Here is a 144,179-nt window from a genome sequence, read left to right as displayed (position 1 = left end):
TAAATGCCTCACATAATAAAGACTACAATACACTTTTATTATAGGGACGATTACAGACTCTTTGTCATAAAGGTAACGGCATTTTTTAAAAAAAAAATCTGATTGGTGATTCATGTCCAAAACCTACCTAACGCTGAATTAACGTTTCAATCGGAAATCACACAGATCAATAACGTTTTAAGTTATTTCCAGTAGCGCGTGCGTATGTTAGTGTGTGCGTGGTGGATTGTGTGTGTGTGTGTGTGTGTGTGCATGTGTGTGGGTGGCTGCCGGGGGTGGGTGAATGGTGAATGTGTGACATAATCTCCTTAACTCGTCCTAATCCTCGTCATTCACTGATAGCCTTTACACAAATATAACCAACATCATGGTTGCCGGGGTTGCCTTCTTTCACTTTTTTGTATTAGTGACTCCCTTCTCCTCCAACAGTCAATGAAATGATGCTAACAAAGGGGCCAGTGGATTGTGTATCTGTTTTTTTTATGGGTGAGCTCAGCATCAGTATGCGGATACTTGACATACTATGGGACAGACTTTAACAACGCGGGACGAGTGAGAGTCCAATTGGAGTCACTACAGGACAATGCAGAGTGAGCATACACGTCCTCTGAATGGCTTTGGGGGTGTTTGGGTTGTTAGATTATGCTCCTTTTTACACACCTGTTGATTTTAATTTTATTTTTTCCAGCTCAGACTGACACTTTGATGATTCAAAATGCAGCATTTCTAGATTTTTATATTTCTGACTGAAGGCCTCAGTTAAGCCATCTTTTTACGCACTGCTATCACTGTGCAGGCCCCTAACCGACCAGGCGTAAACCAATTGGCTTTAGGGAGAAGTCACAAAGCTCCAGAGAGCAAATAATGAGAAGACTTGAAGCCGACCAGAGACCCACGCAGCCGTGCATCCTTTAATAAAAGTGACCGGGGGAGGGAGGGCAGAATCATCTTCAGCTCGCCGGTGATTCCCTCAGCTGTTCCGCTGGCATGTGCGGATCTTCCGGGTTGCAGAAACCTCTCCTAGATCATATTAATACTCGAAAGTCTGACATATGATTAAACGTCCCAAATAAGTGAGAAATATGCAGCTGGATTTCAGCACCACGGACAGTTCCGCACCAGGTTACCTGTCCGCGAGTCCACTCACAATTTTAAGGTGCCTGATTTCATGGTTTGTAGTAATCAATAAAGACACCGTTTAGTTTTTGTGAGTGAAAATGTCGTTAAAATGTCGAGTAATTCTGTCTGGATGTTTTCACTGTAAGGGTCAGCAGTCAGCATTAACTGGGTGTAATCTTGACTGAGACCACCTAATCCCGTAATTGCATCTGATCCTGACGATAGGACACTCCTGTGAATCCAGCCAATCAGAATCCAGTAATGTGACAGTTTGTCCCATGAGGCCTACTGAGCATTTAACTTTACAGAGACTCATCACACACATTACACACATTTTAGGCCCAGTCTTATGTGAATAAATTCGCTCTTTACTTCACCCAACAAACCCTTTTGAAGAAACTGCAGCAGGTCAACTCATAAAAGATCCTCAAGTGTAAACATAAACTTCTACTTTACTACTTTTTCGCAAAAGTCCAAACATTTTATGTTTAATAACTTAATTTATTTTTGATAATTTAGAAGTTTATAATATTAGATTCATCCATGATGATCACTGGGTGGAGTATTTTTTTACAGTGTGGTATCAGTACTGGATCTTCCACTGCAGCTGGCATCCCGAGTAGCCGTAAAATGTTTCAGGAGATTATTTCAGGTTAGGGTACATATTAACCATGAAGCAGCTGCAGACGCATTAGTAGCACATTGGCTCTTTGTTAGTCATTATGAAGCACTTATTAACGCCTTATTCTGCATGAACATATCCTGCAGGAAACTAGGCCATCAACTGAGAGCTTCCCCTCAGCAACTTCCTAATGACAGCTTATTGATAGTAAGAAAGGAAGTTGTTGTCTACGAATTATATACTTAATATGCTTTGCTCAGTATACGAATTCTCCCTTAACTAATTCACTAGTAGTCTCACACCCAACTCAAACTACTAGTGTATTACTGAGGAGCAATACATCACTTTAGAATGGGGAATATATGCTGAGTCACAAACAGTTAATTTTGAGTTATTTGGACACGATTAACTTGTAGTTTTATGTTTTATTACATAAGAGTAAGGGAGTCTCGTTATGGGAGACTTACTATTCTAGTGATACAACCACTGCACACGGCCCATGCTGAGCAAAGCATATCAAGATCAAGAGTCTTTATTGTCATTATGCAAGCATAACGAAATTTTGTAAAGATTCTTGGCTAAATAGCAGCAAAATATAAAACTGAGCACTTAAGGAAAATATCAAAAATATAAACACAAAGTAAAGTGAACAGAATGAAGTGCACTTAGTGCCAGTCTGTGGTGTTCTGTGAGTGTTTGATTGTGTGTGTGTGTGTGGCTGGGGTGGGGCATGTGTGAAGTCCTGTAGGGGGGGTGGGATGTGAGTGTTATTAATATTAAGATTATAATTCATATCCAACAGCCTCATTGCTTACTATCAAAAAGCTGTCATTAGGAAGTTAGTGCGGGAAAGCTCTTAGTTACGGGTCTAGCAGTCATAGAATATGGTCAAGCAGAACAAGGCTTAATAAGAGTTTTTTAATGACTAATAAAGAGCCAATACTCTACTAATGTGCCTGCTATGAAGAAAATATTTCATGATTGAAACATTCACTCTAACCCTAAAGTTAATTAATCAAGGGGCATAAGTGTCAGGTTTTTCTATCATCAGAAACGCAACATTCGACTCCACACCAGGCCAGTAAGAGTCCCACCATCTCCTCCATGTCTGCATGTACGCATGCAAACTCGTGCACATTTACACATTTACACACACAACAAGGCCTCGCCATTGAAGAGTCCCCTGAAAAACCCAGACTCAGAACCCAAACCCAGAAACCCACAAGTCGGTGCGGTGCAGTTGGACGCTCTGACAAATCTATTTGGGGCAAATTGTCAGTGAGAAACTTCCGCTCGAACTGCCGTGGACAAAACTGGCTGTTGGGGAGAGCAAATCCCGCTGCATGAGGGTGGGGGACAATGGGGGGCGAATGTGTTGATGTGCGGCCGGTGGCTGGGGAGGGACAATGGACGGATTAGTCAGTCCTCTGGCTGACTGATTTGAGATGGCTCCTCTCAGCCTCTCACCGTGGGGAGTCCCATTGTCCCGCTTCTGATTCCCACTTCTCACAAACTCCAAACAAAAGTCAATCTCTTTCTCAAGGGAAGGGGGGGAATATCGACCCGTGTTTCAGCTGGGGAAAGTGACTCAAAAACTTATTTGCAGGAGATGACTGACTCTCTAACTCCCCTTCCACTCTTTATGTCTTTTTTTCTTTCCTCCTCTTTGCCTTCATCCTCATCATTTGCAGTCTTTATTGCCCGGTGGTGGTGGAGGATAGTGGGATGTTGAATGATCCCTGTTTTTCAGACTCGAGTGGGGCTGGGGCACCTGTTGGAGGCTTAGAGGCGGCTTTGCGGCCGGGGTCATTAATATTAAAATATACAGAGATGCCATCACGGGCTGGTCTGAAATCGGTCTGATGTCGCCCCTGGGTTCCCTCTCTGGATGGACCTCTGCTTTCAGTCACTCATGAAGACCCTTCTTTTCTTTTTTTCTGTCTTCTCTTTTTCTTTTTTGCCTCCCTGAAAAGACTCGTTAACAAATTATGACAGCTGAGTAGAGGGGCTTAGTCTGTTCACACTGCAAAGACAAACATGTGAGAGCCAAGGAGCCAGCGATGTGATCAATGTATCTACAGAAATTCAGTCTGCATGTGGTGTGTGTGTGTGTGTGTGTGAAAGTGCCAGTATGTGTGTATGTTAACTCGATCATGTGGGCATAATGTATTCAAGGCAGCCAAAGGCTTTCATTTTATACAGATGCCTGCATGTAAAATCACTAAAGTTGACAAAAACACGACCTTATATATGGAGTAAGTTGGCAGGTTTTTAATGTTGATCCTGAACTGTCTTTCTGTGTTTTACTTAGCTGTTTGCCTTTGACTCGGTTTGCACAAATGTAGTTTTGTTTTCAAGACTGTTGTTTAATTTCATGTTATATTTTATGTCTTTCCACGTCTTGAGAACACGGATTGGGAAAACATGCAAATAACATTTTCCATCACATCCTCTCATTCAGTCACTCACTGATAATGAAAACAATATTTACCCAACAACATTCATCAATGCAACCGAAATAACAAGAGGTTAATCAACATACATTCTGTGTTGTGAATCCATGTTTGCGTCATACAGGTAAAGACGATTAAACTTTGTAGAAATGGTTTACGACAAAAAAACATCTGTAGATACACTTTAAAGTACTTTATTTAAACATTTCAATGCTTTTCGATGGCTGCTCCTGTATGGCTTGTTGGAATATCTGCAAAACTATAATCTGATATTAAAACTTTGGCACAGAAGCATTACGTCATAAAGAAACTTATAATTTACTGATGATTGTCTTTTGACAAAATTACACTAATGTGTTCTTGGACAATTTAAGAACTTAAATAGATTACATTAATTTGACTTATTTTAGTGTTAAAAGGGCTGCAAGCAGTTTTTAATTAACTTCTTCAGATTGATGATGAATTGGTTTGCTTAATTTATTTCATTATTATCGTTAAATATAAAATTTTGATTTGTTGTTGATCAATATGTCTGATTAATCCCACCAGGTTGTCTAAATTAGATACATATATTCAGGTGACAATAAGATGACTGATTTCAAATCAAAATGACATAATCTGGAATAATATTTTGTGTTTGATAATGAAAAAAAATCACACCCACTCCTCCCTCACTGAAAATGAAAATCCAGAATGTATCAGTATACAAATATTGTTAATCCCAGAAGTTTTCATTTGAAAAGCCTGATCTCATTGTATGTCCAGTGCATCACACCTGTGGAGGTTGAGCTTTGGACCATAACTGGCTCCAGTTCTAGTTGTGATGCCATAAAAACCTTCTCTATGTACTTGTCTCAAACTCAGATTTAAGGCCTAACAGAAACATTCCTCCCTGAGTGAATCAAGGTGTCAGACCCTGCATCATTTATCACTCTGAACGCTGAAGCTCAAACCAAGTGGAGAAACAAGTGGTTTGCGGCATCAGTGGCCTATCATAGAGAGAAATTCAAGAGAGTTTCATGCACACACACACACACACAGCTTCCAAAGGAGTGTCTTTAAAAAGCAGCAGTGGGGTTAACAGTGGTTGCGGCCGTCAGACAGATTAAGCACAGAATGGCTGTCATCAGCAGCGGCTCACCTGGAGTCACTCTGACAGTAATTCCGCTGTTGATCCTGCTCTGTTCAGCAGTCAGTCCTGCTTCTCCTGATGTTATCCTGCTGTCTCTCACGGGTCAGGTTCAACGGTCACGGTCCGGGGTCACAGTTTCCACTCGTCATTAACCCTCAGGGACCCTGCTGCACAGGAGCTGTCTACAGGAACCTCACACTCACCTCACGGGTCTCAATACACACCCAGACGCACGGGGCTCCGGTGATTCATTGATAGAATCAGGCCATGTGACCTCCTCTGTTTTCAGACTGAGACATAATGTGTGTGATGAGCAGATCTGGGTCAGTGTATGAGTGTGTGTCAGGTGACATGATGAGAATATTGATGAACATGTGGCATTTGTGGACGAGTGGTCGATACACTTTTGGTATGTAATACTTTTATACAGCACAGCCTGTTTATTTTGACTTGACATAAATTGATGATGAATGACTGAATTCCTGCATGCTGTCTGAGTTTAGTGGAGAGGCCACATTTTGGTGTGTCTAAGCAGTTCATATAAACAAGACCAGCGTCTCACGGACAAGTGAAAAAATATACGCTTCAATCACAAATGTCCCACATTTGGCTCCGTCGTTACACCTGTAACCACTAAATGAATGAACACCGTCTCTGAGGTAATGATGGTGTAAACAGCTACTGTGTAATTCCCATCCCAAGATGGGCCTTAACACAAATACACAACCACATATCATGAACGTGTTTATGGTGATTCACTGAATGGCTACAGGTTTAATCAGAGAGCCAGATGTTGCTGCAAAAAGCTTCCTAAATTTGTGAATTAAGGTTGTGTTCACACTGTAGTGTTCATTCATCTGTCTGCTTCTGATGTGGATTTATAATTACTGATTATTTTTTTTGAGACACTGTCGCAAACTTTTATTGAATATTTTTATTGAATATATGGAATATTTCTTTGACCACTTAAGAAATATCTGCCAGGACATTTTAAATATGCTCCCTTATTATGAACTATGTGATGATGTATGTGTTCATTGCTCCTAGGATAAATCTCTTTACTTGTTTTAATTTTCCTTAATTGCACAAGTGGAAAGATTAGGTCTGTGCTTAAAACTCCACTGGTACGCAACAAATGCAGCACTTAATTTGTAATAAAACCAATCTGTAATGAAATATGACAGTAGAAGGCACGCTGTCTCTCTTTGTGTCCAGTTTAAAGTCTCATGGCCGCAACAGACTGTGTTTGGTGAAGGTCTTTCATATGAAGTTGTGTTTCTGTAGGACTGTCTTTTTAAACTATGAAAGATGAACATGAGAAGTGACGAAAGCAGCTGGGAGACATGGGGTCCTTTAGAAAAACCCAAACAATGACGAGGGCAAAGAGGCACTTGTTTTTTTTTTTTTCCCTCATATTCACCACATTTTCTCAATCATGCACCCCACCACCCAGCAGCTCAGTGCTTTCCCATCCTCAAATTCCCTCAAAGTTTCAGATGCTCACAATTCCACAATGCCCAGATGCTGTCCTTTGGCCCTTTACACCCCCCTCAACCCAGAGCTATCATTCATAACCTTTCTGTGGAGCTGGGAGTGAAAGAGGTGGGATAAGGGAGAAAGAGGGGGAGCGGAGAGCAACATGGCAGCTTATTTAGAAGACTTCTTTTATTGGAACATGTGCAAGCAGTTCACTCACAAAGGACTTAAATAGGATATTTTCTGTTCCCTATAGTTGCTTTCCCCTTTTAAGTGCCGAGGCAAAAAAAGTAAGTTTACAACTCCCTCCTCAATGGGGGCTCTTCACTCTCAGGTTGCGGGGACCTGAGTGACCTAGGAAAGTTAATTAGGAGGCGAACAAAGAGCGAGCTGGAGCAGAATGCCTAGCCTCTCCTCCAGCCAAAGATGTCATCCATTAATTAGGAAAATCTTTAAGGTGGCCTTATTGAATTTACAGAAAGCCCTGTGGTTGGCGGGCAACAGTTTTTTGATCAGGCCCTGACTCAAACAATGCCTTTCTGGGGGTTAAAAAAGAAGAAGAAGGGAGGAGATTGGTGGTAGTAGAAGAGTGGGAAAAGGGGTGGTGGTGGTGGTGGGGGACTTATGGGTTTGCGGCACAGTACAGTTTAATGGTGGGGTGGGGGGTAGGGTGGGTGGCTGCCGATTGTGACAGCTCAGATTCACATGGGTATGGGGGGCATAGTTTGGGGATGATGTCATGCAAAGGCAACCTGGGGGCTTGGGAAGTAAGAAGGAGGGGGTACTGAGCTTGAGCCACAGGGGCCACTCAAAGTTAACATCGCTGCCTGCATCTGGGCCAAATCCTTTTCTTCTGGCCCAGGAGAGGCTTTCCTGAACGCCAAGCCCTCCACCACTCCTCCCACTCCCTCGTTCACAAATCAGGGCTTGCTTTAAAGCTAACCCCTTGCTAACTGACTAGCTAACTGCCTTTTCTTCCCAGTCTAACTGCCTATTCATCCCAGGCCCACTATGAATAACATAGATGGATAACAGAGAGCTGCAGTTCAGCTCCTCTGCTGTTACAAACTTTGTCTGTATAATCAGCTTTTACTTTGTGTCACTGATTTTCTTTGTTTTAACATTGATTGCTTCAGTTTTAAAGAAAAAAAATGATTTCCACACCACCCATTCAATTTGAAATCACCTGATCGGAACTACTTCAAGGTTTTGTTGGGGTCTTTCTAATTTCATTTTAAACTTAATTATTTTCATAGGAGCAAAAGGCTTATGTATATTACTGTCCTGCAACTTTATACCTAGAGGTGCTTCATTTTGGCAGAACACTTTCACTTTCTGGCATGCACGACCACAACAATTAATTTATTTATGCTACACAGATAAATAAGGTTTTTCTTATATTTTTCATGCCCAGAGCACAGAGGTGACATGATTCACACAGAAACTACAGAAGTCAGTAATGCATTTCAACAGGTTGTAGAAGTAATTAGCAATTAAAGGCAGCCAATACACCGATGAAAGATGAGCAGTAGAAAAACACCATGAGCTGATATGGTTTCAAACCATGGAAACAGTTTTGTTTATTAAATGTTTCTGGGTTTTAAAAAAAGGCATGAAATGTGTCTGCTAAGCCTTTAGCATGCAGTACACTCAAGTTTGTTGAGGAACATCAAAATGCAAATCAAGGGTACCTTTAAATTTATTTTCAAAATAATTCATCAAAATAGAACATTAAATATTATAGCTAATATTAAACCAAATTCTACTCCGATAGTCTCAAAAATGGAATAGTGATGTTCAGTTAGTTGCAAACTTCCACCACACTGTTAGACGCTACTAAATCCAACACACTGGACCTTTAAGATTAAACAACTTTTTAAGCAGGTAAAATAAATAAATGAATAATAATAATATTCTTACCACATATATCTAACATCTCAAAGGAGGCTATTTAAAATCGAAAACATAAAAAACTTTGCTTTGTTTGCAGCGGTTGTGGATTCTTCATCGTAATCACCACTTAGAGGTTCTAGACTACTAAGTCAATAAACTAAATCACTGGAATCACTAAGGGCAAGCACACGCATGTCCATGCTGTATGCTAGCATGCCGTCCTGTCCATGCGTCTCCAGGGACGTGAACCCCTCACCTCACCCCCTCCTGGGGGACTAATTTGAGGGGAGGGACGATGTGTTTTGTTGCTTGTCAGAAACAATCACTCCCGGCCCATTACATTTACAGCACGTCGTGCTCTCATTGCTGTCATGTGCTGAACTCTGAGAGGGGGAAGGTGGCTCCAAGAGAAATTAGAAATTTACTCATCGGAGACTGTTAAAACTTGACAAACATTTGTGAAAGATTTCCAGAAATGCAAATGTTGCACAGTTGTTCCTTTGAAAGTGTACAAATCAGTTTTCACTGAAAGTTGCTTTGGTGAGCCCCCCCCCCCCCACCCCAAGATGCAAGATTAAAGTGAATAACAACTTTATTTAGAGTGCCCTGTGCCGCCCCCCACCCCTCCCATGTCCCCTGTCCCGGCCCACCCGTCCTCTCCCTGTTCTGTTTGAGCACTGGAGGTTGTCAGTCGGGGTTTATGTCCAGTTCACTGGAGCTGAAAGAAGTCAGTTTCATGTCTTGTTATGGAACAAGACGTCTCTGCCTCTCAGGAGTGATGAGAAGTGGTCTGGGTGAGCAGGGTGAGCAGGGAGAGGGACAGTCTCTCTGAGGCAACCAGCAGTGAGGAAGTCAAAGCGGCTTTTGTGTCGTTGCTGTCGGCTGCATGTTTGGTAATTATCCCCCCTCAATATGAGCACAGACCAGGCTTTCCAGGAGAGATCCCAACCCAACCGGCCCACGGAAGAGTGCACAACACACCATCAACAAAGATTAACTTCTCACAGTGCAGCAGAGATGCCTGATTGGGGGAGACACAGCAAATACATGAAACCCTCTCTTGTGCGACGTGCTTGTGATGAGCAGAACTGCAGTCAGTCTGCTTCAAACTGTTGCAGTGCTTAGATGGTGATGCCTGTAGAGCTGATAGAACAGTCAGAGTCCTTCTTCTCCTCCTCTTCCTCCTCCTCCTCCTTATTTTTCTTCTTATCCATTCAGGCCCTTGTGTTAGCACACAAAAGTGCCAATACCACAATGCAAAATTATTCCTAGTATTATAAGCTATATGCAATTTAGTAAAAGTTCTATTCATTCTGTGCAAAATGCAGAAAACTTTTGTGTGACATATTGTTATATAGCCCATTACTGAACAGTTAATACTGATGTATCAGTGTGTGAGCAGCCTTTTACTGTTGTAACTGTTATAGAGCTATATATATATACTATATATACTATATATAGATATATACTATAGAGCTGATTTTTCTGACTTTATACACTTGATACTTTAGCAGTTTAATTAGTCCAAATCTGAGAGATTGTGAAATGAATTATGAATTACGTAAAAGGAAGAAGACAAAGAAAGAAAACAAAGTCCTATGATGCGCAATTGTGCACAATTTTCAAACTGCCAAAAAAAAAAAAAAAAAAAGTTGGAATACCACCATTTTTATCTTATGAGGCTAAGTGAAACAAATACTACTGAAAACAAGTACTACTAACTACCACTAACAAGTAACCTCTGAAATATAGTAGATTAGATGCATAAGGCTACATAAAATGGAAACATTCATGTGAAGTAAAAGTACTTCAAAATTTAAATGTACTTTGTTACCTTCCACTGCTTTTATCTTCATCTAATTTTTGTAAATATTTCAAATATACTGCATCTAGTATGTCGTCTTCATCTGAAGTCCAACTGTCAGATCTAATCAGGCTGAATATACGGTATATATGTGTATATGTACATTTACAGTACATAAAGCACATAATGAATGTCTATCCAGTAATCTAACTTCAATATTTCTGTTTGCACATGTGTGTCCATGGAAGTACAAACTCTGAAACTGGATTAGAAATCTGTGCATGTGTAGACAGACTAAATCTGATTCTGATTCGGATCTTACCTACAGCATCATCCTCATTATTGATGGTCATCATCATTATCATTATCAGCATTTTTTTGCCTTGTCATTCATAATTTTTTAGCACCTCACTCATCCATCATTGTCATCATCACATCACTGTCATCATCATCTTCATCAGCATCTCTATACTTACTCTGGTCCTTGTCATCATCACCTTCACTGTCATTCTAATCATAAAATCCATTGATCATAGTCATCAGCTCCTTCATCATCACCACCAGCGACACCATCCTACATATCAAACTACTTATCACCCTTAACATCAACATCACTGGCAAGTTCATCAGTCTCTTACCTCACTCCATGCACCACCACCACCACCACCATCATCATCATCACCATCGTCATTGTCCAGTTTGAAGGTTTGTGTTGCCATCAGTGGCCTGTATTAGATGGAAAAGACTGCACAGCCTTAATTTTATTTATTTTTTCTCAACAATATCATTCGACCCCCCTCCCCCCCAAAAAATCTAGCAATTAATTTATGAGAAACAAATTGAGGAGCATCCGTTTCTTCCATTAAACTTCCCTCATTTTAACTCGACTCGGCTCGCTCCTTTTCAAAGGCGCAGAATAGGCCTGCCTTGATCTGCCTCAATTGTCATCCCGGGGTTCAGGGGCACTTCGGCGGCCAGTATGGCGGGCGAAGTCAGGGCTAATCCCTGGAAAAGAGGAAAATCACGGGAGAGGAGAAAAGCAACAATAACCAAGTCAAGCGTATAAAATGAAAGCGAAATCTCTATTATCACTCCCCGCAATTCCCAGCAAAGTGGTGAAAATCAGGGTTAGTTTGTGATTCGAGTCAGACGCAGAGGGAAGAATATGGGGGTCCCTGCGGGTTGGGAGACTCACACGACGAAAAGGGCAATATTCTGGAGAAAAGGGGAAGAAGAAAGCCCCTCTCCCATCCCGACATAACCATTAAATGCAGTCTGACTTTATGTTGTATAGAGAGGGGTGAACAAGAAAGGAGGCACAGTTCTCGGATGAAAGAATGAGGTTTTTGGTGGATTAGGGACGGCCCAAAGGATGAAGAATAACTTCTGCATAACTTTACAGCTATTTTCTATCCCCACGCCAAGGGCCAAGTTTGAGTTTGAGTTAACCCCTTTTGTGATTGTCCGGTAAGAGACTTTCTCAAGGAGGGAAAGGGCTTATATCACAAGCTCAGATACCCCAAACCGTCAAATGAATTTATGGGTACAGACCTAATAAAATCATCATTCATTGGCTTGAAAATGCTCACGTAAATACTTCACATGATAGGAAAGATAGTACATTTACTTGAGTGGTGTCCTTTGAGGTAAGCTTCCTTGAAATTCCCATATTAGGCTATACAACTTCATACTTCATATCTCACTACATTTAACAATTATAACCGGTAGCAGACTACTTAAAATATTGAATAATAATAATGATAACAGGACAAACTTATAAATTACACTGGGGAGCCTTCATGTTCATGTCAGATGAGTTGTTAGCAGTTTCACCAAAGAATTCTCTCCCCTCTCAACTTCTCAAATGGTTTCTTTTAAAATTATGTTTGGAAACCAAAAGAGACTCATTAACCATCTCGGGTTCCTGCATATTTATCTTGCGTCCCTTTGGAGGGGGTTCGACCCCTATGTTGGGAACCAGTGGACCAAACATTATGAAAAGCTTCACCTCCAATAGCTGCAACAGTCAAATGAGGCAATTATAATGTTATTTATAATAGCCTTTATCATGCACAGGAAACATTTTATGCCGAATGAGTACTTTTTGAACTAAGTTTTTTTTTAATCAACGTATTTTTACATTGTTTTATTTGTAGTACAAACGATCAGAGAGTCGCTTCGTTAAATCCCTTAAAAGGGTGGTTAGGTTTTAGGCTTATATGGACCCTGAAGCTTTGGTGTCTCGTCTGTCCCCCAGAAATTTCCAGTTTATTAGTAGGTGAAGCCCTACCTTCCACTGACCAGTTTTTCTGCGTGCGTCAAACCACGAGGAGCTTCTTGGACTGAAGTCTTTTGCCATCGGCTCTTGAAGGGCTCTCATCATCACCATCATCTAATTTATGGGCCTAATTAGTGATTTTTGTCCTCTTGGTTTCTCTAACCATCACATGCTAATGAAGGCATTTTCTGCCATCTGACAGTAACGGTCATAGGCCTAATGATATGCCGATTTTACTTGATTAGCGGATTATAGGAAAGGCATCAAAAACTTTGTGAATAATGCGATCAGGCCGGGCAGAATCTAACTACTGCATGCATTAGTGCGTTTGGGTAAATAAAAGAAACCTATAGATCTATGTGCTCCCTACCCCGTATAAATTTTAATGTGCAACCAAGTGGACAGTCCATAAAAAAAAATAGGATCATAAAGGATTTAGGTTGTAATCATGTCCTCTTTCTAAGAGCCGCACTTAGATAATAATAAAGGAATGGGGAACATCTGAACAATTACGTGAACTCTGGTCAGGAGAAGAAGAGTTAACGAGCAGCCGGTGCCATGTGCAGTGAGAAGAGCATTAGAGGCCAGAATCCATATTTACCGGCGGAGTTGTGCGCAGCCATCAGAATAGGCCGCTAATGCCGCGCGCGTCCTCTCCCCCCTATTTTCATTAGGCTCTGATGACTGCGGAATTGATGCGGCCTGCAAGTTATCAAGAGCCACTAATTTCACATTAACGACCATTGACTGCGGTTGCTTGATTCGAGGGGGTTTTTGACAATTATCACAATCAGGATTGGAGCCCAAATCGTTTACCTTGACTCCATAATTATTTGCACCGAGCAGAGCGCACATTGCAAAATTGTATGGTGTCAAATAACGAGAGCAGGAGGAACGGCTATCTCTCTCCAACACGCACGCACACGCACACGCACACCTCGGTCCTTACACAAACTGTAGGCAGTGAGTGATCTACACCAGAGTGTGAATATAGCATAAAGTACTCCTTGTTTTATACCTGATAGATTCTTCTTCTTCTTATTATTATTATTACATATTGTTAAAATATTTTTTGCATTCAAGGTGCATTTTTACCAGGAAGTATGTATTATCAGTATTAATATTTTTGAGAAAAAAAAAAGCCACATACACACATAGACGTAGGCTTACATTAAAAACACAAACTGAAACGACTTAAATCAATAAATCGTAGGTTTAAGAGTAGGCCAACTATCTTTGCTATAATACAATAAACAATAAGAATAAACCTGAACCGTTACAGTCTAGTGTACTACTAAAGCAGAAAATAGTACAACATTCGAAATTTATATTGTATACTTCAAATATCCCTCTAATATCACATTGGTGTTTAATAGGAAGCATAATTAACTCACACATGGGATCTAGCCTACCGGTATGAGAAGTTGCAGTAGTTGTAGTGATGTGATATCGGAGTGACCGGTGTTCTCGCGAGATTACAGACTGTCACATGATCACATTCGGAGAGAACCAGGAAATCATGGTTTGTTTAGAGTGAAGGAGGAGGAGTAGATGTATTAATTTCGGTTTTCGACCATGTCTGCGCCCAGAAACAGTTTGTTTTGGGTTTTATTAGTACTTAATATTTACGCTGTTGTGCCGAGCGACGGAGTAAACCTCACCGTTTCAGATTCAGCGGATAAACTAAAACAAATCCCGTCTTTGAGTCTTGCTCCTTCTCTTGTGGTTAACTCGCCTCTATTTAAACCTGTGGTGGATTCTGACTTCTCGATAAATCTGTTGTTTTTCCTCCCTGAAGACCTGGAGATCAATGCCTACTGCAGCGAGCTGCTTCGCATATTTGGACGGCGGTACGTCGACTCTGTGAACTGCTTGATTCCTGCTGCTCGACCTGTTACAGTTTGCCAGAACTGTTTTTCCAGTTATGGCAGTCTTAAGGACATATATATGAACATCTCATCCGACCAGGTACGTGCCAAATACAAAGACAATTTCTTTTATTTAGTTTGCAGTTAGCGGCCTCCAGCCTGCTTGGATGATGGGACAGGCCTTGTTAATGCGCAGTTGTCTCATGACCACAAGTCTCGTGATGTGACTGACTAATGGTGACTAATTTGAGGAAACAAAGCTTCTTGACCTATCAAGTCAAGGAGTCGGGAGTAGCAGGATCACGTTTTTATCTGACCTGTTCGAGCAAATGTTTGACAGACATCTGTAACGTGTGTATAGATGGAAGGTAAGTGAGTGTATGATGCAGAGTGCCTGTGTGTCCTCAGGTGGGTCCTGGCAGTGTGAACTGCAGCGAAAGTCTTCTGCACAGTGATCGGCTCATGCTGGTTTATCTGCTCTACAGCAACCTGGAGGACGTTTGGAGCAAATCTAACTGTAACAGTAAGTTCCCTGAAGGAATTTTAAGCTCACAGTGCTTTCTGAACTAGAACTACAACTAACCATTATTTTCATTATTGATTAATCTGCCTGCTAATTTCATTATTACGGTAATCGATTAATAATTTTGTCTGTCAAAGGTTAAAAAACTGAAATGTAAAGTGAGATCTTCAGATTGCTTTGTTTGTCCAACCAGCAGGCCCAAGCCCAAATGTGCTTCATTTACTATCATAAATGACAAAACAAAAGCAGCAAATCCTTCCATTTAAAAAGCTGAACCAGCAAATGTTTGCATTTTATTCATTTTGCTTGAAAAACGATTAATCGATTGTTAAAGTGGTTGACTACTAATTTTCTTTCGACTGACTAATTGATTAATCTAAGAGCTAATTGTTGCAGCAGGAGAAGGCGTATTTGGTTTGTGTTTATCTGTTTATGAATTATTCATTTAGTCTATAAGTGTAACAGGTGTTTTCTGTCACATAAGACAAAGAAATGCAACCATTACTCACAATTGAGAAGGTGGATATGTGGAATCTTTGGCATTTCAGCTGGAAAAAATGCCTTAAACCCTTAAATGTTGCTGGCGTTGAACAGCAAGCAGGAGCCCCTCGTTAACCCTACAACACTAAATCATGGTTCATATCTTGGAGAAGTGATTGACATTAGAATGGTGACACTCTTTCAAAATGTTTTTCATTTGCATTTGAATTCATTTCATCCACTTTCATTGAATAAACAGACCTCAGTGATGATTGTTTTTATTTCCTGTGTGCAGACTGTATCACCAAAGGATTCCAGAGCCTGACAAATGACACGCTGTACTTCATGGCCACCCTCAACTTAACTCTCACCTGCTTTGATAAGTATAAACAGGTACACCATAAATCTGGGGACGACGTCTATCTGTTGCGAGTTTATGTTGAAAAGTTAACTAAGATGTCTTCATTTGTCTTAACAGGGAAACCACACAGAGCTGTGCAAAAACTGTAAGAGCACATACAGACGCCTGAGCGAGCTGTATGGCAGAATGGAGACGAATCAGACTATGTGTATCGATATAGAGGATTCGGTACGTATGTCAGGATTCGTGCAACTCCTCTTGTAAGATGAGAAGAGAGAAAGCTGCACCCCCTAGAGGAATATGTAGTCAGTGAGGGACAGTTAGAAGGGTCTTCACCAACTTATAGCTGGTGACAAGATAATGTTTTCAGGAAATGTTTGTGTTATACCTAAAAGTTGTGTGTTAATCCTTCAGCGTCACGGTTCCCTCTTGACCTTGAAATTTTGATATATGTAGATACAGAAAATGTGTTTGTTTTTTTTTTTTGTCATGGCAATAGATGTTCTTTTCCATGATTTAAAAACTTGAAAAACAAGCTGAATTACGTGTTAAAAATTAATGAGACCTGTTCATTGTGGCTGCAGGATCATGCTCGTGAATCCTCTTCTAGCCTTGTCAATGAAAAAAAAAAACAACAACAAGATGTAGAATCCCTGCTGCAAAACATGACCCTGAATACAGTGATGTGAGAGCAGAAACCTTAGAGGGTCGGTTTAACAACAACACTGTCCTAAAATTGTGGTGAGCTGAAGTTTATGTTGCGTTTGGCATGTTGGTTTCAGATGAATGCGACCCGCAGACTGTGGAGCAACACTTTCAATTGTTCCGTCCCCCGTGAGGAGACGGTGCCTGTCATCGCTGTGTCCAGTTTCATGCTCTTTCTGCCCATCATCTTCTACTTGAGCAGCTTCCTTCACTCTGAACAAAAGAAACGCAAGCTCATACACCGTGAGTAACCAGCTTAATTCGCCCATTGTCACACAGAGAGATTTTTTGACGGGGTTTTGAGGGGTTTGGGGTCTTTGTGCACTGGAGGTTTGAGGGGGCCTTGACTGACTGTGATATTGGGTTGTGTTGGGATGGAGGAAGGGGGGCAGGGGTGTATGGGTGTTCTAGGTTGTTCTAAAGCATAGCTGGGTTGCCTCCTGCAGACCTTTGGATCATGGCTGAAGGTTTGATTTCTGGGTGTATGATGGTTGCGAGAGGGATCAGAAGGCGTTTTAGGTAACAGGACCCAGTATCTCCATTAACTCATCAGTGAGGCTCAGGATAGTTTTTCTGCAAATCAAAAAATGACTTGTGATCTCGCTGCTGTGTATTTTCAACAGGTTACTGGAGTTGTTTCCTCTCTTATTTCTTGCTCAACAACTTTGTTTGCAAACCACAATTTATGAGCCACATTTTCCTTGAGATGAGGGTCTTAGTTTAGAGTTAGCCTACAAGTCAGTCTTTTTTATGAAACTGTCGTACTTGCATTAGACAAAAATAAGACTGGCCTGTGCTGTTAATTATTATTCATGTGCTTTTTAAGACTGTTTAAACACTTGTAGTTTAATTAGTCGAATAATGCAAAATAAGACTGCAAAAGTCATTTTATCCCCTCAAATCGTAATGTGAATTCTGTGTCTTTACAGCCAAGCGGGCAAAGTCATACAGCAGCCCGATGAACATCCAGGACAAACAGAGCTGAAGAGGCGACAGGTGATAACGTGGACGACACTGCTCGTTTATTTAAAGTTACACCCTGGGAGAAGACTTGATTCGTCGCTGTTTTGTGCCTGAGGTTTGACTCAGCTTTGTCTGCTCTTTTTCAAGATGCTGTGACACCAATCAGCATTCAGAGGACTTCAAGAAACGTGATGGAAGTGAAAGTGAAATGCTTTTTTAATACATTTTAAATATTTACATTCATATCCTTAAATCCTCAAAATGGAGTAAAGGGGGGGGGGGTGGAATGAATAAAACAGGAAAACCTGCAGATTTTTAGCAAGACAAACATTACAAAAAATATAGAAACACACAGATTGCATTTGAATCAACTGCCATAGTGTAAGACCAGCTTTGTTTGGTGACACCTGTTAAACAGGACTTGTGTTGGGGTCAAACTATATCTAACTTCCTAAACTACTAATCTGATGCTTTTTCATGTTGCTGCACATGTTGCTGTTCGTAATCCTGAGGCAGATCCTGGCCGCTCCTTCCTTTCAACTCGTTAACGATCTTCACGTTGTTCGCTGTCACTAGAAAGAGTGAGTGCCTTGAATGTAGTCTGCGTGCGTGTGTGTGTGTGTGTGTTCTATTTATGGCTTGAGAAATGGGTTTTCTGTCTCTAATGTATGTCCCGAAAAGAGGTGCAAAAAGGAAGCACTTGATGTCCATTAGTGGTGACATGTATCTGCTGTAAGAAGAGGGGGTGCACATCAGTTGGTTGGGTAGAGAGTAAATAAAGACATAACACACATAATGTAAAAGCACTCCAAAAGTACCACACTGTGATGTTACCTGTTTACCAGTCAGTGTTTTTTTTTTTTTTTGTGGTTTCATAAAGCTTTTAATGCGCTTCCACGTCATTTTCCACTGATGTTTAACTTAATTTGTTAAGGATTTCTGACCGCTCATGACGCCGAACTCTCCTGTACGAGTGTCGAGTTGATTAATTTGCCCATTAGGATTGCATTTGCTGTGAACTTCTGTAAACCTTAATTATGAAAGCGTACGCACAAATAAATATTTGCACATTAGAAACAACCTGCAGATTCACGCGTGGTGATTTAACCACAACCAGTTTGACACTGATAATTAAATCTGGAGGACAAACAGTTAACTATGAGCTTGAGTACTTCCATCTTATATCTCTTTCTACTATACGGTCACATGTTGCATAATAATACCAGTATCAGTCTGCCAAATGAATACTTTTGATACTTTAAGTACATTTAATTAATGATAATCCTACTTTTAAACTTGTAGTATTTTATATAGTTGTGTTGTTACTTCGGTGTGGTGGAATGCAGCCTTTAATCAAGTACGAGTATGAGGCACTTAGACTAGTATTTTCATTTTATTCAAATTTATAGGCCACCTCTTCTGCACTGCATGTCAAGCGGAAGATATTTTACTTTCTACTCCGCCACACCTGTCTGACAGCTTTAGTTAATTTACAGGTTACAGTTTTTCATACTCTTCCTGTCCAACGAATACCGTGCATCTTTAAATTTGGTGATTTCGAATTAGATTTCTTTATTCTGATAAACTGGAGGATGAGCAGTCCGGCTTACTTGATCTCATGCATCCACAGCAGTAAAGAGCAACTTATACATGCACCAGAAATATTAATCCCAAAACAGTAAAACACCATCCAGGACCATTTCTTTCTGCAGAATCAGTGGGCCTACTTTTGATAAATTTGTAGATAAAGCTTTTACTTGTAAAGTTGTGTGATATCAGCGCTACTTTTACAGCAGCAACACTGTGACTTATGTTAAATTGTGTCTAATGAGTCCATGCTGTGTGCGTTTTAAATCTGTTTCTCCACACAGGAATGGCCCCTTGTTCTGAGGTTACGTGGCCTTGTGTTTCTCGCAACGAAGCTTTTCCCTCCGTCATTAGCAGCTAATCTAAATGTGGGATAAAGATACTTGGCCGAATAATCGCAGCAACACATCCGTTAAACTCCTTTGGCTTTTTGGTCTTGTGGAGCGCGGCCACCGCTGGCCATGAGCAGGTCTAAGAGCATTACGGATATGCCGAGTCATATGATCCGGTTGCGGCCAGCAGAGCCACGAAAAACACGGGCTTTTTGTCATCTGCGCTCCCGCACGGTGAAGTGCGCTGAGCGGGGCTCGGAGCTCAAGAATGACAGCTTTGATTCCCGTTAAGCCTCCGCTGGTTTTCTGAGGCACACCGCGTCCGTAAGCGGGGCTGAAAAGTCATGAAAAACCGCCGGTAAATTAATGGACCCGAAGGCCGCCACGTGAAGGAGCGAACCGGTGGAGCCGTGAACACCCCCCCCCCCGGTGATTCAGTGCTGGTGGAAGAAATATTCAGACATTTTTATTTGAATAAAAGTAGAAATGGCAAATGCAAACGAAGCTCTGCAGTCTGAACTGAAAGGAACGGCAGCAAAATGTAATTTAAAGCATCCAGCGTGGAAGGATGTTCGTTATAGAGAATGTCTCCAGTCCAGTATGCATCATTATTATTACTATGAGATTATTATTGTTGTTGTAGCTAAATGTAGCCTGGATGCAGCTCATTTCCCATGCTTAACTGCATATACTCCGGTGTGTGTGTGTGTGTGGGTTATGCTGTGACACTAAAAGTGTGTCAAAAACAGACAGCTTTACAAAGTCCACAAATAAAATGTGGAAACTTGAAATGGGACATAAGAGACATCTTTTGTCTTATTTGCACATTCGTGAAGTAGGTTTTGAATTTGTCAATGAAAGCAGTAGATTTAATTTTAAGGTTTTCTTTTTCCTTTTTTTTTGCTTGACAATTGGATGTTGTATTGAACAGAAATTACTTTTGTGAACAATATCTTTATTTTACATTTTTGTCTTGAGGGGAAGTTTAAAGTGTCATAAAGAGTTCAGCTACCTGTAAACAGGTGCAGTAATGGACTAAATGTACTTTGTTACTTCCCATCATCATTTGCAGTCAGACTCATATCTAAACCTTCCATCACATTTTGACACTCGATGAAATGACTTTGGATCATTGCATCATTCCAATATGAGCTAATAAATGCGTTTTATAAGACCTGGGTACAAAACAAATGTTCCACTTGAAAATTCGGGGCTGTAAAGTGTCTTGTCCAAGTCATTCTTGCAATTTTGACACATGATATTCAGTCGTTGGCCCCACATCTGGCAGGAAGGCAGCATCTTTGTGGTGTTTCGCCTCCTGGATGCCTCTCAGACTTCACCTTCAGAGGCAGAAGCGGCTTTGTCAGACTTCTGCTTTGGAATCTTTGGTGTTACTGTGTGAAAGAGAGACGCCTCAAAATTTCTGATACAATGAAGTGAATTCAGTTCAGACTTTATTTTAGACACCTAGTGAGTCTAAAATAAAGAGTCCGCAGCAGTAAAACACAGGATTAAACCAGGACTATTCGATTTAAAAAACACTTAGCATATCTTGACAGGTTTTTTTTTTTGCAGGTTAAGGCTTCTGTGATGCTGTTCTAGTTCTCATTGAGGAACACATAAAATCGTGCATCATACATCAGAGAAGCCCCTCACGTTGACTGGCATCTGGGACCCTGGAGCAGCAACGTCACTGCGTCGTTGTCAACAACACTGGGTCTGTTCATGCTACTTTTCCTGTGGGCACAACAAAGCTCCAAACGAAGAGAATTTTACACTGATCTCTATCTGGCCTGAGCACATGGTTTACAACACGGTCGATAATTATCATGATTCAAATTACCAATGAGAAAATGTCATGCAGGTGAAACACTGTATGACTATCATGAAACCTTCAGCCCAGTTCTGTATGGACTAAAAATTACTGGTCATCAGCATACAGAACATAACTGATCTTGTATAACTGAGCTTGTATTACATCTGTTCAGTAAGGTCATCCACATGCACAGAGAACAAAGCCATTTTTTACATGAAACAGGCAAATGGTTCTGCTTCTCTGCTTGAACTTACTGCAGTACAGAAAAAAAAACCAAACAATCCACCAGTAATCATGGCTTAATGCCATGCATAATTATTGTACACCTAATCCACTCACAAAGAGCTTTGATAAGAAAAAAAATGACTTTCAGAATAATTCTTCTGTAAGTGTGACGGTTTATGTAGAAGAAATTAATATTTTGTAAGTTGACTCATACTCTGATTTCCACCGCTTGCTCCGGTTCTCTGCTGGATTAACAAGGGAAAAATGTGCTGAGGACTGAATTAAATGTTGTAGCAAACACAGAAAAAAAGACTAGATCAAAGACAGAAATGACCAGAATGGTCAGTTATTACAAAATAAATGACTATAGGGACTTAATAAACAAACCTGTGATATCTGAAAGTCTTTTAGATGTTTTTTAAAGGTATTATACATACAAAGGTATTATACTTTTTGTATATGTGCTATACAAAAAGTCTTATGGCAAAACTGGATTCCAAGATTTAAATGTGGCTTTTTCTTGATTCGTTGCTGGAAAGGGAGTAACACTAATAAGTTAGTCGTCCTCTAAAAACCTCTTTACAGAGCCGTTATTTATGCTGTGTGTGTTACCAAATATTCAGTTATGTGTACCGCTTTTTGTCAAAATGAAGAAGTATCACTGCATTCTTGTTGACTGTAAAAACACACATTTGGACAAATCTAGACTTTAATATTGTACAGTCAGTTGTTTCTTTCATTTGAGAGCCCAGGTTTTGTGATGTGCGAAACTGGTCGGTTGACTTCTTTAAAGCGGAGGAGGGAGTGAAGCAGGAATGCTGGAACCCGACGGATGAAGCTGAAATGGGGATTGCTGATGTTTGAGCTGCTAAATAACGCCAGAAACCTCTCCTCAGAGCTCAGTGCAGACCTTGAGATCATTTTAGTTTTTCAAAAACAATTAACCAGAAAGCATATGAATAGATTTTTTTTTCCTTGTAATAGCCTATTTGTCTGTCTGTCTATCTGCATCTGTGTTTGTCAGTGCCCCTCACTCTCTCTTAATATTTAAAGGTTTAGAGGCAACATGTTGGGGTGGAAACACTGTGTGCTTGTTGGCAATAAATGATCCAGCAGATGGCAAAAACACACTTCTCTTTGCACAAGTTACCTTGACACAAGGCCAGCGCATTTCATATTTCATAGAAGAGTAGGGGGATGCTCTTCATGTTGTTTCTGAATCTGGCCTTCGGTTTTCGTTTATCAAAGCTAATTCTTATTAAATGACTGTTTTTGTTTTTGACAAGGTCACAGCCTCCTCTAGATTAAATGCCTTTGAATTTCCTGCTGTCCTCTACAACCGTCCTCCGCTCTTCTGTCGTCTGCACAGTGCATCCCAGATTACGGAGCAGCAAATGTCTCCTTCGTTATGGCAATATTAAGAAACTGTTAGTCAACTTAAGTTGTTATGCAACCCCTCCCACCACCACCACCACCACCACTAACACTCTAAGCTGTCAGTTAGTTAACTGGCTGAAGGTCAGGCTTAGATTATGCACCTCTCAACCCCTGAGCAATGAATATGATGCTTTGTTGAACAAGGAGTAAACATATGCCCCTGGAAGCAGGAATTAGCAGACACACACACATGCACCCTCTCTCACAGCACATATGCAGAGTGAATGGGGCTTATTATACACCTGCAAGTGGGGTCAAAGTCTGTCAATCCCTAGCTTATGGTATTATGATAGATTATAGAATCACTCTAATGGCAGTCATTCAGTTTGTAATCTCAGCAGCTTGATGCAAAAGCACTCAGCGTTCCAGCTAAGGGTCTGTTGAAAATAAGACCTTCTCCCCATTCATCGCTCACTTCCCCCCTTTCACAAAGATCTTATGACAAGTCAGCTGTTGGTGACATCACAGATGCCGGATCATATGTCAGAAACCTTTGCTGGCTGACTTACGTCCATTGTGCCTCAGCTGAAACTGAGGCCACTTGAGGCCAAAAGAGCGGCGAGGTGCCCCCGGGGGGCAAGCTGGCGAGCATGAAGGCTGCCAACAAGTGTGGGTGGCACTCCTGAGGGCAGGAACATCTGACCCATTTGTGGGTTTGTTTGTGTGGACAACCAGAGAGTGCCCATCTTGCCATCAGCTTGAGAAGACATGTATCATTTATGTGGAGTGTGTGTGCATGAATAGAAAGTCTAGATTTATGCATGTGAGCCACTGGATATATGTTTTTGAATGGCGAGCGCGAGAGAGAGAGAAATGTGGCTGCTACAACTGTGCATGTGTTTAAAACATGCAGTCAAAAATGAAGCGTTTTAAGGATTTTAGTCTGTGGAAGCTGAGTAGGATTTTGAGCACACGACAGTAGCGCCATCTAAAGCCAGCTTTTGAACACAACATTAATGGTACATAAACATGTTACTTTGTTTTGTTTGGAAAGTATCGAATATTTTATTGTGAACATTAAAGTGCTTTCAGGTAGTTTACAGTTGAATGATTTTCCCAGGGTAAATCATGCAATTAATGTTGGGTCATTTTTATTGCATGTAAATGTTGTTTATTATTTATTATTGCAATTCTGTTTATTAAACAATTATATACTGTGTCCATCATCTGTGTCCACCTCTTTGTTGGGACCTTTGATTCCTGCTTCTATTTGTCTGAGTTTGAGATAAGTTTGCATGAACTTTGCCTTTGAATTATTATTATAATTATTGTTCTTGTTGTTGTTATTTTGCATGGTAGATTTATTCCAGTTTGTTAACTACATTACATAACATTTTGACTAAAAAACAACAACAACATATATTCCTAAAAGTAGCCTGGCAGGCCTGTTTTTTATAGCTGCAAACTACCATTCAGCCTAATATGAAATATTTTAATGGTGTGGTTTCATAAATGTGATAAAGTCATTTTCCATTTCTATTTTTTCCGACCACCTGACCAATTGTGCACATGTGCAATTTTGCTTGAGAGTTGCCAATAACATAAGTGTTAAGAATTGAATTCCTCTCTAGAAAGTAGCATTTTTGTAGAGGGAACCCAATACAATACTAGTGCTGCACTGAGAAGTTTGGTTTGGAGACATGATACTACCACTAGATGGCAGCACGCAGCCACGTATGATACACTGTAGCACTGATTCCAGGTTATCACTGTTTTATTGTCTCTGCATTGTGTTTTAGTAGTGCGACATTTATATACTGAGGCATTCTCTGAGACATTTCTTGAAAACAGTTTTTGGCACAAGTCCTGTTTACTGTCATGTCCGTGAAGTTTCAAGCTACCGAGGGGCACATGAACGCAGCATTCCTCACTCTGGTGTCGCCGTAGCAACGCAACGTTGCAACGTTTACCAAACACAAACACAGCGCCGGGAAACAGATCTGCTACTTTTCCTAGATTCATCACTAATAGGATTTACCAATTTCTGTCAGTTACTTTTTCACAACATACTCTTGTTATGGAAGAAGCACGGGGCTCAAAACGGTAATTCTGCTGGCTAGTTTAACGTCACGTTACTGCCGCTAATATAAATATTTGGGAAATGCGTAACAATGAATAACGGCTAAAGTTAGCTAGTAACTAAAAGTATTTAATCAAATATATTGTTCACGCTGACTGACTGACGGACTACAAGAAATTTGTTTTTGTAATATTACGTCTTTAGGGTCTCCAAAGACGAGGTTGAGGAAGACCCCAGTGTGGAGGTCAAGACGAGCGAGAGCCGAGCTCAAGTGGAGGAGGTGGAGGATGGTGATGAGGTTTGTTTAGGTTCCAAACGCGCATGTGTCCACTTGCTACACACATTTCATTAATGAATATATTATTCAAAATACACAATTTCATCACAATGTTTTTCATCATTCATCTCAAGTATTCATTGTAGTTTAGCAACAATTACATGAAGAAGAATAATGGGCTTGCACTTCCCAGTTCCCCATTATGATTACTTGATGTGCAAAATACATTGGGCCTGACAACCCTAAGATTTCTATAGTTTGTCTTGGATATTTTTTACATTTCACATTTTAGATTTTTGCCTGGTAGTAGCACTGTTTGTGTGTTCTTTAACCCAAATAACGTTTTAAATGGCTTACTTTCTTGATCATAAACACATGACTGTTCATGACATATCACCATACTTTCTGTGACCATCAAAAATGGGCAACAGGCACAACATTGTCACGCCTGGTGTTTTTTGTTATGCTTTGTCTTTTGATTTCAGTCCATGTGCCATGTTTCATGTTTGTCTTGTCATGTGTTTCCATGTTTTATGTCATGTCCTGTTTTATTTTGAAAGCGTCTCTTCCCCTGTGTGCCCTGTTTTCATGTAGCTTTGCTTTTGGTTTTCTTGATTGCTTTCTCCCTCCTAATGTGTATCACCTGTGTCTCATTGTCTTGTCTGTTTAGTCCTGGTGTTCCCAGTCACCTGTGTCAGAGCATTTCTTTTGTGTGCCTGTGTGTTCATGCCAGAAAACCTTTTCTTTGCCTTGTCTTGCCATGCCAGGAGTTTTTTTGCCACAGTTTGCTTTTAGTTTTCAAGTCTCAGTAAGTGCGAGCCTGCTTTTGTTTAGTTTTTTGATTAGAAAAATAAAGACTTTTGCTCAGACCTGTGCCTCGCCTGCCTGCCTTTTGACTCTGCATCGGGGTTCAGCCCTTTTCTGCGTCAGCCAAGACGCCCATTCCTGACAAACATGAATAGAAACTTTCCTGTCTTATGTTAGCTGATCACTCCTCAGAGGATAATCAACCTACAGAGAGATATGTCGATGTTAGTGACCAACATCCAAACTTCAGCTGATGCCAAGGAGTCAATGCGAAGGAAAGAGCTGGAGGAGGCTCGCAGACTTCGGTAACTTCAAAATTATCTTTTGATACCTTACTTTTGCCACACATATTATACACTTTTACTTGCGTCTTACATCTTCCTTCTTGACCCAGATTGGAGCGGCTGGAGAATGAGGTCAAATCCAGCCAAGAGAAATTTGAGGAGATCACAAGGGGGTGGTCCATTGCTAAGCAGAAGGTGATTCCTCAAGAGCTGCAGGAGGCCCTAAACTACCAGCAGGAGTTATGTGCTGCTCTCATAGAAAACAAGAAAAAAGTCATAAATGAACTTCAACAGGTAAATCAATCAATCAATCATGTAGTTATCTTAAATATATGTTTAGTAGAGTAATCAACCAAAGCCAGACATATAGGAGGAGCCTTCCTGTAAAAATATGTATAAGAAAGTGATTAAAAAGTTATGTGTTGTTTGCCATGGTTGTCTGATAGCCTTTTCCATTAATTTGATCACTTTATGTGTGATGTCGGAACAGGAGCTGAAGGTTGCAGATGATTGCTATGTTAAGGACTTGAGGAAGCAAACAGAGGAGCTGGATCTGTTGATGGAAAGGATGGAGGACCAGATCAAAATCCTTACAAAAGCCTACAGAGAAGAGCTGGCCCAGATTCAGGTAGGTCAAGAAGCAGCTTTAAATAATTTGTATAAGGGGGTTTATCGCATCAATGAACAACAGAAGATGTATGAATTTTGTTGATGCTCAAAGAGCTGCCGTTCCTGAGCACAGCTTCACAGAATCACTGGTGTGGATGTGAACTCAAAGTCTTTATGTCATTGTTGTCATTCTCACTAATGGTGGTGTTTGTGGTGTTGGTAGAGAGTTTATCAGCAGGAATGTGAAGTCTTACTGACAAGGGACAAGACTGAATGGGAACAATACATGAAGGAGCTTTTGGACAAAGAGGTCAGAATAATTGAAATCAAAAATGATGAATACATGCACATCCAGACATGCAGACTCAACCTTCTGTCTTTCAACTCTGTAGCTAATGATCTTTTTTTGTAGTTGGAGAGACTGATGCAGAGGAAGAAAAAGGTGGAAGAGTACGAAGCTGTAATTCAGACACTCATGCTGGAGAATACCGACAAGTGCAGCCTCACCCAGGCAGAACAGAGTGCAAAGTTTCAGGTTTGTACAAATATTGAGATGCATCTCATAAGCTGTTGTGTTATGAACTGTGTCAGGTGTGGACTCTGAGCGGTCCCCTTATTACTGGATATCTCATGATGCACATTGATACTTGGTCTGAACAGCCTCTAAGCACCATTCTCACCTCTGCAGGTTATGGAGAGAGAACATCAACAGATGAAGGGCACCAGGATGATCATGAAGCTCAAACAAAAGAAGCAAGAGTATGAGGCAGTGTCATCCAACTTTAATCTGGCCCATATAAAGAGAAGGATCTTCAGGTACTACTTTTATTTCTCTCTCACACACATGCATGCACACACGTTGTCATAAATGATTCATTTGCTGTTCCTCTGGGTGCCTTTGTGTTTCAGTCTGCAGACGGAGTGGAAAAACCTTTCGCGTAAGTGCAACAGTCAGGAGAAACAGTTTACCAAGAGGAACCAGCTTTTGTGCGAGGACTACAAACGCAACATCCAGCAATATGAAGGCGTACAGAAGAAAATCAAGTGAGTCATAGTCATCTTATGGTTTAAATGAACACTGATATACTGTGTATCTTGTGTGTACATATACATATATCTATTCATGTGTACATTACGTATTGCAGTTATGTATGTTTGCGCAACTTGCACAGGAGATAGAAATTATATATATATATATATATAAATTATATATATATATATATATATATATATATATATATATAAATTATATATATATATATATATATATATATATATATATATATATATATATATATATATATATATATATATATAACATTTCTATGTGTACATATATTATTAGTATTACTATCATTATATACTGTTATTTTACTATTATTTTCACACGTGTCCTTTAAGTGTGTTTTATTCTATTTTTCTACTTCAGTATTTCATGTTATTGTGTTTTTTTTTTATTTTTTTTATTGTATTCAAATATACTAAATATACTGGACTGCTATGACAACCTAATTTCCCCTTGTGGATGAATAAAGTCATCTATCTATTTATCTGTCTATCTAATTCTTATACCTGAATCTCTTCTTCTGTTCTCGTCACTTCTCCACCCCTCCTTCACTTCATGCAGGCACTTTGCAGCCACTGATTCCAAAAGATTTGAGGAGATGTGGTTAATGATTGAAGGAGAGGTGAAGCAACTTGTAGAGAGGGCTTTGGTCATTGACTCGCAGATCTACACGGAACTTGGCTTGTCCTGGGAGCGACCACCTATGCCATTCATGGGGCACTCTGGTCCCATCCGACCAAAGAAACAAGCTTTACCAAATAACCAAAGAGTGATGGATGCCTCAGTTGGGCCCAAGCTGGAGAGTGCCATTGAGAGCAGGGATACGGAAATGCACAAGGAAAGGACAGCAGTGCAGAGTGAGAGCAGTGCAGAGGAGGGGAACTTGTTGATGGAGACGGTGAAGAAAGTGATGGAGATGCTGTGTGATGAGGCGGTGAGCAAAAAAGCCTAAGATTCATGTTTATTGCAGTAAGAGAACAAGATTTATTTATTTATTTATTTTTTTAACAGTTGCAATTATAATATATTAATTTTACTATATTCCTATACACACAATGTGTCTGTATGAATATATTATAAGAATTTTAAAAGAATTACACAATGAATTTTACTTTTATTCAGTTTATTTCTTAAGAGTTAGATGAAAAGATCAATACCACTCATGTCTTCCTCATTGCCTGACGGCAACACACCAGAGAGTCACAACATTCAACTGAAAGGCCCACATGCTGTTTGCGTGCTTTGTGAAAGTGTTACATACGGTATGTGTGTGAATTGTTGGTAAGGGCGAGTAAATGAGCTTAATCTGTCCAGTGAAGCTCTTGTCAGTCAAACTGCTAATGACATGGTGTAAAGTTACTGAGTATGAGTCACAGTGACACAAAAAATCAATACTTCGAAATTATGGGAAAAGCATCTTCAACCAAAAGTTTCCCTTCCTCCAATTTCAGGGTTTCCTGATGGACGACCAGCTGCTGAACCTGCTGGCTCCCCTGGGGAAGGAGGAACAGACTCTTGTGAAGCTGTGCTCTCTTCTTCATGTGAGTTAGTATACTGAAGTGCATCAGTGTATTGCTTGCCTGTCTGGGGCAAATTCTGAACAACCTCAACTGTTGTTTTCTCTTCCAGTCTTTGGGGATTGAAGAGGAGGATTTTCCCAAGTTGGTTCATTTCTTAATAAAGTACAAACATCAGCATCAGAGAGAGCAGACTGAGGTGAGGAGGGAAACGGATGCAGTGGATCAAAAATATTTCCATTTGGACATCAGCTTGTGCAAAATATGGCCAAGCAGGATTATTGTAATTAGACACATGCCATTTCTGCATCTTCCATCAGTTTTTTGTCTGCCTGCAGGATATTTGTGTCGAGTTCGGTGAATCCAGTGACAGCATAGAGGAAGTGGGGACCAACTCTATGACCTCTGAAGTCCTTGATCCTGATCATGTTATGCCCGCCCTAAAGAGTTTCCTCGAGCAGCTCAGAAGGTCCAGGTAGGCCCACATGTTTGAGTAATATGAACGTGAAATTATGCGATACAGTATTATTATATTTGAGGTAGTCTTTCTCAGTGATGATGTGACGCTAATGTATTCTGGTGCTTTCTAAGGCACACCTCAGCCCGCCAACTTTCCAGCTTGCAGCGCTTGGAAGCCCGGGATTCTTCAGAGGATAAAGCCTACTGGGAGAGTATGGGCAACATAATCTCCAAGGACAAATTGAAGCTCTGGGATGCAACAGAGGACAGACTAACGCAGTACCTGTGAGTTACAGCTACAGACAGACACGCATACAGAGCCAACACCCCTCTATACTCAATTGAATGTTTTCGTTTTTCTATTTTCCCAGTTCGGTCTTGACAGACATCTCTGAGCTCATCCCTGAGTGTCAGAGTCTGGAGCAGCAGAACAAAGATCTGCGGCGGCTGCTGCAACAGACTCTCAACTCAAGAGTAAGCATGCGTGCTTGTTTATGCTTGTTATAGATATTCAGTGACAACAGCTTAGAAAAATGTAATAATCAGTAATTTGTATAACATAATAGTGTAATAAAGGTTAAAATGTTTAAATCAAGTTAATTTGAAAACATCCGGTGGGAAAGGGGAAATTTGTGATGTACACTGTGATGTACTTTTTCACTAGTTTCTTTTCAGTTAATCAAGAAAATATGACAGAAACAAATGTGCTTTGTTTAATATCATGCATCTGTTATGCATCTATTCTCTAATAGGTCACCACAGAACTGGAGGTACCCTAATCCACACTGGAGTCATCAGAACTGGGACAACACGTGCATGCGGTTTCACCAGAATATTTGTAAAATGATTTATATTCACTGTAAAATAAATCCCCTATTAAATCGACACACTTTGCAGCTTATATTAAAGCCCCAGAAGAAAAAAATGGAGCACAACACCTACATTAGTGAAACATACAACAGTTCCTGTGGGATATAAAGTGTATAGAGCACAGAAACATACAGTGGTTTCATCCAGCAGCGTTCAAGAGCTTGTGGCTGAGCTCTGAGGGCAGAGAGAAGAAGAGCAGGGCCAGGAAGAGCAGAGCCAGCACAGCAGCCAACAGCAGCACACAGTGCAGCTTGCAGTGCCTCCAGGCCAGGATACACACCGTCCTCACCGGGCCCAGCAGCCACGACATGCTGACACTGGGACGACTGCACACAGAGATTCAGAGGCAAGTGAGATAAAGTTGTAATACTGAGAGAAAGAGTTGTAGTAACTTAAACCTCTGACCACACCTGTTTGGCCACTTGGGGTGAGGGGAAATAAGCTGTGAACGCAAAACTGACATATTGCTGTTGGAACAAACTGCCAAATTCAGCAGAAGGAGCAACATGAGCATTCATTTGGAGTAGAGTTGTCCTCCTGATGAATCTAATATATATTTTCAAAAATATTAAGTTGCGAGAAGAAAAACCCAAACGATTAGCTGAAAAATGTTTTAAAGCTGTACAACTGAGGGGAAACAGCAGGTTTGGGAACTTTTTCTCCCAGATGCAAGTTGTCATGTGATCTATTGTTAATGTGAAAATGTGAACTATAGCTGCTTCATCAGTCTCAAACATGTTAGCCATGGAATTCAGTTTATTTAAAATTTCAAAAACAGACAGAAAATAAATATTGCACACATTTCAACAGATATACAAACACAAATCCAATGTAAAAACAGGCAAGTCAAGTGCAAACAATAACACATAATCACAAAGACTGCAACACAAATGAGGTCAAGCACAGGCAACTTTGAAAACGTGTGAAAGGACACAGCAAACAACGCCATCTGACACGGAGCTGTATCCAGACTCCCTTTTACCGCCTCACTTAAGTGCACGTTAAAACATATTCCCCACATTATCTCTAATGTTAAAGATAACAGGCTTGGTGATTTGGTTTATGTTGAGCTGGAAAGACAGTCATGCCAACGCATATGACCTCTGGTCAGTTATCACAATGATGCATGCATATTGACACACAAGTCTACGTTTTGGTAGAAAACTGTAATACCCTTGAACCATTTGCTGCATCTGAGGACTTTTCAATCAGATTTAGTCAGGTGATATTTGCAAATAATTAGTTGTATTCTCCTAATTGATGTATTCTCGCGGTTTTATTAGTAGGTCATTGAGGTGAAGGGCAGTGACCACTTAAACAAAAATATGGAATATTAAAGCAAAGGGCATTCTGAAAGACTGGTCAACACATTGAATTGGACAAAACTATTTTTTAATTAATTATTTGCAAGTACTGTTTGGGCAGAGTGTGGCTTGTCTGGCTTGGTTGCTTTGATCCAAGAGATTAAACATTTAGCACTGCAGTTTATCTAAACCCTGTGAAACCTTATTAATTGTTTAAGTCATTGTGAAGTTATCTTGTTCTCTGTCTCATTGAACTGCATTAGGAAAATAGACATCTTTATTTTTGTTTCTTCATTATTATTCTTGAAGTGTGCAAAGACCGCAAGCTTTTATAATTTAAAAAAATGGCAACAATTTGCTTTAACTGCCCTAAACATAAATGTAATTATGAGCAGATGCAAGTGTTCATTAATGTATGTATCAACAACCACAACTTATAAGTGGAGGCTGGTTGATGTGTGCACAGATAATGAATGACAATATAGTAAAACACAGCGTATAAGTAAAGTACGTCTTCACAGGAAAAGTTGTAGTTGTTGAGAAATACTATAATGAATACTTATATCTGCTTACAGTTCCATTATTGTGTGTACAGTATACATTAAACAAATGTATTAAGGGGTTTAAGCAAAGTGTTGCCAAAAAACATTGTTCATTTATTTCCTATTTAAGTAAATAGCAGACACAATAGCAGTAATGGGAGATCTTACAGCATCACTTGAAATGAATGTCCATGCAATCGTCTGGCCACTAACACAACACTCTCATTTAGCTTAACAAGCCGTAAGAACAAATAAAGAAACATTCATTGTCAGTTAACATAACTCCAGTAAAAGAAAACAGGGTTACTTTGTGGCAAATGATTGCTTTTTTTAGTCAGTTCAAGGATGTAGTCAGGGTACTGAGCGTTAGATTTGTTAGGCTTGCTGCAGACTGAATCAAGGAGACAGTTAGCGCTTCTTGTGACTCAGTGGGGGAGAAAGTCATCGGAGGTGGTGTCTGCCTCTCTCTCCTTGGAGCTAAGGTGGAAGGTGGCGAGCTGTTTTATTATTTAAGATCGGATCCTCCCTCTGCCTCTCTTCCTGAGACTGAGGGAGACTCCTCTAACTCATCTCGCCCACTCACCCATCCATCCAGCTGGCCACCCCCCACCCCCCTACCCGGTCCTCCCAGCAGCCTCTCAGGCCCCCAGCAGCTTCTTGACAAGGTAACCCGGCATGCTGTAGAGGAAGAGACCCAGCATGATGAGCAGCAGCAGGGCCAGCACGATCTTGATGATCAGCCACTTGTAGCGGTTGCACACCAGGTAGCGGATGGCTTTCAGTGGGCTCAGGAACCACAGGAAGGTTGTGTCTGGGCGACTACAAGAAGGGGGTGGAGGTTTAACAGGAGGAGGGTGAAGAAGGTGTGCGGGTGGATAGAGGAGTGAGTGATGGTGGTTGGAGAAAAGGGGGGAGAGAAATGGGATGAATCATGGGAGGAGTAATGGAGGGAGAGAGAGAGAGAGAATGCTGGCATTAGTGGTTAGTATGTTGCATTAATGAATATTGTCACTCACTTTTCAGAGGAGTGATAGATCCCACCACAGAGTGAAAGCTGCACAATAACAAACATGTAGATTAACATGTAGATGACAATGGAAATGAATGGATGAATGATTGACCAGCAGCTCCAAACCCTGTTTTCTGGCCAGGGATGTTCATCTCTGATCATTTCCATGACTTTTACCAGACATCCACTGGCACCTCTGAATGAGCTGCCCTTCTTAATAGTCTTTAATTTGACTGTATTTTATAATTCAATTTCATCATCAACATGCAGTACACTATTGTACGCACACTAGCGTTCCTTACTTTTGCTTTAATCATATTCACAATATGTCTCAAGGAGATTGAATCGAAAATAACTGGACTTGATTATATGTCTTTGAAGACATTTCACCTGTCATCCAAGAGACTTCATCAGTTCATGCTCATCTAGACTAGACGAGGCTAGTCAGACTAGCCTTGAGATAGCTTTGACCAGGATAAATGAGAATATCCACAGACATTCAGGATGTGGTATAGTATCCTTTTTTTTCTCCTCTCCTTTTTTCATTTTCTCCTTCTCCTCTTTCTTTCTCCTTATAGTACTTGTAATGCACATTGAAAAAAGTAATTCAAATAGATCACTTAAAGTTGATTGGCTCTGCATTTAAAAAGTAAAACTTGCCTCACTTGTTGTGTTTTGTACAATATCTGAACGAGGATTTGTTGTCGTCTGAACAGGACAGATAAGCTTTATTCTTCAACCTCAGCATTAACAAAATGCCAATGTTTTGAAGCAACAGCAGCTCTGTTGTTACCACAAAGATGTTACCTGCAAAAAAATATTTTCTTAGGACTTGATCAGGCCATGTTTGTCTGTTTGTTGCGCTCTGAGACAATGCAGAATAATAGGGCAACAAAATGCCAATGAAAATATCAGCAATTCTGCTTGTGTCACTTACTGATGCTGCCACTACAGACTGTAGGAAATACCTCTCCAGATGGTGCCTTATGCAGCATTCGTGTCATATTAGAGTTACCGTAATTATCAGTTTACAGCTTGTAAATAGTATTTAAGTCAACCTTGAGGACGTAATTATGACTGTGAAAGTCAGACTTTTCAGGATGCTCTGATAAATCTGCCTTAACAGGTAAATAATACAAAAGATCCAAAACAAACATGAATGAGTCTTGTCAGCTTAAGTCTGTGGTTCGATGTAGTTAAAGTTGGTTGTTAGTCATCACAACCAACTTTGCAATCACACAACCTGGCTTAAGTTGCTCAGCGAGTCGTTAACGCAGGAAGTTTTCCAGTCTCAACCATTGATCACATATGACACGAAAGCAGCATTTGACGGCCCTGGTTTTTCTGCACCAAACAGTTGGTCCCTTATAAAATAAGCAATGGCAATTGGAGACAAATGACACTGACACTAATCTATAACTAACACAACAGAGGAGAGACAGAAGTGGAGGAAAACAAAGAAACAGAGTTTGCGGGACAAGACAGGAGAATCCAGGAAGCAAAGGGCTTAAAATAGAGAAGCAGAGACAGCGAGGAACGGGGGGGCGCGGTGGCTACCAGCACGTCAGGCACCCAGTATCTTCTTGACCAGGTAGCCAGGGATTGAGTAGAGGAAGAGGCCCAGCATGAGCAGCAGCAGCATCAGCCCCAGGACCTTGAGGATCAGCCAACGGTAGTTGTGCCAGATGAAGTAACGAATGGACTTCAGGGGGCTCAGAAACCACATAAGACTGGTGTCCGGACGACTTTGTGGGAAGAGGCAGAGAGAGGGAAGAAAGGAAGGAAATGCAGATGGTGGCAAAAACAGGGAAAAAGGGTAAGTAGGAAGGGGGAGTCACACACACATACAGAAAGAAAGGAAGGGACAAGGGGAGGGCAGAGACAGAGGGAGACAGTTGAAGAGATGGTAGGAGGGAAACGAGTGCAAAAGTGTAACAGTGGCCTTCAGACAGTGCAAAAAGCAGTGCCAGAGCCAAACAAGCCAAAACCACATCCTGATTGGTGGAGATTTGGATTTAATCCACTGCTTTTTGCACTGTTTTGCAATGAATTTCTTGAAGAAGAAACTTAAGGGACAGTCATGTGACAGGCATGTTTGCTGCTTCTTTTTTTTTTTTTTTGACACAACCATCCTTAAATTTTGTTTGTGAAGCAAGTGCATGCGTTTGTGAAAGTTCAATTCTACATATATTGTGAATAAAAAATTAATATCTTACTTTGGTTTCTCCAGTGGATCGGGCTCATTTCGTCCAAGCCCTACAGGACATTTCTCTGCCTCTTCTGCTGTCACCAGATGAAGCTCAGCTTCTACTTTACCCTGCAATGACAACCCACAACACGTCACAGTTAATATCAATCAAAGACACTTGACTCCAGGCATTTATATTCGAGTACTTGAGCTGTGCTCTTAACACGGGACATTAACATCATTCTGCCTGTACAGATGAATACAGCAGTTTCCCATCTTTTTGACGTTTGACTCCTCATCTCAAAACGCAGTGGTGACCTTGTTCAGGGTGTTAAAGCTCATTATTTCACAGCTGACTTACCGTGAGCTCCATCTCATCATTCTCATCCCGGGCTACAAAAGGCCACCAGCCCTTGACCCTCTTTTGTTTGAAGATGGAAATGGTGGGCAGCTCCTGCTCGTTCCTGATCATATCGAGGGAACACTGCTTGGCCGTCTTGGCACCACGAGGGAACCGGTTTAGGTCCAACTCAATCGCACCTGAAAGTGGTGACGGTAAGACCAGTCGGAATAAAAGGATGGCAATACTGAAAATGTGTAGAGACAGAAGGTCCAAAAAGCATATTCAAATCCAACCAGTAATTGTTTCCATCAGTCCTCACCCAGGAAGTCATCGGCAGAGAAGTGGTCGGCATCCCAGACCTGCATTGTGAGGCGAGGAGGGATCTTATATTCAGTCTCGTCCCAGGAGAACATGGACTCTTTCTTTGAGATGACAATCTTCTCCTCAGCCATGAGGTAATCGAAGGGGAAGACAAAGCGCCAGTTAAAGTTGCCCTCACCAGTTAGCGAGTGGTAGTGCACATCTGTGTCCTGCTTGTCCTCCTGCTGCCCCTTCAGCCATCTGTAGGGAGGGAGCCACAGAGAGCAGGGTCAAGTTGGTCTTCAGGGTCTCGGTTTGGTGAGATGAGTGGATAGATTTTCTTATTTGATTTTGTCAGTCATGCAGTTTGAAGGTCTAACATGTAGGCAATTTCAATTGTCTGCTAGTTGCTGGATATTAATTTGGTTGATTTAAATAAGAGCACAGGGCACGTTAAATGTACCAGGCTGTGAACAAGAGAGATGATGCTAATAGGTCCAAATCAAAACACATAATGTGACTCCCCAAAACCAGATCAGATGCACATACATGTGGGTAAGATGATGTTAGAAACATCATTGAATGGTGTGTAAAAATCTGATTTGATGTTGGAGCTTCACACTATTTTCAAAGCCATGCATACAAAGAGCTTGCAATAATGCCATTAGTGAAAAATATTTGAAATTCTCTTTGAAGACTTTTAATCTTCAGTGTCTGGATGCATATAAAATCAAAGCCTATCAGGTCAGGCTGTGCCGGCTGGAACTCTTTCTCTAACAGTCGAGTGAGTCTGGCTTCGTTAGAGAGGAGGAGAGTGGGGCAAGCTGCACTCTCAGTTCTCAAAACGCAACACTGAAAAAACAACAAAGTAAGCTGTCAGCCTTAAACACCTCAGTGAAAACTGTGAGGGAATATGCTGTGGTTTGGTAACTGAGATGCACTGGAATATTTTAGACTGGGATTAAGGTGATAAAGCATTTGGACAAAGTCACCAATGTCATGTGACCTCAACAAGTGGATCATAATCACTGTATCACAACACTGGATCCATCTGAAACAACCCCCTTCCTCCCAGCTTTACTGTCAATGCAGATGGTCAAACTGAACAATGGTCTTGGCTTCTATAAATACTTCACCATCCTCCAGGTATTGAGGGTTGTTTGAGAAATGGCACCCTGTTTGTTACAGTACAGTCCTGAGGTGACACATCTGCAGGTGATGCCAAGTCAGCTGAGGGAGAAGCGGGTTTGGTTAAGAGGTGCAGGAGTGAGGAGACTCCGCAAAACACCGACATTAAGAACTTTGGAGAAGAACAAAAGATCAGAAGCATTACAGACCTTTTTCACTGCAGACATTTCATATGTATTGGCAGAAAAAGCACAGGTACAATAGAAAGCATTAATACTGCTGTACTGCCAAGGCTGCCAATGCTTAATGGAATGAGACATAAATGTTATTGGTTACACCGGTGCTCTTTCTCCCATATGTATAGTCACATTACACCTCCATCCTATGAACATTTGCTTCATTTTCCTTTCACTTTAATTTAAATTCGTGTGACAAATCAATTAAGTGTGCCGTGCATTCCCTGCTTTGGTGCAGCCTCTTCGACAGTATCACATTGCCAGACTACAAGCTACTGTGTTGCTCTACGGTTTCATCATAACAGCACCATGTTTATTTATTATCCATTTGGGAACTACTATTGTTTCATTGGATGGAAGATAACTGTGCCTCTCAACAAGTCAAAAGGTCTGCCATGAAGAAGGTCATGTATTGGGACCGGGCTGCAACATGACATTGTTATTAAAAACACTGAAGCTCTGTTGTAGTGCCATGCATATTCGTTGCTTATATACATGCAAGATGCTCCATATATCTTACAGTTAAAATTACCATTATTCTTAAAGTCTTTAAAGTAATTTCCAGTAAAATCTGCAGGACCAAACCACAAACCTTAAAAGGCCTGCTATATCTGTGGTCTGTGTAAAAGTTCACTCTCGGGACTGGATGTAACGTTTAAGAGCAGAGAAAATGGCAGTTTGACAAAAAATAAAAAAGACAACTAGCCTTTTGACACAGAAGAAAAGAAAATTGTAATTTGACAAAATAAAAGACAATTGCTGTTTGACAGCAAGAGAAAAAAAATCTGCCAAGTGGATCTCTTTTGTCAAACACATCTGAAATCAATCATCATTCAAATTTTAAAATATCAAATCTTGAAGGACTTGTCATCTGTGTTAGTTAGTTAGTTTCCACTGTTTCCAAGGTTGTGAGCAAACCTTCAGTCTCCATTTTAGCTGTGTGAATGCCAGTGGACTGTTTATACTGGATATCATATATACAACAAGCATAAACATAATTGTATTGTGGTTTGATCCTCACTAAACCTTCATTTGGCAACAGTTTACAGCGTGCTTTTTGGAGAGTTTAGGACAAGCAAGGTTACGTGCTGGATGGAGAGTTGAGACAAGAAGAAGAGGGAAAAAGTAGAAAGAAATGACATCAGGGCTTGACAAGGAGGGAAGGAAGGTAGTTGTACGAGCCATGCGATGGAATCGTGTGTTTACCCCCTGACATAGATGTCAGACATCTTCTCTCCTGTCATGAAAGCATCGTCCTCTAGAATTACGTCATCAGTGTTCCAAATAATAACACGAAGCTCAAAGCTAGACACCAGCAGAGCATTGACCAGAGGAGAGAGAGAGGACGACAGACAGACAGACAGGAGACACACCACAAACACAAAGACAGACACGACACGAATACGCACACAGAAAAAAATGGAAACAAAACAAAAAAAATGGTTAACTGCAAAAAAAAAAAAAAAGTCCACACACGGCTCACACCCACGGGGACGAGGCTTGCTCACCGTGTCCCTCTGTACCTACCCCCTGACAAATATGTCACTGGACTTTTCCCCAGTGAAGTAATCATCGTCCTCCAGTATTACTTCGTCTGTATTCCAAATAATCACCCTGAGCTCATATCTGGTAAGGGGAGGAGGAAGGAACACATACACACACACACACAGTTGGACTTATATTTGCCAGCAAATGGAGAACTAACTAGTCAAACACTCACCATAAATTAACCTGGGGATAAAAGTACATATTCTGTTGGGGAAAAAAAACCTGAAGAAATTTAAACACTTTGACTGAAATTACCAAATATCTGTCCTGTTAAATTTTCACTGGATTTACATTTTTGCATGATCATAAAACATCATATCCGTAGTGTAGTGTTATTTGTCCTACCTCTTTGGTTTCCGTGGTGATATCTCAATCGCAGGTCCAGGAGCAGGCATGTCCATAGAAAACATGTCCACCCACATCTCTATACGACCCTTTGAACCCACAGAAAAAAATAAATAAAACTGAAATCTAACTGCAGTCTGTTTCATGACTCTAGCCAAAGCGCAGCTCTTCCCTACCTGTTCGATGCCTGGTTTGTCAGGGTTCAGCAGGGGTCTGGTCTCCACGTGTTCAGGGACGAGCTTGCAGCCCACCCTCGGGATCTCCTCCCAGTGGTTCAGCACTGTCAGAGCCAAATGCTCCTCAGTCTGTCTCTTCAGACCTGAGATATTGACACAAGCAAAGAAGACACTCAAAATACTTGAATTGGAACGATTCAGTTTTACCAGAATTCTGACATTTATAGCCCAATCTTAATGTAAACAGTCACCAGAAATATGTGACAACCTTCATATTGTTTATAGACCAAACATAAACAGCACCAGATGTCCTGGTATCCTTAATAGAAGGTGCAGCTATGCTGTTTTCAGTTATGCTGTTTTCACTATCAATTTTTTAAAACACAACCAAGTGATGTGATCGTCAAATATTGATGTTAAAATTCTAATACTATGCTGTATGATCTCACAAGAGACCAGTACACGCTCTTACCATTTTCATCCTCGATCTCTGTGGGACCCAGGAAGATTCGATTCGCAACCTTGACTTTGCCTCCAGGCCCATAATGAGGCCCATCAATCTTGCCGTCTTTACAGAGTTTAGCCAGGATCTGAGTGGGCTTCATTGGGTCCCGCCAAACGTTGTATCCATGACTGATATCAAGAGATAACAAATAGGTAATTGGATATGTGAGCCTTTCAGAAAATCAAAATTCATACAGTAGGTGCAGTCAAACTAAGGACAATCAAGTCAAATTTCAAATACTGTTTAAGACAGGTGTTGGGTTTCATATGATGACACGATAACTTGTAAATGATGAGAACGTGGACACTCACACAGAGTAGGTGGATGAAATGCCGCAGGTGGCTCTGTATTTACTGTAGAAACGATTCTCCAAGTCGATCTTTGTTTCTCCAATCAGGTCGTCAGTGCCGACCAGGTCCCAGTCGTACACAGACACCGTCAACATGGACTCCATGGGGAACGTGGCCTCGATGTCGAATGATCTGAGCACAGACAGAACAAGTCGAGAATGAGAATTATGAGTTAAAAGCCAATGTGAGAAGGGAAACACATCCAACATTTTTCATGACTGTTTGATGACTTTTATTATTGTGACATAAGCTCCTTTCTATCACTTGACAAATATGATAGCCAGACTTTTCTTCTGCGGTCCCAACACCTGTCACTGAGTTTGGGTGAAGTGAAGAGATGCTTCCTCTCAACATACTTGCCAAATACAGGATTGAGCTGCTTGGAGATGTAGTTCTCTTTGTCCTTGATCTCTGACTTGCCCAGCTTGATGACAATGTATGGATCAGCCTTTCCATTGATATCAGCAGGATGAAGATCAGTAGCCTGAGGCAGAGGAAAACAAAACAGACAAGAAAAATCAGAAAATAGTTCCCATTCTGTTTCTTAACTGCAGTTTAGAATCAAACGGTCGCTCACCCGAACCACGTAGACGCGAACAAGGACGTTTATTGGGTCGTTATGTGGAATACTCTGGAACATGCCCATGTTAGGATCAAATCCTGCCTCTCTTGTGATCTCCTCAGACAGAGGCAGCTTGTACATACATAAAGATCCCTGGGTCACAGAAAAAAAAAAAACAAAATAAGTATACCTTTGCTCTAGGAATATGAGTTTCAGGATGCACTTGTTGTTGTTCAGTGTTTTCCCACCTTGAATCTGCCAACAATCCTGTCATCATCCAGAGCATGTTCATCGTCATCCCCAGCCTTTCCTCTGTACAGGTTGAATGTGTGGAGCCAGTCTTCAAAGTTGCCATACTCACTCTCTAGCTCCTTGTTGTACACCTGCACATCAACAAATACTTCATACGTTTGTATCAGCGTGCAAGTTATTGTGTGCTGGTTCATTTTCGTCAGGCGTCGACTGATGTACTCACCAGCAGTTCATCCACTTTTGCTTTAAGTAGTCGTTTCTCAGAGCCGTCTGCAGCCTGACCCTTCTTCTTGTCTTTGGAGCTCTTCTTCTCTTTGCTCTTTTCCTTTGTCTTGGAGCCTTTCAGAAGAAGGTCATCGGGTTTGATATCTGATTGGAGGGGTGAGTGCAAGAGGATGTGGACAAAGTAGGGTTGGAGTCATGAGGATGGGTGGCAGGGTTGCACAAAGTGCTACACGTGTCATTCAACGTGAAAGCTGACAGGTCTGTGTGCGAAAAAAGTACACTTTTCACCACGCCCATGTACAGCCATCAGTAAGGCTGTTAGAGGTGCAGAAGACACTAAAACACTGAAAGCTAATTTGAAGAATCATTTAAAATGTAGCATGTTATCAATAAATGATTATGGCTTTCATTTTTATATTCTAAGCAGGGACCAATGGAGTTCATGGGAAATGCAGTTTAAATTTTACAACAAGTCACAAACACACATCCACCATCTTCTCAAACATTTTTTTTTTTTTAATCAAAGTTTAGGGCTGAATTTGATGTTTGTGAGCATGTTATTGCATATGTTGGTTAATCCAGTGAGTGCGTATCAGCCAACTTTCATGTGTGCAGCAGGGCTGGGAGGTCATAAGAAATGGTTATGAACGGGATCATATCTGACTCATGTTCAAAGCATGGATGAAGGATGAATATATGGGAGGAAGGAGATGAAGATGCTTTCCCGTACAACTAACACCCCAGGCAAAATCTCAGTCAGTTACAGTCCGGCATCACTCCCTCCGTTCACTCCTTTTTTAATACCAATAACAACCACTCAGTAGTGCATTATAAGGAGCAGTAAGTTGAGGTATTGGACATTTATTAAACATTTTAGTCATCACTCATAGCTTTACAAAATGTGATGTATGTCCATGTTACATACTGGATTTGGGAATAATTATAGTGCACTAGACAGTAAATGAGGAGTGATTTGGGATTCATACATGAAGACTCTAATTTCATTCATGCAGAGCGCATTCCTTTGACGGACTAGCTCATAACAAATTTCATCTCAGGCAGTGCAGATGAAGTAACAGAAATGTTGACACTTGCAGAATCACAGTTTAAAATCCAATACTAGTGGCATAACTCTTTAAAAGAAATCAAAACAGCAGACATTCAGGCAGGCAGTCTGGCTGACTGGGTGGAATTCAATACCTGCTGCCTCTGCAGCGATCTCCAGGTCCTCCCTATCCTCTGCCTCAGCCTGAGCTGCCTCCTGGGCTCTGAGAGTCTGGAAAACCAGGCAAGAAAGTGCAATGACTCTAGTAGGAATTAAAGTGTGAGGGCAATCTTCACAAAAGCATGAAAGGAACAGACAAACCTCCTTTAGTGTCTCTATTGAAGCAAAGTATTTGGACCACCAGTCCAGTACTCTCTCATCTGTCTCATCATCTTCCTCCACTCCTCCCTTCTTTTTCTTCTTCTTCTTCTTTTTCTCTTTGTCACTCTCCTCGTCAATCTGCTAAAAGACACTTCAGTGATTCTCTGTAGCTCAGTTTTTGTGTTTTGTTTTTGATTGAAAAGGAGGCACCAATTAACTTCAGCACTTTTTATTTTCATTGCCAAATTTCTGTGGGAACGATTACTTACCATGTCAACTTTTACAACAGCGTCAGACGTCTATGATTGGGGGCGTTACACAAAACAGCACAAGGATTAATACACACAGTGGACAATGCAGGCAGGAGCAGCACATGTACAGAGGCAGGTAAAAAAGGACTGGACACAAAGCAGTGATACTATTCAAACACACGTTATGTAAAACAGAAAATAGCTCTACAGCGCAGGAAGTCAAAGAAGAGCTTACAGCGTCTAACTTGACAACTGTTTCCATCTTTCGGACCGACGACTCGGTGTCCATGTTGACGATGATGTCACCTGCAGGGCGAGAGAGGGTGCGGGAGGAAAGGCTGGGTGAGGAGTGAGGCTGGGTGCCGCCATTGGTAAGGACCATGTAGCCATTCATAAGTTTAGCTGGAGTGAAGCCAACCGGGCAAAGACAGCAGGAGGCAGGAGAGGAGAGGACAGGACAGCCAAGGACATGCGAGAGAGGGAAAAAAGATAACAAATGGGCAAACAGATCAGGGCAGAAAGCAAGCAGAGAAACCAGCAACGTTAATAAAGAATGAATATTCATTCTTGAACGACCAGACAGCTGGACCAGAAGTATTTGAATGTGATTCAACAAGTTTGTTTTAACCTTCCGTGATGTATAGCCTGCTGTTATTATCTAAATCTTCAAGAAACCTGGAGAAGGTCAAAACAAAGTCTAAAAATTACACTATATAGACAAAAGTACTGGGACACTTGACCATTACATCAACAGGGACAGAGTTTTTTCCCATTCATGCAGCACAGCATCTGTGAGGTCAGACACTGAGGTTACACCAACCCCTGAAAAACAGCCCCATAAAGAGGTGTGTCTGGATACCTTTGTCTATATAGTGTATCTGTAACATTTCACCCATGTGTAAAGAAGACCTAATGGTCTTATTTTTCGAGAAATAAATCAAGAAGTTAACAAAAGATTGTTTCCAATGAATTTGCTATTCATTGCTGTTTATATTTCAAATACTTGAAGATTATAAAGTCTGTCAGAAAGTCTCTTAATCTTAATAGTGCTGCATTGTAACAACCTTACAAAACAGTTCATAGACTCCTCATAAACTACTGAACATGGGTTTGTTTCAAGAAAAAGGAAGCACTCCAGTGGTGAAAAAAGAAAAAGAATCTCGTCATGTCTTGATTGCTTTGCTGAATTTTATTTCCAGCTAATGGACTGTCAGAACTGCTGATGTGTTTCAGCTTGAAGCTTGGAGCGTACTGTATGTCACAGCGGTTACATTATGCAGTTCATCATTAAACTAATTTTTCATCTGGAAAAAAAGAAATAAGTGCTACTGCTCTAAACACACACAGTTAATGGGCCCCTTGCTTACAATAATATGCAATATATAATACAAAATATAAATGTAATCCTTCACCTGCAGTGGCCCAGTTGTTGGAGGTCTTGTCTGGGGTGGTGTAGATGAAACGTCTCAGGGTGGTGACTGCATGGGACCCCACCAGGATGTAACGGCCGAACGCCCGGCAGTCCACCACTCGGATGTTGAGAGGAGGGTGAAGAAGTTCGTTTTCTGGAAGGTCCTGAGGACAAAATAAGGGGTGGAGTTGGTGAAGTGATGGGAGGTAAAGTGGGTAAAGGGGACCATAAGTTAAAAAGAAAGACAAGTGTGCCATGTTCACTGCAAGGAATTGAATGTAACATCTAAGCTCCAACTACTAAAAGGTCGAAATATCAAATGGACATCTGAACTTACCACCTCAAACCATTTAACCAGGGTGCTGAAGTTGGGGTTTTTCTTGTAGTTCTGGATGAGGGCTGACTGCACACCTCTACCTGCACACTCAATGTCCACACGGGGCCGATCCACTTGAGCCAGATTAATCCTCTTCAGGTCCCTTAAGCCCCAGAACAAAACCTGAACCAGAGGGAAAAACCAGCAGTGGGAAAAGGGGATTTCTAGAGCTAAACACACACACACACACACAAAAACCAACAACAACTCAGAGCCATTGGTTAAAATCTCACCTCTATGCGGTAGCGACTCAGGACTGGTCGGATGCCCAAAGGCACAGGCAGAATGGGTCCATGCTCCGAGTCTGTTGGTCCTTCGAGGGGAGGAAGATCGGCCCTCCCTCCTTGACCAATCTAATTGAGGAAGAGAGGGGAAGTACATATGAGTAACATATTAGAAGGCTTCTGGTTTGCAGAACAGCATGAGCTCCATTCTTTCCTACAGTCTGAAAATTTCTATTAATTCTTTAGTGTGACAACTTTGAAGAAGTGCAGAACAGGCAGAGGTTAATGTCATGTTGGTAGAGACAGAACACAGTTCCTGCAGTACAAACACTGACCACAGAGTAACCAAAGGGTAAGACAAAGTGGGATGTAGAATGAAAGAAAACAGCACCTTTATTTGAGGGACAGCAAAGTTATTGACAGCGATCAGAGCTCGCCTAATCGCCTCCTCATCGAAAGGAATCTGTTGGCAGCAGGAGGAGGCACAGAAAGGAGAAAGAGAGGCAAAAGGAGAAAAGACGAAGATGTAAGTGGACAGAAGGAAAAGGTGGTGACACGTGGCAAAGGAAACACAAGAGAAAATGGTAAAAATATCTGAAAGAGGAAAGGGCCTGGTGAGATGCACAGTGAAGAAAGAGTAAAAGTTGTGATGATGCAGATGTGGTGATAAACGAGTAGTCGGCTGATTGTGCTAAGAGAAAGACATGAGTTTTGCGTGGAGAAACAAGTAATGAAAGCTTGGCAGAGAGAAAGAAAACCCTCTATTTTTAACTTTACAACAGCGACATGAAATCTTCCAACCTTGCAGAATTCTGTGTGTGTGTGTGTGTGTGTGCGTTTACATATGTGTGTTCTTGCATAAGTTACCTGCAGCAGCTCAAAGGCAGCCAGCAGTTCCCCAGCTGTGCAGTTCCCCCTGTAAACCTGGTAGTACTCCAGCTGTGGTGGGAACCGCGGGGGGCCGTAATGCTCGTCGCACATCTTGACAGTCGGCTTCGCAAACGTCCGACCTATGAACTCTGCCTTGCCCTGAACACCACATTGTGACAGCAAGTGGACAAGACAGTCAGGGGATAAGGGATGGGAGTTAGACATGGATGTGGAAGGTGCGGTTTCCATGGCAGCCACTTGGTGTCAGTATTGGCCAAATGTGGTCGAAGATCACAAAATGTGGAATTTGAAAAGAGAAGCTTACAGCAAAGACCCAGTCTTATGTAACTCAAACAAATAAATAAAGATCACATTGAGAGCAATATATCAAAAAGAGTTGTACTGTATTTAAAAGATATCTACAACAGCACTCAGTGTCATGCATGTTGGGGGACATATTTTCGATACTGCACCATTGCTGCTACTAAAACTATTGATGCTCCTTGCTACAAACTGGGGAGAGGAGAAATGGAGGAGGTACATGCAAGTGTTTCTTAAACTTTTCCAGAGCTCATTAGCAGCTATTCATGCCACTTCAGCCATCAGTAGCTATTAAAACTTTTAATTCAACGCAGTCTCTATAATTACTAAAGCTTTGACACTCTATTTAGCCAATGCAGCATGAGCAAATCCAGAGTTCATGTGAAAGACAGGGGGGCGAGTGAGACAAGGGTGGACAGACAGTCAGAACAGTAGGGAAGGAGAAGCAAAGCACACTTATTAGCGCAAACTGGATGCTGTTTAACAAGAAGAGATGAATCTATCAGTCAGACCCTTTATGATGCATTCATTCACTAAAGGTAAGATCCTACCACAGTGTCCTGGTCATAGATTTCGACTACGATGATTGGTGGATCGTCTCTCAGCTCACTGGCCTCCCCAAATAGTTCTACGTCATCAAACACCAGCAGCTGGTCCCATGTAGGGCAGAGTGTCTCACTCAGGACCTGCAACACACACACACACACACACACACACACACACACATACATATATATATATATATCACCTCAGTTTACACATAATCAATGCACATGCACACAAACACACACACATACACACACATAGTTTGCAGGTGTACCCATTCATGGCCCTACCTCAGTAACCTGACTGTGTGTGGAGAAGAAGACCCGAGCAAAGGGATCTGAAAGGCCACTGCTGTCAGCAGCAAACAGACTGCGGGCCTGGTACATGTGCGCTCTCAGCTGGAACACCTGCTTCACTGTTCGATACACACACACACACACACACACACACCACATTAACTCACATTAACTGACAATCAATCCTTTTTGTTAGCAATCTTATATTGAAGGTGGAAAAGCGAGTTACAAAGTAAAAGCGATCAATGGAATTCAAACGTCTTTCTGACGTCTGACTGAGTTTTTATGTTTGCTTCTAATTGATTTTAGAGCTCAAACTTAAAGGTAAGTCAAGAGAAAACCTAATGCAAAGCTTGATGGTGAGCAGAGAAAAAAAGCAAAAATGAATGAAAATAAAGCTACTTTAAAGAAATAATGAAACCACACTTTTATATCCAAGAGCTGTAATGCAGTCATACATATGAACTAAACTGTCACATGGCAGTTTCAGAGAGGACTTACTGCCGTAGATGAGGCTGACTGGGGGACCAGAGTGAATACTGGGACCCATTTTAGCAGCTTTGATCTCTTCAAACCCATTAGGCAGACCGCTGAGAAAGTCCTTCCTCTGCTTGTTGAGGCCAAGCCACAGATACAGCTCCAGTTTAGCCTGAACCGTCCAGCCTGCAGGACCAAAGCCCTTCTTACCAGGCAGCTGTGGACACATTTTACAACAGTAGGGGACCGTCAGCAGCAAAGTCTAACTTTGCATGGTTCAAGCTAGTGATGCGAATAATTAGATGTTTTTGGTTTAAGCTGGTTGAAAACAGTGTTTGAGTAAGAGAGGAGCAGGAAGAAATGATCATACCTTTAGGAAGACAGCTTTGACTTTGCCACAGTCTTTTCCTGTTTCCTCATCCACTACAGAGTACAGAATGTCTTTGGAGGGAATCCGAGCATAGGCAATACGCTTGTTGTTGCTCATCATCCAGATGAAAACATCTGGTATGCTGTGCTGAGGCTGGACAAGATGAATGCATAGAATTGATTGACAGGTGATCAGGACTCTCCTTTCTCCGGATGCTTTCTGCAATTATTACTTAATGGACTTTGCATGTATGTATGTCTGTACCTCATCAGCGAGGAACCGGAGCCTCTGCAGGAAGTTCTGCACCAGCTTTAGTTTGTCTTTGACTGTGTTTTTCTTCACCTGAGTCCGGATCTGCTTGGCCTGCTGGCCCATGCTGTCCTGCAGGAGGAGAGATGATGACTGATAACGAAGCTCACTAACAGCAGGAAGTGAACTTTACCCAAACACACCCTGGATACACATGCTCACAGCATGGATGGGTTTATATTCATTTTTATTCAATTTAACCAACTGCATGAGTGGATTTCATACAAAATCTGAAAAATGTTTTTATTATAAGAAACTCTAATTACTGACACTGTCAGTATTTGCTAGCTGGAATCCCAACATGCTCATTAACCATAAAACACACATTTGTGTTCTCCTGCAGTACATTTGTTTTCCATTTCAGTTTTCACATTAAGTTGATGTAGTGCAACTGCAGGCAAGTATGCACCACAGTCATTTATTTTCTCAGTGTGCATTAAGTACACATCTCAAGCATTGCTGATCCATATACCCATTCAGACACTGGATCTTGTTCATATTATGACTTTGTTATAATCCATACTATATCCTTCAAATCTTTTAGATGAAACAGAGGGTCTACAAAAGAGTTCTGAGAATGAAATATTGCAAATATGCCCAAATGCATTGCATGCGTTCGAAAACATACTTTAGAAATTAATTTCCTCAGGTAACCTTCACAAGGACTCCATAGCATCACTCACTAAGGTGCTGTGATTTGTGCCTGAACAGCAGTCAAATTGATGCCATTAATCACAGCTTCATCTTAGCCTCTTTCACTCACACTGCTTCCTTCTCTCTCTGTCTGAGAAACATAAATCATACCATCTCTCTCATGCAGGACTTAAGCCGCTCTCGATCCAGTTTGGTTCGGCCTGCCTGGTTCACATCCTTGTTAGCCAGAGTCACAAACCGGCTGGAAAAAAAGCAAGAAAATACAGAGGATGAAATAATAAATTCTCTATTCAAACATTTTTGGTTGTTCTTCTAGTGATGAACAACTTAGTTTTTACAAAAAATAACTTAATAAAAAATGTAAACACTGCTGGTTTAAACAGCATTACACTTTTAGGTCTCACATCAGTTTTACAGCTTTTAGCATTACAAGAAACTCTCCCCATCTTTACTGACAGATGAGTCACAAGCCAGTTTTAATACAAGATCATGACAAATGTTTATTGTTAGGTAGCTTGCCTGCAGCCGACGCTGAGCTCCTCCAGCACTCCCCTGAGTCTGCGCTCTGGAAAGGCCTTCTCCGTCTTTATGATCTCCTGAACATCATTCAAACCCTCTTCCTGTCAGGTCACAAAAAACACTGGCACTTGAAAGAAACTGTTAGTACTTTTATGCTTATGTCCAAAACATCTTTTAAATGCCAAATGTCGCTTTATCCCTCTGCCCCCTTTTTTTTTTACTTACCATGGATGTGGAGATGGCAATATAAATCAGCCTGAAATACCTCAGCAACTATTGGCTGTATTGCCATGACATTTTATACACACATTCACGGTCCTCAGAGGACAAATCCTGCTGACGTTGGTGTTGGTGACCCACCGACCTTTCCTTTAGCCATTAGCCATTAGTTGAAATTTGTAGTTCTGAGTATGTGGCTTGTGGCTCTAGCTAAAATAGGCAACAGCTTGTGTTTAATGCTGTCTGGTAAATGTTAGCATGCTAAAACACTAAACAAAAATGGTAAATACTTCATGACTCAAAGCACTGCTGAGTACAGCCTCACATACCTGTGAGCAAACTGTTAACGTTGTCATTAACAAACTGCTGCAGATCCAGGTACCTGAGCCAACTTTACTATAGGGAAGGAAGGTGGATACTGACCAGTTTGTCAGCGATCTTGTCCATCGTGTTGGAGTTGTAAAGTCGTCTTCTCTGGTCCTGCCACCAGCTTCTGATGTAAACACATGGCTTCTTTTCAAAGTAGGGAAGATGGAAGTAATTCCTGTGAAGTACAAACAAAATGACTTGGCTCACAGTCTAAAACCCCAAATTGTTACATATGACACTAAATGTTTAGTTCATAACCTGAATGTGTAAATGAATATGGAAACTACTTCATAGTTAATCATTGTTGGCAATCTACTCCTGGTTGACATTCACTCAATGATGTGTAATAACTGCAAAGCCCTTAGCAGTCCATTAGAAAGGGATGGTCTTGGCTTTTATCATATTGAAACTAAATCATCAATATATAAGAAATGGCTTTGTAACAACTTCTGACCGCATTCCTGTGAGTCTTGACCCTGACCTGTCTGTGATGACAGGCTTCATGAGAGGAGTGGAGGAGACAGAGACCAGGTCCCCGTCCTCATCTGCCTCGTCCTCGCTGGAGTTCTGGATAAGCTCATTCTCCTCTTCTTCGTTCTCCCCATCTTTTTTCTTCTTCTTCGCTGAGGGCTTGCTTACACCATCTATCTGGTTGCCATAGTTACCTGTTTTTGGACAGAACACACTTTGTCGCGGTAGCTATTGACATCTTTGCACACTGTCACATATCTCTGCTATACCGTAAATGTGAGTGCAGGTCAATGTTAACAAGGTGGAAAAAAAGGGTTGCTTACCTATTGTAATTTCAAAACTTATTGTTTTGTCACCAATCTTCCTGTCGATCATGGTGGCCTCCAGGAAAGCACCAAAGAGGAAGAACTCATCTATTTTCCCAGTGGCGCTCTAACAGAGTGAGGAAAACACCAATAAAGGAAAAATGAAACCTTTTATTGGGCTGAAGTGTATTAATTTTATTATAGAGTCTCTGAAGGAATAATTGCCGGAATTCAATGCCCACACAAAACCCACCAACCTCCTGTCTGAATTATTGAGTCACTTAATTTATACATTACATTTGTACGGGCACTTCGTTTCATTAGCGTGTGTATTTCCACCATATTTTCTGCCCTATGATGTTTTTTATTCATTCATGTGGTTGTTATCAAAATATTAAATATTAATACTTACTCATTATTCTTTTAAAAGGTATTATTTGCAGTAGTTTATCACAGTGCCCCCAGGTGTACAGCTTGGCCCATCAGGGCCTAAATTCAGCTGCTGCCAGATTCATTTTGAACAACCCTTTTTGTTCAAGTATGCACAAAAAAAACCAAAAAAAAAAAAAACCAAAAGCCTAAACAGTAAATTAATAAAGACAAACAAGTTGGTTGCCAGGTTAGCTAATTTCTCCATTGTTCACAATTGCTGTGATGGAAAGGACCATAAAGGCTGAAACTGTCCATAAAATTGTCTCAGTTGTCTCAGTAGAGATTGCACTGGGTATGAGGGTAGTTTGAATAAACCACACATTAAGCCACAGGGGGTCATAAGTAAATATACCTGACTGACTGGGTAGATTAATGTGATACATTAAACCTTAAACTGTACTAACTGAAGTCTAGCATTCAAGGAACCATGTTTGGTATGTCCGTTGGCTCTCCAGTCTCTCCAAGAACTTAACTAAGTTTGACTGGATCACAGCCAGCTTTCAATCTTATGGACCTGAAACATCTTTTTTTCCCTGTTACTCCTTCAAAGTCAGACATTGGCATCCTTTCCTATTCTCACCAGGCTCAAGTTAAATAGTTAAAGGGGAGATAAATTAGTCAATTTATAGCATTTCTTTGGTTAGTATTAGTATCGGTCTGTTCTCCAAAGCACCTGACAATTGGCAAAGAGTCATGTTGGCAATGACTGAGGTTCCCAGGAGACACATTTACACCATAACAGCCAAGAGGCCAAATAGCTGGCAAGCACGCCCTGAAGCAAAGCCTCTAATGTTTCTGATTTCCCAAATGAGCAGTTAACTGCATGTGCGCCGATACAATGGTGGATTCCAGCGTCTCAGTGTTTATTGGAGGGTCAGCAAGACAGGAGAGGTCAAACAGCATGTTGTTCTCATGGATCGCAGGTCGGGAAAGCAGCTTTTCTTTTGCTGATTTGCTAGGTCATTTTTGTTTTCAGTGATGAAGCTGAAGGGAGGGTGTAGGCATAAAATAACAACCTCAAACAGATGCGCCACTCAGCTGCACCTGAGCTCAGGTCTTCTCACCTCTGAGATGTTGGAGACAGTCTCCACCTGCACCTCAGTGGAGCTTATGATCTCAGGTGCAGTGGTGTCCAGGATCTCCACGGCGATGGAGAGCAGGAGACGGGCTCGGAATGACACGCCTTCACCAAGACCCTCATTCAGGTCCTGGTGCTCGTCCATCAAAGTGTACTGACGGGTGGAGCCGTACATGTTGACCCAAGCTGGACCCAAGGTGGGCAGGAATCCTGGAGGAGGTGAAAGGAAAATAAATGCCTGTGGGAGATGACTTGGTAAACTACAGGAATTCTTTTGGTCTTTGCCAATATGTGACAATGTGAACAGTAGCATATTTCCCAATCACAATCACAATACTTACAGACAGGATGGTTAGACAGTCCTTGTTGTTGTTTAGAGTTCATAACTTTATCCTAACCACATAAAAATCTTGTTGAACTTTACAATTTAATTCATCAAAATAAGTCTACTGACTACTTTTGATGATTGTTTTAAGCTCACCGCTGTACTGTTGTTGCACTTCATTTTGCAGAAATTTATTGAAGAAAAGAAACTGTGCGCTGCTAGAAGTGTAACTGCATCACTTGTGGTGTGTGAGGAATTTTCTTTACACACCTCACACCAAAAAAAATCTTCAAAGGGGATCCTGTATTTGGTTTAATATATGCAAATGTATGTATTGATTGCAAGTGCGTTTGAATGTCATGTACTGAATTCATACAGCCGTTAGCAAAGGGTCAGAGGGGCCATCATGTGGTTTGATTAATGTCCTGCAGCACCGTTAATTACTACACACTGTAAAATATTAACTACATAAGACAGACTAATTAATGCATCCGACAGATAATCAATGCTAATAAGACAAAGTGCGTATGTGTGCTTTGACCCACCTTTATCACCATCGTTTGATATCTTGCGCAGGTCAATAAAGTGGGTTCCTATGGCAACGTCGTTGACCTTATCCGAGTCCCGTATCTGGACTTTTATACGCTTGCAGAGTGGAGGGAACAGCTCAGTGAAGATAACCTGCTCGTTCCAGATTGGTTCATAACTGCTCTTCTGGACTGAAGTCTTCCCCTGGAGTCACATGACGCAGTAACACTTAAGTTGCTTAAAGTGGAAAGGACTAACACATTTGTAGTATTCAGATTACTTGGCTCAAGGTCATATGCTGTAGTAACTGCAGTCCTTATTTTGTGTAAAGTTAATATGATGATTCAGCAGTCAGAGTTTCTCACAAATCAAGTGGATATATTTCAGAATCATCATTTTTGCAGAGAACAAGGATTTTGTCTTCAAACTTTACTTCGATAAAGGGTCTCTTTGCAGCCAGTATGGACAGGAGAAGCACTAAAGTAACTAATAACCTTTTCAATACACATATGGGCAGGTAGATATCCTGCATTAAGAGACACTTGTATGAAGAACCTATCCTTTAAGATGCAGGTGTTAGCCAGGTACTCAAGGCCACATACAGTATTTAGCACCTGTCCACAGCTGAAGAACTTGAGGATTTGTGAATTTGTCTCTATACTTCTATACCTCTCTTACTTGAAGTCTGCTTCTCAGACTCTTATCTCATACATGTTGGCTGAGGATGCAACAGCACACCTCAAGCTCACACACTTACAGCACAGGCTCAACCTGAATGTTTGTTCAGTTCAAGCAGCCCCTTTCATCTCTTTTCCTTCTTCTATTTTATTTTCCTTTGCTTTGATAGGGTATTTATATATGTGATTGATGATATGTTTATGTTTGAATGCATAATAACTGGATCTCTGTGAACGATTTGCTTGTCGATTTGTATTCTGAAAACAAATATCTGAATCATAGCTACTCCGAAACTTTGGATCCTTGATGGAGATAAAATATCTTACACAGGAAAATGATTTTCAGTCAACGTAACTATGCATAATTCATAATTATTTAGTGTATATAGTTATTAGTCAAGCAGTCATGAAAATCCACACCACAGATGGCTGCACTTGTATGCGTTAACCACGGTGCATTCTAAGGGAGCAGTAATAATCCCGGTAGACACCAGCAAAGAATCGGGGGTTTCAGGAATGTGGAAGGAGTTACTTTCTGCCCGGCAAACTGCACTTGAACGTAGGGGTCCACCAGGTCTCGGTTCTCTCCAATGAAGGCCTTCTTCACATTAGCCATGATGCTGGTGTTCATTTTAGGTAGTCCCTCGGCGCGGTAGATCTTCACATAAAACCTTGCCCACTGCCTCTCTGCTGGGATGCCCTCTGGAAGCAGGAGGTTCCTGGCAACCAACAGCAGCATAAAAACTCATCCAAGGACAAGACTGTGAAGTTACTGATTATTGTGAAAAAGTTTTCTATTGGGCGATACTAGGTGATTACGTTTATAAAAGTATATATGTTTTGAACAATTTCCAGTAATCCTTACAATCATGAAAACAGTTTTGCTATGCTGTCTCATTAATCACCAAGTCATCGTCTTACAACATATTCCAGTAAAAAGACATAGCTGAAATTAAGACAGTGATGCAGAAATAACTAAACTCTAAACTCTGCAAAGTGTCACTAAACACAGTACTCAGTATAAGTTCAGTCTGAAACTTGCACATTAGTAACAGCTCTTTACCCCTCTATGTCATCTTCATCAGTCTCATTGGCCTTGTGGGGGGTCTTGATGTTGTCGCCCTTCCCAACCACAGCAATGTCACACTTTATATATCCCTTACACCCTGCTGTTATGTCATCAGGATCAGACAGGATGGCCCACTTGTGGTAAAACTGATGTTCTGGGAAAGATTTCAGTCAATTAGGACTATTTATGAATGTAATGATCAGTTATTAGTTTAACAATGGAGTTAAAGCTCGTAGCTTACCCGGCTGAGAGTAAACAGTCCCAACATCCATCTTGAAGGTTCCCACTAAGGTCCCACTCCGAAGAAGATTTTTAGAGTGAATGACCTGCACAGGGTTGAGAATGAAATATTAAAATAAAGAGCAAAGTGATAAACTCAGTGGTCAGTTGGTAGCAGACACAATTCAAAACATTCACTTTTTCTGCATTAGCACATTTACATGGCTCTAAAATCTGGCCTCAAATTTAGGTATTCAATTTCAGTAATGTACCCTAATGCATACCAAAGAGCAAAAACAAAGGGTGGTAACAGTTTGTTTAGCGATACTGCAGTGTGTATTTTTGGTGTACTTACAGAGAGCTTGATGATCTTGTCAAACATTACATCAGGAGGGACATGGAAGTCAAAGACAAAATACTGCAGAGAGCAGAGAAAACATTACATCATGATCCTTTCATTGTTAGATCAGCCTTGCACAAGATCAGCTGATTGCTGATTTCAAGGTCTACATCGAGACTTTGCCATGCCTTTGCTGAGGATTATACACAAGTCTAAACAGATCCTGAACGACTGACGCTAAACAAACTGGAGGGTCTGGACACGAGGAGAAAATTGTAGGAGAACTATTATCTCGATCATTCTGGTTTCCAGTTTGTCGGTCCACAGGGGATTTTCAGACAAACAGGAAGAATCGATAGCAGACAAACTGTCACTTCCACTCCCTGCAGGGCACAGCTCTGAGCTCTGCATGACCCTCAGCACTACCAGCACTTCTTGCTGTTCAGGAACATAAATGCTTGCAAGAACTCTTGAGTGTTAAATGAAGAATTTCAAAGTCATTAAATCTTTACAATGAACCAAAACAACAAACTGAATGATACTAAGTTTGGGGGTAATTCTTCGTAGATTCGTTATTACTTTCAAGAACAAGCAGTCATGTGATGCATTGTTAAATACTGATTGTCTCCACCTTAAGTTACAACTTACTTTACAAAACAAGATCAAAATAAACTATGCATTCATCCTTCATGTATTGAGGATTGACATTGTTTTTCTTCTCACATGGGAGGGAGCATATGGGAGGAACAATATATGAAGAACAGAAGGCACAAAATGAAGCTGAGAAAGACAAAATCAGTTCATATACACACAAAAATGTCTACTGCCTGGCTGCAGGATTAATTCACAGGTCTCACCTCATTGAAGTATGGGCAGTTGGTGGACTCTTTCATAGACGTGTACTTCTTATCATCTCCAATCTCCACACACACCACAGGGTCCATGTTGAGGCCTATGAGCTGCCGGGCCTCGATCACTGTGATGCTGATCTGATGGGAGACGGGAGCACATCAGATATGAAACCCGTGACTCAACCAGCAGAATTTCCATTATCATAAATTATACAACAATGTGATCTTCACAAAACCTAATGATCTTGTTCCCAAGCACTGAGAGCATTTGCCAGATACTTTTTTAGATTTTACTCAGACTTTTCCTGAGGCTAAAGTAATGTAGCATTTGAGAGACAAACTAGATCCAAGCAAAAGGTTTCTACATCCAAGCAATATCCCTCTGGTTTTATTATTCAGTGGTTAATGAAGAGGAACAGAGAGAAACAACAAAGGAGAGGGTGAGACTGCAGTCAATGATTACACCAAGATTTCAGGCTGGTGGATAAATGTATTCATGTTTTTTTTTAAACAAAATGGGCCATGAAAATAGGCCATGGGCTAGCTTTGGAGGACCACTGACACAACAGTTATTTTGTTACTTGTTTTCTTTGAAGTTGTGGTGAATGAAAGTGGCTGTCATGAACAGTCATGTTTTTAAAGAAAATAATAGTCCATATAATTATATCAACCAACACGTAGTCAGACACTACATTTTTACATACATACATACAAACAGCCACAATAATAACAAAAAAGCGAAAAAGTCTCAAGTCAACATGAGTAGAAGAGAGGAAGATCCTCATCAGTGAACATGCACATTGCATATCTGCACATTGCAATTTGCACAAACACTACACACACACACACACACCTGATAATCCACTGGGCGTCCTGAGCTCGGCTCCATCTTGATATCTGGCTTTGACCTGAATAAATTCAACACTATCAGTAATTTTTCTACAATGGCTTGATTAAATTGAGGATGTTCTCATTTTTTACATATTGCCAGGTTGAATATGTTTATTTTCATAAATATATGCTATTAAATGGCATCAGTGTATAACCAGCTTCAGTTTATGTGCAGCATTGCAGTTTGAAACATTCAGTACTAACTGAGGCCATCAAGGCAGTGTTTTAACCTCATCCTGCTGTGTACATGGTCTCAGTGTGAACACATATAAGACCTCTTATTGGAGACGTTGGTGGTGACAGCGGTGACAGACGCCAGAGAGATGGTGTCAGGGTCCAGTGATCCAGCAAGACGCATTGCCTTCCTGTCCAGGTCCTCCATGTCCAGGACCGCCGGCTCATCTGTGCAATTAAAATAAAGTAAATCAGCGATTAAACACTTGATATTGAGTGGATCGATTCCAGTACATTTGTGTTTTATGTTCTATATGTATAAATTCCTCTGCTTTAAAGCGTTTATATGAAAAAAATAATTCAGCAGTTCTCAACCAGAATTTTATTCCTTGCACTGTGACACAGTTGAGAAATAATCCATATTGAGAAATAATAATTACAAACAATATTGTTCACCAGTGAATGATTAATAAAATGTTTCGGTTTTTTAATTCAATTAATTTAAAAGGTTTGAGACTTTTTTGGGGGGATAGTGAATCCTGTCTATGACCAGGGGTAGGAAATGTCATTGTTATTGTCAGTTGTGTTTTGTTGATAATATACATGACATTATTTATAGAAAATTGATAAACGGGCTTCAACATGAATGTTTCCTCCAGCTAGCTAAAAAAATGAACTAACAAAATACAGTGAATGAATGTCAATTTTGGCTCAAACAGACGCCATCTTAACTTGTTTTACCTCCTTTCTTGTGGTCGTCTTTAGAGATCTTGATCTTGCCGAGTTTCATGGCTGAGAAAACTCCCTTTCCCGCTCTGGTGGAGGAGAAGGGGTCAAAAGATGAGAAGGGGAAAGGAGAGAAAACTTATATAATGAAAGTGAACCCGATGAGTCACTGACGATCCATCTTTGGATCAGCCAGTTTCATGTTTGTCTCATCACGATGGCTCTCCGTCAGTAGGGTCAACATTGAGTACCAAACTCGGCTTCCCCACAGCTCACTCAGTGCAACCCAAAACCCAGCGCCACAATGTCAATATATCATGGACATCTTTGTAACTCGACTAGACATTTAATTCCAGTGGAATTACCCACCCGCCAGCCATCACCATCACCAATTCTCCAGACCCTCAATCACAAGAGTATCCAGTGTCTCCTCACTGATATTAACTGGATCACATATCACCGTAACAACAAAGAGCTTGCGATGCCATCAGCGGGACGACAAATGAGGGATCTTAATAATTAAAAATGAGCGTGACCATCCAATTTGCTGCGGATATGGATACATGTCAGGGAATTAATGAATAGGAAGGGTTTTCTTTTGTTTCCACCAGCATTCAGAATCCAGTGTATCACAGTACAGTTGATGCTTTAATCCACCCCTCCCCCACACCCAGTTATCCAACAGACAACCTTCAACCTCATTTTGATGGAATATGGAAAATTGTTTTTAAATAAAAATTTGACAACATCTCATTTAATAAATTCATGGATGATTGCCAAGAGAAATTAAAGTAAGTAAAAGCCTGGAGACACACGAATGGGAATTAAAGTCAAGAAAGAAATCCCAATGGATCACTTTTCAAAATAAAGGTAAAAAAAAAAGCTTTATTCCCCATCAAAGCAAATCAAGGTCTTTCACATTCATGGATACGCTGCTTGGACTTTCAGCCCGAGAGAGCATACCTAACTGTTACATTTCTAGCTGAAAGACAAGTTTATTGAATCATCAGTGGATGCATCGAAAAAACTTGGAACAACACCTTGAAAAATACCTCTGAATGTAACAAGTGGAGAAGAAATCCTGAAACCTTTCAACATTTAATCAGCTATTGAACAACAGAAAAATGACAATCAAAGAAAAAAAATATCGCCTGTAGAATTCATTAAATTGACTGGCTGAAAAAGCATTTTATTTGTAATGAAAATTATTGTGACATGCAGCCCTGGTTTCCAGATGTTCCAGTGATCCATTACACCTTCTCGTCTCATTCAATCAAAACGAAAGACACACACAAACAATATGAGAAAAGGTGTATTTCATACCTACCACATGAAAGACACCACTGACCCTACTCAACTCCACAGAGAGGTAAGATCACCATACATCCACTGCAACTGAGTTTCCTCCCCAAACTTCCTTCTGTGTTGAGCTATATTTCCATATTCTTCACCTGTCAGGTGCAGACAATCCAAACCAGCCAGGCTGATAACAGTTGGACAGATGAGTGGATGATGCAGGAGAGAGGAAGGGAGGGAGAGAGAGGGAGGTGGAGGTATATGGTTGGAGATACGGAGAGAGGAGGAGGTTGGAGTGGGTTGGGCTCTACATACCACCAAAGAAGACTGTAGCTAAAGTGGGTCCAGACAGCCTGAACTTCATGTAATATTGTACTTAATATTATACTCAACATGTTTTTTCAACCGGTGATAAAAACACTCATTCAGTGGCACCAACTGAGTCTTTGGGAATATGTAAAAGCATGTGTATTATTCCCTTCATGACTCAAATTTCCACTAAAATCACCCTTAAAAGGCTACTGCTTCTTCGGATTTGGTTTCTCTCTAAACTCCCCTGGCCCTCATAACCCTTAAACTAAGTGGTTGACCATAAAATAAATGCTTAATATTGAAGGAATCACAGGCGAAACAAACACTGACTGAGACTGGCTGCATATGCAGTCTTCCATGTAAATGTCAGTTACTTCGTACACCCATCTTTTCTTTGTAAAAGCTCTTTGGCACTAAACAATCATGTCATGCCGCTTTGCTTCACAGAGAAGCGAGCCACAAGAGGTCAAGGTTTCGTGTCAGAAAAACGTAACCATAGTTACTTTTAAGCTCTTGAAGAAATGGGTTGTGTGTTGGTGGTGTGTTGTGGTTACTGTGATGAGAAAAGTCGTTATGTAAATCAGTAGGTGCAGGAAGAAGGCCATGGAGTTATAGCAGGCAGAGGTCATATAAAAGCATGACAGATTTTCAACCAAAAGAGAGGAGAGAGACATTGGAAAAACACACAAGCCATCCAGTATTTGACTTACTTGTCTTTCACTCCCTTCAGTCTCTTTTCCCTTCCTTTGCTGTGTCGAGTTACGAAGAAGCACAAGGACAAGCATCAGAGACAAATGCTTTCAACAAGAGGCAATGTCTGAATTTAAAGTAAGATAAACCTTGAAAGTTTAACAAGCCATCCTTCTATGCTGATTTAATGAAAAAATGTAACCTTCAAAAATGTCTGTGTCCTACGAAAATATGTAAATTCACACTTTCCCTGGCTTGTAACACTCACAAATTGTCAAACATGAGAAGAAAATACAGAGAAATGGCAATTCAAAAGGACTTTATACCTATTGTTTTCTCTTTGTTCCTTTGATCTGAAATAAAGACCGTACAGGCATCAGTAACTACAACATAAGCTGTAACACCTACACAGTGCACATCAACCAAACATACAAACACCTTGAATGGGACACAAAGCTGATTCAAGCTTTGTATACTTAGAGATAAGACATATTTAAAATGCAGGTAAATCTAAGAGAGAAACATATGCATGTGTGCTCAAAGCTGAAAATGTTATGTTATGTATATCAGCCGTGTGTGACTCAATAATACATTAAAGCATAAATAAGTTGTCTTGTTACACGTGTAAATTGCAGCAAATATGAATGATTTAACCGCAGAACTGCATGCTGGTACCTGGCAGCTTGATTTCACTCTCCTCAGTAAAACTGGGGTTTCGAACTGTGCATGAAACATATTGCTCACAGCTCTGAATTCATGTGCATGTGAAATAGTGCGATAAGGTGCTGAGGATGGCTGTAAGGGCTGTAAACTGCAGTCCACAGACATGAACTTATATGTGCTGATGGTCAAACAGGGACACGTCAGCAATGAAAGTACTAACAGTAGCACACTGTGAAAACACTCCAGTAAAAGTCCTGCATTTAAAAAAACTGCTTTACTGAAAATGTATAAGTGCAACAATGAAACTGTGCTTAAAGAATCAAAAGTAAAAATACTCATCCTCTAGAAAATTGTTATTAATTAATATTACTGTTGAATTAATGGATCTGTTGCATTTCACTGATGTGCTGTATATATTGGATAACTGACAATACAACAAATCAAATCTTTTGGTTTAACTTGTGTTCATGTTTCATATTTCTTCAATTTGAAGTCACTATTGTTGACTTTCTGGGTCTTTATTCAGTACTATTTTCACAGTTTTCAACCTTTACCGGAAACTTGTTTGGCAGCGTTGCTGCATGGCTGTGCACATGCACAGAGGAATCGATTTAATTACTTGCTCAGTGTTGTCAAACTGTTGCTTGTCTTTTATTTATGTCCAGAATTTGTTTCCATTTGTTTTTCTGTTTTTCAAGAGAATGCTGAACTTTCTCAACCACTGTACACAGCTCCCATATAGATGAACATAAACGAAAAAAGGGAGGATAAAAACCTAATAACCTGTGAGTGATCAATAATTCATTGATATATACTGTCGGTTCCGCTCTGAGGGCTGTACTGAATGGAGCTCAATGAGTTACCCTACATACACACACATGTTCTTTCTCTCTCACATACAAACTGGATGCATATACAGTATTGCTGTTCCTGCTTCCGGGAGCCCATAGACTGCAGCCAGACAGTGTGATGATCAGCTCTGCCTGATAACACAGTTGGGGAATGAAAACTTTCACTACACAGGAACCTCCTGTCCTGAAAGCTTATTGAACGCCCTGTAGTCCTCGCTCTACCTCAGTACATTCTTCCTTTAGCAGATTTTTTTCCCCTGCTGCTCAGGACTTCAAGTTGTGTTTGTCACGGACTTTCAACCTCGACTTTAGTGAGAAACCTTTTTTTAGCACTGCAGATAAAATGGAACATTAATGTTATTTATCCCTGTGAAACTGACATCGCTTCGCAAGTGATTTCTGCTTCATTTGCCGACAGGAAATTTAAATGATATTCCTTATCTGTGATGTGGCAATAGTTTACCCTCATTAGTGTCACACAGATAGAAGCTTATGCAAGTTTAATGCCCTCACACACAAAAATAAAAGCGTGTTTTGAACCTTCATGGCCTACATATGGCAAATGAAACATATTTTAAAATCCTGGGGCCCCTTTTGTTTGTTTGTGATTTTTTTGTATGTGTGTGCATTTACAAATACATGCAGTATTTTACAGTGTATTTGTATGGGTGATGCAGCATCTTCATAATGCAGACTGAGGAAGCAAGAAAAAAGGAAAGAGAAATGATGAAGAAAATGAAGAGAAAGGAAGGAGTAGAATGTACATTACACAACAACCCATTGCTTTTCAATTTTTAATATTCACTCAAATAGCACTCTTGCATTTTTTACTCTGTTATTGCATCAACTGGACTGGAAAAAAATCTCTAGACTATATACTCCCACTCAGACTCCTTCGAAAGCTTTCAAATGGCAAATCCTTTTTTCTCGACATCCATGACGACATCTAAGGGATTCCAAAGACTTTTCTTTGAAAAGACTCTCTCCTGAGAAGATCAGCTCTAAATAGTATTTTACATCTGCTACCTGAGACAAACACAAGGCTCATGCAGAAATTTGGATTTACCCCAAAAGGCATGTCTTCATGTCGTCATCGTCTGCTTCCACATCAAGACTTGGAACAGAAAAGTAACAGAGAGGAGCTCTTACACATTTGCACACAGTACTCAGATTTAGGTTACACACTGTCTTATCACACACGAGCTGAGAGTAAGAACCACCGCAAACCACAGCAAAACACAGCAGCAGAGCTGACAAACATGGAGGAGTCCCTTGTGATAAGACAGCTACAGGAGAAGGCACAAGCCATATCAGAAACTCAAAGGCAACTGCTTTGATGTGGTATCTGTTTCAGCAGAAGGAAACAAGCAGGCGAACAGCTGAAGAGAGAGAGAAAAAAACTCAATACATCCTTCAAATAATTTACAACCCTGCACTGACAAGACTGATCATGAATAATCTCCTTTTTGCATGACTGTACAGATAAAGAAAATGAAACATTTTTTATGCCACTTATCACTCAGAGATGGATTCTGTAAAGCCTTATCTGTGACTACAGTTCGTCAGCAATGTCTCGACTCACCGATCTGAAAATCTTTCATTTTCTGACAAGGGCTTACTGGCTAACTTATTTTTATAGCCAAAACAGAGGAAGAAAAGTATCTGCTGATGGAGAAAACTGTGTGTTTATCTGCTCTACATTGCAGAGAAAAGAATATGTCAGCGTTTTGCTTCATAGCCAGGGAGCATCACTAACTACATTTGTTTGCAGGGCTACAGGTTAATTAAAAACAAATACCTGTTCATGATTAGCACATCCACTGTGTTGTATTTTTACTGTGTGGAAGTGGGTCTTGGATGATTTATTAGATATACATTCCTGCAACCCCAGCTGATGTTGCCTCCTTGATAGCATTAAATAGCACAATTTGTTTTTATCACATACTGTACATAAATTATGACATTTTTTCGCATTTTAAAATAAACTGTACACATTACTAAGTCAAATACAGTAAAGGCTGTTTTTTTAATCAACTTGTGGCTCAATATGCATAATAAAATCAGACAGTGAAAACTTTTATTTCAGAAAGCACAAATGCTGACATATCTGCTGGTCCACAGGGAGTCAGTGCTATACTGAGCCACCTGCACTGTAGCACAGCTTGATGACACGTCACCAACACCTGACACCAGACCTGTCTCTGAAGACACAGCGGTTTACACCGACGGTCAAATGAATCACACATTTAGAAAATAAAATCATCATAAATAAATAATCGCTTGTCTCAATAAATTATCCTTTCAACACAGGCTTTGCTCAGGATGAATTGCCCCCTTGGGCTGATTTGATGTTATGCAAATAATCATGCATATATTTAAACAGTTTGAATAAACACAATGACTATTTACAGCAATATATTTCAGTGGGGCAACACTCAATAGAAAAAGAAAAAAAATTGTTTCTGTAAGCCTTTTGCACCAGTGTTAAAGTATGGTCGCACTCCAGTGTCAACCCTATTTCATCTCATTGGTTTTTGTCCCCCCCCAGTATTTGATGTATGCAGATCAAATGACAACTGGGGCCTTGAATCCATTCTCTTCATGTCTGGCACATGTGCTCCTCTGCATGCACTATTCAGCAGATCTGCTTCACTGGCAGCAAAACCACGCAGAAGGTGATTTATTTATTAGGAATAACAAAACCTCTGCAAAGCCGGCTTATTGTGGTGCCACAGATAGCACAAAATGCTTTATGGGCGTCACCATAAATCATCCTGCAGGCTCGGAGACGATGTGGAGGGAAGCCAAGGATGCAGATATGAGAAGTGGTAGCAATGGTGGTCAACCTTAGGTGAAATTTCTCCCACCAATGTGCCTTAACAAGCTACCTACACTCAACTGACTCCCCTTGTACAGTTTAATGCCCATTAAAATCTGAAAAGAACACCAACTCTCCTGTCTCCTGCAGCATACCCGACCTTTAGGCCACAGGTGATTTAACAAAAATAGACAGCACTGGGTGGAGCTCTGTTTCATGTTTCTTCTGTTTGTTCTTCCACTCTGCATTCTCAAGAAAACCCAGAGCAGCTATGATGGAATACTTTATGTTTGCATGTCTCTCAAGTGCTTTAGAAATGTAATGTTTTAAGTTCAAACTCTTGTAAAGACTGATGAAAATCCTTTAAGGGGTTTTGACATTGTCATAATGCCTTGGAGTGACACACAACTCTCCACGATGCTGTCAATGAGGAGACATTGCTGTGAATTGTTGCAACAGGATGAAAGAAGAGGTGAAACAGACACACAAAACAGCAAACCAAAATGTGGGGAAATCAGGCCGACAGAAAGGATGTGGGAAATATACCTCGAGGCTAAACTCTTTATGACATTCTCCTCTTCTTTTCCCTTCTCCTCCTCCTTCCTAGTGGAACAGGAAAGTCATCCCTGGTTATCGTCTCCTGCACACTAACGCTTCATTAGCAGAATAAGTACCATCAACACTGGCCACAGAGTTTCAGAATTCAGGATTCAATGAAACATCTTTAGAAAGTTTAATTCTGAAAACCTCTCAACCAGAGATAGAGTGAGCAGCTGGTAATTTAGGACATGAAGGGTTTATGAGAAGAATGAAGGTTATTAAAAGCCCATCAGTCTGACCAGCTCTGGTGTGAGGTGGATTAGAAGTGGATTTGTTGGCTAGGGAAGAGTTTATTGGTATTTTCTCAGCAAGTCAATCCCCCCCAAAACACACACACACACACACACACACATCTTTTTTTCTCCAGACAAAAACCCGACAGCAGCTCTTACAAAGTCTGACTGACAGCCTTTTGCAACCACAGCACCTGGAAGACAGGCGCTCGCATCAAGCAGCAAGGACAGAGGGATTGTTCACTTCAAGGAAGGTGAGGACATGTAAATGAACATGCTGGAGGCACAGCACAAATCACTGGACATACTGCATGCGGAATATAAGCAAAGGCTCATGAGTTTGGAGACTACTCTCATTCCACTTTTATCGAACCGTATTTCTCCACAGCACTTTTCCCTTCATCGACCACATTCAAATACTGTATCTGTTATATAACATCCGTGGGATGCTCCAAAACTTTCTTGTTTTCCTTGGGATGCTTCCAGTCTTCATACTGGCAACGGCAGACCCTGAACAGTCTTTTTTTTTTTTAAATTTATGCCCTAAGAGTGCAATTTAGGCGTCCTGTGTCGACAAACAAAAACACGCACACAGTGGCATTCATCCCCGCACAGACACAATTTTTCACACGCCCATTCAACATGCAGCATAATGACAGACTTAGGGATCTGGCTGTGCAGATAGTCTTGGTAAAAATCAATTCCACCCACAGATCATTTCACATACTATTCAGCAAAAAACACGATGAGCAAACCACAGAGGAAGACCAAGGAACAGTGCAAAGAGCAAAAGGCAGCTAATGGGGCAGCGGATCTTATAGTTTTTCTGAATAAATCTATATAATCCTGTGCAGCCTGGGATTACTTGTCCATCATTGTGAACTGCCAGCGAGACACTCTGCACTGTATAAACAGACCATGTGACTTGAGTCATGATGCTTTTCCTTTTTCATTTTGGTGCTGACAAAGTTGTAAGTGACAAAAAATCACAGTGCCAAAAAAATCCATTAAAAAAATCCCTCTGTGTTATTTATTCAAGTCCAAAACTGGTAAGAAAAGACTCTTTAAAATTCCACGTTATTTCTTTCGAAAGACAATTAATCATGATGCTGTCAGTGTCAGTGTTCTTATCACATACATTTTTATTCATGTACTTACTTTAAAAGAGTACTACACAAATTTAGCACTGCATTCGACTCACAATGAACAAAACAAGTAGTAAAAACTAACTCGGCTTCATCAGAGATAGTCCCCCCCCCCCAACACGCATTCTTCTTCCATATCAAAACTCAGTGCTTACAAAACCCAAAATGCAACTTGACGGCTGTAGCATTCACACAGCACTGCAAAGCAAATTCAAATCTGTTGTGTGAGATAAAACAACTTTTAGTTCAAGTGGCAGTTTCTACGTAACTCCAAGCCCCCTTGCAACCACAGTGATTAATTCAAACTTTGCACACACATTGAGTATGGCCAGATCTGTGCTCTGAGTTGTTGTTCATAGATTCCTATGACATATCATACATTATTTTGCAAAAATCAGCTCTTAACTGTGGCTTCTGTCAGCATTGCCAGCACAGGGCTTCTACATGTGCGCCTCCACAACAGCGAAAGATGTTCCATCAGCTGGACAGCATGAAACTTCAGCAATGTGTGAATGCTGGATCCAGCTGTCAGCCTCAGTGTCTTCAAGTTATCTGCTAACCCATGTATGCTTCAGTAATATTGTTAAAGTTGATATTCTCTTAAAAACCTAAGTATATAATTAAAGCAGCATATTTTGCTTTCAGTTGTAGAAGGTCAGCAAATTTATATTCAGAGGTAAGATAGTTGGATGTTTGACTCACTTCCTGAAGGTCGGTATGGATCCCTGTAACGACCGTCCAGGAGACGTTCCTGAACCATGGCTTTGTCCAGACAGCAAGCTGTCTGTTTCAAAGGCAAACATCCCATCACGGTCGTCAGGAACATCCAGGAACTCCCCATCACTCCACACTCCTGCTGAGCTATCCATCGAGTGGTATCTGATCTCTATGGTAATGCTGGTCTGAAAACAGAGGGAAAATTAGCTTATAGTCTCATCAGTTACTGAGCTTTCACTTCAGTAGAAGTCAGAAAGCATTTGAAGGAAAGATCTCGTTATTTCATCTTTCAGTGTCCAACACATTAATCTTGAAACTTCTACAATGCCTTAACTGACAGTATATTTAATGTCCCTAATGACACTAACATAATTTGTATGGGTGTCAGGATAACAGAATGCTATCTTGGCAGCCATAACTTACACTCCTTCAGCTGCCAAGATGATTTGAAACTGCTTTAATAAAGCCTGTGGAGGCTTGCCAAATCATGTAAAAATATCGTCTTTTTGCTATTTCTTAAAATTCGTTTTCATTCAATTTTTCTATTTGGTCTATCCATATTTTTGATGGTTTGTTCTGTTTTTTTATGCTATCATCCTATCTTAAATTTTTAACACTGCTGGCAATAAGGCTAAAAAGGGATGACAATGTCACACTGTTCACATCTCTGGTACAGACTGAAGTATATTAACAACTATTGGATGGATAGCCATAAAAATTGGTACTGAATTTCATGGTACCCAGAAGATGAAGCCTACCGAATTTGGTGAAAACCAAATTGAAACTGAACCTTTCCTCTACAGCCATCATGAGGGTTTTGAGTGAAATTTCTCAATGGAAATTGGCTGGATTGTCATCAAATTTTGCACGCACATTTATGTTTCCGAAGTATGGTGATCCCTGAATTAACTTTGCATCTAGCACCATCAACTGGTCAAAATTATCTAAATATTATCTGTTTTATGTAGAGCAGAGAAGAAAGAAAAGAGAAACACCTCAGAAGTTTCATTTCTTTAATATCATGGCTTTAAGAATACAGTTGGGCACTCATTTACATTTACATACCAAACTTGTAGTGAAAGAGTCCAGTCAAATTATAAACTAGCCAACACCTAAAGGATTAGGGTTGACTCATCTGTAACAACTCATTTAATTGTGTATGGAAAAAACTCTCAGTATCAGCAACAAACTTTAGCAAGACTATAAATCATCTCTTCTCCCTGGTATTGGCTGGGAGAATTCAGATTGACAGTAAATGTTTGTTTAATCCAGGCCAGAAAGAATGGTGACACTGTAGTTTATCTTTGCTGTCTTCTGGGAACTTGTTTTTGGACAAATATTATCCTCCTGACAATGATCTCATCTTTATTACGGAGTGGCCAATTTATTCTACTGACAAAGACGGATGAGGAGAAAATATACACAGGGCTCCTGTTCCCTTTCTCTCTCTTCTTCCTCGCGTTTGCATAGGCAGGGGAGTAGTTGGATTTGTCACCATAGCAACCACACAAGTGCAGCTCTAAGTAAAATGATGCTCTCAGGTGATGTTGGATTTTGTTCCACCATTTTTTTCCCCACAGGGATGCACAGCACTGAAATTCTCTTACATAAATGCAGAGAAGACACTAAGGTAATAAAACCTCAAGGTTTCTGCTCTTTTTGAATGCTGTCAATTCATAATATTATCAGTGAATCCTGACCTATAGTGTTATGAACCTCTGTCCAAGGTTTTGGTGTCTGATAAACTCTCAAACTCATTGATCCATAACTCAAACTGGGGGTTCATTAAATTTGCAACATGAGAATACTTCTTCCTGCTCAGTTTGACAGGTTTTCATTCATTAAAACAAAGAAACATTTGCTCCCCATGCTTGAGTATGTGAGAACTCTGACTGTGGCCTGAGGTCCTGCATTTGATGCCTTTCTGTGTAGAGCATGTTCCCCCCCTGGGCACTCTAGTTTCCCTCTCTATCAAAAAACATGACTAGTGGATTAATTCTTCCTCCAGTGGCTCAGAGCAGAGTTGACTGCTCATTGATCTTCATGGATGGGTTAAACGCAGAGAATAAGTTTCACTACATTGTGCTGAGTAAATCAAAGATTATCAATCAGCCCCCATTATGATGGAGGACCATGGGGCTGACAGTAGAGGTGTGTGTGTGGTGGCAGGGCAGAGCAAGAAAAGATGGCAATAGATTTATAAATAAGTTAAGGGATCACCGAAGTGTACACATATCTGTCATGTTAAAATTTCCTGGCAATCCATCCATTAGTTGTTGCCTAGTTGTTGAAACCTTTTTCACAGGACCTCAGGTGCTAGAGAAAAAATGAAGGGCTCACCACAACCATTAAGCTTCATTATTTGGGCACGCTTGATATCTGTACAAAAGTTCATTGCAATCCATCAAATAGTTGTTGAACTTTCAGTCTGGACCAAAGCCCCATCCCTATAGAGCCATACCACTAGCATGGCTACAAAAAATGTGTGTTTTCATTAAACTTTGATAGACTATAAGTTTCTAAAATGGTTGTAGACAGTTTCTGATTTCATGGCTACAAAAGCATCACAAGGCTAAACACAATTGGGGTGAAACCTGCAAACTAGGTCAGTCTTGGTTGCTAATTGTTTGCTTCACACAGGACATACCCTACTGGCTACTGGCTGGTGCATATATCAAACGCACCCTTTTTTTTGAGGCGGGCTATTTAAACTGATTTCCTGCCGACTGTAGGTATGCTGCACTGGTGCTATACACAGCTCCATTGCAAGTTAACGTCTGTGCATTAACACTTACTGCTTCTGATATTTGTTTGGTCTGCAGTTTTTTTTTAAATACTACAGTATAGACCAATACTGTTGCTTTTTGGATGGCTTGATGGTGGCCATATTAGGTGTAGGCCTCAAACCCACCCTCCAAGCCTGAGGAATAAGGAGTTTCCATGTGTTTGGGGCCACAGAGACTCTTCAGAGAAGTTTCACAGAAAGGTCAGACATCACTTTGTCAGTAAGTACTTCTTTTTTGTTTTACTTTATTATGCTTACACTTAAGTTCAGTCTGTTTGTGTTGCTGTGTCAGAAAGCTATGAACATGGTGTTTGCTGGCTGATATGCTGCTGCTGCTGCAACACTTGCATTAGTATTGGTTGGCTATTTCTTCAAGTGACTGAACTTTTTAGTTTTCATTTGGTGATTTGCTTGTATACTGTGATGCTTTACCACTGCTATGTGGTGTTGAAATATGAATGCTAATGTTTGCGTCTTGGAGGCCTTGAGTTGAGGCCTGGGTTGAGTTGGACATGTTTTCTCTTTGGTTGCTGCCATTGTTTCATTTAGGCCAATTACAAATGTTTATTGGATGTTGACTTTAGAATTTTAAGCACAAGTTTTCATGGCTCCTGACACTCAGAAGGCATTGGATTTTTTTTGTCTTCTTCTGTGGACTTGAGTGAACTTGTTTTGCTATTCCAATTAATGACTGCATTTGCAATAAACTAAGCGTCTGCTCTGTGGGTCACACTCATATTCTCTTCAGGGCAAATGTCTTGTACGTGTTTGTAATCATACAAGCTATTGATTGCTGTGAATTGAATATGTTCAAGTAACCAGTTGCCTGTCGCAGTGAGGTTTTTATATGCTGTAACTTGCTGCTGCTTATCAGATGGATTGTTTGATTCAGATGTATCCATATCATCTTTCTTACCTGCATCATAATTGCCTTCCTACTTTGTTTGAAAATGCCCACACATATAGATTTCACAGCTTGGTATCTAAAATGATCTTGTGTTTGCTTGTGTCGAGTATGGGGTTCATGAAAATAAACCTCAAATACCTTTGTGTATGACCAAATACCTTACAATCTAGTGACATTCTCTCCTCACATTTGTATTTTGTGGTACTTGGCAAATATCAGCAGACTAAAGGGCTAACATAAGATGGTGAACATGATAAATCTCATACTTCCATTTTCATGTTATCATTGCTAACCTGTTAGCATTTAGCTCAAAGCACTGCTCTCCTCATATATTAAGTATATAGAAATGTCTCTTGTAGAAGTGATGTAGCTTTTAATAATTTCACTGTATACCTGTGAAATTGTGTGTTTGTGTGTGTGTGTATGAGTGGTGCACAGTCTTCCTGTTTAGGTGAAGCTGTTAAGTCTATTCTGCAGTGCTCCATGTAGTCCCTTTACATTATTTCCCATAGTTGTGCATGCACATAGGATTTCCTGTGCAATAAAGGATTGTTCCTGACATTGCAGGTGTGCTTACATTCAGTATTACCCTCAAAGTGGTTAAAAATCTTGCTCAACTATTGGTTTGTTTACATCCTGTCGGGTCAGCTTAGTGCTACTTTCTTTTCCTCAAGCTGTTTACCTGTGTTCATTCATTTTGGCCTGTCCTGCGTTTGTGGCAGGTGTGAAATAAAACATGTAATGCTTTTGACACTGCCTTTGTTAAACAGTTTATTCCCTTAGTTCTAGCACTGATCTGATGAGTTGGCTGAGTAAATGCTGTCAGAACCTCCATGGCTATTTCGGAGTGATCCCATGTGTTAATGTCCCAGAGGTGGCAAGTAGGTTAATTATATCAAAGTTTCATTAAGTGTCCAGGTGATCCCTGCTAATTTCTGTTCTCCCTTTGTAGGTGATCCTACTGTTTTACCGCTGCTGTGTTGCTCCATATGGTTTTGTTTGGACTTTTGATTAGGCTTACTTGAATTTCTGCTTTGCTGAACCAACTTGGTTGTTTATAAGGCATGATATGATCCAGTTGATATGACATTTATTTACTTCTGTGTGCTACTGCTGTCAGCCATGCTACGTGCTGGCAGCAGTTATCACACAGAGGTAAATAAATGTCATCATATCAAGCATCCTTATAAACAACCCAGTTGGTTCACCAAAAAAGGCAAAACAACAAAAACCCAAGTAAATCTAATCAAAAATCCAAACAAAACCATATGGTGCAACAACAACAGGCCCCTGTGACGTATCCCAGGTGAGGGATACAACAGGGAGCCCAGTCGCTCTGTGATATTCTATTTGTTTTGTTTTTCTGTCTTCTATAAAGTGAAGAAATGGAAGTAGAAGCACAGTTTAAAAAGGTGCACACTGGAAAGCCATCTGCAGAAACTTTGTGGATGAAACAGCAAAAAAGGAAAGCTAATAATGCTTTTCTTTGGTGTGCATGCATGTGCGCTTTGTGTGTTCGCAAGAAGCCCCTCGCACTTATGTCAGTGTGCATGTGTACACCCTAAAGCACTCCCATGCTGTTTGATATCATCCCAGAAACATCACATCAGCACTCTTGGCTCCACTAACGTGATTCTGCACCCTGGGGTGCCTTGAAACCTCAAACAGTTAATTTCTCCCTCACACATCATATTGCACTGCCCTATTTTACAGATACATGTTCACTTCAAGTGAACATGTATCTGTGAACATGTTCAGAGCAGTTCAGCTTTTTCAAACATTTCCAATCAACATAGAATATGTGGATTATGTTAAAGGCAAGCATCTGAGGTGCTGATGTTGCTAAGAGACTGGTTTATTTCCATCTGGTCCCTGTTGAAGGCTGGTGCCTTTATAGGTCAGATGATGGCTGTTACTTCTCTTATTGCCACTGCCGCAGATGCAATGGAAGATAGATGTCTCAATTTAAGGTTCCACTGTTTGTTGGTGAATGCACTTTGCTGACTAATAAAATTAATTTCATTTCTACTGCTGGAGGCCAAATCGTATCATTCCGCAACGATAAACTATTTGATTTAAGCTTGTTAACTGTTTTTTCATTTTTGTCTCAGGTCATCCACTTTAATTTTCAAAGTCTGCAGGAAATGTTTTCTTTTTTTTTAAATCAGCTTTTCTGAGCTCTTCCTGTAAACAAGCTGAGTTGAATATTTAAACTCCAAGCTCAATGTGCATAGAAGAAGAAGAAGAAACAGCTTTATTGACAGTATATATATTTTTACATACACACACTGAATTCGTCTTCTGCATTTGACCCATCCTTAGTTGAACACACACATGCAACACCCGGCAAATTACATGCAGTGAAACACACACAGGAGCGGTGGACTGCATCAAGCGCCTGGGGAGCATGTTGGGGGGTTAAATGCCTTGCTCAAGGGCACATCAGCCGGCTAATGGAGGAGGGGGAGCATTTTTCGCATTAATCACTCCACCACACCCAAATTTTTCCTGCCCGTCTGAAACTAGTAGTTGTGTTGCTCATTAAATTTCCCCAACCAGAGACAGGAAAAGGCTCCAAAAACTTTAGCAGCAGTCTTTAGCATTACCTTTATTGACGTGTTGTTATCGTCGATGAGTGTGTCTGTCAGCTCTAGGTGTCCTTCCTCAGCCACCTTCTGAAGTACCATACAGAAAGTCCCCACCAGCCTGCAGGAAAACATCAAAACATCAACAGAGAACCACTTGTAAGCAGAAATCAGGGAGATCTTGCATGGTATTAGCATGACCATCAGTATCTGTTTTGTTGCTTTGTATATGCTGCTTTGTTTCTCCACCACCACCCACCTGTTTACTTATGTGTAAACCTATGGTCTTCAGCTTATTGTCAGATCACTATTTTTTTTTTTCCAGTTACGCTGATAAGTACTTCCTGTTCACCAAAAATATCTGTCCTCCACCACCGCGTCTGTCTCACTGCATGTGGAGACGTGTATTCCTGTAGTTGTGGGGACAAACATCTGTTTACATTGTGTGGACTCACCTTACTTATTTGGGTGAAGATGTGCTCTACGGTTAGGTTGAGGTTAGGGTTAGGCAAGCAATGTTTATTGTTAGGATTATGTGGTGGTTGAGCCTCCAGGAAATTAATGCAAGTCTCTGTAATGTCCTGAAAAGTGACTGTGACTGTGTGCGTGTCAGCAATGGAGTCATGAACAGACTGCTGTGTAGCTGTGGTGATGGATATGTGGTGTGACGGACATTGAGCAAGTGCCATATTGCCTTTGTCGGCAGCTCACTACAGTATGTCACTCCTCAAAGCGATTTAAAAGGATGTAGATAGAAGCTCAAGTGTGTACACACACACAGACAGACAGTCAATTATTCCTCCTTTCACAAGAGCATCTCCTCTTTTACTAAACCACCCACATCCATTCTTTTGCTATTTACAGTATTTTGATTTGAGAAACTATAAATCTTACTACTTAGGAGACACGTGCCATATATAAGCCGTTTTGTTTTTGCTGAGTCATAAAGTACATAGCAATATCTGTTCTGTGTATTCAAGTTCTGTTGAAGCTTCTTTCATTTCCATGTGTTACATTGTCTGCCATTTTTAGAAAATTCTATGTAATTCTATGTAAATACAGGGCTGATGCCAAATAATTAAAAAGCTGACTTACAAAGATGATGACAATTTGGTAGTGCATTTTAAACTTTTCAAAAACACATTGTCATTGGATAAATTTAATTAAAACGATAACAACTGTCAGGATTAATACTTTAGATAATGTATTGATTTTTGTTTGTTGAAACTTTCAAGCAGATTCCACCACTGGGCACTCTTAAAAATGATGAATTTCGGATGAGATGTGAAACGTTTTCAACAGCCTATATGTCCGGTTGCCTTCGCTTGTAGCACTTCAACTACAACGTGTAATAGTTTGGTTGAAACCAGAAGTGAAACATGAACATTTAACCAGCGAACTGCAGGAGCTACGGAAGTTGTAAACATGGGAATCTGACACCATATAATACAACAAATACCCCATTAAACAGCAGAATATTTTTCATGCCCTCTAACAACACACACAAGCATTTTCTGACTTCCTCCAAGTGGTAGGATTGCAATTTGACTGTTCCCTCCAAAATCATTACAAACCACTTTTGTAAAATGCACGTTTTCATGTGATAACGCTACAGTTCAGGACTGGTTAGGTTTTGTAAAACCTCTTGGTTTGGGCTAAAAGAAGCTTTGTTAAGTTTAGGGGTCCTTTGTTGTCACGGTTGGAAACACAACAGAACAGAACTCCTTCTGATCATCAGACATAAGTTTCATTTCTATGCTCCTCAAGAATCCTTATAACAGTGGGAAGAAACCCAGTACAGTCCCCATTCAACTAACCAATTAGAGCTGCTGAATAATTTAAAGAGTTTCCCCCAAAACGGTGTGTTCGCAGAGCAATCAGTCTTACACACACACACACACACACAAAAAAAACATGTAGCACAGTCCATACTGAGCCGCAGCCATTTGTCAATTTTAATATGACGGTCAGTATCTTAATTTACATATGCACAACCTGGTAATGTGCACACAAAACACAAAACAAAAACATACAACTGTGTGTTTAAATTCAGAGCTAATGCGGATAATACATGTCAAAATAGAGCAACAAGATAATCGTTGGGAAGAACAGACAGACAATCACTTAGTTATACTGTATATAAGCCCACAGGGATAGTTAACACGATGAAACAAGGGCATACGATCAATAGTTTACCACTTGACGCATGCACACACAAACACAACGACGGAAGAAATCTGCAGCAAACGGTGAGCAAAGAGACAATAGAAACTGACAGTGACTTGATTTCATATAAATTCCTGCTTTCTCAATGCTACTTGGCCCACAAAAAACATCAATAAAACCTAAACATTAATTAGAAAATGCTCATATGAATATCACTTGTTACGTCTCTCCTTGATTCTGTTTTTCCTTCTTTTTTTTATTTCTATGTCATTCACTGCTGTCTCAAGCACTTAGTACAGCATGCTCCTCGTCTATTGAGCACTGCAAATTCAAATGCTTTTTCTCCAGTAAATGCTTTTCTCGTGTCAGTATTTGTCCTTCAAGCTGCAGCTTGCCAGCACTTGCACACATTTTAACCAGGAAATGCGTTGTCTGCTCTCTCTCTCTCTCTCTCTCTCTCTCTCTCTCTCTCTCTCTCTCTCTCTCTCTCTCTCTCTCTCTCTCTCTCTCCATCCAACTATCCTCACTTGTTCTGTCCTCTGGAATTGATCATATCGGATAGAAGCCACAGAAGGAAGTGAGCTTACACTTTAGCAGAGCTTAAAAACTTAATGGTGATGTAACTCTAGAACTTCCAGAACTTGGCATCATTTTGAATTCCAGTTATAAATAATAATAAAAAGTAGTTGCTTCCCCTCAGGTGCTGGAAGATGCTTTCTTTGTGCATATCTACCAGGCTCCCCACTGGGTTACTCTGCAGGCTTGATGTGACTCAAGAAGATCTGTAAGGATATCTATCAGTGTTCCTGTGCAGTAAACTGTTTCTTTGAAGTTGAACAGAAATTTCTGCAGCTTTGAGCAATATCACTGAAAATTCAAAGCCTAACCACAGTACAATTTACTCTTTCCTTCCCTGGACAGTGGCGATCAATATGTCCGAGTCTACTCAGAGAAGCCAAACGGTCTGTCATTTCCTTTCAGCCATTGTAACGTGTGTACAAGTGCTGAATAATTGAAGTAAGCAGGGCCTATCATGTTCTGGCTCACTTTTTAGCACTTCAAAAGGTGGCATTCATTATTGATTGAAGTTCTGCAAACAATTTACTTTCATCTGCTTTATAATTTAGTGCTGCCTTCCCTTTCAATTTTTATTATTTTTCTTTGTGAGCCTCGGGTTTCTTTTACAAATCCAGGCGTGACTATGACGAAACCTCCGGCTCAGGTGAATATGAGAAGAGGTGAGGGCAGCTTTGAAATGTGAAATGTTTTCCAAGTCAAATAGGGTTGTGATGTGCTAGTCCAGCACAGCTGCTGGTAACTCGGCTGGAGGACAGTGTGAAATGGAAACATTACAGCTGACAACTGTGTGTGTGTGGTTTGGCCTTTTGATGAGCTGCCGAGAAGCCAAGTGCTGCCCTGCACCAGTGGACATACACTGATATTAAATATGTGACGATTCGCTGGTATTCAAGGATGAACAGCCCTTCCTATTGATTCACATGGACACAATCAATACTCCAGCATTTTTCCTTTCTCTCGCATACAAGCATAACAGAATAACCACAAAAAATAGAAAAAAAAGCTATTAACGTTCATTTTTCGATATCAGTGACCATCCAGCAGTCTAGGTGTTTATGCTTCTAGTGAAGCACAAACTTAAGAAGGTACAAATCCAGTTTTTGTTCCAATGCTTCAGGGATGGGAAAGCCAAGATAACATTCAACACAGAAACAGGTTTATGTGTGCAAGCCTGCATTTTAAGACTAAGCAGTAAACTGTTGAGTTCCTGTGTGTATACAACATGAGAGTATGATATACTTTTGGAGTTAGAAAAGCACTGGCTGCTGGGCTACCATTTCATGCCCTGTTGTAAATGATAAACAAACTCACAAAGGGAATAAAAGAATTGGCAGCGGGATGATTGGATTTAGTGCTGAAAACCCGGAGAAGAGAAAAACCATGGAAGACTCACAGTGTTATCTCACCTCAGAGGAAACTGGGTGCCTTAAAACCAGCCAATTTTAAAGATAAAAACTTCAAATCTAACATATTGAATTTATATGTTCACTCTGAACGAATTCCAGATTTATTTATTTATTTTAGTGTCCAATCTCTACAGATGACAGATAACACTGCAAACAGTTGGACTTTAATTTGTTCTTATCTCATGTGATAATAATCTCAGGGTGTGTAGGAGTGTTACCAACAAAGAGCTGCACCGCCAGCACCTCATCTTCATCCGTCTCATTGATTACAATTATATCCCATTTGCCTACAGGTGCATAACATTTTGTGATTGCACCAACACCTTGTTAAGAAAATAACAGCTGTTTATCAGGGACATTTGTCTTGAGACAACAGGTTGTTTCTTTGGAGCCACGCTGATTAGAATTAGCTGCACGCCATTACATAAATAAAGCACAGGATTACTGCAGTTGCCTTTGCAGTCAGTCTGGTACTCATTTGGTAATAACAGAAGGAGATTGTGATCAAATGAGCTCTAAGTAACAGCATAGTGAGGCTCTTCTTTTATTTCATTATTCCTGGACTGTTCTCCACTGGGGTTAACCAAAAGCTTTCAGGGTTAGGAGGGTGAATTTAGAGACACATAACCCTTATTTTAGCCTGTTCTTCATTGGTGACTTGTATTTCCTCCCTTTAGTTAAAGTTCAGTGTGTAGGATTTTGGGACATTTAGCATCTAAGATTGCAAATTACAAACAACTGAACACTCTTAGCTTCACAAAACACAAGAGGCCCTCTGAAGAGCCCGGGTTTGTGTGAGGAAGAGGATCCGCCTCCTCTGTGGATGTAAGGTGCTCATTCTGGGTAACAAATGTAGCAAAAGGTGATCATACACTTAAAAAAAAAACATAATTATGAATATTACTGCCAATATACCACCCTAAATCCTACACAATGGAGCTTTAAATATATTTTACTGTTAACTTTAAAGTCATTTTATGGCCTGGCCTCTGGTTATATTACAGAGCTTTTCTCTTCTCTCTCTTCATCTACACGTAGCCTGAAATCCTTAGTCAGAGGCTGGAGCAACTGTAAATGTAGCAAGGGTTCATGAAAAGCGACATGCAATAACATCTGAGAACTTCCCAGATGTTAGTGAGTGTCTTCTTTAAAAATGCCTGGAAACTACCTTGTTCTTCTTCTCAGTTTTGATTCTTTAGGTTATGATTCATTTCAAAATTGATTCTCAACGTAGATCTTTGATTCGATAACACGTCTGTGCTGCTGGGCCCTATGAAGGCCCTTCTGAGGGGCTGAAGGCCTACAGCTTCTCCTACAATGTTTTTATGTAGTCTCACAGAGACCAAAACTAGAGCTAAAGTGTTTCACAACAGACTTGCTGACAACTTCTGTTGTGTTTGGGCTGAAAATGTGCCCTTCAGAAGATACAGTCCTTAAAATATTTGAAAAAATTATTGTTAATAATTCCTGTTCTAATTCCAAGGACCTTCTGATATTATTTCATGGACCCCCTGGTAGTCACTGACCTCAGGCTGAGTCATGCAATCTTATAACCTCCTCTTCGCTCCATTGCTCAGTAACTCACACTCAGTGTTCTCAGTGTGCAGAATATAAAAGCATATCTCTCAGCCACAGGGAAAAGAGATAATCAAACATGGTCTATATGTCACTACAGTGGAGAGACCATCATGCATCATTGCTTTCTTTGTGTTGTGGTAATGTGATCACATTTGTGGTCTCAGGGTGTGACACACTGGCCCAGCAGTATGTTGGTGCTGGCAGTGATGAAGCAGATCAGTTACCTTGGTAATGATGCTGCCTGTAGACATATGGAGCAGATATGAAAACAACACAAGCTCTGACTCAGCTTGAATTATTTACCTACTTAAATGTGTGTCAGATTGTGTTTATGTATGTGCTTCTTCACATGTGTTGGTGAGTGTCTTTACATACAAGAGTACTTGTTTATGTATTGTGTGCCTGTGTTTTTGAGTCTGTGGTGTTCCTAAGTAAAAAGTGCATGAAAACGTTTCTTAAATGCATCTGTTCTAAAAATAGTAGCACCATTTATTATCTCCTTTTTTTCTTTTCTTTTTTGTTTATCTTCTCTCAAATTCCTGAATGGAGCTGGTGAATGAGCTTTAGCTGGTTTCAGTATTTGATGTTTGTGTTTGCCACACAGAGGATGAAATTCATGAGTCACTTTGTAGCCTGGTTCCAGACTGGAATTTTCTGTCATTTAAAGATGTCTGGCGTTGTGCTTTCCTGACAGATGTTTATAATTGGAAACAAACGACCAGGCCAATCAGAGCTTTGTCGGTGAGATTAAGTGTGGGGATGTCATCTTCCTGTGGCAGAGTTAAAAAAATATATCAATGGAAACCTTCTAGCATATTAGCATCTAACAAAGTACAGCCTGGGCTGATGGAAATGTTATTACTTTTTACTACTTTTGTATTTGTTGATAAATCAATCAATGGACCAATTAATTTTATTTTTTATTTATTTATTTATTTTTTTAGTAATGGTACGGTAGTTGATCCAATAGCTGTGGAGGGATTTCAGTCTTTCGAGGAGGTAGAAGAGGTAGACTGACAGACACACTGCCATACCACTGCCAGTCCCTCTGCCAGTTGTCATGTCTGGTGAGATTCTCACTCTGTTTTTGTTTTCCTCTTTAACACAACAGCACAATGACATTCAAGAGCTGCCTTGATGTAGAACTGATGCAACATCTGTCTTCACACCTGCCACTGGCTTTTAGCTCTGAGTCGTCTTTGTAACAGTACACAAACACACATTACCACCCATACACACTGAGACAAGTAAACTACCTTTTAGGGGGCAACATAAATGTGTTCTCAGTCTGGAAACTTCAACCAGACATCCGGTTAAACGCAGCAGCTGTAAGGATGTTATTGGATTTGTTACGGGGGCAGGAGATGGACAGACTTCCTGGCATAACCAGCCTGCTTTTTTTTTTTTTTAGATGCAGACACATCAAAAAACACCTCAAGAGACACTAAGATGAATAAAAATAAAAAAGTAGTAGAAGAGGAAGATGAATAAGGGAAATTACTTAATTAGCCAGCTGGCACCATTGCCTGTGCACAAATGATTTCTTGGAAGTAATTAGAGTGCTGCGCAGGGCCTTTGAAGCAGCTTTTACTATCAGTGCATGGCTCAAGAGCACTTTGGTCATTAATGTGAGAAGTGTAATTATGTCATAATTGAAATACATTCAAATCAGCTTGTCAGTTAAAAAAAAAAACCCAGATAGATACAAACCATGACAGCAAATTTTGAACTGTAAATATTTTCATCAATAAACACGCTCACACACTGCAGATAATTAGAGCATAAGGTCACCATATAATCCCAGCTGCGTCGTCCACTGGAGCATGCTGAGTGTTTTTCATGATCTTATTGTCTGAAGTGTAAAGTGACAAATTTGCCCATTACTGAAGATCCGATGCTGTTTCATTACCTCCATCTCTGTGGTTCGGAGTCTGTTACACACACAATTGAGTCAATTTAGAACAAGCTCTCAGGGAATACAATCCTATTCTCCCTCATCTGAGAAACATGCTTGGTGTCTGAATTGGCCACAGGCAGTGACAGGAAGGCAAGGAAGGGCTCTGAAACCACAAACAATTTGCTGTGAAATGCTATTAGGTGTGGTAAACGTGGTTCCAGGACAAGCTGAGAGCAGCAGTGCACCTTACCTGTTGGAAAAGACTTTGCTGTAATTGTACACTTGGATCTCCAGCATTTCGTTTCCATCCAGTCTGCTGGCAATGGGCCATCGAAATGTCTGAGAGAGGAAAGAAAAGACAAAATATGATGGGTTAGACAGTAGGACTGCAGTTTAAGATTATGTTTATTATTTCATAATCTAACAATGATTTCGGCCCAGAATCCCCTGTTACACCTTCAAACTGCTTGTTTTCTACTTGTCCTTCATTCTCATTAAAGCAATTAGTTTTGTCACGGTTTTTGGCTTCAGTCAGTGTTTCCTGTTTTATTTTGAAGGTTTCATTCTCGTGTCATTTGATCGTTGTTTAGTTTCAACTGTCCCGTATTAGTCTTACCTCCCTAATGTACTTAAGCCTGTTTGTTCCCTTGTGTTTTTTGCAGTGCCTTGTGTGATTGTGTGATTCATTGAACAGTCCTTGAGTTTTTTAAAAAAATACCCACAAGCTACAAACAAGCTGCTCTGTAGGGAATAAAGCACAATGTTGTATTAATCACCATAAACATCTCTAGGTTCATTGACTAAGACTATTGATAAGTTTTTGGGTTTTTTTTCTATAAAGTACAAGAAAAAGCGGCATCCTAGCAAAAGTTTATGATAATGTATTCTTGAAAATGTCTTGGATATCCTTGACGAAGAAGCCACAGTTGTGAGAAAACAGCTTTGAAGGATAACCGCCCTTGGGAATTTTCGCTCTGAAATTTTTTCAGGTGGCTCATTTCATGTATCTTTGACAGGAAAAGGAAAAAAAAATCATATCTTTGTTCATTTTCAGCACAAATCTGCACAGTGATGTCTTTACTAATTTGCTTTGTCAGGCTGATCGGACACTCAGTATGGTACTGTTTTTCACAACAGTAAACTGACAGGATATCTCTCTTGAAGGGATTTGTCTAAATGAGGTGAATCCCCTCGTCTGTTTATTTGAGTTAGTTTGTCAGCACCACTGAATCAAACAGGGAGATGTGTTGTAATCACTTAAATGAGTACACTGAAAGTAAAAGACCATCACACTGATTGTTCCAAAATCTCCTCCTTTTTAATCTATATTTTTGAACCAACTTGAAGATCTGAGGCTAAAACAGATCCTGTGTTATTGGATGATCTGTGATGTATATCTCAGTGAGACATGTTATCAGTCTCGTCCTACCCAGGGACTACAGGTGCACATTAGCACATAGCTAACTCTGACACAGCTAATTAGCTTGTTGAGTGTTTCCCTGTCAAATGAACAAATAAAGAAAAATCAATATAATCTGCAGATTTATGGTGCAGCACATTTGAAAAAAGACAGTACACGTAGGTATGCAATTAAATAACTGAACTGAACGAATATAACAAGCTGAAAATATCTAAAATTGCTCAAAAAGCTAAGCACACTCAACATAATGTAATAACAAAAATAAACATGAAATATTTGACACCTACAGATGTTTGACAGAAAGAAGGAAGAAAAACCCCACATGAGGAGTCTCCATAAGGACAGTAAGTGAGAAAATTCCCTCATTTGATGATGATAGTGGCGAGATATAAGAAGATATAGCCCATAATTCACACAATTTCCTTGATAAATTTCAGTATGTAGAGAAATATTCTTTAAAAATGAAAACCAGCATCATGAGCAACCCTCTTTATCTTCTTAAACCTTGAATTAGAGCTGAACTTAACAGGGAAATCAACTCCCTTCAGGTTTGTTTGGCTTTACAGGCAGAATTATTAGTTCACCATGAATCAGTTTAATGGAGGATGGGGATTTTAAGGGACTCCCCCTGATATTTAGGTGTAGAAAACATCTATGAGAAAAGTATGTTATGATGTGTGTGCTAAAAGCATCAAAGCAATTGCTATTTTCAATATGCATATTAACATTCTGATGTTTTACTCAGCTCTCCTGTGTTTAACTATGACGAGGCTGCAAAATGAAGTTAACGAACAAAAGGAAAAAAAAAACAACACCTGAAAAAGAGGCTGTGTGAGGGGAAGGGTGTTACACAGGTGATTTAAAACACATTCACCCCCTGCTGATGTTGGCCTCTCACTCAGGAAAGCTCTGTGGTCTGTCAGGCAAGCCATCCATCAGGACTGTCCTATTACCGAATCCTGGGGTTCCCACCTGCTTCTGGTAGACCTGCCTTTAAGAATGTATGTGTGCGCGTGTGTGTGCACTGAATTAAACAGTCAATCTGTGCTCTCTGCCCTGAGGCCCTGCAGTCTGTGGTTTCTCTTCCCAGATTTTAGCAGGACACGTCCAGTTCTGTCTCCTTCATTCTCTTTTAAAATTGGCACAAAAACAAAACAGATACAACAACAATAAAATACATGGATGGAAACAAAGGACAGGCGCAGGAAGTTACCTACAGAATTTGACATGATGCATATATAAAATATATAAATAAAATGTTTTAGGGGAAATCTGTTAAATTTGGCACATGAAAAGAAGGAAAAAGTATTGAAAAACAAGTAGGTAAAATTAACCAAACAGTAAAAAATAAATATGTATCTAACTAAAGATTTTGGGACTGATATTTTGAAATGTCAGCTATTTCAGTAATGAGATCCTGGCTTGATTAAAAATAATGATGATAAATAATGATGACTAGGGTCATCAAATAAATGCCTTGTGATTTAAGTAGGGGAAGCTGCAATCTGGGTTACGATGTTTCCATGTGAGTACTCTCAGAATGTGAATTGGCTTGTGTTGCACAGGTAGACATGTGATATTGATGATATCACAACAACATCTGTGAAATGACTCTATTTGGTTGTTATTCTTTTATAACTCGTTTTCACCGGCTGTTGGTAAACCGTGTTTCAGTGTCAACATTCAGCCTGCAAGCACCCTCAGAGTGATGATTGTTGGCTGACATTGCGGCTAATAGAGCCGCGCCGCATCTCATTTACAACAAAATCTCCTCCAGTGTGTTTGAACAGCCGAGATGGAGGGAAGAGGCAGAGGCCCCAGCATGGTGTTAATGTTGCATGGATGACAGCACATACTGCTAATGGGGGAAATGACACCTAATGTTCACATACCAGAGCAAGACACACACTGTAGCTCCAGTGAAATGGACAACACTGCAGACATGTTTTCTTTATACAACACTGTAAGCCAACTTAATTTCTCCAGTGTGAAATTAGTGAGTGAGAGCGAGTGAGAAAACCATTAGTTTAATCTGTGCTTGCACAGACAATACAAACTCATGCTGGAGGTACACGTTTCCATTTTCTCTCTTCCTCACATGCAGACACAGATATAAAAACGCTAAGCTTCAGCTTACAGCCACGTTAACTTCATTCACTGCTATGCCGTCCAAAACTTATCTGTTGAATAACACACATACAGAAATCCACAATATGAAGGAGTGAGCTGTGTATGTTGCCTAAAAAGCCTTCACAGACAAAAGTGCTTACAGTGGTTCAAATACTTACATAGTGCTGACAAATAAAATAAGAGCAAATCCACTAAGGTTGGAAAGCGGAACAGTTTAGTGTGCTTCAGCTGTAGTTTTAAACAATCAAACAGCATTTTGACTTCGACAAATCAGAAATTACACCTGCAACATTGACTGCCACGTTTTAAAAAAGGTGCTATTTTTCCTCAGATGAATGCAATTTCAGATAATGTCATGCAACACTGAGCTGCAAAATATTCACATTTGTCAAGCAGAGCAGATCTCCAATAAACTAGTATTTCTTATTTTCTGACAAAAAAGGCCATTTAATCTTCTTACTTTTTTCTTACTTTTCTGTTATCCACAAAAAAGAGATAATTACTTTTAAGAGATGATTATTTTTGTGCTTCCATGTTAGGCACACGCTCACCTCATATTTCTGTTACACTATTTAAAAGGTACAACAGACATGAGTAAACAACCTCATTACATCATTTAACCAAATGTCTATGTCATGCTTTATCGGCCTTCTCGATGGCTGCAGACATCAGAATGAAAGACTTGACTACAGTCATTATATATGAGCCAATGTTGCCATGGTTACTACAATAAAACCTTCATGGGATGACTATATTGCCAAAAGGCAACCGTTGTGGGACAGACAAATACGTTTCTCTCCAGACTATAAGGCTGCTGTTGACAAATGCTAACTTTTTTCTTTTCTTTTCTTTTTTTATTTGGAAGAGAGACAGAGATGAGAAAGCTAAGAACCTGAACTGCTGAAGGTCCCCGGGATGGTAGCTCATTTGTTAGTGTGTCATGACCCTAGGGGCTGCAGATGATAGTGGACAAAGCTGATGAAGCATGTTAAATCAAAATGATGCGTATGTGACGGAGTCAATAGTTTCTGCAGTGGAGCAATAAAGCACAAAGTCTCTGAAGATCCTACAGAAACTAAATGTTTTTAAGATATAAAAATACACTCTTTCCATTGATAAACAAGAGACTACAGAGAACACTCTTAAGATCATCGTATTTTTCAAGAGCCAAAATAGGGGCCAAGCTCCATAAACCATAACTCCTACACTTCCCATAATGCACTTATGTAGTGTCTTCCAGCCTAGGAAATGCCCATGCTCTCAAACTGCACACCTTGAGTCTGTAAAAAAGGCTCCCAAACCCCACCGATATCACTAAACTTTATGAGACTTGACCAAGCTCCTCTGCAGCCACAAAAGTCTCGATACAACTAATTTAAGAGGGTAAGTACTGTGCCTATTAAACTTACTTTGACCATTAAATTTCCAATTTTAACCCCTGAAATAAAGGCAATCATGGATGATTTTACAGTCTATGTACCTTGTTGCCCTACTACCTTTGTTGTACTTCTAATGATTCAAAACAACAGACCAAAATTTGCTTCCCATTTATTTTTTATGTGGATCAGGGCGAGACCTCCTTCACTTTACTCCAGGGGTTCAATCTGTGATGCTTTCCAAAGTCCAGCTGGTTTGAGAGAAGGTGGGATTGACTTTATAACTGCATGTCAAAAGAATACAAGCAGCAGTGAAGGAAAGCTGCTGCTGGGTGCATATGAGGACAATGACTGAGGTTAATGACTGTAAAGGATTTGATTAAATTGTGTGGACTGCTTTTGTTTGCATGCTAGCTCACAAAAAATCAATAAATAAACACTCAAACATAGAAGAATATTAAGTATGAAACAACACTGTGTTGGCGTTCTTGTTTGCAGTTTGTAGCTCTGCACAGATTAGACTTGAAGCTGTCAAGAAGTCACTGACTGTGCCTCAAACACTGACTGATGTAAAAATGCTGCAATGCGCCGACTCTTGCCTTCAGTCTGACTTGCTGTAGAAAGATTGTGTGGATAAAGAAATCTGCAATAGTAATCTGAAAAGCAAACATCACTGCATTGATATAAAAACCAATCCAACACTGGTCTTATTTTAGATCCTCCTTACTATTTTTTTTCAGTCTAAAGAAAACACAGTATTATTCCCAGATTCCACCCCCACCCCTCCCTCCATAACCCTCTGCACTGTACGATGTGCTAATTGGCAAAGTGAGGCCGCTCATTAAAAGTGACAGGTATGATCTCACTAACCGGAAGCCCTGAGGCCTCTGGCCTATCAGAAGGGCTAAACGCTCAACTCAAGAGTGGTTATTACTGCTGCGAACTTTCGCTGGAGCGTTGGGGTGAGCGATAGAAGATGAGGCCGTCCTTAGTTTCCCCACTTGCACACCATCATTTTGATATCTCATGACTGTTGCCATGGACACAGAGGATGAAAACACTACTATGATCAATTATGAAGAATATGTTCCATCTTTCACATGAACTACAAGAGCTGGGAGCAGTGTGTCATATTTACTGTACTGAACATTTTTTTTTACGCGGTGTGTTGTCTTTTGTGCTGAGTTTAAAGGCTTGTTGTGATGATGTGATCCTCTGCCCTTGCATTCTGCAGGCTTAGATGTGGTTTTAAAAGGATAAAAGAGATGCAGGTAGGCTGCTGAAAGAGCCAGTATAAGCCACCTTTCATTACAGCAGGCTCTGGGTGTCATATCATATTAATGCTGCGAGAAAGCGATTTCTCTTTATGCTCTGCATTTGCTGTCATGTACAGTACAAGGGAGAGTCCATCTCTGTGACCTTAAATCTGGAGTTTCACATGCCCACAAAAAGTAGCCATAAAGTAACATTACCTTGCTGCTTTTTACCTGCTTCTTTTAATCACATCTTCTTTCTTTTCATTCAAAATGAGTTAAATTTTAATTACGTAACCGTCTTGTCATTGTGAAACTCTCATTTTCGTGACTTTTATATCGACAGACATAAAAAAAAGTCATTCAGCGCTTTTGATTGCCCTCAGTTCAATTATTTAAAACTGCACCTCAAAATATGAAATCTAAAGAAGAAAAACTGCCATTCAGATTTTGTTTCTGACTATTTGTGTGTGCATTACAGCAATGTTGCAGCATAATGAGAACATTTTGCTTATTGTGCAGTAATTTCACTTAAGTGGCCTCTTAAAAGCAGGACTTTAATAGAGTATTTTCATAATATAGTATTGACATTTTTAGAAAGAGTGAAGGATCCGAATACTTCCACCACTGCAACACATACACCATGCGTGTCCGGCAGTCTCGATGAAACGGCATCACTGATAAGCTGCTTCTGCTGAGAAACTCGATCGTGCTCAATTCACTGACATCGCTGCATGCCCACTCGACTTGATGGCGTTATTCTTTCTCCAACTGGAATGTCTATCTATCCCTTTTCTCATTTCCATCCTCGCTCTGTTTCTCAGATGTCACTTTATCTGCCTGCTCCAATGTGTCTGCATTCATCTCAGTCTAATTTACAATACATGTATTGTAAATTAGATTATTAAATTAAATTATTAAAGGCTGTGGCAGCAACAAGCACTAGTTGGTGATGCTGTTCTTTTATGTTGTCAAAATCAATGCACTGGCACCATGGGAGAAAATGTTAAACGGTAGAGACTGACAACGTTTCATCAAATTTAATCAATCAAAAAAGTGAGTCTCTTTTTATGTAAGAGCAGTTAAATCAAACTGTATAACTCAGTTTGCAAAGACACTCTTTCTCCTCTCTTGTAATTGAGTGGCAGCTTGGACAGGTTCCAGGCTCTTTAACCAGTTAACCCAATGGAGTCTCGTCCCATTTCATGCCGGACTTTAATAAAACTGCAGTTAATTCCCCCGTTTCTGCTGCAGAAGAACAGATGGTGCAGAGATAATGAATGGTGCATTTGTCAAGTAAGCTGCTCCACAACTCCTTGAGAATAGACAACATTGTTCTGGGTGATGGCACTCACCTCCCAGTTTAAAAACTTTTATGCTGAGAAGGCTTTTTCTTTTGTTCTTTTCAACAATAGAAGTTCTGCCTTTTGTTCATCTGGTGCTTTTTTTTTTATCCAAATGTGTTGGATCACAAATGGCTAAAGAAAAAGAGCCCAAGATAGGGGTGATTGTATTTCTTAATTAAAAATAGTATTGATGGAGGACATGCAATTGCCTGAACAAGGATGATAAGAGTTGTTAGCATGAAGCTGCTTTAACCCTGTCCTCAATACAAGCATATCTCCAAACTGTTAACGGTAATATAGGCATACAGCTCACTACAGTACCTTTTAATCATAGCTATTGTCACCTTTTCGGCAAGTGGACCTCAAGAAATTAACATAAGATGTTGCATGAGTTGTTCAGCGGAATAATTAATCAGTCACTTGTTCTAGACGGCAAAATGTCACAGACTATTGAACAAACTGCCTTGAACTTTTGCACAGACATTTATGGTGTCTAGGATGACTTGGTTGGTGATCCCTTCACATCATCAGGTCAAAATGAGTCTAGTATGTTGCTGTGTGGTCTATAAACTGATGAGCTTTAATGCAAATTAGGACATGTTAGCATGATATCATACTAGACTGAGAACATTATATGCAATTAATTCTGTCCCTCATTGAGTTGCTTCAAATGAACAAACCACTTATTGAGTTAGTCAACGACTTGTGCTTGTTTTGTTCTTACATGTCCAGACATTCAGTAATAAATGAACATTTCCAGTGGGTTGCTACAGTTAAATTTGTGTGTCTGTGTTTGGTGCCGTGTCACTCTTGAGAGGAAATTCTTTAAACGGGGGAGTTACAAGCTGATGCACGTGAATAGACACTGGAACAGCAAAAGAGAAGTGGGTTGTTATGTTTTTTAGTCCTAAGGGCTTGCATAACAAAGTGAAAATATAGCGTTCTTGGCAGAAATGATGTTTTTGTTATACATCTCTGTCTGTGCACACAAGCACACTTGTTTAATTCTTCTGTTTTGTCATTCTAAAACTAAAAACAAACTAAAAACAAAAACTATACAAATTAGGTTCTATGCAAAGAGTATGCCAACTGTAGGTTATACTGTGCTTTAATTTCGGCTTCCCTCCGACTCTGTGTGGGCAGCAAACAAATTCTGCATAGATCATCATTTATTCAGTGTACTCAGAAATGGGAAAGCACCTCCCTAAGGCAGCCCTGAATCTTAAAAAGTGGTGAAATTCAACCTATTTTTAGCATCAGTAATATTCCAGCTCGTGTCGAGTCGAGAGGCAACTGCTCCTTACTGTTGGTCCAGTGGTCAGTACCTCCAGACCTCCAGAGATGGATCTAATGCATGAAGTTATGTTTTAAAAGTCTTTTATTCTCCAATGGTTCAGATGATATGAATCCTGCACTACTGAATGTGATGTACATTAGTTTAAAAACCTCACCCTGTGAGTGATATGTTCTCAAATAACAAATGGGCCTTACTCAAGCCCACTAACTTCCCAAACCTGATTACCAAGGGAAGTTTTCTGGACGTGACCTCACTGTGGTCTCTTCCTATTCTCTGTGGTCAGCCACAGCACGCCCTTGAGTTCAGACTCCTGGTCTTACTGAGGCTGTGAGTGGTGAAGTACTGCAGGAACATCAACAGTGCAGCAACAGAATGATTACTAAAACAGCAAACTGTTTCCTAGAAACAAATCTATTTTTTAACGTTTTGTCTGGAATCGTAATTACAGCCTGGAGAATGTTTCTTACCAAGAAAATTCTGTTTTGTTTTTTTTTTTTTTTTCATAGACAAAAGTAAGTCATACCAAGCATTTTGAGGTGGATGGTTGTCCTTAAAAGCAGAGGACCTGGATGCTCTATCCCAGGTTATATCTCGAGTACCCCTGGTAATTTGATTTAGGCAACAAAGGTACTTTGTTTAGGATTAGATAATAGTTTGTAGACATGTTGATAAAGTAAACATACCATGTCTCGTGCCTGAAGTCAGTGTTAACATAACACAACCATAACGCTGCATGATCTTGAAGACCTGTGAGTATGTAAACATGAGCTTTTTGTTTACAGGTCTTGAGAGTATAACTGTATATGTTTTATTTATTTTTAAATGCCTGTTTAAAACCTCTTTGGCTCCACAGGGAGCTGTGCAGCAAGTTTAATAAACTGCCTCAAGTGATGTCAAGTGTTGGGGCTGAGGACTGCACATTTGAAAATGAAAAAAGTCTGGGGGTGTGGAGTTCGAAAGAGCTGATCTTACCAGACTTGTGCCTTGTGGCTAACAGCTGCAAGCATAACATGACTAAATCTCCCATCTCAGCTGTCACTGCTCAGGTAGCATTGTGGGTAATGTAGGTGCCAAGTTATGACAAGAGAGAAGACAGTTTCCCCTTTAAAAGCTGTTCATCATGAGTTGTTATAGAACTGTAATTCAGAACTTGCGCAGTATACTTTTAACTACATGTCGTGGTATACAAACATAATTTGTAAGTTTAAAGCAGTTAAGTTTGCTATTAATACACCTAAAATGAAAAAGGCTTCAGAATTTTATGGTGCATAATGGCACAACTCTCATTAAAAAGTCAGACTGTGCACTTAGCACACTGTAGGGCTGTCGCTGTAGCAGCTGGAAGCTATGGAGGAAAAGAAATATTCTTGCATTCATTATGTTTGCATAATAATTCCTCCTGCCTTGTCTGCACAGTTCAAATCTCTTGACATCTTCTTTGTAAACTACACAAACACACGTTCCTAATCAGATTCTTGCACACACAGTGTGCAGTACTGTAGCTGTCCGGTACTCAGTGAACCCTGTGGCCACATACAGTACTGGCAGGGTTTTCTGTTTGTTGCTCCAGTTATGTCTAACTCGTGAAGGGGAAGCCCTGGTGTACTGCAGCTAAAAGCCAGCTCCCACCATGGAATGAATAATGAATACAGATTCCCCATCCAGTCTATCCGCATACTAGTTCAAAGGAGTCCTGCTAGTCCATGCATAAAGCAACAAGACACACAACACTATGCTAATGGCCCTCAACTCCAGGGGCTGGAGTGAGCTTACTGAGCCATGCAAACATTCCTGTGCTGAGGATGAAGATGTCAGATGAGGAGGATGTGATGAGGAATTGCTCATGTGTTTGTTATGGGGGCAGGGTTGGCTAGAGAAACTGCATGCCTGGGCACCAGCAGCACATACACACACACACACACAAATATAAAGAGATGCAGGAACTACTGGAAGCACAAGTTGTCCCAAGGAAAGCCTGGACACTTTATTGATGCTGAGTGATGCTAACGACCTCCCCAGCATTAAGGGGCCGAGACGGGAGCATCGAGTGAGGCTGTCATAAGAAATCAGTGCCAGCAACTCAGTACTACACCAGTTACCAGTATATATCAGTAATATAGTGCACCATTATAATAACAGTTCTGACACATTTCTCCCCTTTGTCTACTTTTTGTTCTTATATTTAACCCACAAAAACCATCATTCTTTCTTGCACAGACTATGTATGTGTGTAAGTGGGGATGTGTGTGTGTGTGCATGACGTTGCAAAGGGCCAAATGTGTAGAGTCATTTAGCCATTTTCCTGATTAGAGTGAAAACAACGGCTCTGGTTATCAGCAAAGGAAGCAGCCTTCTGCTTGTGAGCCCATCAAAGGGAAAATGTTTTTCTTTGTAAAAGCAAGCAGCTTGGAGAGAAAGAATTGTAGTAAAATATCCCCTGGGAAGGTACTGCATGTGTCTGAGGCTTCCTTTATTTTGAATTTCTTATTTCAACCCTGACTTCATCCCCCTACCTCTGTTCTGTCTTTGTGGCCTCCCCTCTGTATGTCTGTCCTCCAACACTTCTCTCTTGATCCCTCAGCCCCCACTCCTATTTCATATCCTCGCTTTATGTGACTCTTTGCATTTGAATCCGTTATAATGTTGGTGTCTCAGTGTGACAGGAGCCTGCAGGATTCATACTGGGAACATTTTCCCAGAATCCCTCAGGAGCCATCGTACAAAGAGCCTGACCTCACAGCACCAGAGGGCTCCAGTGAAATCCTTAAGGTCCTGCATTGCTTCCTCAGGTTTCTGCTATGGCAGAGTTCAAAGTCACTAAACTTTATTTTTCAAGTTAAAAGAACTTTTAGTCCAGACAGAAGAGCTTCTTAGGGGACCAGCTCTTCCTCACTACAGCAGTGGAGTGTCCAGTTTAATTATGACAGCACAAGTGTTCAGTGCCATGCATGGGTGGAGGCCACTATCTCTACCTCACTTCTCAGACTCTGACAGGCCATTTGCAGATAGATGGTATTTCACTGCTCATTTGCAAGTGAGAAACAGTAAAGTTTTTGCATTTGAACATTAGGTGATGAGACATAATCTTTAGCTGGCTTAGCTGTAACACTGTTGCCTCCCTGCGTGATGGTCCTGGGTTTGTGTGGATATGTGTCTAGTAGACAAAAGTACTTGGACACACCTCTTTGCTATTGAATTCATGCATGGTATTGGGCTGTTTTTCAGGGGTTGGGCCTCTTACTTCCAGTGAAGGGAAATATTAATGCTTCAGCATATCCAGACATGATGGACAATGCTATGCCTCCAACCCTCCAGCAACAGCCTGGGCAAGGCCTCCCTCCACCCTAGTATAACTGCCCCACATTGCACAAAGCAAGGTCCACAACCACAACCCCATCGAACACCCCTTTGAAGAACTGGAACGGTGACCGTGAGTCAGTGCCTGACCCCATACACACTCCACTGCATGAATGGGCCAACCCCAACTCCATGTAATGACTTATGTCTAATAATACATGCTGTTTTAGTGTGAGTTGTATTGATGTCATCACTTGAATCTAAGAGTGGATATACATTGAAAGGAACCAACGCAGTGTTTATCAAAGTTCACAAATGAACCCCTATTATCTACACAATGCCTACTAAATGTTGACTTACCACCAGGTTCATTAACGAAACCTGTAGCACGGCTATCTGCAGTGGAGACGGGAAGGTTGTGGTTTCTATTAAGTGAAGAGATAATTGCTGATTGGTCATTATCATGGTGGGTTAGTATATGACAAAGGAAATGAAGACACTGACCTCATTAAAGTGGGCCACCTCCTCACAGTTCTCCGCAACACGGCTGTAGAAGGACAGACCTGGAAGGTGAGGGGATATTACAGGTTAAAAACAGTTTGTTCAGTATTGACACTGTAGCTGTTAGTCATTTCAGTTTGAATGGGTGGATACACACTGTGTGCAATTTATATAATTTATCCATAATATATTTTTTTTTTTTTTACATCAGACCTTTTGAAATACATTATATTAGCTTGTTTTTGGCTTAAGACCCTTACAAATAAAGGCAACGTCACATTTTACATGTCTATGAGCTCTTATAGTCACATTTCCTTATGAACTTCTCAGATGATATAACTGTAGGAGATGTTATAAGGAAATATTAATCAATATTTCACTGTCTATTAATGGAATATTATTATTGAAGAAAGGATAGTATTTTGAATATTACTTGTAATAGAGTATTTTTCCATTGTAAATTATATAAGATTCTTCCTATCTGTCAGCTATCTGTCAGTTACCACTTTGATATGTGTATGTATTGTTACATTAAGGTACATTTATCATCATTAAACATTCCCATTACTGTCTAAAACCTGTTTACATTAGTCACATTTAATGCCGGTGAAAAGACAAATTAATGCCTTAAGTACCTGGAAAAACACAAGTGAGACAGGCTGTGCGGAGCCTCAGGAAGCGGAGCAGAAATGCGGACAATTAAACGGCTAATACACAACATGACTCACCATGTGACAGGATAAAAACAGACAAGCAAACAAACGGAAAGGAGGGGAAAAAGCAGAATCAAAATAACATAAAAAAATTCAATTTAAATCGAAGAAATTGTGCAGAACTTCCACGCGATCTCCTTAAATGATTGTGAAAACAATACTCTGGTGGTGTAGTGTGTATTCAGGGTTATTCACGGGGCAGAGAGCCATTCACAGCATGTGTAACCTGACTCACTCATGCGTGCTGCAGCCTGTGTTCACCTGTTATGCTCATGAATGGTGCCGGGCTGCTGTGTGTATTCTGCTTTGTTGCGGTAGTTTGCTTTGTGCATCTGAGGCTTTGTGCAGGTGTAGATGTTTGTTTGGGTGCGTGTGGACAGCTGATGTCCACCGACACTCATTTTTGTTTATATGTGACTGTGCATACACGTGCACGTGGGCCTACAAAGTTAATTACAGCCACTGTTACTTCGGCTGTAAGAATAAGTTTGAATGGAAATGAAGAGATTCTGCCTGCTCCAATGTGTTATCATCACGCCTTCACGATCTCTGAGTTTAGAAAAAGATGTAGAACTGAAAATATATTATGCTTCATACAACCTTTTCGGTATAATTGTGCCAATACAATTAGCCCATTTTGACTCCATAGTTCATACATTATCACAAGCGCTTCCATCTCTCTTGCCCATCATTGCCCACTCAACAAGATCCTCTGAAATCATTTTTAGAAAATAAACACCACTTAAGTGTCAGAGAGGTAGAGACACAATGTCCCTCCTACATTATTCAAAACAGAGGCATCGTCGTCATACCAGCGTTTTCCATCTAACTGAGACGTGGGTTTAGAAAAGCAGATCATGTGAATCTTATGTAAGGTGCTCCACACCAAACTAAAACAACATTCTCTTAATCAGGTTGCCTTTTGGCCTTGGGTGGAAACAGTGAGGAATAAAAGCGAGGGAGAGCAGAATACGGGGAGACATTGAAAGAATCGTGTGATGGAGGAAGGGGAAGGGATGGAGAGTGCAATTTGGTTTCGAGCAGACAGACTGAGATGAAAAGGAGGGAGAGGATGGAGAACACTGTGACTCGGTTTTACCTGGACTGAGTGAACAGAAAAACTGGAAAGGTGGAAAGCACTTTGTGGATGTGGCTAATGTTTGGACTGTAACCACCCTCCCTCTATGCCTCTGAGCATCTCATCTTTGTTGCTCCATACTGTGATTTAATTTACTCTTATTTCCTATCCAATTCATGAGCCAAATGCAAGATGGTGTGCATCCTAACAGATACCACAATTAACATTGGAACATACAGTAAATGTCTGCCCCAGCAGAGGACGTAAACAGACTGTATCAATGTGCAACAGTTAAAAAAAGACATTTAAATGATGTGTGTACTGAAGACTGCTAAACAGTGGCTTAGTTTAGATGACACACAGTAAAAGAGAGTTGGGATGAAAGAGAAGCGCTGTAGTCGAAAGTCTTAAAGGCAGGAATTTCTAAACTGCATTTTTTATTTCCAAATTAATTCCACATGTGAGGGTACGATCCCGCAGGCTACAGTGCAGAGTTCCAGCCTATAAGCAACGAGAGCTCGAGTGTCACTCACTGATAACGCCAAGAGCTGCAGATAACAGCAAGGATTCATCAAAGACTTGTCACAAAATCAATTAAGTTTTGAAGAGTCGCCTTTTGAAGATTTTATTCATTTTCCAAGGTACCAGATAATATTAAACCAGCTGAAGCCTGACAGGACTGGGAACTCTACAGTCTTCTATTTTGCCTTTTTATGTGATGCCTTGAATGCAAGTGATTCTGCCATTTATGACTTTAATTTCCTCTGAATACCGAAGAGGTTTGACTCTGGATTACTTGTATTGTTAGACACCACTTTAGGTGTTTTCCCCTGAGAGGTACCTCACCCCCACCCAGCCTCTGTGGGGGTGGGGTGCTGGGGCTTCCTGGCAGACCCCTTCCTCTCCAGACAGGAACTTGTTTGAGCAGAAAGCACTCAGGAAGCTGTACTGAAAGTCTGCAGGGAAAAGCATGACTCAAAGACCCACAACAACTGAAGAGACTGGGGACGCAAGACTGACGATACTGTGAGAAGAAGAAGAAGAAGAACCTCCACACAGTTGATAAAGTTGATACATGCTATCAACAACAAAAACATATTATTATGTCTTTAAACCCAACTGAGGGAAGAGAAAAGAAGAGAGATGGACATATGATGAATTGAGATGATTTCTGATCTATAGCAAGAGAGAAGAAAAGATAGACTGAAAGAGGCTGCTGAGTTTCATTCTCATTCTTTGGGTTGGTGTTATGCCTGATCCACTGAGCCTGAACGATCAGCTATATTTCTCCGGAATCATTTTTAAAGTCACGCAGTGTTGCTTTAAAATGATTTAAACAGTTACTAATGAGGACTAATCAGCCTCCTTTAGCCTTTTAACTGACAAATAATCAGTTTTTCATTTTTCATACTGAGCGATTACTCAACAGTTTTGCTTGGAATGAAACTAATCATATGGAGGACGCTGCAGTGATTCAGTGCGCGATGGGTTTGATCCCACCTCATGTCTGTTGTTGTGCTGCTCTCTCTCGCCCACCTTTCCTGTGATTCTCTGCTTTTCGTTATCTAATGACTCATAAATTTCAAAATGCATAGCCCACACTTTACAAGTGGCCACTCAGATGAAGAGATTTCTTACTTTCCTTTTTAATTAAACCTTGTGCCTTCCAGTTTTGAGCACAATCTCTTGTTAAATAAAGAAATCTTTAAAAAGTAACACAGATATCATAGTCAGACAAACATGATAAACAGAGCCCCATTTTGGAGACATATTAGTACACCAGAGAAAGAACAACGCCTCAGGGTAGCAATAAAAACAAAGCAATTCAGTTATGTTTTTAAAAAATATTTATGAAGACCCTTAAGAACTTGTGCCAGAGCCGACAGAGGCCTCATGTATAAATGGGCGATCAGTTTGATCTTAAGTATGACTTGAGCAGAAAACCATGTACAGGTAGTTATTTATAAAACCTTACTTTGACGTGGAAATGATCTTATCTCTAAGCAAAGTCCAGACTTGACGACCTGCTTGCTGTGCAGTTTGGGACTCGTATGCATCTGAGTCTGTGATGAACTGTGAATGAGCTTTATCAACAAAGTGATGGAAACGATCAGTTGAAGGTGTGAGGAACTCATTGCCATTTCTTTGTATCATCAGCCACAGTTCTGCCTTCTGCCTCATCAGCCTGTCTTTGGGAAAAACTCTTGGTTACCTCTATGAACCTGGCCCATCTTCATACTTAAGTTCTGTGCTGTCATGGCTTTTAAACAAATATCTAAATATCTCTGTAACTAATGTCTAAAAACATGTGGATCACAGTTTTTTGGATAACAACTAGCAAAAGTTGTGACCTTGTCTAAATACTATGGGGCACCATTTTTGGTAATGTATATTAAAACATGTGATAAAGTATGATAAAATAAACAAATAACAGTGACAATACAGCTGAAATTCCTATTCAGGTCATGTAATCTGATGGATCACAGAACACAGTGTAACAGCTACTGTTTACAAATGTTGAAAACCTTTTTTCTTTTTTTTTCTTTTTTTTTTTAAGATGCTGGCATGTCCCAAGTGTCGTGTGAGGGGAGGAAAAAAGACTGGATGTGCACCTCTGCTTTTTCTTTTAAAAAGAATATACAGAACCAGACATAATTGAAAACCAGTTTAAGTCCCATGTGTCTCCAACTGGTCAGGATTCAGAACAGCTCTGACTGAATCAGATACTATAGGATGGAAATTGAGGTTAAAAAAGGCACAACATACACACACAACCATCTTTGCTTCAGCTATTTGAATTACAAACAGATCAGCTCCTACTCTGACAGTTGGACCATAGGGGGACAAGGAGTAGACGATATAATTGTTGACTTGGATGACAAGGTTCGTGTACTATCAGCACTCTGGTGAATTCACTGCGGCGCAGAGCACAACACGCAGTCACAGAGAAGTGGTGGGAGGAAGAGGATGTGGAGGGCATGCAACACAACACAATCCTGATGCTGACAGGATGAGTCTAATCAGAGATCAGCTGGGGACTGAAAAGCTGTCATCTCTCAGAGAGTGGACTGATCGCTGTCTAAAATGCTGTTCCTCTCTCTCTCTTTATCACACACACACACACTTTCACACAAACACAAAGAGACATGAGACTGATGAATGAATCTACTGAACTCCCTCCTAATGTCCCTCCAGTGAACAGCAGGAGAGACGGAGTGGCTCAGGTGTTTGGATAATGATCCTGTAGGAGCTTTACAATGCCAGAGAACAAGAGGAGTGGCAATTACCTCTAAGGTACAATAAAAGTGACTCCCACACCCCCACCTTTAATACCCTCTTTGGTAATCAATACCATCAGCTCAATCAATTGCAGCCCACTGGCCTCTTGCCTTCATTGCTTTATGAGTAAAATAAACGACCCATGAAAGCATCAAATGAAAACCATAATGAGATGTCTCTGTACTCCCAGGGACAGCAGACCCTTTGCTTTTTACACATGACCTTTTCTTTTTGCAGCTGTTATAAATGATTGATATGTCCCTGTCCTGACAGCAGGACAACACTGGACATAATAGGATAACATACATTATTGACCATCATTAGCAGGAATTTAAACATTCATTCATAAACAGATGTGAGAACCTGTTAAAGTAAACATTACGTGAGTCTGGAACAATATCCCACATGGTTATATAACAAGTGCATAATTATTTGAATTTTTATGTAATAACCTTTCACATTGTTGTAAAAGCTAATAACTGTGTTCCTAATTATCTACTTTGTTTTAAGAGTATTTGTCCTGTTTTCTTCCTTGGATTTTTCTGGAAAAAACAAACAAACAAAGAAATCAAAAAGCGCAGTGGAACATCAGAGCGCACGCAGCGCGTCTCCGTTGACCACTGATCCAGGAGGGGTTCCCCAACTTTTTACGCAGCTGGGATCGCTGATTATCTCCCTTCTAACATAATTCAAATCAGGGCACAGGATGATTCAGTTTCAGTACAGCCAGACTGTAACGCAGAGGAGCTGCAGTTAAAAATGTCCTACCTCTGAATGTAACTTTGGCGATCCGGTCACCTTTCCCACGAAGGTGAGCGACCGTCTTCAGGTGAACCATGAAAGCCATCATTGGTCCACACTGGTTAAGGGGAGCAATTTTGCTCCGCACAGATTAAAAACTTGAACCGGTCTGGTGCAATCTGTGTGTGATGATCTTTAGGTGAGCCTCTCCTTGCGTCCGGACACAAAAATCCTTTTCCGTACGGACAGCATGTGGAATAGTTTGTGGGTATGTGAGGTTTTTCTTTTTTTTCAACCCGACAGAAACAAAAACAATGAGTTAATAAGAGGCTCCAGCTGATGTTTTCTCTCGCTCCTTGCAGTGGCTGCTCGGTCTGTCGCGCATCTCCTGGATGGCACTTGGTTTTACTCTGCCCGTCGTGCAGGAAGGGCGGGGGGTGGGCTTCAGCTTCAGCGTGGGGATGGTGATGCTATAATTGTAGATCACATCAGTCGAGTCCAGGGTTTTTTTTTTACCGTGTTTTTTTTTCTTTTCCAGTGAATAAATATCCTCTGTAGACTGTGTACCTTAACATATTTGAGATTTATTCATGCGTTCAGTGCCGACTTGAACAAGATTTTTATTTTTGTTTTATAAATATTCAGCTATTGTACAGCTGATTCATAGGATAGACTCGGTCAAAAAGTTGGTGTCATTTTAATCGTCATTTTGAAAAGAGATTTAAATTTTATATGCAGTATATTGATAAATACAAATGTCCTTTTTCATGCAAGATGTCTCAGGCATGTCTCATTTCATGTTGCTACAAAGAAAAGAAATTACTGTAAACCTACTGTAGTGTAGGATTAAATCTTATTCTTTCTTCACTTGCCAGGTGTCTTTTTTCCACTTTGCAGTGGGATGAGGATGAATAAGGTGATGTGGCTGCTGTCTGGTGCTGGGCAGTGGTCCCCCTTCATGGTAACAACCAACAGAAGCCACATTTTTCCTGCTGGCTGAGGCTCTCTAATCCATCTAACACCAGCAGGTAAGCAGCTGTGCCAAGAGATTTCAGAACAGAGTCCAGGTACCTGAGGAGGCTCCCCAGGAGGAGAATGAAGGATACCTCACTGGTTCACCAGTTGTTACTACAATGACACAAAAGGAAAGAGACCAAACTTGCCTCTCATGCAACGCGTAACATTTTTAAGGATTATTGTAGATTGAGAAATAACTATGCATGCAAATCTGCATGACTATCCCCTCATAGCAGAGTTTCATGGGAAATGCTGTTTTCCAGGAGTATCACAGTGTCACTGACAGCAGGAATCCATCTGACTGCACTGTGATGTTTCAGGTGCTCAACATCCTGGCTGGCACAGGGACACACTCAGATTATCAGCACAGCATGTTGCTCCTGCCAGGGTCTGGAGCTGACAGGACAGAAGGAAACATACTGTGTGATAGTGTAGTGCAGTCTGACACTTTGACATGCATTTTCAGCAACAGAGCCACGTTAGGCTGGGTTCAAATGTAAAGAAAAATCTATGTAAAAAGCAGATGTTTCTATTATTTTGCCAAGCCTCAGTGAGATAAATGTGCCTCTAAAGTGGTCACACAGTTGAATCAAAGCCTCTCCAGAACAGTTTCAGCAAAAACTAAATGTTATAACCCTCATGAAAGTAACTGAGAGTATATCTAAAGAATGTCAATGACAAATCTTCTCACCACGCTTAGTGTTTACTGAACTACTCCATTTATAGTTCATGTCAGACTGATAATTCTGTTATTTTTCTTTCCCTCAACTCTACCAGAAGGCCAGAGGAAGATACAAAGAAAATAGTAGAATGAGATAGCTGGTTCAATAATTCATCACCTTTGTATAAGAGATACCCCGAAGGAGTAGCACCAAGAGATGTAAAAGCCTGAAAGCATGTTAACGAGTGACTTTAAACAAGGTGAGATGTTCACCACTGCTTTGCCTAGCAGCTTAATGTAAGACCTTCTGTTTAAAAAAACTCTTATAGAACTCAACTAAAACACTCATTTCACTTTCACACCATTCATACAAACTCAGCTGGACAGTCAGTCTCACGTGATACAGTACATCATCCTATTTCATCACACTCCTCTTGGCACCTCGCTTGGGGGGTGGGGGGTTATAGCAGAACCTGACATAAATAACCCCTAGCATGTGTACAACAAGACAGGACACATTATACTAAATATACTGAGCTAGCTGAAGCATTACCCAAAGACCAATCGAATTGTCCGTCAGTCCCTCTGTGTGTGTGTGGATGAGTGTGTGTGTGATTGAGTGACAGCGACTGTTATCTGTGCACATTTTGCAGGTTTACAGGCAGTGAGAGAAAGACAGCAATCTGCTTCGATAAGATGTTTTTTAGTTATAAAATGTATTTTGTTTTGTGCTGACTCATGCACTATTGCAAACTGCTGCAGTGGTGTGTGTGTGTGTGTGTGTGTGTGTGTGTGTGTGTGTGTGTGTATGTGGCTGCCTGGTTGTGTTTTTTTTGGGGGGGGTGAGAGAGAGAGAGGCTATTAGAGGCTCAATCAGCACCAGTAATTTATGAAGTTAGGAGCAGAGACTATATAAAAAAACAAAAGACAAACTGCAATTACTGTATTGGCCCCTGGGGGACTGTGAAGATCACCACTGACGCACTTATTGATTCTGCTGCAACTCTGGCCCTTTTGTTTCAGTAAAATGACTACTGAAGAACAACCTGCAGAGCTTTAGTTGTTCCCAATACTTTCTACAACGCAGCTTCTATTTGCTGAAAATGCTTTACAGTCATTCATGAATTAAGTCAGGACAAAGCTGAGGTCTTTTTCCAGTCTAGATAAAGGGCCTGACCAAAAGAGGGAGGCGCTGGTGGAGTAAAGTAAAAGGACCTGCGGACAAGTGAACAAAACCGTCTTTTGTCACTTGATGTTTCTGAAAGAGCCTACACAAGTTGATAGATGGGATAAACAGATCATTAATTATGACAAGCCAAATGCTGAGCTTATTCATGGCAGATCTAAGTTAAATTTCCAGCTCTTTCCGCATGAATAAGAACAACACTGATAGATTAACCTTTGTGCTGTGAAGACACTGTGAAAGGAGAATGGAGTCAGTAATTGTCCATCTGTCAGACCGCCGCTGCTCTTGCGGGACGATTGCTATTAGCTATTTTTTTTTTAAAAAAAAGGTCAAGAGGTTTTATAGAGTAGAATATTTATTTATAGAAAGTCTGAAGAGCTTTTACATGCAAGTAGCACTTTAGTGTGAGAGCAGCCACGGGAAAGGAACAAGTAACAGTTTGCCTAATGTTGAAACTTTACAGAAAACAATGCATCATCACAAATGTTTCCAATTAACAGAAGCAGAATTCATTATCTACACACTGTGAATTGTCTTTAGCCTCGTTACAGCCCAACGAATCAGCTAAGAGACAAACTGCCACTATGAGGCATAGATGTATGTTATTATTCAGCCATCTTTGCAACATTTAACAACATACAGAAAGTGTTACCTTTCTTGCACATGTGCTGCACTGTGGTTAAAAACGTGGCATGTTGCTCCATCTGGTGGTTGATTCTTCTTCTTCGGAAAATGAATGCCTTCTGTCCCCAGTTAGATCATTTGCTGGAGTCTTGGGCCACAGTCCTGCTCTCTCATGCCTGGTGAAGAGATGGTCATGGATAAAGGCACAGACCCTTAAGAAAATCGGGAAGCGTAGATGTGGATTTAGACATGGAGAGCATGTTATTCTGCTGCTAACCAGTGGTTTAAAACCTGTAATCTTTGTCTTCCTTCACCTGCTGCCGGATATCCAGCTTTGGATGAAATCACTGCAGTTCCCTGAAGAGGGAGACATTTTGTCAGTTTTATTCTATTATTCCCTAAATATCAAAGAGACTCTGCAGCACCCTGTAGGAGCGTTTAAAGCTCTGAGAAGCATACAGTAGGTAATAATGTAAAGGAAACGTAAAATAGTGGGCTTATTTTAATGAATTAAAAATGATGAGAAGCTGTAAGTCTTCATACCTACAGACAGCACTCTGATTTACAGATCAAATGCTTTATTTTATTTTATTTAAAAAAAACCACTTCAAAGTGTGTAATTACTTCTTTCATATCAAAATCGACCGAAGAAGCTCATGGATGTGATTTATGATTAGTTTTGAAAATTCTTTAGTCGACTTAAAGAAAAGGCCACCGTTTGACGTGAGAAGCAGCAGCCCCGTCGGAGGAGAGGAGGGGAGGGGAGGGGAGGGGAGGGCCGGTGTGTCCCAGCCCTCTGCATCCAGCTGGTGCGTCGCTCCGCAGCAGTAGCGCGACACTCTCACTATGGCTTTAGCCGCAAGCAGGACGCTCTTGGCGCTATTCGTTACGTTTTGCACACCAGAATGCGGATGGACAGGTAAAAAAAAAAAGACTTTCTTACTTTCTCCTGAGCAGGTGCACGCTTTGCACTAATATGTTGTTCAGTTTGATAATTCCTAGGGTTTTGTTGCTTTCCTCTCTTGTAGTTTAAGGAATCCAATTTGATGGACACTTTGAGCAGTGCATTGCATTTTAATTGCAAGTGTGGTAGTTTTCTCTCAGAATCTGGATACTGCTTTATGTTCATATAGATATATATATATTAGAGGAAAAAATCTATAATGTCCATGTGCGCGCGTGCGTACTCACATCTGTGCGCACGAGCCCTGAACTTGATCCCAAATTGCTGCAGAAGTCATTAAAGCAAAAGTCATGCACGCCCAAATGGATTAATTGCAGCTGCTTAGAATGCATTAGAATGTTTAAGTTAGACTGTGCAGTCTGGTTTATCATCTGCAGTTGCGAAAGAATAAGTTCAAATGTGCAGTCACAGCAAATACAGACTTATAGTGAAAATACTGTCGCTGGTACTTTATGGGGGGGAAAATATGATGCTGGCCTCTTTTAGCAGAAGTCATGGAACAAGTCCTTACCTCATACAGTAGGCAGATCCTGGAAGAACTGTGATCAACAGTTAGAAGATGGTGACAAATATCAGGCTACAGGAGGGGGAAAAACTGTCGTGTTTTCCTTTGAGGCCTATCATGCCAAATTAGTGACTGATCTGGCTAGTGGTGGCGATAAATAAACGACCTCACTTTAAAATGTAGTTTCATGGGAAGAAGTGGTCTGTGCAACAGTCCCTCTGGACACAGCTGCATGGCTGCATGACTTAACTGTCACATCAGTCATCAGCTACACGGGTGGGTGAACTGGCCTACACCTTGAAATGATTAAAAATGAAACTTTTTTTCTTCTCTTTTGAATTTATTTGATAATCAACCGGATGGAGACAGCACATATGTTTAAAGTTTCTTAAGCACTCTTTGTGAAATTGGTCTCAGGGAAAAAAGCCCACATTCTCCAGACAGTGAAAATATTCCAAATATCAAAGGTGCCATAAAGCCCGAGGAGTTTTGGAGGGCAGTAAGCGAACTCTGTTTTGGCTGAGTTTGAAGACCACATTACAGCCAGCCTTCCTTCCCCCCCCCCTTCCATTTTCTCCAACTTACTCAGTCCACTTAAATTGTCAATTGATCTGTAAATCTCTATATGCCTTCTTCTCAACTGTAAGCACTTACTGCATGAGATCATTGCTTTCTCTGAATATGGGCAGCTGCTATTTGTTGTAGTCCTTTCCTCTGAGTTGTTTTCTTTTCCATCTGTGAGGAAGTATTTTCAGAGCAGTCTTGCACACTTTCAACAAAACCTTGCTTCACATTCATTCACTTATACATTCACACCTGGGAGCTACTTAACACAGCCACAGTTCGCTGCTGCAGGCTGCTGAGCAGCTCCACTGGAGCAGTTTGGAGTTAAATGCCTTCCTCTTGGGCATTTTGACAGTAGCTGTTAGGAGAAAGGAGAGTGTTACTCATGAACTTTCTCCACTGACATGTCATCAGCTTTTCAGTCTAAAATTCTTCACAACAGTGGATGAAATTGGGCTCGTGGGACACCTAGACGGGAGCCGTACAAATAGAGAGAACAGAAATGTTGTGTATTTGGATAATAAATAATGACAACTTCTTTCATGCAGCCACAGTCCGTCAGCTCTTGGAAAATATAGCATGTAGAGTGTAACTGGGACAGAGACTGAGGGGAAAGAGGGAATCATGTCCTTGCAGGCAAGTGGAATTTAATTCCTCTGCTCTACTTACCAAGATGGGATTGTGCAGACACCCCCCCCGACAGATCTCACAGAGAACTTTCAGAATCAGTAATTTCATGACTTAAATTTTTTTTTGCACTGGGAAAAGGTGACAGTTAGAGTTAACATTTCTAATATTTTCCACTATGCTACATATCTTTGATCACCTGCTTGGCTGCCTGTCAAACCTGGCAGCGATGGTATGTCTCCTGTCATGATGTCATCTTTAGGTGCTGTTCCGTTTGTTTAAACAAGTACCAGCTGGGCCATGAACACACCTCTCACAGCATAGTTGATGTCAGCATACTGGGTGTGTTGTAGGAAGATATAGCATAAACTAATAGTGTAGGATCTCAGTCCTCATCAGAGAGGGGATGTTTCAATTATTTTAGAAGTCTGTTGGTTCTAGAAGAGAGCTTATGACCACCGACACTGAAATGTAAAATATGTTTTTAGTCTCTAATTGTACTGGCCAGCTTCTGTTTATAGATGTCATATGTCCTAAACGTCATGTATGTATGCATGTAACCCTCCCAAGCTAAACAGTTACTCACCCCCGGTTGTCATTTTGAATAAAAATGAATTCTTACTCACTTAACCTTGTTCGACAAGGCTTTAACCCCGTTAATAAAATGATTGCATCTACTCTGACAGTCTGGTGATTGATGTGCTGGCGTGACTGACTGAAATCAGAGGGCAGCAACCATCTATTGTCTCAGTCTGGTGTGTCGGCATTATGATGAAGGTGATTACTTGAGAGTTTACTGAAGGTCAGAGGTTAAAGTTAAAGACTAACAGAGGTGCTGCCAAGAATTTTGTAGCCCCTGGCAAGATTTGACATGAACATAGATTCCTAGATTAATCTTTTTTTTTTTTTTTTTTTGGATGTGTCCAAGTCCCATATGTTTAAGTCTTAACAGAAAGCTCAGGATCTGATCTCTTAAAGGCAGAGTTCATCATTTTTGGAAAACATGAAACGTGAACATTTCTGTTTTTGCCAGTATGACAACATATTGTAAGAACAGTTTTCATGTGACTGTTGGCCACAAGGTGTGTGAATTCTTTAAAGAATTGTTTAGATTAACACACATTTTGGAAAGAGGTACTTTGCTGTTGAGTGTCTTCAGTGCTGCATACTTTTCAAATTAAATTTTATTGTCTTTTTTTAATTTGGATGGCATCTGAATTCTCAGAGATTGACAAATGATTGAAAACCCCCCTCAAAAATAGGAAAGTGTACACATCAGTCTTACAGAATGGACAGTCTGATGAGCCTCCTCTGCCTTGTTAATCCCCCCAACCTCCCACCCACCCATACGTCCTTACACACACACACACACACACTGACTGGTGAGCCTGGTTATTGATGGGAGTTTGTAGAACAGGATAGTTATTAGGGCTTAATGGTAAACTCATTAGGGGTGAGCAGAGGGTCAGCATCTGTGATTTTGTGGTGAGGTGAGGAGGTGGTCTTGTAAAAGTGGAGCACATTGCAGGTGCATGAACGCAAGTATTTTCAAGAACAGCTTTATAGGAGTCCTTTGACCTCGGGGCTTACCTCCTTGTACAAAACTACACATGCACATACATGTGACATGTGTCTGAATCTGAATCCATCCAACACACACCTCACTCTCTTTCACACTTGCAATTTTTTTTTTTTTTTATTATCACAAAAAGACATTGACATAATGACCCTCAGGCCTTGCCCTCATTCTTCACATACTTAATACTTTCCACTGTCTAACTCAATCCCTCTCTAACTGTAAGCCTGTCTTTCCCTCCCACATTCTTAAACACAGGCTAGAAAATATTATATTATTGATTTTAATGATTTGGTTTCCCTTGGGTGTGTCCCAAACCCAAGCCTCCCTCCATGAGGATTAGGATGTTAGAACCGCTCAGCAGCTTTCCAAGCTGTTTATTCATGGATGACAATCATGCATGTGCTCTGCTAGAAGGAGTCTTGATTTAATCAGAAATGTCTGGTCTGTCCTTCGATCATAACTTTCCTAAGAGGCTAGACCACAGGATGATGTCTGGACAGAGGAGCACAATCCTTTCCCACGTAAAACATGACCTTATTGGAAACAGGGTGGAAGGGACAGAAGTGTGTACAGACTCGTGTCAGTGGCGTCTGCCACAAACAGCTGATAAAACTGACTCCACTCCACATACTAAAAACTCCAAGTTAAGCAGAGACAACAGTGAAGGCCTCCAAAGAGCTGTGGCCATCTGTAAGTCTGGAGCACATGAGACAAAAGTGGCAATTACTTCTAAATGTGAAAAGTGAGAGCGTAGATCCAGGTGGGTGCACACCTGCAGAAAACAAGAACTCAAAGTGATGGAGTGATTTTGTCAGGATGCTAAACTGAAACTGCTGCTGTGAAACTTCAGGGAGCATAGTTAGACATGAGAACCAGCTGTTTATTAAGAGATGAACAGACAATGCTGGCAATTATGTGACAGCTATGAATGACTAGCATGCTAATAAACCTCACACTAGTTTTACTGAAGTATTGCATCCCCTCTCCATTCAGCCAATATTTGAAAATTTATGTGGATTCAGATTTAAAGCTGCTATCATCAAGATTTTTCTTTTGGCAATGGTTTAAATGACATAGAGAGTTATCACCAGACTGTGAAGTTACCCTCAGCATCTTTCAGTTTATTGTTTTGGTTTCATGGCCCACAACATTTGGTTTAGTCTCATCATCAGCATTGTTTATTCCCAAGTCGCTGCAGGCAGCTGCAAAAAAGCTTTGAAAATCTCTAACTGTGTAACTATTTCCAAAAAATGGCCAATTGTTTGACTTTGCAGAGAGCAAAACAACATAATGGACATATATTGATCATGGGTTTCTATATAAATATCATTCAGTTAAGATTATAAACAAATACTACACTTTTTTTTCCCCATGTGTCAGTCTTTTTGCAAATGTCCCCTTACTTATGTTGGGTCAGCTGAGGTTTTAGTATTCATGGATAATTGTCACCCCTCAATTGCATCAATCTAGCCTGCACACCAAAAGAGGAGCAAAGAGGCAGTTTTGGGTCCAGAAGAGAGTGCTGGTTACTGTTTGTTTTGTTCTGACTAAATCTAGCCAAGAGACAGCCTTCAAAATTGCTTATTGTCTGGTGCCTTTAGCATCCAAGCAAATCCTCATTTATTTAACCATCAAAACTAGCTGGTGTTTTTCAGGGCTGGCTTTCATGCAAGTTTATGCTTCATCAGAATGAGTGACTTTAAATGCCAAGTATAATAAATACAGAAGAAATTGTACTGGTGGCAGTGAGGAAGAGGTGTATTAACAGTTTACACTGCTTGAACAATAGGCACACACTACTACAGTGTGTGCAGCAGGCCTTTACATTGTTAAAATAAACTTCATGCATACATAGTTTCTACTGTTGTCTTTTGTTTTGCAGCAGAGAAGCCCCTGAGGCCACAGAATGGGAAACAGACATCTGTGGAAAGGGACTTGAGGGAGACCTGGGAGCCTTCTATCCATCTGGATGGAAGACCTGTGGACCGCTTTGTCATCAGCCCCAGCAAGCCCGCAAGGTCTAATCGCTTCACTAAAGTGGGAAAGGACAGTCGTTCTCACCTTCTGGAGGATGTAGGTAAGGCCGACACAGAGAAAGTTAAACAGCGAGGGTGAGAGCAAGACGAGGACGTGAGCTGTTTGAGACTGAGTGATGTGAGCAAATCAAGTGGGAGCTAATGAGTGTGTTTCTGAGGGACCCAGACAGAAAAGTCATTTTGAGGAAAATAAATGGACGCAGAGCAAGAAAAAGAGATTTGGCTTAAACTGCGGAGTGAACTTTCAGATCCCGGAGTTCTGCACTTTCTCAAGGCAAGTGCCAAGAATGATGAGGGGATGAGCAAAGCTGTGCACAAATCAGAGACGCCAGGAGGTGAGGTGTCCACACACACATGTGAGCGTGTGAATTATTGATTTTTATCAGTGCATTAGTTCATCATTGGCTATACTGTCATACAAGTTTGCCAGAAAGGGAGAAAGAGCGCTGACGATGGTGGTGCGCATGACCAGATCATCGCCCCAGCTCGGCAGACTGTGATTATTTTAGGCTTCAGATTATTTTTAGATCTTGTTTCTGTCTGGTAATTCCTAGACCCGCCTTGTAAAACGTAAGACAGGTCTGTATGTTTCTATACACATGCAGTTTTCAGTGTTGACACAGTCCTGTCTGCTTTTGCCATTATTCCTCTGTCCTTGGCTTCTTAGAGTCATACTTCATCAGTGGCTCAAAGTCTGCAGCCAATTCTTCTTTTCCACATGCAAACCCAGCCCAGCTCCTATAACCCCATCCCCTGTGTTGTGGTCACTTTTCTGTGTGTGTGTGAGTGTAACATTTGTCTGTTTGGTGGTGATTGTGGTAGAGGAGGGTGGTGCCAAGTGCTTAAGTCATATGTTGTCTGTTATGGTGTATCAGTCTGTTCAAACATGTATATAGGCTCTTGTTTGTTTATGTGTGTGTGTATGCTGTGCTGGCCAGTGTGTTTTGCGGTGGCAGCCTTGTGGTCTCTCCAGCTCTGGTGAAGTCTGCCATAAACCTCTGGCAACCAAGCCACGTCTCAGTGCTGCCTTTCCAGAAATTCTTTGTAGATCATGTGTTGTTCCCTCAGCAGCATGAGAGCAGCATCAGTTGTCATAAATAACAGCATGATGTTTGCCTCTGTATCATCAATGTGTCTGGCCAGCTGTTGTCAAAACATCAAGGATGGAGCGAGAACTTATTAGGAGCATCAGGGAGCAAAATGGAAAGTAAACAAAAATGGGCTTGTTTTGTGTGTGTCTGTTTGTTTGTTTTTAAGGGCAAATCAAACTTATTTAAAAGCTGACCTGCTCAACTTGTACATGTTTCATCACGAAAAAATGATTTGGTACATGTGCATTATATAATTTGTTGCAGACTTTCTATTGGCAAAATAAGTTGACCAGATATCCTGTTCTTTTTTTCCCCTCTTCTTTAGACCCTGAATGGGTTAACCTTGATGGCTTTGCTGTGTTGGGCGGTACACCTGTCAGCAACTCGTCGGCAGGTAAACCTGATCTTAAGATCTTTACTAACAACTCACAGAAGTGGTGTGTCACCGCCAAGAAGCCATACATTTAAAACTGTCTGATTAAATCCATTAAAAGCGGTTTGCTGAAATTATCTGCTGTCATCATGGGTATAAATGAAAACACAGAATCTAATGTGAGGATGAAAAACAGCAACAGTCTCCTTTTCTTTCATTTCCTCAAAAGTTCTGACTCTGTGGGATCAGTGAGGAAATACACTCATGTGTCTCTGACTCATAGCTTTAGTTCGATATGTTTTTCTTGCAGGTGATCCAAATTCAACATCTATTCTACGGTTCTATTGCCTTTAATGGTGTACACCATATTAATTATGCTTGCTTGAAATGTAATCGCTGTATTATCCATATAGTGACTGATTAAATGAAAGAGTCAGTTAATTGATTAACAGTATTTGTTTTTTAATTTTTCTGTTTTACATCATTGTGAAGTTGGTACCTTTGACTTTTGACAATTGGAAAAGCTTTTTTTTTTTTTTTAAACGATTTTGTGATATTTATAGACTAGATTGACTTGATTATGGTTATGTTTTTACTGTAATCATAATTGGTAATTGGAACTAATGATAGATTAATTGGTAATGGAACTAATTTAAAAAACAAAATTTACATTTTACATTTTCTAAACTGTATTTAAACTCTTTGGAGGAAGTTAGATGGTCTTTTCATGTTTGTTTATTAAGTCAAGTATGCTAAAGGAAACTTACCTAAGCCCCAGACTAGGCTAAGTAAATTGCATTTTTATTATATGTTTATTTATGTGCAGCGTCAAGATGACATTTGGATATTTTAGCTTAGTCATGTAAACACTCCTTACATGGCTAACAAAAATAGAAACACGAACACTTGTGTGCTCCTGTTCATTCTCTACCCTGGGGACAATTTAGTCTCTCCAAACCACTTGAATTAGCATGTCTTTATGCAATGGCAAGGAACATGTATCAGGACCAACAACTGAACCCAAGACCGTCTTGCTGTGGGGCGACAGTGCTAACCACTAAACCACCATGCTGTCAGTTGTATTTGTTTGAGGCAGAACTGGAGAGACAACTCATCATATTTGTTGAATTTAGACTCAGTGAAGGGAGCCAAAGAACCACTGTGTTTCTGGCAAAGTGGGCTAACGCTAGAATAAAAACCAGCGAAAAGGAAGGGGTAAAAACCAACCATAAAACGGTAGCTAAAGTTATCTACTTAACCACAAGCTAATGTTAATTATAATAATTCCTATTCCAAAGTCATTACACTAGCTGATAGCCTGGCAAGATAAGTGAATGAAAAGTTAATACATGGCAAATGTGTTTTTATATTCATGTATTGACTTTAATTCAAATTTATTTTATATTATCTCCCTCCATTTGTATTAACAATCTACAAGAACACTAAACAATTTTGACAAGCCACTGTTTATCAGACACAGACTTTCATTAGTTGAGCAAACAATAGCAAAAGTTATCATTCAGGGTATAGATAAGTAGTCCTGTTAACAAACTGAGTTTGTGCTGAACTAGCTGATAGTCTGAAATAAAGGCTGTGTTGTATTTTAATATTTTTGGCTGCAGCCATTTGGGTTTTTCAGTTAGGCAGCTTTGTCTTTGCCAGTTGAGCCTAAATTGATTATTTTTGTCTCCATCGGTTCTATCGCTGAGAACTGTTTGTGTGATTTATACTGTGGCTAAGCCGAGACTTAGACTTTCCAATTTTGCTTGCAAAGTTTAGATGTGTTTTTGAAGTTAATACATGCTTAGCTTTCTTCAACTTTTTTAGGAGGGTATAAGCATTATTCAGCATCAGCTTGAAGACAGTGAGGGTCTCCCCTGTAGCAGTGGTATGTTTGTCTGTCTGGAAGCCAGACTCATAGCACCTCGGTCGATTTAGCTTCCAGGAAAAGACAGAAAGGATCTGGCAATGAAAGCATTGTGGAGTCGATGGTTTTGTGGTTCGTGGCGTGGTGACTCGTGCCAAACTATGCATTGTGACAGTTTTCCAAAAAGGGAAAAGGAGGAAGAAGAAAATAAGGAAAAGTAGAAGTCGGCTGATTAAAACCAAATGGTTTATTTAAGTCAGCTAAGAGAGATGCTTGAACAGGTACGGGGAGTGTGAAACAGGGGAATGGTCCATGCTAAAAGTATTATCAAAAATGTCTCAAGAGTAAACGGAGAGAAAGAATGAAATAATATCATACCATTAATATGTCATTTTTAGGGTGGTAATTCAGTTTGGACAAATTAATCTGCATTTTCAAAAACCTTTACCACATAATGGTAATAGGTGGTATCTGACAGATAAACAAGTAAACACAACCTTAAGGTTCTGCAAATTTTTATGGTAAAAATGATAAATTAAGTGAAAGTCAATGCAAGTCACGTGTGAATTTTAAGAAACCAGCCTATGTTTCAGTGGATTTGTGTACATATTAAAATAAAAATAAAACTAAAGCAACTGTCAGCAGTGAATATGTGACTTTATTAGTAGTATAGTATTAGTATTAACTCAGCTAAAAACAACACTGAGGTTAAGTTAAATTTTGATGCTTTCGTTTTTCGTTTTGATGTAATATTTCTTTCTTGTAAAATACAGTTTCCACTAATTAGACCTATAACAGGCAAAAAGACAAAAAGTTACAGACGATTTGCTGTCATGTTGGAAGACAGACAAGATGGACATACAGAGCAAATTACCACAAAACATGACCAGGTGCAGGGGAATCTTGGAGAGAAAGATTTGAAAACGGGAAAAAGCTGAGAGGAAAGGCAACAACAGTTGTTGCATTTCCAAATAGTCCACTATCTAGATCCAAAGGCGAGAAATCTACTCAGCTGCGCTGGCAGGACAGAGGGGAGAATAGAGACAGAGAGACTTAAGGACGTGAATGGAGAGCTCCAATTCCCCAAGACAAACTTCCTCTTTCTTCCTGGGAGCTTTCTTTCTCAGAGATTTTTTAATATGCATTCATACTCCTCCTCACATCCTCTTTCCCTCATCTTTGTTTTCCACTGCACATACAATGTCATAATGCAAGCCCGTCAGTAAAACTCTGTATTTTTAAGCCATAGCTTAACCCTGCTTGTTTGTTGGCTGGGGAAACCCCAGATAATAGTACTTTTTTGTCCTCATGACCACTTTGAATTTTGGCAAATTCAATTTGTTACATCAGCTTACTTGTTACCCAGCTGTACATGTAGCTCTCCTGATGGAAAACAGGGCAGGTCCTTCTCATCTGACAGCGATTATAAGAAAGGGATAAATGAAGGACAGAGGGAGGGGAGCAGAGAAAAGAAAGAAGACAAAAGAATGGGAGGGGCAGAAGAGCTTTTGTGATATTGCCAATGTTATCGCTCAGCACATGTGGCCAGATGAAGGGGATTGCCTGTCGGTCTGAGTCACTGTCTGAGTCGATGTCCAAAATTACTACTAAAGTGGGATTAAAGCAGGGAGAAGGACACCAGGAGTTGGAGCTGATGACAGTGGACATCTAGCGGTCTCTATAGCATATCCCTTTTATGAAGACTGGACATGTCTAATGTCACTATTCGATGAAACTGACAAAATTATGTATTTATCACTGAGCGGATGTGGCTTGAAAAATGATTTTCCACAGTAGTTAGCTTCAACAAGGCCCCGAAGGTGAATCCAGCACAGAACATTGAATCAAGTATGGGGTCATGAAGGTAAAATGAACTCCAGTGCACTCAAACTTTTGCCTTCTGTTATTCGCCAACAGGTCAAGCCAGATCTCCACAAACTGCTGCCAGAAATCAGCCCTTTGTACAGCGGGCCACCAGGGTGGACAGAACAACTCGTCCATTGGGCGGGTCTAATACTAGGACACATAGGAGGGCTCCTCAGTCATCCTCAGGACCCAGACAGCCTGAGAGAGCTTTGGCTGGAGCCCCTCTGCTGGAAAGGAGACGCCAACACCACACCAAGCCTCAGTCTGACCAGAGAAACAGAAACATGCACAAACTAAGTAAGAGGACCTGCACTGTACACTGTCAACCAACAGATTAAAAGGAAAAATCTTTCAGTTCTGGTCAAACATGATGCTTTGTCAGCATCCAAACTACATTTTGCTGATCCTATTTTGTGAATTTCCTTTTACCTCCTTACTGAAATGAGCTGATGTATGATGTATGAATTTCGTTTGTACTATCTTTAGTGTCCATAGTGTAAACCCTGGCCGTGCCTGGTATCCCTTTCTATTCATAGCATCTGAGTCCGTTCATGTGGTGTCACTGCAGGCACAGAAAACCCTGGGCCAGAGCGCACCTGCCAACAGAGCAGTTGCAGCTAAAACACCCACACCAGGTACCTGCAAGTTTATAGACAATTGCTGCATTCCACTATCTGTCTTTCATTGCATTGTAAATATCCGAAAAGAGTTTATCATTAACCATATAACTTGTGAAGTTGAATTTTTGGTTGTTGTGTTGTCACAATGAGAGAAACCAGAGGTTGATCTATAACCAAATTTACCCTTAGAGGTGATTCATATTTTGTTTCAGAGTTAGACATTTCTACATGTTTGGATATGTTTTCCAGAGCCACCAGAGTATGAGGCCCAGGACATCAGTGTCAGGGTAATGTCTCCTCAGTCAGTCCTCGTCTCTTGGGTTGACCCTGCTGTTGAGATGGGAAAGGTTACCCCCGACTCATCCAGGTGAGAGTCTGTGAAAATAAGTGTGTCTGATAATGAGACATAGAAGGAAAGAAAATGGACTGAGTAAGAGACACTTAACCCTCTCCCATGGAATAAACCATTTTCATTTTCTCTTAATCCAGATCCTACACAATTAGGTACAGGGAAAAAGGCGAGTCTGCACGCTGGGAGTACAAGGACAGCACCCAGAGGAGAATGATGATAGACACTCTGTCTGCTGACAGCATGTATGAGTTTTCTGTTAGGATCTCTCAGGAAGAAAATCATGGGAAGTGGAGCGTCTCAGTCTTTCAGAGGACCCCTGAGTCAGGTATGCAAAGCTACTGCTTGCTGAGAATAACTTAGAGTATATCATCAGCAAAAGTAATGAATGGTGATTTCTTTTTCAGGGGAATTGCTACAGGGAGCCAAATTCCTGTATTTTATGAAAAGCAAATTTATTCTTGCGTAAAAGAATTCTGCCTTGCATAACCGTGTCTGTGAGCTCTTTTCAACTTATTCCTTCATGCCACACTTCATCACATTGCTGCCTTTTACTCCCATTTGTTATTTGATTCAAGGCTGGGCTGCAACTCTGTCATGATTGGAGCTTTTATACCATTTCGTAGCAGCTCCTGAGCTGTGGTTCATTAGAATGTCAGCATTTACTGCCTGGCTCACTGCTCAGACTTCCATCTGCAGTTCCGTACATGATCTCAAGGAGAGATTCCTGACAATGTATGGCAACAGTACTTTCCTCAGTTGACGCCTCTTGGCACCTCACTGTTTTTACACACTTTAAGTAGTAGTTTCCTCACCCTGTTCCTTCTATGGTGCCTCTTGTTTTCAGTCATGCTGCGCCCCCATTCACTGGTGTTTTCCCATTGGTTTGTATTCTCCTCACTTTCTAGCACCATCTGGGCCTCCAGAGAACTTTGAAGTCAAGCCACTACGAGGGAAAGGAACAGCAGTCATAGCAACGTGGGATCCACCTGAAGAACCTAATGGGAGAATAAGAGGTCAGGCCAGGAGGATTTAGGCCAAACTGAAAATATTTGTTCTTTGCTGTTTATACATTTTCACTGTTTGACTTGTAGACATATTTGGTCAAATTGCAATTATACGATCTTCATGAGTGTTGAATATTGGGCAAGGGTGGGCTTGTTTAAAAGGGCAAAAAATAAATTATATGCACATTTGAATTAGGATTTTCAAAGTCCTTTGAACTTTCTCTTGAATGGTCATGCAACCAGTCTTTACAACAGTTCTTGCTTTATCTCCACACAGAGTACATTCTGTCTTATGCTCCTGCTCTGAAGCCATTTGGAATGAAAAGTGTCACGTACCGTGGTAGCACCACCACAGCCACCATAGATGGTCTCACACCAGGAGACCGGTACATCTTCAAAATCAGAGCCACCAACAGGAGGGGACAGGGACCACAGAGCAAAGTCTTAAGCGTTGCCATGCCAGAGTGTAAGCACATTTGATTGTAAACAGTACTTGTGTGCATGTATGCTTGAAAATTTGATTAATTCTTAATTCATGAAAATTTTTGTCTACTGCCAGCCAGCAGTGCTGCCTCATCATTCTCAAAAACCAAGGACAGCCGCAGGACTAGCCATGCTCCTTCCAAACAGGATACCCATCATGATGTATCTGAAGTGCAGTCAACAGAGGTGCAGCAAGAACCAACCACACCCCCTCAACCACGCCCTGCTGCACCTGTGAACAGGCGTGTGCGTCCACTTTCCCAGACACGCTCCTATCATAGTATCTTCTCCTCTGTAAGGGGCTCAGTCAGGAATGCAGTGAACAGAGGGTCATCCAGAGGCAGAGCTCCAGACAGAGAGGAGGAGCAGGAGGAGGAGGAGGAGGAGGAGAAAGAAGAGGAAACGCCTACAATGCCACCTCCACTAAGAGAAACTACAACCATAGAGGTTGTAATGGAGACAAAAGAACCAGACAACGATGTTTCCCCTGAATCTGAGGATCAGGTGTCCCTGACAACTGAGACCCCCAGCCTCAAAGTTCTGACACCTTCCCCAACTAAAATGTCTACTCGTCCCAGAAGGCCCATTAAGATTAGGATCCATCAAAAGCCAGGATCCAAGGATGCTTCCTCCTCCTCATCCACCTCTTCATCTTCTAGATCCTCAGCTTCCTCCTCTTCTTCTGATTCCTCTACTTCTTTTTCATCCTCTTCATCATCTCCTTCAACAATTTCATTATCACCCTCTTCACATATTCAAGAGTCAGCTGCCAGCAAAAAGGATTATGTACCTTCCACATACCCAGATAGTAAAAACACTTATGATAAGCACAGCATGTCATATACAAAACCCTCCACGACAGTTGTAAAAGACACAAATTCACAGCAGACAGAGGCTTCATCATTAGGTGGAGGCTCAGTGTCACCGGGGCATGCCAGTGGCTCTGGGTATGGTTCTAGATATGGTTACAGTCGAAGACATCCAGGGATTTTGTTTAGGGGGAATTCAACCCGAATGCTGAATGGTTACAAACCTGCTGTCAACTCACAGTCAAATTTACCAAGCAGAACTCTTAACCAGGCAACATCAAACGCCCAGTCCACTTTACCAGACAGGTCTCAAAACCATAGAGCATCACATCCTTTCAATTCAGAATCATCTAGATCCTCGTCACGAAGTGCAACCCACAGTCAGGCAACATCAGATCAATCCAATTTTGACAAATCACAGTCTACATCAGAGTCCAGGTCTCAAGGCTCCACAAATTTGCAGAATTCACAAAGCAGCTCAAACCACGCATCCACGATGGACACATCAGGCTCTTCTCATTCAAGTTCGCGCAGAGGATCTCACAGCTCTGCAACTTCACACAACACACCAAGTTCACACACATTATCTGAGCAAGACACAACAATCAGAGAGGGAAATGATGGCAGTTATTACAAAAACACAGATGCAGACGAAACCAATGTTGAAGAACCTACTTCAGTCTCTAAACCACAACCCACAGAGGAGGAGAGAAGGGAGGAAAAGGAAAAGGAGGAGAGCAGTAGTGAAAAACCTGTGGTTCCTCGTGCCAGAATTAGCCCTTCATTTGCTGAAAGATTCCCTTGGCTAGCTAGTCGTTACCCAGGCAGGTTCAATTCAGGAACAAGAGTTTCATCTTCCAGGCAGGATGCTAGGACCCCCTCTACCAGGACTTCGTCCTCCATGGGAGCTGGCACACCTGTCTTGAGGGGGACACCCACTAGGATTTCAGGGGCCACAGGTGCTGCAGGAGTGTTGAGGATACAGGAGACTAGTGAAGATCTGACGAATCCTTCCATTCATGACTCATTAAAGAATGGGGTAAGGGTGGGTTCAGTGAAGCCTTCTTTGATTGATAAAGATACAGAATCTCATGACCCTAGAAACCCAACTACCTCATCTACATCATCTTCGGCTTCACAAGCCACTTCTTCAAACCCTGATTCCCATCCTTCTTCACATGGACAGGGACTCTCAAATGAGCACAGCCATAGAGGAACCAATAATGAAAATAATAATGATCATAATAAGGATTATCTCGATGAGCGGAGCAGAGATATCATTGAAAAAAATGATAAAGTAGCAGACTCTACAGCAACCCAAAAAGATCCTACTAGAACTTCAGTTTACCCTCGTAGAAACAAAGAGGACAGTCAGAGTGTGGATGCTTCCTCTAGGACAAGACCTGGAGTCACTTCAACTCATATTCGTCCTGGTGTAGGAGTGAATGGGAGGGTTCGCTCTCCTCTGCTGGCTAATCGACAGTTTGGTGGATCTAGACTTTCCATCAGACCACAGCCAGTGCAGAACTCAAGGCTGGGTTCTTCAACATCTGATTCCTCCTCATCATCTTCTGATCCTGTTTCTTCCTCAAATGCGCCCCAGCCAGTTTTGACCTCAGATCGTGACATTGGTGGTGGCACTACTGTGACAAAAACGGGGGGATTAACTGGGGGCAACTCCCAGACCGCACTGTCATCCTCAGCATCCTCATCCTCATCTAGAGACAGCTTCAGAGGCCAGGGAGGTAGAACTCGCTATCCCATCCTCAGAGGGAAACCAACCAATGGAGGACAGCTCAAGCCTGTTAATGAAAATGGCAAGTTTATTGCTAAAGTGCATATTATTATAAGTTGCTGCAAGTGCTAGCCATTGTATTATTCAAAAGGTGCGAGAATTTGCTTGCACAAAAAGCTAAATGATGAATACTGAAATCAATAAACTAGTTGGTGACAAAATGACTTAAATTGTATGATCATTAGGTAAAAATGGACGACCCAACCTGACAGCAACAAACGAGAAAGAGTCACCGGCCTCTCAAGGAATCAGCAAGGCTGTTGGTCAAAAGTTTATCACTGGACCTGATGGAACCAAATGGGTAACTATACTTAATGAATTAATTGAAGTAATTGTACTCTTACATTGTAAAGAAAATTATCATTGAGTCTTTGAGCTAAACTCTGTGTAAAAGGTTTAGTTAAAGTTTTTGGAAATATTCTTATTTGCTTTCTTATGAGTTTTGGATGTCCAGATATATTGTATATTATTATATATTGTTGTATCTTCAGGTGGTAGACTTAGAGCAGGGCGTTCTTATGAACCAGGATGGACAAGTTCTCCAGGACTCCCAGGGCAAACCCAAGAGAGTGGTGCTTGGAGAGGATGGACGCACGATTTTTGGTGATATGCTTCATTCAATCTTGCATGACATTTAAACATACAATATATAGTTTGCTCATGCGCAGTTTCTGAAAAATACTTTAATCATTTACAGTGTTAGCTTATTGTTTAAGACAGTAATGAAGTTATTGTTTCTCATCCTCTGCCACCAGACCTCATGGGAAGTCCCCTGGTAAACCAGGAAGGTATGGCTCTGTTTGGCCATGGCCGAGATAGTCGGCCTGTGGTCAACCCCAAAGACAAGGTCCTCATGGTTGGAGGGAAACCTGTGCTTGGCTTGGATCTTCCTCACCTCAGGTCTACCACCACCACCACCACCACAACGACAACGACAACACCTGAACCTACCACAACTGAATGGACTTTAGAAGAGTCTACTACTGAATCGGTATTCCCAACCTGTCCACCTGGAACATTCTCCAAAATAGATGAATACGGGTATCCAGTATTGGACCCGGAAGGAATATTGGACTGTTATCCAGAAGGTGAGTTTTGAGAAACAACTTGAAATTAATAATAACATATTGAAGACAGCAAAGATTGAAAGATTGATTTAAATAGAGGTTTATGCTACAGGAATGAAACAAAATACTGCAGGGCCCCAACTTATATTGGTTAGTAAATACTTTTTTCAAAGAACTGAAGTCAAGTTCACTGGAATGTTTTAGAGCCAGAATAGTGAATATAAATAAGTATGACTTCACAAAATCTCTCAGTTGTATTGTTTGTCATATCCATCCAGGCCAAGTCCATGATTGTTTCCTGTCTGTACCCACGGAGTCATATAACTCTATAACTGTGTGTGTTTTAACTGTGTGATCTGGTCAGTGAGTATGTGTATAGATGTGTTTGTCTATGTGAGACCACAGGAACCACATGTGAGTCTCCATATCTGGGGCCTGGCTGTGGTCAGAGTACTGCTGTTTTAAACATACCGTGTGCTGTCAGATGCACACTGCTATTACCATTATCACACAAAGACAATGAAAGAACCATACTTACACACATGTATGAACATACAAAGCATAGTCACTAGAACACATGTGGTGGGAAATTGCAAAAAAAATAAGTAAAATGGATCAGATTTGTAGATTTACAGTAAACCGAAAAATACCATAAATTAAATTATTTTAGTGTGTGCATCCTTTTATCTGTGTCGGAACAATAGCAAAAATAATAACAACAGATAAAGTCCCATGAAAAAACATCTCATTATGCTGCAAAAACTTCTCAGTTATGAAGTCAGGATTGTCTTGTTACGATAACAGTGTGTGCTTTTTTATAATGAGTTAACATTCTCTTTGCATCAACATACTATGACCTTGTGGCGGTAGGAGTGAAACTCACTTTTCACACATACTCAATACATGGTTAAGCTGAATGGATATCTAGTCTAAATTACTTCAGTGTCAAAATATGTGCTTGTGCCAACATTATGTGTTCAGTTAGCTTTGCCTATGCGAGTGTGTGGGTATACATGTCTATGTATGTGTGCCAGCTCAGAAATATGTACATGGTCATGTGAGTTTGATGCTATAGCTTGTTCTACTTCCCTGACAGAGGAATCCTCAGGAATGGAAATGGACTACATGGTTACAGTGACCATGATGCCTGATGCTTTAGCTCTTAAGAAAGGTATTGGCTGAGTTTGGCTTCGGACCGACCTACCACCACTGGGCTGGGATGGACTTAACTGCAGTGTATTATCATTGTTTGTTGACTGTCTAGTGCACTGTTTGTTTACTGTCTTTATCCATCAGTGGATATGTTTGCTATCTCTTCCTCTTTGCCTTGCCTGTAGTCTTCACTTTGTTTCTCTTCCTGTAAATTTGTTTGCCTTGGTTTTAGTTCATTGCTTGGTTTTTGGATATTTTCCATTTTGGGCTGTTTTTAATCAATTTTATTTCAAAATTCTGACCCATAGTGCATGTGAATCACGTTACTAATCTGAAAAGAATTCCTGGCTTATGATTCAATGCTATGTATTTGCTGTTATTAAGATTGCTTTGTAATACAATAGATGAACTCTGGCACTCAACAAAACACTATGTGAATGGAAAACTGCAGTGTTTGGTTGATGTGAGCCTTTACATTATGTAGTTTCACTAGAGATGTTTGGATCACTCACAGAATCAGTTGCATGTGAGCATTTTGTTACTTCTTTCTTCTTTGGGTTTTTGCTAGAAAAGACACTTTGGGCATTACAGTATTTTCTTAGCATTTCCCTGTCATGGCTCAAAGCTGGTTGCATGTGTATGCACCATGATGTAATGCTAAAGTTCACTGATGCGGCACAGAAAAAAAAAAAGTGATGACACAAGGATGGAGCTAATTGAATTTCACCCTCTGAATCCCATCACACCGAAGTCTTGGAGACTTATGGAGTGGTTCACTTCAAGCCCCCTTCTCATGGAGAATATGGGTAGCGAAACATTGCATAGCAATGCAGCTTTGGGTGCTTGGCGAAAAGGGAGTTACTTCAAAATGAGCTCACACATCTGTCCACAATTAAATAAATCAGTTTGACACTCTTATTACACGGATTACAGTGCCAGTTAAAAACGATTAATGGAACACAGCAGCGTATTATTGAGTTAGGGTGTAAATAATATAAATCTATATGAATTAAAGCTCACTGCCACACATGTTGTTGCCAGATGAGCTTTTTGTCCAGACCACCCTGCCACCCACAACCACCACCACCATGACCACAACAACAACTGCCACCACCACGGAGATCCCGACTTCGAAGCCAGACATCAGACCCTTCAACAAAGGCCCTTCATCCGAGTATGACCTCAGTGGGAAGAAGCGATTCACAGGTACTTAAAGACAGACATAAATTTGTGTCTGTCATCAAGTGCATGCTAAAGTATATTTACTTTAGTGTTTAGTTTAGTCTTGAATTGGTTGTGCAGCACTAAACTTGGATTTCAGGTTTAATATCACATTTCTGTTATGCATAATCGATTTCTTTTTAAGAGTAACTCTAACCCCCTCAGACACATATACAGTAAGTTCTACTTTCTTCTAAGGTATGAAAAACTATCCATCTTCCAACAATTCTTCTCCTAACCACTTGTTAGTTTCTCGTCCAGAGTTGAACTTTGAGTCTGCTATGTAGCGTTAAACTCAGATGATTTTAGATTTAATATCTCCCCCCCCCCAGTGTGCATGCTGGATCACTTTTTACAAGGAACTTAACACCATCAGATAACAAATTTTATATTCTCAGTGGATGTATAAAAAGTGTTCTTCACCTAATACTTATCCCAAGAAGCGGGATATTACACTTTTTTATTGATGTGAAGACCATAACTGACTATGCATGCTTGGCTTCTACTTGCTCTTCTAGATGTTTTTTTGTCACTGTTCACTAGTGTGTGTGCAGGTTGCTCTGTGCTGTAAATAATGATTGGTTGCTGGAAGTTCTGTTTTGTTTTGTGGAGGGGTAATACATTTGGACTGCTAACTTGGCTTTCTCAATAATACCTCATAAATATATGACTCTCTCAGACTTTACAGTGACCATCAGCCAAAAACAAAGGGAAAATCATCGAACACCTTTTATTGTAGGCTATTTTCCCCCCTCATCCATATCATAATATAGGTGCCACTGCAGCTACAGTAAAGCCCCATGCAAGACAGCAAAGAACTCAACCACTGATTTGTGAAATCCATATATGAATATGGGTTTATCACTCTGTGGAAAATGGGAATAAATGTAGTGTATCTTGAGTAACCGATTCAGATTGGTTCCTTCCAACTGTAATTAGATCATAATAACAAAGTTCACTGAGGACACATTGTTCAGGATCCCCAGACTTGATCTCAGTAAACTTCAGCCCCCTGCTTTCTTTTTACTGTTCTTATGTGCTTACTTTGGCCTCTTATACTCTTTCACCTCATCTGTTTGCACAAACATAGCACTCTATTCCCCTGACAGAAATAAAAACAGGATCTACTTGACTCCAACCTTTATAAAAACTTCATAATGTTAGAGGTCATGTTAATATTGGTTTGATTAACAACTGTACTTTTTTGGTCATGTTTCAGCTGTTAATAATTGTGAAGATGCCGTAGCCATATACTTTGATAATAACAGCATTTTCTGTACAGAAGAATACTAGTAAGTACACACTGGAAGTTTTTTGTCAATAATATATTTGGAAAAAACAATGGTCACAAGCAAAGCCATAGAAGCAGAGATATTTTGACTTTCAGTCTTTAGGATCGTTCAAGTAATGGTTTCACTATCATTTTTGGTCAATGCGACTTGTCACTGTCATTTGATCTTTGTTAGGAACCCTTTAAAAAGGAATATTTATATATGGCTGTGTCTTTAACAGCACAGTTTTATAACTATCTGTATCATCTGCTCCAGAGGAAACAGCTGAACAATAACATGACTTACTCTGCATACCATCTATCTTGGTAAACAATAACTATCTTGTGATCACATACCTCTCATAGAGCCATCTGAAAGCTATTACTCTCCCTGAGATAAAAACAGACAAGAGCAGAAAATGAGTGGAAATCATAAAAGTTAAGGGTGCTGATCTCAGCACAGAAAGAAGGCTTTGTTGGCTTTCCTATTTATTAGTTTAATATATTTTAGGTCCACTTCAGCAGCCTTCCATTCTACTGACATGCTTTGCATGAACTGTTTGACAAAGACTTCCCCTTTGTCTCTTTATCTGTCCAGGCATGGTTTTGTTTGAATGAATGTAGCCCAAGGCAGACGTGGAACAAATAGTATTAGCAAATAATTCTTAGCAGTTGTGTGAATGTCCTTTACAGTAAGGACAGAGTTTGCCACATTGGCCTAGAAAATGAGTGCCAGGATGTTTGGGCTATTATAATGCTAATTTATACCTTACTAGACTGATATTAGAGTTGATCAATGTCAGGCTCACACATGCCAGATTTTATCTGTTTTTTTGGTTTTGGTTTTTCAATAAGCGGAGGAAGACGGTGAGTTTCTGTCAGAGGCTCTTTTAGCATTTTAAAAATGAACACATGAGCAAAGAAAAACATCTGGATTTTCTGTGTGAACGAGCCTGCACAGATCCTGGACACTGTACAGAAATACAGTACAGCCTTACAAGCATCGTGTGTATAGACTTGCACATAAATCTGTTCACCTTGATGACAGATCGAGTATTTCAGCATATGAAAACATCAGCCATGTGACTGCATATATACATACAGTGGGAGCTTGTAACATCCTAAACCCACACAACCTGACGGACTGCGTGTCGATGTGTAGATACTGACACGCCTTAGACTCTTAGACTCTTAGACTCCAATCATCTGAGGTGTTGGGAGCGACTCCAGGCTCCAGTGGTTCCCTCCAAATCCCATTCAGACTAGGAACTGTGGGATATCTGAACTATCCACAGCTGTAGGTCCAGCTGGCATTTCCAGAGCCACTGAAAATGAACAAAAAATAATTATTTAAAATGACTGAATAGGACTTTTAATGACTGAAAGATAAATATTTGAATTCATCCTAAATTGTGTATATTAGGAAATGATGTCGTTATTGAAAAACTTGAATCCTTTCCATCACCTTTTGCTGCCACCAGCTCCCTATGTGAACTACATCCGAAAAGATCCAGGTGCTCCTTGCTCTTTGACGGAGGCTCTGGAGTATCTTCAGGTTGATGTCCTAGAAGACCTGATCGAGAAGGACAGTCTGGCAGCCAGTCAGAAGCAGCCTCCTAAACACAAGCCCCATAACTTCACTGTGGTTGCCATGGAGGGTTGCCACTCATTTATCATCCTGGACTGGGCCCGCCCATTGAAGGATGACATGGTATCAGGTAAGAAATGTTGCTTCAAATCTTAAAGTTGAAATTATTATATGCATTGATTTTTATTTTTTTTTCTCTTTTGTTGCCAAGAAATCATCCTATATCTTCTTCATGGTTATTGTTAACTTATTTGGTCAATGTTGTAATGACAGTGTTATGCAAATTAGTCCTAGTCAACATCCACTTGCTAGATTCCATGTTCTGACTAGAATACAAACTTAATGACACAATGATTCAAAATGTGAATATTGTGAAGGGAGAGGTGTCTTACATTGCTAACTGTGTATAAGCAACACTGTGTGAACTTGATAAAAAATGTCTTGTATTAATTATCACATGAAATCCAGGGCTATAGCATTTTTTCTTGAATAGTAGAGTCTGTTCAGAAACATCCAAAAAGAGATTTATCCATCCATCCATCCATTTTCTATACCGCTTATCCGTCATGGTCATGGGGGAGCTGGAGCCTATCCCAGCTGACTATGGGCGACAGGCAGGATACATCCTGGACTGGTCGCCAGTCAATCGCAGGGTCCTCAAATTTAGGGGAATTCAAATATCAGTTCTATTATGTTGCACAAATAATCTTCATACAGACCAGAGGGAGGGCTCTGTTGACATTTCACCATACAGAAGATGTCCTGTGATTCATCAGCCTCTCATCTTTTGTGGTTTAAGATAAGACTTTAACATGTTACCAGCATCCCTCCTGACTCACTTTTTAAGAACTCACTCCAGCAGTTTATTGTGAATAAATCATGAAAAAAATACACGGAATGTGCCTCCTGAGCTGCGACAGCTTCTCAGGGAAAACTAAAATTCCTGTGACCCTAGAAAGTGACATATGGAAAAAAGGAAGAGAGAGATGTAGTATGAGATGTATGAGATGTAGTGGACTATCAGCGTTAGCAGCCTGGCCAGCTAGTGAACCAGTGTATGTTGTTTTTGGCAGGAAAACACAACCTCCTGATCATGCTCTCGGATTGTCCGTCCTCTGATGTTTAAAACAGAAAGATGAGCTGTACTGTCACCAGTGTTTTCTTTTGCTCTTTCTTTCCATCTCGTCGCTCACACACTCTTGATACTTTCTGTATTACTCTGAAGAATTTCCATCCATAATTTGTCTGGACATTTTTGCATTTTTCTCCCATTTCAGTTACTTTCTCTGGGATTTTCTTTTATTTTACAAACCATTTTGCATCACAGAAACTAATTTCTTGCAATGCTGATAAAGTGCTGTTAGAATCAGAATTCCTTTATTTATCCCTGGAGGGAAATTCTTGACTGTTATGTATGATATCAAAGATAAGTTGGCCAAAACACCATGAACTTTGTACTTATCGTGTGATTTTTTCTTAATGTCCTCAGACTTAAGTACTACATTGTCGTACTTTAATAAATAAAATTAAACTGTAGTACTTAAGTATTGCAAAGGAATATGGCCCAAATACAGCAGTTGTGATCTGATCCACACTCATATCAACCCTGTCTTCTTGTAATTCCATACAACTAATTTGCAACATCAAATACATTTACAAGGAAAATGCAGTTGCTGCCTAGATTATGTTCAGAGACAACGTTTATTTTACTGGATGAAACGCTGCATTTATGTGCCACACTGGACTCACAAGGATGTGGTTGGGGTGGATGGCAGGCATACAAAGTGCAAGACTGTGATGCCAGAAACCACAGTTTGAGTCCAGACTGCGGTCTTTGGTCAGGTTTAGGCAACAAAAGCAATTTTGTTTATTTATTTATTTATTTTAACAAATATATTATTGTTCTGTTTCAAACATTTGTGTGCCTTTCCACTTAGATTAATTCATTTCTTTTCTTCATTAAGATAAAACACAATTGGTTAGCAGTACATTCCCTGATAAACAATTCCAGGGAACAAGGCTATGCACATGCAGATACAGTAGACATAGGTTACACATGGAAATACAATCACAAGGCTGTTTTAGTTATTTGGGAGTGTTTGCACAACATTGTGTTAGGAGTTATGGGTCACAGCTTTCAAAACAAGTGGATGGAAACAGCTGTGGGCAAGTGGACTCAGGAGATGAAGGACGTTGGTATGAGTTTCTGAACCCAACTTCTGGTTCCATTTACTGTGATGCGTTGAGGACCATTTGCTTAAAAGTTTTGGGCAAAGCAAGCACATTATTCACTGAGTATTATAGGTGCAGCATTTGGCAAAAAGGACCTTGGGAAATATTTAATACATTTATCCCTGAAGTAGGAAAAAATGGAGCACAGAGGCAGATGGCAAAGGCAAAAGTCTAAATTCTACTGTCAAATCATCAGTTTAACAGCATAGAAAGGAGAAGAAATGAAAAAACAAAGCAAGAAAAACAAAGTAGCTAGTATTTCCCTTCTCTCTTGTCAGCAGCCAGCTGTGTTGGTGTGGCTCCAGTAAAAATAGAAACTCAGATTCAAACGTCCAGTAGAAACAGTTTGTAGTTTGATGTGCAGCAGAGCTGAGCTCCATAATTTTAAAGTGAGTGATGAAGAGCCTGACCTGAGGTTGCTTACCGGATTCTAAGGATTAGTCTGCGTGACTGAGAAGAAGAAGAGGAAAACAGACAGCAGGTTACAGAAAATGCCAGGCCTGCAGTTTTTCTTTAGTTAGATTTATATGGGGGACCACCTACTCACTAAATACCTGAAAAGATAAATATTTGTGGTATGTGGTACTTAATATTCATATGTCATGGAAGTTCAAGGTTGATGAAGCAACTTGAACTTAGTTAGCTTTTGTGCTAAGCTAACTGGCTGCTGATAGATAACAGCTCTCTCAAAAAGTCTAGGCAAAGGAATGTAAAAGTCTCAAAATATCAAATTGTTCTTTTAATGTTAAACTTCTCACATGTTAAAACTTGATATAAACATATACTAGCTGTGTGACAGCTACTGTGAAACCGACGAGATCAGCTCTTTATTTTGCATCATTGCAGGCTACATGGTCCACAGTGCTTCATATGACGACGTCCTCAAAAACAGATGGTCCTCTAGGTCCTCCAGCGGGACGCACCTGCCTGTGGAGAATCTCAAGCCCAACTCGAGGTAACACATGACCACCTGCTGTGTGTTTATATTACTATGTATACACACACCTGGTCCAGCGATTTGCAGTGTCAGCTCACGCTTGGGAGTCATAGGAAACAAGGACCTGAACTTGCAAACAAAGATTAGTTTGGTTATAAGATCCCTTACGCTGACCTGTGTGTAGTGTTTATGATCATGTTGCTGCCTCGGGTGCTGGTGCTTGGCTGTGGTTTGGAAGTGTTTATTTCTGCTTGGGAGCGTTTATGTCATTATCCCATCATCACATAATGCACGGAGTTTACATCTTGTCTGATTGATTGTGTGTGAGTTCATGTACTGTACTAATCAGAGCAGAGTGGGAGTTGGATACTGATACTGTAATGTTTGTAGATGAATTCAGAAAAAACCCTCAGGATGAAGTGAGGCAGGTTAAGAAACACGTGAATCTGCACCAGGATGGGACATGTTGAAAAACCTTGAAAAATTCAGTGGAACATAAATACAGCACACATTAGGTGATGCGTGTGCACAGAAACAGACATCTCGGTCTGTTTCAGTTTTTAGAGCTTGTTTCCACAACCCTGTTTCATGAGATATGGGTCATGGCTTTCAAAATAAATGCATGGAAACAGCTCTTAGCAGGTGGACTCAAGCGAAGGGACGTGTTCTTAGCTAAAACTTATTTCTTGTTCCACTTAGTGCTATGCAATATGCACAATTTGCTTCAACGCTCTAAGTATAAATGCTGCAGATAAACATTTTAAAGTGCTCTAGCCTCTTCGCTGATCCTGTTTGATCAATTTATGTGAGCCAAAAGGATCAAAGCAGGCATGTCTTCTCATTCCCTGGTCGCCATATGGTGGATGCCCACAGTTGGGTTGAGTTAAATGCAGAGTTTCACTACATTCTACTTAGTGTGATTATATGTGACAAATACAGATTCTTCTTCTCCTTTTTCTTCTTTATTTATCTTTAAGTTGAAATATGATGGAAGTTAGATAATATTAACTATAAAAACCGTCTTGATGAAGCACCGACCTGCACTAGAAGATAGATGAATATGTGTCAAGCACAAAGGTGAAACCACAAGTAAGCAGTTAATCACAAAAACATCAAAGTACTTCCTGGAACTGTGAAATGTCTGTGGACCACAAACAGTTAAGATGGGCTGCAATCTACTTAAATATAAGGCTGTTTTTCCAGACACTCCATATATCTGTACAAATGAGATGAGAGATTTAGTATATTTTTATACTCCTGTGACATATAACCAACTAGATACTGTCCAAAAAGTCCTGAGGTGATCCTTCCCCATCTGGTACTCCATAAAAAAGTATTTATGCATTCTTTTTACAAAGTAATCTAACTATTATCGGGTGGAAAAACAGTTTCAGATGTGTGAGTTCATCAGGGACAGAGGTATCTTCTTGCCTGATAAAAGCACAACTCTGTCTGTGGTGTTATGATAGGCATTTCATCTTGGGCCTTAGGAAACAAAACACCTGCTGCTGAACACAAACAGCAGAGCTGCGTGCACGGATAAAGTTTTCCACCAGTCTGCAAAGAGAGTTTCCCTCCCTGGCAACCAGTTTGTATCCATGATAGTGCGTCTCCTGTGGTTACGGTTGATCCTGGGATGGTTTATGGGACGCTGTTGGCATTTCCCATGCTGCAGGCGCCTTCTGGTTGACAGAAATACTGAGCTACTACAGTCCTAAACACACACATATGTATGTTCTCCCACATGTGGACAAAATGCCTTGGATCTACAAGTTTTCCTGCTCATAAGATTTATAATTGGAATGAATTAAAAAGGACTTTAAAACTTGAACACATAAATTTTTATCATTGGACCGTCAGATGAGAGATGCCTGTGATTGTTAAATCTGCAAGAGAAACTGTCAAATATTTCATGATTTGCTGAGAATTCGCTGCTCTTTTTTGATTTACATTAAAGTGAGCTGGTTCTCTTTGTTGGTTGGGAGAAACAAGACATTTTATAGGCTTTAGGAAGTACCTTTAAGCATTTTCACTTTTCTTTGGTGATTTATAGACCAAAAAAAATAACAAAATAGACCAAAAATGATGAAAATAATCGCTCTAGTCTTATTTTGCTGTAATCATGTCTCGCTTGCACAGGGAATCTAGAAAAGTTTTATATGAGATCCCTACAGCTGTGTTGCGTATTTGAAAACTTAAACTTCGTGCTTGAATGTCTTTCAAATAGTTTTAAGTTTATAATCGTCTTGTACAAGTTCCCTAGTTGTCGTGGCTGAACTATCATGTACACTGAGGAGCATGTAATATGGCCAGGCTGAGTCTGGGCTGGCAGCATGTGCATTTGCCACATATATTTCGATCTGAAGAGAAGACAAGAAGAGCGATGTCCTGAATGAAGTTTCAAATGACTACCTTGGCTTAAAGTGGCATCTTGTGGTCAATTCTCTGTTTTTATATTTTGGCTCACATATTTTTTTCCTCTTTTTTCTTTCTTTCTTTTTTTTTTTTTTTTTTGTACGTACGTCTCCAATTTCTTCTTTCATTACATCATCTCTCTCCAGCTGCCTTGCTGTCTATACTCTGGTCACTGCTGTCACGTGGCTGTGGTGATTGGATCCAGGCCTCGTAGCTATACGTGGTGAAAGTTTTTGGCTAGGAACTGACAGACCGTGAACTTATTGTATGCGACCTTGCAGGCTGGAGGAAAAGACATAACGGCACAACACATCAGCCATCTACTGTGGAAAAGTTTACAGACTCCCAAAGCTGTCACTGACTTTTGTTTTTGAACTGATAGGATTTAATAATTCCTCCACTACCCGTAGACAAAGTGAGCTCACTGCACAACTTTTTTCTGCTCTTTTGTTGAGAAAGCTTCTGTCATAAAGTAAATCTCTCAGTGAGAAATTTCTCTTTTGAGGATTCTTTCTTCAGCCAAGAACTAAGAACTTCAGCATACGTTTATCCATGTGCTTTACTTTTTCCACTTCCCTCCTCTCTTCTGTCTTTCATTCTTATCCTTCCTCCTATCTGTTTATCTCCACTTGTCTGGATGTCTCTTTTTCCCCTCATCGCCCTTTCCTCCACTCTCCGTCCCTCCATCTCCCTTCAACATGAGCCAAATAGTCATTTTATTGTGCTGTGCTCACTTTGGACTCATACCAATAGAAAACAGGCTACTCCTAAATCAGACTAAAGCAAGACCAGTCATCTGCTATGGTCATTGACGTTTTCCTCACTTTCACCCAGTCACAACAAAACTGGCAGAATGAAATGATAAATGCTTTATCTCTCATAAAATCTTTGTGATGTGGTTTGTTGTCATTCAGGTACTACTTTAAAGTGCAAGCCAAGAATGTGTTTGGTTTGGGACCAATCAGCGAAACGCTCACCTATGTCACTGAATCAGGTGTGTATCCTGTCAAACACCTGCAAAGACAAACTTTGAGATGCCCCATTGATTACAGTTCAACCCTCAGCCGAGATTTTCTGCTGTCCTGCAGGATGCAGGCACTTAAACAAAATGTCTTGGTGATTTTATTGCCATGCAGGATTTTTGAATATAAAACCATCCTTGCAGTAGACACAGATTACCAGATGTGCTACTGTCTTATGAGTATTATGGGTTTTTCATTCTCAAAATCAGGTGAACACATTAAACTTTGTAGAACAGTCTGTGTGCTTTTCCTCCCTTGTGAAATGATCACATTCTTTCTTTCAGACGATCCTCTTCTTATTGAAAGACCACCTGGTAAGTCCATATGCCAACTGCACATCTCTAATTCAACAAACAATGTCCTACCAAAGTTGCACTGAGGGTTTTAAAAAGAGAGGCGCCATTCTCGGAGGACGACATAACAGAATATATTTCTCTGTGGATTTTCACTCCTCAGCCATTTCCAATCAGTGGCACTTCTTTGATTGCTACAGCAGTTTTACTAGCTAACAATCCACTGGCCCATATTAGATTATCACAGAAACAAAGTGTAATGCACATGTTGGTCAATAAATATAAAGAATGCATTTCAGGAATCCCAAGGATTGCTGCCTACTGCCCTATAAACAAATAATTAAATAGATCATAACATCTAGGCTACCTCGGATATTACTTTCCTGTTCAGCTTTACGGACAAATATGTCTGTTCATAGGATGTATATTTTACAGCCACAACATAATGCTTGTCCTCCTCTGTTCCCTGCTCCTCAGGTGGAGAACCAATCTGGATCCCCTTTACCTTCAAGTATAACCCAGCCCACAGCAGCTGTAAGGGCAGCCAGTATGTCAAGCGGACATGGTACAGGAAGTTTGTTGGCGTGGTTTTGTGTAACTCTCTGCGATATAAGATCTTCATGGGAGATGGTCTTAGAGGTAACATTTGACTTTTATGTTGCGATAATCAACATTATATAGTTAAAACTGTCCTAATACCCACTTCTCCTTTTTGCTTCACAGACCCCTTTTACAGTATAGGAGATACATTTGGCCAGGGGGAGGACCACTGCCAGTTTGTGGACTCCTACAGGGATGGGAGAACAGGTCCGGCCTACCTCTCAAGTGGTCTGCCCTCAGCACAAGGTAAACAAGGACACAGTCTACACACATTGATCATTTGTGGCTGTGATGTTTAGACATAAGCTACAATTTTTCTATCAAGGTTACATTAGCCCAGTGTGGTTATGTACTTGAAAGAAGGAGATGTTATGAAAACCTTCTCTTGATGGTGTGTTTGACAGCCTTGAGAGCCAACTGTTTAACAGCAACAATTTCAATACAAGAAAACTTCAAATACCAGTATTTACTAACTGTTTGCCCTATGGGTTTCGATTGCCCGGTGACATATCTTGTGTAGACATTATTTTTGGTAAACAGACTTACCATGTTGCAAAAGTACTGTGTTTTACTTGTATTTCAATGTTAACAGTGACCTAATTCTACATTTTTCCTGGTGTCAGCAAATCTGACAATAAAAGCAGAACAAGCAATCCTTCCCTGTTTGTGGCAGTCATCAACAAGCCCGGTGGTTTTCCTACTGATATATAGTACATTATATAGTACTTCAAAAATAATTCACAAATATATCTTGTTGTTTTTAAAGAGGCTCCTTGGTTTTTCACAAACTTTGCTCAAACAGGAGGAAATAGTGAATTTGTTTGGGACTATTTGTGGCTGTGGAGTAATACAATTTAGGTGCTTTTGGGTGAGTATTTGCAGCAGGAGGAAAGTGTATGTGCGATTGATTTTTAAAATAAGCCACAGGACCATGTTAAGTGTAAGGAACAGGTCGCCCAGTGCAAAAGTGTGAGTCATTGATGTGCTTTTAATCATTTTTGGACAACAATGGAAATCTACGGCACAAAGGAATGAGCTAAATTAGGCTTCGGCTACACAGAAAACTTATTACTAGGATGAAGTCATTGTCTTTTCATGGGATTTGTTTAACAAGAAAAGTACAGAACTTCACAAACCTTTAAAATGCGAGAGGCTCTTGAAGACTGTAGAATTGTCATAAAGTGAAGCAGAGAAATAACAAAATCATTACAAGTGCAAAATGGTGATTATAACCAGACATGCACACTCTTTACTGCATTCAAGTCTCACGATACATTTCCATAAATGGCTATGAATAGCGTTTTCATTTGTTTCTTCTGCAGGATTTTATCGTGCATACAGACAGGAGCCAGTTACATTTGGAGTTATTGGCCGACGCACACCCCATCCATTCGTGGGCTGGTATGAATGTGGGGTACCAATCCCTGGGAAGTGGTAACACAGGAGGAGAAGGAGACCTTGTTATCAAGGGCAATCCTTTTGCATCCTGCCGCAGGCTCTTATTGTCACTGGTCCAGCCCTTACAAACAAACTTTTGCCTGCCGCAATGAAAAGACACCACTACGAATTTATTACAGCTTCACAGAAAGAGAATATAGTACTTTAAAATAACTCAATGTATGTCATTACCATGCACTTTTGATATAAAGCAGTCTGTATATGAGGGAAAAAAAGAAGCATGTGTGCTCTTGCTTAGTTTAACTCTTTTCTGAAAGTGAAAGCGATCCCAGAGACAGGTTTTCACCCAGTGTTATTTATCTCGTCATTACTGCACACACTCGGTCAAACAAGTGACATTGGACCAAAGCACAAGCTGCAAAGCAAACTGTAAGAATGGGCACTCAAGGTGTGTATAGGTCTGTTAATTTTCAGTCGTGAGATTTGTATTTCATAATGTAACGGCTTCTGACAGCCACCTTTTGTTTGTTTATTTGTGTTTTAAAAACCATCATACTGTCTACTTTTTAACATCCTTTGGTATTCACTAGAATTCATTAAAAGTTACTGTGTAAGATTTGTATGTATACAGACAATAAAAGGCCAAATATTTGCTCAGGAACTGTGGGAGATTGAATAAAGGTGCTATGGAAACCACAGCAATCCAAAAACATGAATCATATCATATTCTCCCGCTACCACGTTCTTTTCCAGGAAAAGCTCCCGCACGTGATCCAGATCTATACTTAATCAACTTAATGGAAGATCTGAGTAACAGAAAATGTTTGGTTGAGCCAGTTGGAACAGCAACTGTTAAAATCAGATGAAATGTCAAAAACAACATATTGTGGACAGAGACAGATGAGGGGAAAAGAATGAGGAAAAAAAAGAAAATGTCACTTCATGAGCAAATGTGGACATGACAGTCAGAGTGTTAACATATTGCCACATAAATATCCAGACTTGTGCTTTTCTTATATCATAATTTGGCTTGAAATCAGTGGCGGGAAGTACATTTATTCAAGCACTGTTCTAAAGTATAGAAATTTGTTTATTTAAAAAAATATGTTTCAGTGAGATACCTTGTCTTTTATTCCATGTTATACTCAAACAGTGTTCTTTCTACTCCATAATACATTTAACTGGCACCTGTACTACCAGTGACTTTTCAAATTGTGTGTTATGTGTACTGTGTGTTTGTACTAATATGTGACTTGCTGGGCTGTTTATCTGCAGAATGAGTACTTTTACTCACTGGTGGTGATGATGATATATTTCCTTTATTAAAAAATAGTCCATTACAAGTACAAGCCCTCCTCTGAGAATGTTACTGAATTGAAAGTATGTAAGTAAAGTCAGTATACTGTTCTCAAAATACCAAAAGTAAAAGTATTCATAATGGAAAAAAGGAACCCCGTGAGTGTTCTGGTATTCAGTTTCATATTATTGGATTATAATAGCATTATTTATGCATTTATGTGTAAATAGCCTTTTACTGTTTAATGATTTTGTTTTAGGTAATATAATATATCAAAATATATCATTTTATAAATTCATGCATGTTTTTGTGATTAAATTCTGCAGTGTAAGTGTTGTTGTAAAATAGATAGAGCAGTCAAAAGTACAGTATTTAAACATACAAGTATATCAAATTTGTACTTAAATACTTTACAATACAATATACTTTTGATGCTTTGAAGTTATGCTGATAACTTTAAATGCAGGGCTTTTACTTGTAAGGGAATATTTTTACATTGTTTTGTTTATATTCAAGTAAAGGCTCTGAATGCTTCTTCCACCTCTTCTTGAAATGATACTTACATCTTTGGTGTAAAATTTGGAAATGCAGAACCGTCATGGATATCATTTTTAAACTGAGTACTAATCCAATTATCTAGTGGAGTTGTTGGAATTTGCTTCTAATGTTGATGAATTGAGATAACATCTTTCACAAGGCTTAGGATTTCATTTTCATGCCCAGAGCCAGTTACTGAGCTCAGATTTTACAACGTTGTTTGAGCACGAATTATAGCCAATCTGTATAAAATAACTGACAAAAAAGGAAAAGTAAGATAATAAATGGGTCAGCGCTTCAAAACACCAGGTGGAAAATATTTCATGGATGAGGCTTAATGAATGGAGGGGTTCATTTTATACGTGTTTCCAATTAATCATTACTCCAGTTATGAGATTTTTAGATTTATTTTCAACAATGAGATTGATTGCTCTTACCTTAAAGCCCACAGGAGCCCCAGTGTTGCCATTTTCAGTGCTTGCCTGAAACAGATTACAACTGTCAGTTTTGACTCAGTGAGTGAAACTGATGATATACAGTAATAGCCAGGCTACTCGTTTTCAACACATACTGCACAAATCTCCCTCACAGCAAAAAGTATCACTCTTATTAATCCCCACCATTCCTCCAGGAATGGAATAGAATTTTAATAAGCCACAAGAGCTGAGATAAACTGTCCATCCATCACTGCCGCACCTAATGCAACACTGATATTTGAGCCAAGAACGGGATTCAAATGTCACTCAGATTATTGCAAGAAATATAGATGTAGAAGTGCAGAACCCCACTCCCCTCCCTCCTCATGCTCTTGCTTCCCTTATTTTACTTTTTACTCTGCACAGTGTCAAAGATCGAACCTGCAAGATTTATCTGGGCAGCACATTCAGTAGCTTGTTGAAGTTGGCTCCCATGTGCCAAGATAGTCAGGTTTAAAAGACATTAAATGCAGAGGGAGTTCACAGTTGGCATGAAATACCTCCCCTGGGCAGTGATGCCTAGCTAATGATTGTTTTTAGAGTGACGGCTGACCAATTCGTCAACACATTGCTGAATGGTTATCAGATTTCAAACATATTTTCCAGGTAAGCTATGTGTGAATTTAAGCCTTTGCAATTATGTGTTGTCAGAGAGTGATGAGCCTCATGCTGCCCCAAAATATTTTCATTGGCAGCAAGTTGCAGTGCCATTTGACCTGAGCAGAGAACAACAATATTTGACCTGCTCTTAGAGAAAGAGACTAAAGATGGACAAGGAAATATAAAAAAAATTAATCTTTATCTGTGAAAGGGTTTTTTGCTTGAGAGAATCAGATGAAATGGAAAATAAAGGGGTTTGGGGGGGGGAAAGAAGAGACTGGAGGATAAACACGTGTACATGAAGGCCACCACATCTGCTACAGATGTTAGAGAGTCATTGGCCTTTTTCTGTTTAGACTCGTATGTCTGCGTGTGTGTCCCGGTCAGAAGTGATGGCTGCCATCAGGGGGAAGAAGAAGAATAGATAAATCATTACCAATAATATGGGACAACATCAGAGTCGCAAGCAGGAAAGCAGGACTGTGTTTCAAGATTTAAACTCTGTTGTACAGAGGCATTACTCTCTTGGAAAGACCTGAAACGTAGTATTTAGAGCGTGCAATGCTGAAACTCATAATTTAGAAACTAAAATCAGTCCTTAAGAGTTTTGACGTTACACACACAGACAGACAGAAGAAGACAGATGAAGCCTGCCTGTAAATGACACCAAATAAGGCAGATACTCTCAGTACAGGTTTTTATAATGTAAATATTAAATTACAAACATTTACCTGCTTAGGGCTGTGTCTCTATAGCCTTCCAAGATCTCTTCAATTGAAAATCCACATTTGGTGTTTGGTGGATTGTTTGATTTTGGATGTATGGTGATAACGTTAGTTGATTCATAAAATGAAGGAAAATAACTGATTTGTGACAACCTGTTTGAATAACACTTCGATCTATGGGCTTGGGGTAGAGTGTCAGGTGTTTTCAAGTCAAAAGGCTCACAAGTACAAGTGAAGTCATGAGTCTCTGATGTCAAAACCCAAGCAGAGCTGCAAGTTTTTTATTTATTATGTCAAGCTGAGTCAAAAGTCATCAAATCTATGACTCGAATTTGACTCAAGTTCAAGTCGTGTGACTTGAGTCCACACATCTGGTGCTATGGGTAACCACAGACATTTACTGAGGGGCCAACACTTGACCTAAGCATCAAACAAGCTTATTAACTGATCCAACTGCTCTCTGGAGGCAAAAGAGAAGAAACATGTAAATGTCAAATTCAAAATTTGTACAAGTGTAACAGAGCCCAAACGACTCCCTAGAACATTTTTCTTCAAGTATAAATTTCATTTTTGTCATGTTTACAAATACTCTCTTGGAACTAGTGATCAGTATTGTACTCAGTTATGGCTGCACTTCTACTCCCCCTTGAAGTTCCTATTTGAAGCCACATTTATATCATGTATGCACTTTTAGGTGGAGGCTGCGTTCATTTAAACTGGGTGGTCTTAGTTGGGCCCCTTGGGGAAAAATATGTGCTCCATGCACCAGTGCAATAGACAGAGTTCGGCTAACAAAACATAGAATTGTTGATTTTGTTGTCATTTTCTCTTCTCATTAAGAATTTACTTGTCATTCTTCAGCCTTAAACTTTGGATCAAGAACTGGACTGTGATTGGTTGCATCTGCTTTGATCAAAGGGTGCAGCCAAAGGTTGACATCAGAAGACAGAAGGAAATGGTGACCACCCTCGACATCAACCCCATGTGCGCATACACACACACACACACACACACACACACACACACACACACACACACTCCATCCCTTTTAAATTCGCTCAGTGATAACTAAATTTCACATATTTTCAGCCAATTAAACACAATGACATCCATCCATAAAAACATGGCACTAAAACATCATATGTCAGCTATTTTCCAGTGTGTGTCAGATCTTCTGTAATAGTTTTCAGTCAAGGTCTGTGAGCACAGCAAACTGCAGATCCTTCATATAAAAAAAGGACAAAAGGCCACGCTTACTTGATTGAGTCCAGGCCCAGCTGACTTTCCACAACTGGATCTTACATTATAAATTCAACTACTTTTCAAGAAAAAAACTCATTTCCATACATTTGAATATAGCACAAAACTGCTTAATTATAGGAGCATTAAAATCTCATAAGCAAAAATGTGTGGTTGTGAAAGAATGCAGGTCTTCTAAGTGTTTTCCACAAGCTGCTTTTTTGTTTCTTTTTTGATAGAAGTGGGTCACGCTATTTGGGCTGGAAAAAGTTAGGCTTCATTCTAGGGAGCTGAAATCATTGCAAGAAGAATCAGTTGAAAGGTTGAAAGGAGGCAAAAGCCAAGGGAAGGGAAACAATAAGAACTAGATACAATCAAGAATCTTACAAGCAATGTCATATTTCTGTTATTTGTGTACAGAAGTATTTAAGCAAACAATACTTGATAGGCTGTGAAAGTGCTGTCCTTTTGTTGGATCCCTTTCCCTTCATTGTATAAAATTGCTTGTTTAAGTGGAATCAAGTAAAATTATTTGTAAAGACGTCGAAGTAAGTGATGTAATTCACACGGTTGTGATTGCATTGCTTTGTGGAGCAGTTGGCACCTGCTTGAGGCTTTTTCATCCCTGTATGATCAGTTCAATAATCTAATATGGCATCTTGGTCAGCAGCCCTGAGCTTCAAGTCATGACGCACTACATACCCTTCTAGTGTCAGATTTAAACGTGCAGAGCAAAAAATAAATATTCAACATCTGATCACACATCTGGTTTTTCAAATTAAAGCTTACCGAGAAACATTTTACATGTCATGATATGTAGATTTTTGGACTGTTACGAGTATTACTGTGAAATGGTTGCAGTTTAGGCACAAAAATTGCATGGTTAGGTTCAAGAAACGGTTGTGTTTTGCATTACAATGCCATCCTCATAGTAAGAAGTGTTTTGGTTCAAACCTTGCTGTGTGCAGTTAGCATGTTCCCTGTAGGTACTCCAGCCTTCTCCCACAGACCAATGGCATGCACGTTTGATTATTTTGTGACTTTAAAATGCCTGTAGGTGTGAATGGTTGTTTGCTTGTCAGCCCTGTGATGAACTGGCAACTTGTCCAGGGTCCCGCCCCATTCACCACTGTGCACAGGATAAGCAGTGATAGAAAATGGTTGGATGGATAAGTATGATAGCTACACAACTTCACCTCACTTACATAACTTACATTACGTAACTCACTTAGTTATGTTGACATTTACACACAGGACACAACCCCTTGTCTCTTTGACTATTTTGCTGTTTATGCTACTACACGAGAAGTCTGGCCACTCCATACTACGTTTGACTCACTGGGAGTGAGATTGAACTGGCTCGACATGATGACGAGGGCAGTGAGAGTGAACCATCACAGTAAGTTGTAGGCTACAAAACCTAAACAATGAGCTGAAAGATGTTAAAATACTCTGTGGAGCTTCCTGTTGATCATATGTGGGTTTATCTCTCCCAGCACTTTCAGATTATGCATTGTTATTTCACCCTTTGCTACTATACAAAAATATTAATTATAACCTTCCAGCTTATGAAAGCAATTTAAAGCTGTACCGGAAACATTGCACTGCATTTCTTGAATTTGGCCGAACTTATGGTTGAGAGTTCCCTTTTCTATGAATTAAAAAAGGATTTATTAGTCCAATATATTTGATTTACTGCATTATTACTGTTTAGTCATTGGCCACAGGACCTGTTCCTGCACAGACCAGCTGGAAACACTTCATTACAAATGAGTGGAATCAGCAAATATAGCTTAAGTAAAACCATGAGAGTTACAGCATTTTTTTCTAAACAAAAACAGCACCGGCAGGAAAATCATCCATGGCCTGCTTTATTAATAACGTGGGAAGTAGATCACCAGAATGCATTCAGATATGCCATTTTTTCTTTAACAGCATGGATAAAACATAGCAATCAAAATTTCTGGAAGAATAGTGTGTTGGGTTCAGCCGTTTTATTTATTAAAAAAAAACAAAACTGATCCAGCCAATTTTTCTGTTGCTGTTTTGATTTAATACTACTCATGACAGACAAGGACGCTGTTGGTCCTTGTCCTTGGTTCTAAGGTTTCATGGCTGTAAGGATGTATAAAAATGTTACATGTACTGGAAGAGAAACTGGCAGGAGATAGGATGTGCAGAATCCTGGGGAATATCCTGTATCCTCTGCAGCAGTTTGAATGACACGACCGGATTGCACAAACAGCAGTCATAAACAACAGGGAGACAGACAAAATGTCCTGTCCCTATAAACAAGCTTTTCATGAAACAAAGGCTCTCATGAAATAAAAAGATCTGGGAATTCTCAATTGCTCAGAGACATAATATTTACCAAACTCCAAGATGACATAACAGACAGGCTGCAGCGACAGAGACCCGGTTGTTTTGCGCTCAGCTGTCAACTGTCTTTTAATGGGGTTTGGATGAAATGTTGAATGGGGCTCTTTTGTTTTTTAACTCACTATACTCTGTGTTCATTGTAAAAGTCATTTATGAACTCAGCCTGCCGAACCTTCCAATTATATCACTCTTTTGGCACTTGGATACGTCATGTATAAACCTTGGGAGAATTAAGATGTCGGTGTAAAGAAGAAAAAAAAAATATATCATTATCTTTTGAGATTGTCAGTGATTACACTATTGCTATCTTCATTTAAAAGTTAAAGTTACACAGAAGAAGAAAAAATCTGAAATGTGAACCTTATTATCGGGAGGAAGAAAAGCAGATGCAATATGGTGACAGGAAGCTTAAAAATTAGTGACATACTATACTGTGGAAGTCTTTAAACTCAGCTCTTGCTGCGCAGAAAATGTTGCCAGTATTCATTCAACTTGCCTTTAAAAAGTAAAAACACTCTATTATGAAAGATTTGTTGTTTTCACACACTCACATAAAGCAGGCCACAATTTAAGGCAGTAAAAATAAATATTTTTTTCAGACAAACAAGTTTCCAGGTAATCAGGTCAGGCTGAGAGAAAGTGCTGCAGTGTATCCCAATTCTGTCAACAGCTAAACTTATTTAATGACATGGATGTCTAAAATTACTCTGTGTGATGGAAACAAATCTGGAAAAACAGGGAAGATTTTAGACATCGTTAACTCTGGGAGAGCAGGGGATTTTCTTACATTTAAGCACTGACATTGATTGCTACCGACCTTCCTTTGTGACTGTGTGTGAGGTCCGAGGCACATTTGACATCTCCCACGAGCCGTTATATGGACAGGCAATGACACGTACCGACACGTGCGTGCTGCGCAAAACAACTGCACATGTGTAAATACAAGTCACACGTGCACACATTCGTGACATCTCATCTCATCTTTCCTAATGTGGTATCTCTGAGATAATATTCTCTTTTATTAACCCATAAACCACAGAGATGTGGTTTAGAATTATGGATAATTGTTCCCATGGCTATAACTAAATCACTATGTCATCCTATCTTACATGGTCACTTTATATAGATCTGATAAAGAGGCAGTGAAAGAGTTTGACTGAGTGGTGGCATCTTTACAGCCCTTGTTAAAGCCCTAATGAAGTCAATGTTAGACACTGTGATCGATTAATGAGGCCAAACTTCCTAACTGCCAGGACAGAGAGGCACTTTGAGGTTCGTCTGTCTTGGAAATCCTTTGGAAATCCTCTCCTTATTGCAGTTACAAAAGAATGATGCATTTTATCCATTGGATTTATCTTGTTTTTTCCTCCCTGAGTGGATGATGAGAGA

General features: G+C 40.3%; 4 protein-coding genes and 1 long non-coding RNA gene across 10 annotated transcripts; 4 read left to right on the top strand and 1 right to left on the bottom strand.

The window, feature by feature from the left end:
- Nucleotides 1-14,259: 14,259 nt before the first annotated feature.
- Nucleotides 14,260-18,757, top strand: ostm1 (osteoclastogenesis associated transmembrane protein 1). Of its 2 annotated transcripts, XM_046373805.1 has the most exons (7): nucleotides 14,260-14,745; nucleotides 15,054-15,168; nucleotides 15,944-16,041; nucleotides 16,127-16,237; nucleotides 16,792-16,957; nucleotides 17,644-17,710; nucleotides 17,825-18,757. In XM_046373805.1, exons 1-6 carry the CDS (start codon nucleotides 14,353-14,355, stop codon nucleotides 17,697-17,699), a joined length of 939 nt encoding a protein of 312 aa, XP_046229761.1. In that variant the 5' UTR covers nucleotides 14,260-14,352; the 3' UTR covers nucleotides 17,700-17,710; nucleotides 17,825-18,757. The 2 variants fall into 2 exon arrangements, with proteins under 2 accessions (XP_046229761.1, XP_046229760.1); XM_046373804.1 differs by having other exon boundaries at nucleotides 17,644-18,757.
- A 7,369-nt stretch (nucleotides 18,758-26,126) lies between these two features.
- Nucleotides 26,127-30,996, top strand: drc1 (dynein regulatory complex subunit 1 homolog (Chlamydomonas)). Its single transcript, XM_046373988.1, has 15 exons — nucleotides 26,127-26,179; nucleotides 26,356-26,483; nucleotides 26,573-26,756; nucleotides 26,953-27,090; nucleotides 27,295-27,381; nucleotides 27,484-27,606; nucleotides 27,760-27,887; nucleotides 27,981-28,115; nucleotides 28,699-29,071; nucleotides 29,589-29,678; nucleotides 29,767-29,853; nucleotides 29,993-30,129; nucleotides 30,246-30,398; nucleotides 30,485-30,587; nucleotides 30,866-30,996. Exons 1-15 carry the CDS (start codon nucleotides 26,132-26,134, stop codon nucleotides 30,890-30,892), a joined length of 1,941 nt encoding a protein of 646 aa, XP_046229944.1. The 5' UTR covers nucleotides 26,127-26,131; the 3' UTR covers nucleotides 30,893-30,996.
- A 728-nt stretch (nucleotides 30,997-31,724) lies between these two features.
- On the bottom strand, nucleotides 31,725-100,778 carry otofa (otoferlin a). Of its 3 annotated transcripts, none has more exons than XM_046373639.1 (46): nucleotides 100,347-100,778; nucleotides 94,512-94,570; nucleotides 82,139-82,227; nucleotides 74,284-74,383; nucleotides 67,971-68,170; nucleotides 58,676-58,749; nucleotides 58,036-58,162; nucleotides 57,723-57,777; nucleotides 56,876-57,007; nucleotides 56,034-56,096; nucleotides 55,701-55,785; nucleotides 55,454-55,613; nucleotides 54,923-55,109; nucleotides 53,731-53,917; nucleotides 52,847-53,070; nucleotides 51,369-51,477; nucleotides 51,056-51,239; nucleotides 50,629-50,749; nucleotides 49,987-50,087; nucleotides 49,618-49,708; nucleotides 48,769-48,885; nucleotides 48,505-48,657; nucleotides 48,159-48,351; nucleotides 47,652-47,776; nucleotides 47,367-47,501; nucleotides 46,492-46,653; nucleotides 45,634-45,753; nucleotides 45,362-45,523; nucleotides 45,026-45,188; nucleotides 43,849-44,015; nucleotides 43,632-43,661; nucleotides 43,363-43,503; nucleotides 43,197-43,272; nucleotides 41,995-42,140; nucleotides 41,768-41,902; nucleotides 41,535-41,672; nucleotides 41,314-41,441; nucleotides 40,919-41,089; nucleotides 40,575-40,735; nucleotides 40,103-40,245; nucleotides 39,927-40,015; nucleotides 39,561-39,659; nucleotides 36,689-36,930; nucleotides 36,388-36,566; nucleotides 36,055-36,155; nucleotides 31,725-33,648 (listed from the first exon to the last, which is right to left on the bottom strand). In XM_046373639.1, exons 1-46 carry the CDS (start codon nucleotides 100,426-100,428, stop codon nucleotides 33,468-33,470), a joined length of 6,087 nt encoding a protein of 2,028 aa, XP_046229595.1. In that variant the 5' UTR covers nucleotides 100,429-100,778; the 3' UTR covers nucleotides 31,725-33,467. The 3 variants fall into 3 exon arrangements, with proteins under 3 accessions (XP_046229595.1, XP_046229596.1, XP_046229598.1); XM_046373640.1 differs by having other exon boundaries at nucleotides 43,363-43,500; XM_046373642.1 differs by lacking the exons at nucleotides 67,971-68,170; nucleotides 74,284-74,383; nucleotides 82,139-82,227; nucleotides 94,512-94,570; nucleotides 100,347-100,778 and adding an exon at nucleotides 59,988-60,147.
- LOC124050797 lies at nucleotides 70,735-102,244 on the top strand. The gene is made up of 3 exons (XR_006841688.1): nucleotides 70,735-70,990; nucleotides 101,195-101,347; nucleotides 102,114-102,244. It is a non-coding gene; the product is annotated as an uncharacterized LOC124050797 (long non-coding RNA).
- A 2,334-nt stretch (nucleotides 102,245-104,578) lies between these two features.
- fndc1 (fibronectin type III domain containing 1) lies at nucleotides 104,579-137,832 on the top strand. Of its 3 annotated transcripts, XM_046373508.1 has the most exons (22): nucleotides 104,579-104,726; nucleotides 109,929-110,123; nucleotides 111,499-111,567; nucleotides 115,331-115,576; nucleotides 115,816-115,914; nucleotides 116,149-116,266; nucleotides 116,389-116,576; nucleotides 117,157-117,264; nucleotides 117,533-117,721; nucleotides 117,815-120,364; nucleotides 120,528-120,643; nucleotides 120,834-120,945; nucleotides 121,098-121,430; nucleotides 122,506-122,580; nucleotides 123,603-123,767; nucleotides 126,534-126,770; nucleotides 129,719-129,827; nucleotides 133,139-133,218; nucleotides 133,531-133,560; nucleotides 134,017-134,178; nucleotides 134,263-134,385; nucleotides 135,462-137,832. In XM_046373508.1, the coding sequence occupies exons 1-22, from the start codon at nucleotides 104,654-104,656 to the stop codon at nucleotides 135,575-135,577; spliced, it is 5,493 nt and encodes a 1,830-aa protein (XP_046229464.1). In that variant the 5' UTR covers nucleotides 104,579-104,653; the 3' UTR covers nucleotides 135,578-137,832. The 3 variants fall into 3 exon arrangements, with proteins under 3 accessions (XP_046229464.1, XP_046229465.1, XP_046229466.1); XM_046373509.1 differs by lacking the exon at nucleotides 122,506-122,580; XM_046373510.1 differs by lacking the exons at nucleotides 104,579-104,726; nucleotides 109,929-110,123; nucleotides 111,499-111,567 and having other exon boundaries at nucleotides 115,483-115,576; nucleotides 115,848-115,914; nucleotides 135,462-137,831.
- The last annotated feature ends 6,347 nt before the right edge of the window (nucleotides 137,833-144,179 follow it).

The sequence above is a fragment of the Scatophagus argus genome, chromosome 19, assembly GCF_020382885.2.
Source record: "Scatophagus argus isolate fScaArg1 chromosome 19, fScaArg1.pri, whole genome shotgun sequence".
Taxonomy (NCBI): Eukaryota; Metazoa; Chordata; class Actinopteri; family Scatophagidae; genus Scatophagus; species Scatophagus argus.
Note: the sequence above shows the minus strand (reverse complement) of the source record. Positions and strands in the feature narration are given on the sequence as shown.

Excerpts from the sequence above, each read along its gene's own strand:
- drc1 (XM_046373988.1), top strand. The coding sequence starts at position 26,132 with ATGCCAGGAGTTTTTTTGCCACAGTTTGCTTTTAGTTTTCAAGTCTCA. Across the intron at positions 26,484-26,572 it reads GAGGAGGCTCGCAGACTTCG|ATTGGAGCGGCTGGAGAATG; the intron begins GTAACTTCAAAA and ends TTCTTGACCCAG. Across the intron at positions 28,116-28,698 it reads GGCGTACAGAAGAAAATCAA|GCACTTTGCAGCCACTGATT; the intron begins GTGAGTCATAGT and ends CACTTCATGCAG.
- fndc1 (XM_046373508.1), top strand. The coding sequence starts at position 104,654 with ATGGCTTTAGCCGCAAGCAGGACGCTCTTGGCGCTATTCGTTACGTTT. Across the intron at positions 111,568-115,330 it reads TGTCAGCAACTCGTCGGCAG|GTCAAGCCAGATCTCCACAA; the intron begins GTAAACCTGATC and ends ATTCGCCAACAG. Across the intron at positions 117,265-117,532 it reads ACCTAATGGGAGAATAAGAG|AGTACATTCTGTCTTATGCT; the intron begins GTCAGGCCAGGA and ends ATCTCCACACAG.
- ostm1 (XM_046373805.1), top strand. The coding sequence starts at position 14,353 with ATGTCTGCGCCCAGAAACAGTTTGTTTTGGGTTTTATTAGTACTTAAT. Across the intron at positions 14,746-15,053 it reads TGAACATCTCATCCGACCAG|GTGGGTCCTGGCAGTGTGAA; the intron begins GTACGTGCCAAA and ends GTGTGTCCTCAG. Across the intron at positions 16,042-16,126 it reads GCTTTGATAAGTATAAACAG|GGAAACCACACAGAGCTGTG; the intron begins GTACACCATAAA and ends TTGTCTTAACAG.
- otofa (XM_046373639.1), bottom strand. The coding sequence starts at position 100,428 with ATGATGGCTTTCATGGTTCACCTGAAGACGGTCGCTCACCTTCGTGGG. Across the intron at positions 94,571-100,346 it reads CGCCAAAGTTACATTCAGAG|GTCTGTCCTTCTACAGCCGT; the intron begins GTAGGACATTTT and ends CTCACCTTCCAG. Across the intron at positions 36,567-36,688 it reads CTCTGCCGATGACTTCCTGG|GTGCGATTGAGTTGGACCTA; the intron begins GTGAGGACTGAT and ends CACCACTTTCAG.